The sequence below is a fragment of the Platalea leucorodia genome (genome assembly GCF_965183815.1).
Source record: "Platalea leucorodia genome assembly, chromosome: 16".
NCBI classification, from domain to species: domain Eukaryota; kingdom Metazoa; phylum Chordata; class Aves; order Pelecaniformes; family Threskiornithidae; genus Platalea; species Platalea leucorodia.
In genome coordinates, this window is record NC_138838.1 from 10,430,446 (window position 1) to 10,572,622 (window position 142,177).

The 142,177-nt window shown below is 49.9% G+C and overlaps 4 protein-coding genes across 13 annotated transcripts; 1 reads left to right on the top strand and 3 right to left on the bottom strand.

The window, feature by feature from the left end:
- Window positions 1-4,090: 4,090 nt before the first annotated feature.
- Window positions 4,091-18,073, top strand: DUSP14 (dual specificity phosphatase 14). Of its 2 annotated transcripts, XM_082328480.1 has the most exons (3): window positions 4,091-4,225; window positions 15,118-15,216; window positions 16,743-18,073. In XM_082328480.1, exon 3 carries the CDS (start codon window positions 16,861-16,863, stop codon window positions 17,455-17,457), a length of 597 nt encoding a protein of 198 aa, XP_082184606.1. In that variant the 5' UTR covers window positions 4,091-4,225; window positions 15,118-15,216; window positions 16,743-16,860; the 3' UTR covers window positions 17,458-18,073. The 2 variants fall into 2 exon arrangements, with proteins under 2 accessions (XP_082184606.1, XP_082184607.1); XM_082328481.1 differs by lacking the exon at window positions 15,118-15,216.
- Window positions 18,074-21,088: 3,015 nt separating this feature from the next.
- Window positions 21,089-74,701, bottom strand: LOC309598072 (putative ATP-dependent RNA helicase DDX52; the record flags this gene model as incomplete). Of its 6 annotated transcripts, none has more annotated exons than XM_082328184.1 (36): window positions 21,089-25,036; window positions 26,063-26,098; window positions 26,537-26,647; window positions 29,491-29,639; window positions 29,927-30,023; window positions 30,767-30,820; window positions 31,557-31,720; window positions 32,070-32,672; window positions 41,343-42,293; window positions 44,752-44,814; window positions 44,995-45,113; window positions 47,613-47,749; window positions 48,592-48,843; window positions 49,697-49,893; window positions 50,629-50,706; window positions 53,169-53,393; window positions 54,124-54,423; window positions 55,565-55,676; window positions 56,276-56,381; window positions 56,740-56,870; window positions 58,831-58,949; window positions 60,258-60,298; window positions 67,686-67,778; window positions 68,438-68,509; window positions 69,369-69,444; window positions 69,835-69,985; window positions 70,200-70,322; window positions 70,859-70,949; window positions 71,314-71,517; window positions 71,670-71,742; window positions 72,051-72,162; window positions 72,820-72,963; window positions 73,238-73,423; window positions 73,654-73,778; window positions 74,172-74,412; window positions 74,593-74,701. In XM_082328184.1, the coding sequence occupies 36 exons, from the start codon at window positions 74,677-74,679 to the stop codon at window positions 24,905-24,907; spliced, it is 5,955 nt and encodes a 1,984-aa protein (XP_082184310.1). In that variant the 3' UTR covers window positions 21,089-24,904. The 6 variants fall into 6 exon arrangements, with proteins under 6 accessions (XP_082184310.1, XP_082184309.1, XP_082184311.1 ...); XM_082328183.1 differs by having other exon boundaries at window positions 73,654-73,784; XM_082328185.1 differs by lacking the exons at window positions 73,238-73,423; window positions 73,654-73,778; window positions 74,172-74,412; window positions 74,593-74,701 and having other exon boundaries at window positions 72,739-72,826.
- Window positions 74,702-85,740: 11,039 nt separating this feature from the next.
- Window positions 85,741-108,534, bottom strand: HNF1B (HNF1 homeobox B; the record flags this gene model as incomplete). 2 transcript variants are annotated; one of them, XM_082328201.1, is made up of 9 exons in its annotated part: window positions 85,741-85,761; window positions 88,441-88,559; window positions 89,294-89,485; window positions 89,614-89,746; window positions 92,728-92,891; window positions 100,427-100,668; window positions 101,095-101,281; window positions 102,781-102,980; window positions 108,197-108,534. In XM_082328201.1, the coding sequence occupies 9 exons, from the start codon at window positions 108,532-108,534 to the stop codon at window positions 85,741-85,743; spliced, it is 1,596 nt and encodes a 531-aa protein (XP_082184327.1). The 2 variants fall into 2 exon arrangements, with proteins under 2 accessions (XP_082184327.1, XP_082184326.1); XM_082328200.1 differs by having other exon boundaries at window positions 101,095-101,359.
- A 12,422-nt stretch (window positions 108,535-120,956) lies between these two features.
- HEATR6 (HEAT repeat containing 6) lies at window positions 120,957-139,738 on the bottom strand (the record flags this gene model as incomplete). 3 transcript variants are annotated; one of them, XM_082327919.1, is made up of 20 exons in its annotated part: window positions 120,957-122,499; window positions 122,962-123,166; window positions 123,631-123,727; window positions 124,427-124,551; window positions 125,444-125,566; window positions 126,734-126,868; window positions 127,909-127,995; window positions 128,578-128,700; window positions 129,473-129,831; window positions 130,078-130,177; window positions 130,734-130,940; window positions 131,252-131,429; window positions 131,818-132,110; window positions 133,260-133,397; window positions 133,828-133,929; window positions 134,193-134,307; window positions 135,996-136,111; window positions 137,691-137,831; window positions 138,247-138,354; window positions 139,532-139,738. In XM_082327919.1, the coding sequence occupies 20 exons, from the start codon at window positions 139,736-139,738 to the stop codon at window positions 121,949-121,951; spliced, it is 3,510 nt and encodes a 1,169-aa protein (XP_082184045.1). In that variant the 3' UTR covers window positions 120,957-121,948. The 3 variants fall into 3 exon arrangements, with proteins under 3 accessions (XP_082184045.1, XP_082184047.1, XP_082184046.1); XM_082327921.1 differs by lacking the exons at window positions 135,996-136,111; window positions 137,691-137,831; window positions 138,247-138,354; window positions 139,532-139,738 and adding an exon at window positions 135,881-135,983; XM_082327920.1 differs by lacking the exons at window positions 135,996-136,111; window positions 137,691-137,831; window positions 138,247-138,354; window positions 139,532-139,738 and adding an exon at window positions 134,719-135,865.
- Between the last annotated feature and the right edge of the window lie 2,439 nt (window positions 139,739-142,177).

Below are 142,177 nucleotides of genomic sequence, written 5' to 3' on the forward strand. Positions count from 1 at the left end.
GAGCCAAAATCCACTCCTGCCCCGGGGGACTCGGCCCACGGGCTGGGATGCGCTACCCCCTCTGCTCCTTGTGTCGCTGGAAAACAATCAAAAATCCTGCTGTATTTTGACATCCCCCTGCGTCCCCAGAGAGGCCTCCGCTGACCAGCATTCAGCCACTGAAATTGTACACGGTGACCTAAAGCTCAGGTTTTGGTTCTCCCCGTTAACAAGTCATAGCCTGCGCGCCTGCTCGGGGATCTCTGCTCCCTGCTGTCACCTCGCATTGAACAAGAAGCGGCCGACGGCCCCGCGGCTGGATTTATCTCCGGAAGATCACTCGCTGCCTCCCCCCAGGTCCCTGCCGCCGTCAGGGAGGAGAGGAGGAGAAGGCAGCACCCCAAAACCGTGCCACAGCTCTCCCAAACACCGTAAACATGCCGTTCGGCTGCGACATCCGTGCTGCCGGGACGGTCAGCGCCTGTTGCTCCGTGGTTTGCCACCCTGGGATGCAGTTGTTGCTACCAAAAAGCAGGAGGTCCCACATCCCTGGGCTTTTTGCATCACGCGGGGACCTTTTTTTGCATCACGCCCGTGCAGGAGGCCGAAGGCGGGGAAGAGTAAACTCTGGCGTAGCCATGGAAACTGGAGAGGATGGATGGATGGCGCTGGATCCCTGCACACGCGTGCCACGGCCGTGCGGAAAGCAGCCATCTGCTCCCCGCTCAGCCGGCCTGCGTGACCCTGCGGCTGCCGATCACAGGCTGATCACAGAGCGTGGCAGGAAAACACCCCGGTGATTAAGCTAATAGCCCTAATGACCAGCTAATGGACTGCGGGCCAGACGCACCCTTCGGGAATGTGCCCAGGACTGCACCCTGCAGTGCTCACCCCAGCACCCCGGGCACGGCCGGTGCGTATCTGCCAGGCTGGGCTGCGGTAAGGTGGGTTTGAGCCCCTCCAACGCCATTGCCCCCAAAGGCACCGTGGGGTTTAATTGAGAGGGTCCGGTCTCGCTTCAAGCATCTTTTCCCCAACACAGTCTTCATATCTCTTCCAAGATAGGCACAGGTTCCTATGGGAAGCGGGGGAAACCTGCCCACAGCACGATGTCTGCCTTGCAGGAGAGCTGCTGCCTCCCCGCGTAACCTGGGCAGTACGCGATGGGAGCGTGGGCTGCCTTCCTGGGGCAGGGGGTCCCGCGGAGGCACCGCTGGCCCCCGCACGCCAGGGCAGAGGGCAAGCAGGCATCCGAGAAAGCACTGGCTGCCCGACACCTCCTCTGCGCTCAAGAGCAAACCCCCTCGGTCCCACCGGCCCCTCTGCGCATCCGTTCTGGCCGCAATGGCTCTTTGCAGGGGGGTGGAGGACACCCGCCTTTCAGCAGCACCCAGCCTGCCCACCGAGCGCCCCGGCTCGCCCCTTGCCCGCTCTCGCTCCCAGCCGCCCGCAAGCAAACCCTTTGCCGGGGCTGAGTGCGGGGAGGAGCTGACATTTCCTTTTAGCTCTGGTACCCGCTGCATTTGCTCCGTCCTTGGGTCAAAGGCCTCCCAAGTTTCCCTCTTTGCATCCTCTAACCCACGCTAAAAAACACACAAAGCTACCGGCAGGGCAAAGGTTAAAAGCACAAGTTACACCAGCATTAAAAACATCCGTGCACAGTTGTGCGAGTAGTTAAGAACCACCCCAGACGAGCGGCTAGGGCTGTGCAAGAGCCTATTTCTCATTTAATGACAGTCAAATGGAGGGGAAAATGAGGGGTTTGGACGCTTGGGGAGGGAAAGCCATTCCCAAACCCCATCCTCATCGTTCCCTACACTGCCCGTGGCCGACACCACCCCAGGCTCGCGCTGCAAGGGCTCCGAGCCCCGAGCCGAGGGCATGGTCCCTCGACCCCAGCTCCCGAGGAGACACCCCCAAGGTTCAGCCCATCTCTCAGCTTCTTGGTAGACTTGAGATCGCCTGGGGGTTCGTCTCTGCCCCTGGCAGTGCAGCTCCAAGGAAGGCAGCAGAGGAAGAGCAGAGCTGATGCAACACAGAGGCAAAGCAAACCTCAAGCTTGCAGAGCCGAAATCCTTACATTTTAATTTTTTGGCCTTTTGAGGTTTTCTTAATTTGTCTATTTTTGTTCCTCGCCCACCTCCGCGCTGAGTGTGACGAGAGCCTTCGCTGGAGAGGCAGGGTTTTAAGGAAGAGCGCTGGCTGTTATAAAGCAGCGAGGCTCTTGGAAAAACAGCCTCTGGAGCAATAAACAGATTTGGTGCTGAGGGCTGTGAGGGATGGCTCCATCTGGGCTGCTGAGTCATGAAACCTGCTGAAGAGAGATACAAGCCAGAGGGCTTGGGGTAGGGGAAGCTTCCTATTAGGGATTTTTGCTATTTCGGTCTGAACGTGTGACAACAAAACCAGAAACCGAACAAAAACAGGCAGGGGTGGCAACGCTTTGCTCCAGCAGCCGGGGGGTTAAAGTGGAGGCTGCCCTCCTCCTCCTCCTCCTCCTCTCCCCGGTGCCAGGCAGCCTTGTCCCATCCCTGCCATGGAGGGGAGGCGGGTGGGAGCAGACCCTTCCACCTTAGCCCGGCGGTTTCCAGCCGAAGCCAAACTCTCCCCTTTGCCGTGCGGATCCCCCTGCCCACGCCATCCCTCCGCGGGGACCCCAGCCTACCCTGCCGACGGCAAGGGACCAGCCCGGCCCCCAGCATGGCACCCACAAGGAGCCAAGGGAGCGAGGGGCCCCCCGGGCCACCCTCCTTCCTCTCCCCCAGTTCCCAGCACAGGGAGGAGAGAGACACAGCCGTGGCTCGGGGATGTCCCGAGTCCACAAATACCAGGCTCAGCTCCCTCTCCTAGGGCTGTCCCCCTCCCACCTTGTCCCCACAGGGAACCCGCCTCGTCCCCACGCACTCTGCCAGGGTCCCCATGGGGACACGACATGTCCCATCCCTAACGGGAACCTTGCCATGCCCCTTCATGGACCCTGCCACATCCCTGTCCCCACAGGGACCCCACCACGTCCCCACATGTTATCATGTCCCACAGGGATGCTGCCACATCCCCACAGGGACCCTGTCACATCCCTTCATGGACTCTGATACATCCCCATCCCTACAGGGACCCCGCCATGTCCCCCCAGGGACCCTCACTTGTCCCCAGCCCCACAGGGACCCCGCCACATCTCCACACACCGTGGAGACAGGACATGTCCCATCCCTAACAGGGACCCCACCATGCCCCTTCATGGACCTGGCCAGATCCCCACACACTGTCACGTCCCCACAGGGACCCTGCCACATCCCCAGCCCCACAGGGACCCCACCATGTCCCCAAAGGGACCCCCACTCGTCCCCAGCCCCACAGGGACCCCACCATGTCCCCAAAGGGACCCCCACTCGTCCCCAGCCCCACAGGGACCCCACCATGTCCCCAAAGGGACCCCCACTCGTCCCCAGCCCCACAGGGACCCCACCACATCCCCACACTCTGGCAGGGTCCCCGTGGGGACATGACATGTCCCATCCCTAACAGGGACCCCACCATGCCCCTTCATGGACCTGGCCAGATCCCCACACACTGTCACGTCCCCACAGGGACCCTGCCACATCCCCAGCCCCACAGGGACCCCACCATGTCCCCAAAGGGACCCCCACTCGTCCCCAGCCCCACAGGGACCCCGCCACGTCCCCCCGGGGACCCTCACTCGTCCCCAGCCCCACAGGGACCCCGCCACGTCCCCCCAGGGACCCTCACTCGTCCCCAGCCCCACAGGGACCCCACCACGTCCCCCTGGGGACCCCACTCGTCCCCAGTCCCACAGGAACCCCCACTTAGAATCACAGAATTGTTTAGGTCGGAAAAGACCTTTACTCGTCCCCACACGCTGTCATAACCCCGCAGGGACCCCGCCACGTCCCCACAGGACCCTCGGGGAGAGGGCCCGGGCCGAGGGAAGCTCCGCCGCCCGCCACCCGCCGCGGGACATCGGCCCCGGCCCCGGGCCCCGCCGGGCAGCGGCGCCTTTAAGGCTGGGCCGGGCGCCAGCTGCCTCCGCCCGGGGGCAGAGCCGGGCGGGCCGGGCCCCGCCGTAGCCTGGTAACCGCCGCTCGGCGGGCGGAGGGCGGCCCCGGCAGCGCCGCGGTCAGGTGGCAGCCCGAGAGACGGAGCCCGGCTGCCGCCCGATAAAAGTCCTGCCCCGCCGCCGCCCGCCACGGCCGCGAGGGAGCGCGGAGCCGCCGCCGCAGGAGCCATGGTGAGAGCGGGCCGGGCCCGCGCCGAGCGGGGCAGCGGGGCCGGGCCCCGGGGAAGGCGCCCGCCCGGGCCCCGGCGGGGAGGGGGGCGGTGGGCGAGGAGGGGGCGCCCGGCCCCGCGGGGGCTGAGGGGAGCGCGGGGGTCGGGCTCGCCCCCGCCCGGGGCCGGCGCCGCCTGCCAGGGCTGCTCCGGCCGGCGGGGGCTGCCGTGGTCGCCGGCTTCCCCTGCTGCTGCGAGGCTGCTTCTGCGTTATTCACGGCTCGCCCTGGTGCGATGCGCTTTAAAGTGCCCCCGTCGGCAGGCAGGGCAGCGCCGGCTCTGCCCGGGAGGCCACCGGCCCCCCGCCGGTGCCCCAGCCCCTCGCCTTGGCCTCGGGTCCGCCCGTACCGAGGCGCGGCGGAGCCGCTCGGGCTGCGCCCCGGTGGGGCCGGGGCAGCCCCCGCCGTGCGGAGGGGCTGGATGCGGCCCTCGGTCCGGCCGCCCGCGCTGGGGTCCTTCCCAGGGTCAGGACGGTCCCGCGTGTCCGGAAACGGTGCTGGCCGCGCTGGGACGGCGTGGGCCACCGCGGGCCACCGCGGCGGCTCTGCCCGGAGGTGCCCAAAAGAACAGGACAAGGCGAAAACCGGCTGGCGGGTGGTTAAACCCCGAGCAAGCCTGGCCGGAGAGAGGGAGTTGTTTCAGCTCTACACCAGAATAGCCAAGTGCAGAGGTTGGGTGTTTTCTCGACGTGGAAACAAGCCTCAGCCCACACCGCGCTGCCGGCAGTGCCGGAGCGGAGCAGCATCCCTGGCTGCCGCCCGTCGGGGTGCCGGCCGCCCTCGGCACCCCCGGCTCGCAGGGCACCCCGGTGCCTGCAAACCCCGGCGCGTGCCTGCGGCTGGCTGGCCTCAAAACCAAACCGGTTGCGTGCGCGGCCCTTGACTCAGCTCCGGAGTAGCTGCTTTGAGCAACACTAGTAATGAATGAGTGGCATTTGGCTGTAGGGAGATTGGGAAGGATTATAACCTGTTCGACTGGGCGGCAAATGAGTCTTTTATTCTGAAGCTCTGAGTATTGACAGATGTCCTAATATCATGTTGCAAGTTCAGTTTATCCCTAATGCCACTGCCACAGGAATGGCGGGGGGATTAGCACTGACAAACACTGTTTTCCCTTATGATACACCGGATCAGCTGTCCCTGCTCTGGCAGGGAGCGGATTCCTCCCCCTGGGTCTCTCCATCCACCTTGGTGTGTGCCGTGTTCCCGTGGCTGGGACAGGCTCCGTACCATTCCAGTTCGCAAGCAATGAAAAACAAGAGTCGCTGGTTTGGAGAGCGCGTGCCAGTGCCCACCGGCAGAGATCTGCTGCCATGACTTGGCTAACGCGACCCTGGTGAACGTCGGGAGGGGAGCGCTAATGCGGCGGGTTTTAATCGATTTACGCCTAGAAGGTGGGAACGCGCCGCTCTGCCGGTCCTTGCTGCCCCCCGGACAGGGGCATGCACGTCCCTTCCTTCCTCCAGAAACAAAGGTGAAATCCCAGGGATTTCATCCAGGCCCTCGCTGCTCAGCAGGGTCTGCTCCAGGCTCCGGCACTGCTTCCTTCTTGGTCAGGGCAAAATTGAAATCTGCATGGCTTAATTCAATACCTGATCCCAGCTGGAATCTCAGAGCTGGAAAGGCAGAGAGCTCCTGCTGCTCTAGTGCTAGAAAGGTACAGGGTGTGGGGGAAAGCCTTCTGTCTAAATCAGACGTTACGGGAGGGAGGAAAGCCATGCAGAAGCCAACACAAGAAAGTCTCAAACAGACCTCTGCTTTGAGAGTCGCTACCAGCTTTGTCCCAGGGAACCGGCCACATCTGGGCATCCAGGCAGAAGTCAGGAATGAGGAGAGGAGAAGAGGCATCCGGGCAAGGCAGCGGGTACCAGGAGCAGCTTTGCTCCGGCTCACCACGCGCTGGCCCCAGAAGAGCCATCTACACAAGGCCGTTCACCAGCGCAGCGGAGAAGCCTTCCAGGCTTCCTGCCACTGCTGCAGGACCTTCCCTCCAGGGGCTGCCTGCCAGGGTGGCTTTCCCTAGGAGGTGGGGATAATGCCTTGAACCGGGTGCGGGAGCTTCTCCCAGCCCCTTTTTTTCCTCCGGGTACACAACCCTCTCAACACACACACTGATTTATCGCTTCAAAAAAAGACACGCTGAGCAACCATAATGCAAATAGAAATGTGAACATCTAGCAGATAGGGCTCTGGCATTTGGAAATAGCCGAGAAGTCTCTGAACAGCAGCCCCAGCTGCTTGGAAATAAAGCCTTAAACTCGAAGGCAAACGCACTGCCCGCCCTTCCCTGGGCACCGCAGGGCTGGGGGTGCCCGCAGAGCACTCCCTAGTGCCAGCACTACAGCTCGTGGGCTAGTCTCACACGGCTACTCCCCCACTTCAGGAAACAAAATAAAATAATAATCAGACAGGTTTTAATTTCCCAGCAGAAAGGCTCAACAGGTGCCGCTGTGCTCACTCCAGCCCTGTGTCCCACAGCCAGGCGGGCTGGGGTACCTGGACTGATGAGGCTTAGTTTTCCCCTCTGCCAACATCCCACCCCGCAGCGCGGAAGGTGGCTGCGGGTCCCTTCCCCTTGGGGGGACGCTGAGCAGCGGCTCACGGGGGCAGGAGTCCCAGTTGGCAAAGGAAATTTGAATTTACTCGGTGTCCCTTCTGCTGTCAAAATACATTTTCACCAAGCCTTGAGCAGCCAGAGCTACGTACTGGGAGGTGAGGGGCGCTGGCCCTGCACTGCTTACAAGGGAAGCGTTTGCTACTGCATGTAAACTTGATTTCCAGCTAATTGATTAAAATTGGCCTCCCTTCCTGTTACCCTAAGCAACCCCATCGATGTGCTCAGAAGGTGACCTCATTCCTTACAGCTGCTGCGGGCAGGCGGCCGGGCGCAGCCGGCCAGCCCATTCCCATCCTGCTTTCTTGCTGCTCTCCCTTCAGCCCTTGCTTCCCGCTTTTACTGCCCCATGCCGAAACACTGCCTGGCCTTGGGAAGCGTGGGCAGCCCCTGCCTGCCCGCAGGGGATTCCTGCAGCGGGGGCATGTCACGGGTCAGGTTTACCAGGGGGTGCCAGGCTTTGAGACCCCCTGGAGAAGCGGGGCTGCACTCAGAGCATGCACCAGCTGGCAGTGCCCCTGGAAAAGGTCCGGGTGAGCGCCAGCATGGAAGCACCAGACAGTTTCCAGGGCACATTGCAGTGAATTTGCAGCTGCCTTCTATTGTATGGGTTTTGAGGTGGGCTGGCAGAGACAGGGCAGAACCCAGAGCTGCTGCCCCAGTGCGCAGCGCTGCGACATAAGCAAGAGGCACAACCCCTGGCAGCGTGGACCTGGGCCAGCCCCGCGGTGTGAGCTGAGCAGCCCTGCTCCCAGCAGGGAGCAGGGTCACACACGAGCAAACACACCAGGTCCCTGTGTTTTGCTCAACTAATAAGGAAGAAATTGTGTCCCTCCCGTCAGCTGCGACTGCGCAAGGCACGTCCCCAGGAAAAACAAGGCTCCATCTTGCAGCACCCCAGGAGCCAGAGCCAGGCGCGGGTCTGCTCCTTGACCGTGCCCCAGCTGCTCTCCCTCCGCGTCCCCCCGGGGTCACGCACACTGGGACAGGGGATGGAGCAGGGGAGCTTTTCTAAACTCCACCTGCAATCCAGATGCCATCAGCTGGCATCGAAATAAGCTGTAGCGCTTCAGAAGAGATGATATCTCCACTTGGGGTTCAAAACCAGCCCTTGGTGTTCAGCCGACTACAGAACCGAGGCTGCACACAACTGTAGGATCCTGTTCATGCCTCCTCAAGGCTTAATTCTGGTTTTTAAAGAGCATTTCATGCACCCATCCAGAGTTTAAGTAAGATGCAAATGGCCATACTACTGGCTTGTACTGGGGCCCCGCAGGTGAGCCCTGTGCCCCTGCTGCTCTCTCCAAGCGACTGGCACGCAGAGCGTGGTGCGTTAGAGCCGGCCAGGAGCCAGCGGCTCCAAAATAACAGGCATGGCTTTAAAAAGAGAGATGGTTTGTTTTTCTTGCATAAAATCCTCTTGCTGGTTGCCGAGGGAAGCTTGTCCCCAGAGCAGAGCGGCTGTATCACGCAGGAGTTTATAAATATCAGCGTGCTCTAGGTTGCACCCGCGCCGGCTCCCCGTCTCGCTCCGTCCCTGCGCGCCGGCCGGGAGCTCTCCCCATGGCGAGAGGTTTTGCTCGCAGCTGGCAGGATCCAGCTGCCAAGCGGAGAGGAAGCAGCCCTGCCTGTTCCCACTCCACAGCAGCAAGGAGGGGGCGGCTGCGTGGCAGGGAGCGTGTAACGTGCCCGTGGGCAGGCTCTGCTGCCTCGCCGAGGAAATAGTGGCAGCGTGCATAAAGAGTCCGCGGAGCTGCCTCCCCCTGCCTGGGAGAGGAAAGCAGGCAGCAGGGACCCTGGCTGATGGGCCAAGTGGCATCCTCTGATGGATCCTTCCAAAAACCTCACCACCCATTTTTTCTGCTCCTTTGGTGCTGGGAGAATAGCAAAGCAGGGAGCCAGGCTTTGGCTCACAGAGTGCGGAGGGGCCGAGGGTCTGGTAGAGCACTGCTAGACATTGAGGAGCTCATCAGCTGGGCACACTGGGCTGATTTACAGCCAACTGCAAGGCATGCCCTGGTGGTCTGTAAATGCTTGCCATGCTACCTGTGCTTTTTGCAATTGCTTGTTAACCCCTCATAAGTTTGTTCAGGGTATTAACCTCAGCAGCCTGGTCACAGGCCAAGGCTCGGTGGTGCGATGCGCCTGCAGCATGAGCAGACTGGATGCAAGAGCGCGGATGCTGCTCCTGGGCTGCAGGAGGCAGCCGGGTGAGGCTTGCAAAGTCCTGGCCTTACCCGAGCCAACCCAGGCCTGCCCAGAGCACCAGGCGCGCCATCGGTGCCCGCGGAAGGGAGACGAGCTGTGACGCAGGAGCGTCTGCTGTCACCCCTCCAAAGGCAGCGTCACAGCAGGCTGGGACAGGCTAATTAGGGTTCGTCAGCCCTGCAGCCTGGAGAGCTGGCTCGGGTCATGGCAGCAGCCTGAATTCCAGGTGTGTGGAGGAGGCAGTGCCACACCAGAGGAAACAAGACTTTGTGCTTATGGACTAAACGTGTTTGATCTGAGGTCGTTGAGCAAGGATAAGCCTGGGACCTTTTGCAGCCATACCCTGCGAGTTTCTTGCGCAAAGGGGAGCCGTGCCTGAAACACACCGCGAAACCTGTGGGAAGTTACCAGTGTGTTCTTGCAAGCACGGGGGACCCAGTTGTGCTGGGTGCTGCACAAGCAGCCAGGCCTGCTCAGAGCTTTGGGTAGACGGATGATTATCTAGATTTAACATCTGACAGCTTCCATCCTGTGCTCGCCTGGGAGGGTAATGCAGGCTGCGAGCAGGAATCAATCAGGGATCAGTCAAGGCATCCTCTGTCACAGCCCAAATCGCCCCACCATCCCCTCCTGCTTCCCCTTCCTTCTTTTCTGCCTCAAAACCAAATTGCTCGTCCCTTCCATCGCGAGGATGTGCTGATGGCTCTGAACCACACGCCCGAGTCTCTAACAGCCAGGAGCGCATCCGTGACAGCCAAAGGCAGGAAAGCAAAGACCCCAGCGGAGCAAGCAGTGAGCTGCGGTTGCTGCCCTGACACCCGGGAGAGGTGGGCTTGCTGATGGCCTCAAGCCCACTTCAAACTCCCACGGACTTGGCACGAGCAAGACCTGACCCTGAGAACGGCTGCAGTTCGTGCTCTCTGCTGAAATTTATTTTAAATGCTGCTCTCCAAGACCATTTCTGAAGCAATTTGCTGTTCAGCCTGGCTAGGAAGAGCCCTGAGCAGGCTCGTTCATTCAGCATCTGCAATATTGACTCTTCTCTTTACTGCAGCATTAGAGAGCATTTGTCATCTCTAAAACGAATAACTTTTCCTCTCCTGGGAAGGGGCATAAGGCTTGCTTCAGTACTGACATTTCGCACACCCAGCCCACAAACCTGCCTTGAATCCCAGATGATGCTCTGGGAGTAAAACCAGGGGCTTCGGTGCCTTTGCTCTGCCAGCAGACTCCCCTGGTCCGCCCCGTGCGCTAAACCTGCTGAGTACCTCTCGGGCCCTGCCCTCCGCACCCCTCCGAGGACGCCCTGCTCAGCCACAGCCCTCCCGGCAGCGTTAGGGCAAGAGGAGCAGAACGGCTGCCAGAAAGCTGAGGCACCCAGCGGGCAGCAGCAAAGCTGGGAGCAGGACCAACCATCCCTTCCCACCTGGTGAGCTGGCTACCGAGTTGCACATCTGCAGGATTTCCCCCCTTCTAGGGAAAACAGGGCCTGGGAGATGCTCCTGCCTCTGCCAGGTACCAGCTACATTGCCATGGTACTGACCTACAGGCCTACACCAACTCCAAGTCTTACTCAAGTCCCTCAGAAACAAGTCACAGCCTCTGCTCTCAAGCCAGAGGAGCCCTTAAAAAAAAAAACAACAAAGTCAAAACCAAAAAAAAGTCAGAGAAAACCACCCAGCAGCACCAGAATAAGAAAGCAGCAGCTCAGACTTGCCAGCTCATTGTCTGAAGACCGGCAAGCAAGGCTCTCCCCTCCTGTCCTAGAGATCACAGCATATTTCACTAACATCTGCCTGTTTGCATTGGTCTTTTGAGCTTTCAGAGGTGTTTTCAAGCCTTTCTCAGGAGGTCCAGGAACCAGGAATGCTTTCCTGTGGGAATTTCAGCCTTTGTTAGCAGGACTACATTCCCGGGAATAAACGCAAGAGAAACAAACTCCAGCTATTACAAGATTTGGAAGAACAGAGCCTTAAGCATTGCCAGCAGCAACCTTTCCAAGGGACTGGACCACCCGATACACAAACCATTACATTGATATTGTTGTATTGCTTTTGAAACCTCCTTGCCTGGAGAGGAGCCCCTTTGACGCCAGGAAATCCAGCCCGGGTGGGATACGACCCAGTGTCAAACTGGTGAACCCTGCGAAGGCACACGCCACCAGCCTTCCACGGGAGCAGCTACCACGGGCAAAACGCCTGCCCCTTCTCCCGGCAGACCCGACCGCAGATGAACCACGCAGCTTAGCCTCAAGGTACAGCAGAAACACCCGCAGCGTCCGATACAAGCCAGCCAGACTTACCTGAGCAGCGCGGCTGGGAGAAGCGGGTCTGCGGAGAGCCGGTGGGTGCAGGATGAGGTCCCTGCCATGGTGGGTGCTGGAGAAGTGTCCCCTCGCTGTAAACCTGCACCCGAGGACAGTGCTGGCCGGGAGCTGTGTGGAAAGGACCTGGAGGCTTTGAAGACCAAAGTCATCTCCAGGCTGTAATTACCCACTTGCTTCCCCCACCCCTGATTATGCAGATGAGGGACATGGCAGAACCCACCAATCTGCCGGGGAGGGAGGAGGCTGCACTGGTCCCGCCCCTGTGTCACCAGGGCCAGGGACCCCAGGGACCCCCTGCCACCCCGGGGGGTCCCAGCCCTCCCCGGCAGCCCAGGGGTGAGCACGCGGCGGCAGCTGGTCTCTGTGCACGGAGGAGACCAAGGCAGAGTCTAGAAAGGGATTTGCTGTGGGTCAGGGCTGGTACAAGATTAATTAATCCATTAATTGGAGTCAGCTCAGCAAACGAGGATGCGATGGCAGGAATACCTGGTTGCTATCAGCCCGCCACCAGCCAGTCTTTGCCCGAAGGACCACGCTGCGCCCTCTGGGAATTTCAGCCCTTTGCAGGAAACCACAACCGCATCCCCTGTCCTTCGGCTTTCGGCTGCTTCGTTAGAGACAGCCCCGGTTCTGACCCGCGGCGCAACAGCCCGCGCCACCTCCCAGCGCCGTCTCGCAGCCCGGGCGCAGCGCGCCGGGGAGCGCCCACGGCCCCTTCGCAGGGCGACGCGCGGCGACGAGCCAGCTGAGCCAGGCTGCAGCACCCCGAGGACACCGACTGCAGGCTTGTGTGACCACCCCAGCCTACGCAACTGCTCGGAAACTCGAACCAGGAAGAAATGGAAGGAGACGTGGGGTTTTTTTTCCACAGGAGATGGTGGAAACTGGCTGTATCAGTGCAGCTCTCCCCGTCTCTGTGCAGAGGCTGAATGAGGCACAGCTGGACCCGCAGCCAGCGCCTCTCCCCGTGCCCGTGCAAGCAGCCTGTTCGCCGCTGTGCTGGCCTGCTCTGCCGCTGTCCTTCGCAGGTACCGCAGGTGGCACAGCCAGGACTGGGCTGTGTGCATGCCTCACTTGATCTTCAGCTATTTTTTTTTGCCTTTTTTTGCACACAGCAACGGCTGTGAAGAGGCTTTTCACTCTTTTCCTCTCTCTCTGCCCCAGCACAATGACGGGAACTACCGCATGAAGAGCAACAGTGTTGGATTACAGCAGGGACACGGCAGGGTAACGCGGGTGTGTTGAGAAAGGCAAATGGAGTTTCAAATGGAGCGAAACAGCAGACTTTTTAGGCAAGCCTTTGTCCAAAGCTGGCTGGGGCCAGGCAGGAGGGTTACAAGAAGGTGCAGACAGATAAAGATTCACACCACCAAGCCTGGTGGTAGCTCCTAATCATCAGCCGAAGGCACCGCACCCTGCGCGCAGCCTCTGCCATCCGAGGCAGACGAGGCCCCTTTCATTTTCAGGCTCCCTGCAAGCCAGCAGCTGCTCAGCCTGGTTTGTGTGGGCAGGAGGACCACGGCTTTGTCACATGCCTGAGACAGCATGTCGCAGTCGGTGGCATCCCAGCCAGCTCCCGCTGCGAGAGCTGTGAAACACGGGAAGGGCCGCTGGCACCTGCCCCTCTCCCTTAGCGCCTTTCCCCCAGCATCTGCTCCTGCCGTGGCCGGTCGGGCAGCATCCTCGGCTACCAGGGATTTGGTCTGATGGAGCACAGCAGCCTTATCTCTCGCTTATATAATGAACTCCTCTCTAAAACATTAACTCTTCCTGGACGAGAGCTGTTCTGGTTTGAGCAGGGGCAGTGCTGCCTGGTGTCAGCCATTTGGAGCCCCAGGGAAGTGGAGTTAAACAGGGACACGGGAGTGCAGGCACCTGCCTGCATTCCCAGCTGGCCCCAAAATCCTCCCTGTTCCCCCGCTGCTGCTGACAGCGAGCAGAGGTGGGACAGACGGGTGCCTCCCGTGGGCTGCTCCTCTCTTCCCGGGGGAGCAGTGCATCCCGGAGCAGGAAGCCGTCATCCGACGGACCGTCTGTCTCGGCCGCCATGGGATGCCGTCTCGGATGGCTGCTCAGGAGCAGGCTGCATGCGGTGCGCAGGCAGTTTGCTGCCAGCCCAGCGGCAGCAGAGTTTGCAGAGCGAGCCCAGCCTGTCACATGCAAATGTCTGGATAAGTTGCTGCCTGCAAACAGGAACCACTTTATGGAAAGCAGCAAAGCCCCTCCCAAACCGCCCCAAGGAGCGCTCCGAGCACCCCTGGGGAGCAGCTGGAGCCCAGGTGCAGCAGCGTGGACGTGGGGCCAGCAGGAGCAGGCGGTGCAGGCGAGCGTGCTCAAGCCCAAGCAGCATGTCAGGGCTGGGGCAGAGGTTTGGGTGCCCCAGTCTTGGGGAGCAAGGCAGGGACGCTGCTGCCCTGCTCCCAGAGGTGCCAAGGCACCAGAAGGCCCTTGGCCGGTGAGCGAGGCGAGGTGCCATGCCAGCACCCACCGGCCTCTCCTGCCATCCCACAGCACGTTTGCAGGTCACCCTCTGCTAACGTTTCCCAGCCACCCTCCAGGGAGGGGCGTTAAAAATCCCGTTTGGGTTTGTCGTTTGGCCTCTGGCAGGCTTGTCTCAGCTCCCCAGCGCCTGCCAGAGCCTCCCAGCCCGCCCTGCCTCCCAGCAGCCCAGCGCTGCGGCCGTGCCAGCACGGGCCTCTCCGCGGCACTGTGCAAAGCCTTCCCGGCCAGCCATTGTCCCGAAGCACCGAGACCCGCCACGCGCAGCAGCTCTCCCTTCTCCGACCCTGGCTCCAAAGCTAAGCCAGCCCGTTTCCCTCCCGCTCCGGAGCTCAGCGTGCAGGTTCCTTTGTCATTTTTAAGGCCACGCACAGGGAAACGAAGTCCTTTCCCTGGCCCTCTCTCTGCACACCCCTGTCCGAGGGAGGGGACACGGAGCAGCTGCCAGCCCCTCGCTGCCAGCCCCGCTGTGCCGGAGATGGCTGACGGAGGAGCTGCATGAAAGCAGGGAGCACGAGGGTGGGTCTGCCTTGCTCAGAGCTGTTTTGGGGACCAGTGTTCCTCTCCCTCTCCCATGGTCCAGCAGCGTTTCCCAGCAGGCAGCTGCTTCCCCTGCACTCTAGGGACTTGTGTTATTTCTGGTCTGGCTGGAGAAATAAAAGACGGGGATGCTGCCCTGTCCTCCGCTTTCCAGGAGCAGCACAGGCTCTGCCCCTTCCCACTTGCCCCTGTAATTCCAGCAGTGCCTCAGGGAGCAGGGCCGGGGAGCACAGCCCTGGCAGAGGGTCTCCCAGGAGAGCGTGCTTCAGGCACCGTCAAAAGACACGCAGCCCTGCACTAGCTGTCTGGGACTAGGCAAGAGCCTTGGTGGCTGCTAAAGGAGACGTTAGAGCAAATTAATTACTTAAACTATTTTATTTTTCTTGAGTCATGACTTTTGCGCCAGCCTCGGATTCCTCTGGGTCTAACACGATTTTGAATGCCGTGTTGGCAGGAGTTGGTGACATTACACTGTCAGCAGCAAGTGCCTTCCCCAGGCCTCTGTCTCTCCCCGGGGAGCGGGCAGGGAAGCTGTGGTCCTCCTTCCCAGTTCTTGGACAACACCCAAACTGGGTGGCTTAAACCTACCTCAGCGGAGGGGGCTGCCTGGTGTCACATTTGGGTCCAGCACAGATCCCAGTAAACCCCATGCTCTCTTCTCTCCCCAGCGCAGCGCTGGACACAGTCTATGAGACATCCCAGCTTCAGCAGCCCACAGCGTCCGTGTGCCAGTCGGTGATCTGGAGCAGGACAGTTTGTTACTGAGCGTAAGTGCCCGAATCCTTTTGCGTTGTGAGTAACAGCTATTTGAAAGCAGGGATTTCCCCTGCTCAAAGGACTTTATTCCTTTGAAAAACCGTGCTTTTCATTGCTGCTCCAGCTGGGTGACTGCGGTGGGGGTGTCCGCAGGGGAAGCTGAGTGTTCACAGCTGCAGCAAAAATCTTCTTGTCGGGGCATGAACTCTTGCAGCGCCGGCACTTTGGGCCCATGGTTGCAGGAGCTGCTCAAGTAGCTGCCAGCAGGGAACAAGCCACAGAGGAGACCGTGTTATGCTCATTAAGTTACCGTACCGCAAAGCCATGCCAAAAATCTGCTGGCAGCATTACCAGCCGCTGCTGAGACCTGCCGGTGTTTCCCGGAGCGCGGGATGCAAGACAGATGGCTGCACTGTCGTGTCAGGGCCGGGGGAGCCGCAGTCGGGGTCTCTCAGCCCTTTGAGGACTCTCTGACCCGGCGCATTAACTGCTGGAGGGACAGACACCCTCTCACCCAAGGCGCTGAGCATCCCCCAGATCCCCACCGTGCGAAGCCCAGTGACACTTTGGTGGGCTCAGACCTACCTGGGCAGAGCAGGGACTCCCCAGCGCACGACGCTGACCGGAGCCTCTCCCACCGCACGTCTCCGGCTGGAGACTGCATAGCTAAAAGGGACTTACAAAGTATTAGTGCCCCGGGGCTCGTCCCCTTGCTTGTGGCTTCTCCACTGGCTTCGTAGAAGTCCTACAGGAGTAGGGGAGATAAAAGCGGGGGTCCTTCCTGGGGACCACAGCAGCGGTAGGCGGGAACGCGTGGCTCACGCAGGCGAACCCAAGCCTTTGCAGAGCGTGTCTTTCTCCAGAGCATTAGTCAGTCGTTAAAGCAGCAGGGAAAGAGCCTCCCTTGTCCCAGCCTCTGCTTCGGTTTTACTCTCAGCTTCTGACATAACCAGGTCACTCTTTCCACACTTCCCCAGCCTAGATGAGAGCCGATTACCAATCTGGATGGACATGACTCACTGCCTTTTCTAATGAGCAGCTTTCCTCCGTTTATGTACTTTGGCGGGGCCTTTCATACACCTAAAAAAGGAGAAGGGTGGCATTGGGGAGAGGGCAGGGTAATCTAAATTGCTGGCATCTGCATCCAGCCCCAGTGAGCTGTTTCTCACCGTCCCCTTGGACCCTGGCCAGTTGTGAAGTTGCTGCTTTTGAGCAGGGAAAAGGCGTAGCTAATCTTCCACATGCTAATCCGGGTGAAATGCTGTCCAGGCCCACAGGTAGGCTGCCCAAACCCTCGATGAGTAATTAGAGCTAATTGGGCTAGGAGACTTTTTTGTTAATATCTGTCCAGGCAGTGCCTGGGGGCCCCGTGGTAATAAGCGCTGTGCAAACCCAGAACCACCTTACCCCACGGAGGTTTGCCAGTAGGAGTTTGTCCAGGCCACAGCAGGGTGAGTTGGGTTTTCCTGTTCTCTTGCGTAGACGTGGTCTCATCGGACAGCTGCCCCGCTCATGTGGCGTTGCTTGTGTTTTGCAGTGACTAAGCGGAGGAAGCTCTTGCCGTCCTAGCACCACCAGGCCAGACAATCCTTCCCTTGGCTGAAGATCCCGTTGGATCTCTTCCCATAATGGAAGCGTGAGTGCCAAGATCCTCCATGACCTCCAGAAGCCACAACTCCTTACCGAGAACTCTGATGGCTCCACGAATGCTTTCCGAAGGTGCCCTCGGGGGCATCGCCCAAATCACCCCCTCGCTGTACCTGAGCCGGGGCAGCGTCGCCTCCAACCGGCACCTGCTCCTCTCCCGGGGAATCACCTGCATAATCAATGCGACCATCGAGATTCCCAATTTTAACTGGCCCCAGTTTGAATACGTGAAAGTGCCTTTGGCTGACATGCCCAACGCCCCCATCTCCCTGTACTTCGACAGCGTCGCCGACAAGATCAACAGCGTGGCGCGGAAGCACGGGGCCACCTTAGTCCATTGCGCCGCCGGCGTGAGCAGGTCGGCCACCCTCTGCATCGCCTACCTGATGAAGTACCACAAGGTGTCCCTCTTTGAGGCATACAACTGGGTCAAATCGAGACGCCCCGTTATACGCCCCAACGTGGGCTTCTGGAGGCAACTGATAGACTACGAGAGGAAGCTCTTTGGGAAGACGACAGTTAAAATGGTACAGACACCATATGGCATCATCCCAGACGTTTATGAGAGAGAGAGGAGACCCCTGATGCCTTACTGGGGAATTTAATGTGACTGCAGACAGGAAGCACAACAGAAGGGACGCGCTGTTCTGAGTCGACCAGACTGGAGACATTCCCTTCTCCTTCTACAGCCAACTTTGGTTCTTTACCATACAGCAGAACCTCAACTAATTCTCACCTCACTAACCTGCAAGGCCAACGATTCCCTTCAAAGCATTTCTCTCTACAGGGATTCCCCCATCCGCATTTCTCTGATTTAGCAGAATGAGGTCTCCTTATAAGTTGATTCCTTTCTTAAAGCCTCCCTCCCTTTTTTAGTCAGTTTATTAGTATCCTATGAGGAAAGGCCTAAAAGGCATTTGGCAGAGTTAATAAACAAAGTGCGCTTTGTGATGCGGTAGCCTGGATATTTCGTTAATAGCTTGTTTGCTTCCTTGCAAAATCCTGTAGCGGCTAGGGAGCGGCACTAGCACAGCGCGAGCGAGGTCCTACTCCGAGGCAGTGGGTTTTTCCAAGAGCCGGGAAGGCAGGCGTGCAGGGTTGTGGTGCTAGTGCTGGTGTTTTCTTTAACATCTGTAGTGACTCTCAGTATATAGTGTTTGAGATCTTTAGTCAGCTCTTAATCTGTATTAAAAGTCAAAAAAAAAAAAAAAAAAAAAAAAAGCAAAGTCAGTCCATGTCGGCCACAAGTAAAATAAAATTTGAATTATTCAAATCAAGTAAATACAAGATCCTTTTTCACTCATTCCATGCCAGGGCAATAGTCCTGGTATACACTTACACTACTGAAAAACACTGGTGTTTTTTGTGGGTGGAAAGTAAACCGAGATCTTGTCCCACGGTGGCTCACGACAGAGGCGAGAGGTTAACCCTCCCGGCACTGGACAGCCAAAGAAACATTTAGGAAACTGTGTGCACGGCCACCTTCCCGAGGGGCTGGGCTGCGTTGTCTAACATTCAATCAACCAGTAAATTGGAAGTAGGTAAAACCGCTTGATTACTTAGCTCTAAGTATGGTCGTGATCTGCCTTAGCCCATTTCTAAATCACTTCATTATGTCCTCAAGGTTATGTTGCATTCTAGAATTATTCTGCGCAAAATGGCGATCTGTTCGACCTCCCGGACAAGGATGGCTTTACGGAGAAGGCTTTGCCTTGTTCTGTACGTGATGAGAATGATTCCAGCCTGAGACGTGGGAGAAGCCTCTCCGGGGCGTAGCCGCGGCCTCCTGGGCGTCGCTCCCCTCCCTGCGGACGGGAAGGGACTGGTTTCGGTAGAGCGTAACTGGAGCACCAGGAGAGCAAGGCAAGTCCGTTCCTCGATGAGACGTTTGTGTCCTCTGTTTCATCTCTGAAGGAGGAATATGCAGATTGCTGGATGCCGAGATAGCTATCCGATTTAAATGAGATTCTATACTTGTAAAAAAAAAAAAATCAATAAAGATTAAAGAAGAACATGTGTTGGTTTCCTATTCAGAACTGTCCTAATGTATCTCAAGTAACAGCGAGAACACGGTGTAATATTGAGCAGTGGCTTGAAACAAATCTGGACCTCAGTCTTGAGAAAAACACTGCGATCTGTTCCCATCACTTGGCTCATCAGCGTCCAATCCATCCAGGTGTCCCGCAATTCCCGGTCCTCATCACAAAAGCCAGGCAATTAATTGGGCTGCCTCAAAATTTTTATCTTCCGAAGTCCTAGCTGAACGGCCGAGGTTTTGAGGAACGGCAGACGGGGTTAAAGGGTTTCTCCAAGCTGAACCATGCTGCGTGGGGATTGCAGCACAAGTGGGTTTCTGCTTTCCACAGACTAAAAGCCACTGGGGCTGAAATACAGTTCTCACCGGTACAAAACTGCCCCAGTGGCCTCAACCTCGTTTGGATCGGGGTAAAACCAGACCTGGTTGGAATGAAAGGCTAGATCAGAGTGAGTTCGATACAGAGGCTTCGATCAGCTCCGACCCAGGAGCCAGGTTTCACATTTACTGCAGAGACGAGTTTTACCAGGCTGGGCAAATGCCACTTGCTTAAAGTCACTCACCGGGGGAAGGGAACGGTGCTCGTAATTCCTGGGCTCCAGTTAGCGGGCCAGCGAGGCCAGCTCTAGGCGTTCACTACTTTAAATTAGGCCCAGGGCCACCTGGGGGGGCCCGGCGGCACATGGGCACGCTCTGCGCCCCTTTGGGCACGGCGGCCAGGACTGGCCGCGGCTTCAACGCACCGCGTTCCCGCCAAACCTGCCCGTGGAGACGGCGCTGCGGAAGGGGACGGCGCACGCTCAGGGGCATCCAACGCCCAAACGACGTTTCCCGTATGCGCTTTTACATAGCCCGTTCCCCCCACAAACCCTTCTTTTATCCGTTATCCAGGATGCGCTTACACAAAACCGCACATAACCCCCCCCCAAATACTTCAGCACCATTTTTTCCAACAATATCACCGCACGGATCTCGGTGTCCTTCGGTACCACGAGCACAAAGCGCAGTCCCGCGCTGGCAGAGGGAGGCCGCCTCCTGCTTTTGCAGAGGAGCAAGAATCAAGTCTTGGCCCGCTGAAATAAAAGGGAGTTTTGCCACCGGCTGCGTGCAGTTCAGGTTTCACGGTTGCGTCCCTTGGCCCCGGTTTCGGTGACAAAGAGACAGAGGAGGCTGATTAGCCATTTAAAAAAATACACTCATCATTATTTTCATCATGAGTTAAACCGCTGTAGGGAAATAGTAAGTAAGGAAAGGAACTAGCGATTAAAAATCAAGACTTAATCATTAGTCTGGAGACATTCTGAAAGCATGACATTTCAAAGGAGAAAAAAATACCAAAACCTGAAATCTGCTTTCAAAATTAAACTTTACCTAAAAAACAGGCTACGTATAACTTAACAGTATTTTCTATATCAAAACTGGAAGGTAAAAATTCTCCATTTTGAATAATTATGTATACTGCATACACAGACTGCCCTAGTACCTAGGGGAGGGGAAGATGCTAATGTTCAGCCAAGAAAGCATCAAGACTGACTTTTAAACAAAAAGGAAAGTTAGACCTATAAAAAAATGTAATTGCCTAATAAAGCACATTATGAAATAACGAATTCACCTGACATACCCACTTAGAGACTATATGATGGAGCAGTACAATGGCATTAATACTTGTAGGTATTTCTTTGCAGAAGTTCCTCTTGTGTGCGTTCTAGGAGAAGATATTTTACACAAGTGTCGGGTTTCCCTCCCCTCAAAATCCAGTTTTCCACACATCCTCAAATCTATAGAAACCACAGCAGAGCCAGAGGCACAGCGTCACTCCGGACGCTGTGAGCGCACCAGCTGGGGCTGAGGGGAAGATCATCCTTCCCGCTCCCCTGGGGCTTTTCCAAACGGACGCTGTCTGAAGCGCTTGCAGAATGGTTTATATGTTATTCACCGAGACATCTTTCAAATACCAGCCACAAAGGAGGTTTCACTTACACAGCTTCGTTATGTTTGAGGCCCTTTTTTTTCCAACCTTTCAAGGCTTCTCCCGAGTCACGGGACGATTCCCCCCTGCCCACGTATTTCTGCGGAGGAGGCCCCCAGGCCAGCGCCCGCCGGGCTCCTGCCGGAGGTGACAGCCTGTGGCTACCAGCCAGCGGCAAAAGCGATGTTTTTTTCTGGCCGCATCCTAGAACAAGCCACTTCGCAGGTTGGTCAGATATGAAATGAGCTCTTTATTGAAAATGAGGTTTGAATCTCAACAAAGGATTTATACAGCATTGCAAGAATTAAGGGAGTAAACAATGTACGAAAGTCAATTAATAACACTTATTGGATTTAAAATATCAGCAGTGACTCCAGCGTAGCGCAAACTGAAACAGCTCCACCTACTCATCACAAAACCGCTTCTAGAAGACAAATAACATGCACCCAGAAGGAAGAAAAAAGAGTCACAATATAAAGAGAAGGTTTCTGACCGCTTTTCTTCATAAAATTATGACATTTATATTTTAATATTGAGAATTGGAATTAAATACAGGCCCAGAGAGCGAAAAAATCTTTCGGAAAAAGTAGTTTGTACAATAGCAGCTTTTATTGAAAAGGCAGGTTTTGTTTCGAGTTTAATTCATCTGATATGCGGCTAACTAGAAATCGGAGCATTCCTTGGGTTGTCAGGAGCTGCTTCTCAACCTTAGGTCGAACTTCGCTATCGCTTCGCTTATCTACTGCACGATTTTCAAGGAAGGAGCTGCTCAAAACCAACCCAGGTGAAGAGAAGCTGCTGCCAGAGTGGAAAAGTCAGCAAAGGGTCAAGTGCAGAACCTACCAATTCCCGTGCCACAGCCAACCTCCAAGCGGCTACAGCCAGCACGGGTCGGCGAGCCCGGGGAGGCAACTCAAACCCAACCGCGGCCGGGCAGGGGAAGAGGCTGGAGCAGTCTCTTGGCTCCCCAGCACTCCTGCCACCAAGGAAAAACTGCAACACACGAAGACAGCACTGAAGCATCAGGAATGCAACCGGGCAAAGTGATATATACATTAAATAACCGAGCAAATAATCTGTTAAAATTCCAAATATACACAAATATATAGAAAAATCACTTTCCATAGGTAACCCCAAGGCAGCTCCAGAGAGCACATACTTTAAAAAAAAAAGAAAAAAAAGAAAACCACATTTCTCACTTTTTTCTAGTGAAAGAATGCATGCAGAAAAAGGAGTTACGTTTATAAAATTCAACCGAACCAAAGCAAAAGGCAGCGTGTCCATTAGCCTGTATGCAAAGGAAGCAGGGGAACGTGGTCTGTTACAATGCACGGTAGAAAATACTGTAACCTTGGATACAGATTGCAAGGACAGCGGGCTTTGGCTGGCAGTGTAATATCTGAGAAGACGCTGAACGCAACAGTGAGTCATTTTAACGACTGGGATGTGCGAGATGATCCTCATTGTGCAATGCCTTTATCAAGGGTATCTACATGGAAAACATTTGGTATATTCCCATGACGTAAAGGTGTTCGGTTCAGAAGAACGCTTTCTGCTTGCCACAAACGCAGTAATATTGCCTGCTGCTTTCCTTCTGTAGGGAGCAAGCAAGCAGTAGTGTCATACTTCAGTAAGCTCTGCTGCAATTATAATCGTAAATGTCAATTCTGTATTTTTATGGGCCAAAAGACAGGCTGGGTACCTCTCAGAGAGGGGACTTAACTTGCTTAACGAGTACATTAACAAGTCCAAAAAAAAATCACTGAAAAATGCTTTTATGACAATATAGCTAGTACTGTATTTGAAATACTCGTTGCTTTAAGTTTCACATTGTAGCCTCTTTTATTTGTGGCATTCTCTTTTAATTAGCAAAAAAATCCTATCTAGCTAAGTGTTCAGGAACTGCGGTGGAAACCCACGCTAACAATAAACTCCCTTTTCCCAATATAGCGTTTCATAAGCAACAGCCTTTGCGTCAGCCAGACGCTCAAAACCACTTGAGAAGTCCCCTCGCTAGCAGCAAGGCGAGGCATTTGCTCCGAGTCGGGCAACGCTGAAGCGCTGCTGTAATTCAGCACGCGAAAGCGAGCGCTGGCTCACTGCGCGGCGGAGACCCCAACCATCAACAGGGACACTTGCGCTGGGGATGTACGCGGCAGCCCCTCACGACGATGGAAAACAACGTATGTGGTCAAAAGCTATGGTGCTGGCTGCTGTAACTATTTCACACCTAAGAAATGAAATAGCAAGCAATGAGTGACTGCCCTTTTTCTGCTAATTACTGGGCAACAGAAGGCAGGCAGTCACTGTCACGCTACTGAAAATCTGCCACTTGATTAGCTTGAGCTTGCGACTGGAGGCACAAGTCGCTTATTTTATGAATGAGCTAATTTCAGGCAGCAGGAAGACTAATTTTAATTTGTGTAAATAAGGGGCCAGACACCTAGTACTCTTACGAGCCAAGACTGTTTCATTTGGTATAATTAATAGTTTAGTATAACTGAGCCTTTTTTTTTTTTTCTTTTTTAATATGAAGCATCATTTTTCCTCATTGCAATTTCTATTTCAGCAAATAACCACTGGTCAATATCAGCTACTCATAACGGAGGCAAGATTAACTTGGAAAAGCTGTTGATATCTTCGGAGAGAAGGGAGATTTTCTAGAGATCTGAGCAAATGAAGTCAAAGAATTAAGAAACAAGTTGTACCTGACGGATATACACCCCTCTTCATTCACTGCAGCCTGTATAGTGATACAGCTCTTATAGTAATGCCATGAAGCTCCCACTAGGTTTAAAATTCTGTAACTAGCGCTAAAACTGATTGCACTGTCGTCTGGATATTGCATCTGAAGAGAGAATCAGGTACTTTGGATGCACGGGTAACGTTTTGTGATAGTCTGTTATACCAACCTCCTTCTGTCCCGATAGGTGTACCTACCACAAGCAGGGAATCGGCAGGTGTGTGACAGCCTGCTTCAAAAAACAGCTTGCTTGAGAAGAGCAACTTTCAGGCTTAAATCACCCCCGCCCGTAGCAGGAGCTAAGGGCCATCCTGTGCTGCCGGTTCTGAGCCAGAGAAACACGTTCCTACAGAGAGCACTCGACCGCACAAGTTACACGCAGGCATCCCATCACGAAAAGCGTATTAACGTCCAGAAAAGGTAAAATATATATATACAGGAGCAGGCACTCTGTATCAGTGGAGTTCAATTTTCGACAGGGATGCAGCCACACGACTACCAAAGGGTCAGGTGAAACGTAACAAATGCAGTTCAGGACAAGTCCGAGGAAGGAGTTTGTATTTACAACAGAGTAGCAAAGACTACAGGCTTTAAAATCCAGCTGCTTGTACTAAAGAATCCAGATATTATAGGGAAAATTTCAACAATTTTTTCAAGTCCTTATCCCCCAGTACTAACCAGTTATGCATGTGAATACAGTATAATTTACAATACAGAACAGTGGAAGTATAAATATACAATGGCTCTCCGCAACCTCATTCCTTCTAAGTCAATAATTCATTTTGCCTCGAAAGTTACTGTGACTCGTGCATTGTATGCATTGTAACATTATAGCAGCAAATATTTAAAGAAAATACATCACGGTCCATATACCAAAAACATTAAAGAAAAGATTTGTTTGCAAATACATACTTCAAGTATTTAAGTGGTGACTTATATGCAAATCCGTCTAACATTTCAGTTTTTCTTGGAAGCTAGGTACTGGCCTCTCTCAGAGGTTTATGCGCTTGGTTAGCAGACTGCTTTTTACGAAGACTAACCCGCTTTCATCTTGAGAAAGACTGAAATGCCGCATTTTTTGCCACACTACATTTTTTTTCTGGTTATTTCTGAAACCCTGGCCATTTCAAGTGAAATTCTTCACGAGCAATTTGTACGTGACAGTGGCTTTAACTCGTTGTGGTACAAAAATCAAACAGAAACATGTCAAACACTAACCACACCTCAAGCCTTATCCTATCACACCATTTACCCCAAGTGTCCTGCGTTATTAGACCCGATACTCCATCTTCAGTGCAACTGCTTTCAGAGCAGGTCTGGCAAAATGAGACCTGGAGGTTTTGGCTCCACACAGTTGATCCAGAAATTTGCACAGCTTGCGTGGTATTGGTGCCCTCCATACGCCAGCTTAAAGTTATCTGTTTCCGAATTAAAGGCCTGAAATAACAAGAACAGAAACAAGTGTGACAGTCTCATCTACTCCAGGATCTAGAAACTAGAGTGGAAAATGGATACTGCACAGGTATCACCCCAGAATGGCACTGCATGGTAGGACCCTCTCATTCGGACCAGACCACCCAATAAACAATATTTTATTTTAGTCTGCAAAGTGTTTGCAGGTGGACAAAACCTCCAGCCGTCCCACCTGATGCATCCTTGGCCTGTCACACCCTGCGTTACGGGAGCCACCGGATTAGCCCGCTGCCTGATCTGACACCTGGCAACTAACGCACCTCGCTTCATGCATCTCCTACTGCTGCGTACCCATGCCAGATAAATGCTTGTCCTGCCAGCCAGTAGCTAGCTACTGCATTTATTTCACTTGGTCAAATTTTGCTGTGATTTAGGCAGGTGCAATTCTTGATATTAGTGTTATTTCAGGTTGAATTTGATCTACTTTCTTCTGTTAATTGAATCTGCTTTACAATAGGAGCTTCTGAACAGAGTGTGTGAAGCCATGAACAAGCTTCAAACATCTCGATGTTTGTTGCTAGGAGATATTTTCCAATGCTTCACAGCTACCTATTTAAAAAAAATATTCTAAACCTGTTCCCCACACCCTGGATTTCCTGCAGAGATTTCTAAAAATGCCATTGCCTACTACATATAGACAAAAGTCAATATTTGTAGCAAAAAAACCCCTACAGTTCCCCCCCTTCTGCAGCAGACACACAGGCAGCTACAAATTCAGAAACTCACTGCAGTGAATTTTCTACAACACAACAGAAGTAGCACAAAACCAGAAAGCTATTCACAAGATACAGGCATGCAGACAAGACAAAGGGGAGGCTCTAGAGCATGTTAGTTGATCAGATCAAGTGTTACAGTCACAAAAAATGACTAGAAGAAAAGGATTCATGATTGGTACAATTGAGAATGACAGCTGAAGGCCAGTTAGGAGTTCAGCCTTCCACACTCAACTAAGAATGATCTATAAAGAATATGCTTTTTACAGATTCATACTTTTCTAGGAAGCTCTTCCACAGGTTTCTCTTCTTTCTGAAATAACGTTGAAACCAAAAAGTCAGCAAAACTGCCGATATACGTTAATTGGTTGGCATTACTCTGTATGTATCCTGGGATTCCCTCCCAGCTCTGCTAATTGCAATAGTCCCCTCCTGGTGAGGCTCAGAGATGCATTTCATAAAGAAAAGTCATTAAAAGTTATACGTATATACTTTTAAAGTCTTAGTATCCCAGTTTCTTCCCCATTATGAACAATTTAACTCAACCCTTTATCCACATCTCTGTCATACCCAAAGCCCAATGAATATAGGACATGGACTATATGAGTCCCATCTATATGTCAGGTTTTGCCTTTGCCACTTCCAGTGACAAATTACAGCCATGAATTTTTTTTAAATACACCCCAGGCCCAAATGAAAGTCTAAACTGTAAAGTAAAAATGAGTTTAACAGCAGAGGCCATTATACTTACTTTACTTCTTGAATCCACATTTAGGAGGCACACTCCACAGGCAAGATCTTGGGCATTTTTAATCCCTGGACGCAGCATACAAGAGGAGAAATCCAGTGAGTTTTCATCTGGCTAAAGAAACGAGACAATAAAATTTAGGCGTTTTCAGGGACTGAAAAAGTTTCAGACATCATGATAAAAATTATCGATCTGGTTGCTACCAAGAGCCATGGTATCACACCGGCAACATGGCCGGGATGACATACTCCATTTTCTCGTAAGCTGATGCGTGATTCAATCAAAGCCATGAGTATGTATTTGCAATCCTGCTATGCAATCTCCATCGGCATTAATTTATAACACTCAAGCTCTTGAAAAAGGGTTAGACTATAAAGGAAAGAATTCTTAAGTTCCATGTTCCCACATCAAAAGAGGAAGAAACTTCTGAGGGAAGAGCCCAGGCGGCGGCTGCTACATTTCAACTGCAGCGTATTAAGAACTGGACGAAGATAAACAGTGGTATGCAACAACTGTTTGTGCAGCTGCAAGGAAACCAGCCATCGGCCAGCACAGCTTTCGCTAGTTAACATCTGAAGTGGCGTCTGTATCAGTGGTTATTGTCCGGAATTCCCCATTATTGCCTGATCAAAAAAGAGCAGTTGTTATTCTTTCTGAAGGTTTTTCTGAAGCTAGAATACGGCACAGCAGTACAAAATGGGATATTAAGGTTAGCCAAACCATAGAAGAATTAAGGTCACCAGCCATACAGAAGCACAGGTTAAAGAGAGGCAAAGGATGGGAGAACAGGCCTGCAAATAAGTAATAAATCAATATAGTCACTTTTCCGGTACATAGTCTTACATTTCAGCCACAAGATAAATTATAATTTAAAACTTTGCATGAGGATGGTATAAAACTGTGGAAGTTTTGCCTGAAGATAGTAGTGCAAATAAAAACGACGACTAGAAATGCAAGAAGTTTAAAAAAAAATGGTGTGATCATGGAACACGTGTACTCTTAATCCATACTCTAGGTATGCTGATCACGCTCCCCCGCCGAATGGCTGGAGAATAATTGGAATCCTGAAAAAAAAGCCCTTTAATCTTTAAGTAGATCAATCAAATTAATAAAGGCACTCTAATATTTGTTTACCGAATGCATGAGTGAAGCAAATGAGAAGGTCATCCTGTAATTTGCAGTGAAAAACCACAAGCCTGTGCATAAAATTACCTTGTAACAAAATCCCTTAAAAGATAAAATTAACCTTTCCAAGCACATGCCTCTGAGCTAGAATATTTCTCTCTGCTTAATTGGCACTTCTGCATCATTTGGGATACGTGACTGCAACACCGGCGGAAGAAGGCATGGTTCCACACCTTCCAGTGACCCAGGCGGAGAAGAGAAACAAAAAGGGATGATTTTGAGAGCTACAGGAGGCAGGAGTCCCCGTCTCTTAGATAACTTCAGAGGTACCGTGCGTGTAGGAGAAGTCATTATTCCCAGCTCCTAGTAGGCTTAAAATTTAGCAGGACCGCTACCAGCCAGGAGCCGCTGCAGCTCGGAGAACACGTGGCCAAGCTTTGGACTTTAAGGTAATCCCTGTAATCTTCCAAGGAAAAGCACTTTAAGAACTAAATTTTAATCCACTTGCTTAAAGCAGGAGAGGATCCTGATAGCTTTTTAGATTGTTACTATCAACAATGCCAGAGTTCAAACAGATGAATCCCAGTTTATCAACTTCATCTGCCAAGCAGTAAAATATTGAAAGTATAAATTTGATATTTTGACAGGGTTTGTGCAACACAGGCCATCGCCAAAAATACCTGCTTGCCGCCACTGTTTGTACTGGAGAGGTTTAAAATGTGTAAAAGGTGGGTAAAAAGGGACTGATCATTTATAATACCTGCTTTGCAGGGAATGACAGTGAGTTGAAGATGGCTATTGCAAGCAGAAACCAGGTACTCTGGGCCTTACTTCTTATAAACAAGTGTTTATGGGGGAGCAAAAATCTTTAGTGGCCATAGTTGCATCGCACGAAGGAAGCCACAAATTAAAACGTTCACTGAAAATATAGCCATGGTAATGATCTGCTTATTGGTGCTTGCTGCCATGTACTGATACTAACTAAGAGTTAAAGACTGCTTAGGTATATACTGAGTTAAAGGGATCCATTATGCAAGATGATATCAAGCGCCTACAGACAGATGATTCCCTAAAAATATGAGCTTTACTGTGCTTAAAGTCAGTCATTTTGCACGTTGTATTTCCTGCAACATACATATACAAAAAAGTGCAAGATATTTAATGGCAAAGTGATTTTCTTGCCTTCTAATTGTGTGTATTCTGTACCCAGCCCCTATGTGCCCCTCTTTTTCCCAGTTCCTTTGCAGACCCTTCCCATGGGATGCTCCTTCTCTTAAAGGCCACCCCTCAGGCAGCCCCTCACCATCTCTCCTTGTAACTTGAAAGCTCTCGAGCTCCTACCAGACTGTCTCAGAGCAATTGAGCTTTTTCTGGCAGTTCTATTCAGAGGAGGAAAAGCTATTTAGTCTGTAGCAGGAACCAAAACAAACTTAGGCATTTCCAAATGCAGAGAGAAAGGAAAACAGTTTAGTTATTCCTGTGTTGCTACATTATGTGCTCCTCTATTGTGAGCATTAAAACTAATTGCAGGGATATTACAAAGACAAGTCCACACTATTCTGGTTTTGTAAAATGGCTTATTTAAATTTTACTAAATGTCCCTTATTGGAGAGGTCCACAGACACACAGGATATCATCTAAATCATTAAGACACTAAGTGAGATGACATCACGTTTGTACATAAATAGTGGTTTTCTTACAGAGAGCTTTAAACTGGATTTCATTTTGCAAGAGAAAAACACAAACTGTAAAGTTAGGACACCCCGTGAAGTCACTTTACGTATAATTATGACATTTCTTTTAGTAAAGACATAGCTTATTTTTGGTCTTACCGTTAAAGCAGCAAGTGACATGAAGCTTATTAGGTTGTTCCACACTTTATCAATATCCTTCAGCAGCTGCTGGAGTTTCTCACTGCAAACAGCAGTTGCTTTGATACCCAGTTCAACTCTCTTTGTTACTCTGTAGACTTCGACGACCCCTGTTGATATAAAACACAGTGGAGGACTGCAGAGAATTCACTGCAAGCACAGGTTCCTGAAACTTTTAACTCAGAAGCTGCACAAAACAGGCATGGCACGCGAAAGGTGGCCATGGACGGTTATTCCAAGGTAGTAGTTACATTTATTTAGCAGAAGAGTTGTTCATTATTTCGGTGCAGGCAAAGATTAAGCTAAAAAGTGATACCATTTTAGAAAGAGTGATTATATATTACTGTTCTTCAGAGGAGAACTTTCAATGTAAGAGACATGGTAAATGAAAACATACCTAGTAAATATTCCATGCCTTGAGCAGACTGGATAACTTCAGTGCAAACGGCTGAACTACTTATTCCATTTAAGGTATCATTTGCTTTCTTTATGACCTGGTGGAAATGAATTTCATAAAATGATGGTGTTATCTACCTTAAAATAATTATTACAAACACGATTGTCCCCAATAGAAACTGTTATACAAAAAAGGAGGCAAATTAAATAAGAAATAATTGCCGTACTCCATCACATGGTTTTGTATATTCATGCTGTAACTATAAGTAGATCAGGGGAAAAGTATGAACATTTAAAACCTTAATGTATTCCCCCAAATATTTTCATTACCAAAATAATAGTTTGAAGATATGCATGCATTGCTATCTAGTTTAATAATAGCATTCACAGTTCTGGCTGTCTAATACTCAAATGCAAAGAAGAAATTTTAAGGAAAAGTAATCTGGCTGTGAAACATCTGACAGCCGTCACCAGAAAATGACTGGCCCCTCCGCACAGCGCATTAAACAAGCCTCTTTCTCAAGAAGTGCTGTCGAGCCAGATGCTGGGATCAGTGCCCCAAACAACATGCCTTACTGGGCACCCAAAACACAGGAACACCAAATTAACTCGTGAACTGGCCAATTTAGGCAAAAGCCAACCTAATCACAAATGACAGGGAGATTAGCCTAGGATCTTTAACTGAGGAGGTAATGCTTCTGCTGCGTGACAGCTTTTGGTTTAAAAATTGTAATCCGCTTGGGCCGATTCACACCCTTTCTATGCCTAGATGGTCTTAAACACTGAATGAGGTGGCACCTAGAGAAGGAGGAAAAGGTTTTGGAGGAGACTATATACTTACTTGCAGGGCACTCTCCAAGCATCTTTGCCATTCATATGCATACCTCTCACTTTCCTATTTGGAAGAAAAGAGCAGTCTGAATCTCGTTCCTACCCACATTTCCCTTTCTCCTATCACAACAGACATACAGTAGACAGGTATTTTCAGAGACTATTTGCAGATTAGCAAGTAAACTTGTAACATACCTATTCCTAATTTCCCCCCCATTCTTTAAATATTCTCTTTGCACCTGAACTCTACAATTTGATTTCTGGGACTTCGAACTGGTTTCAAAAGGAAGAACATATATGAATGGGTAAAAAGTTTGCATTGCACATACCTACTCCTGACACATTTGTTACAGGTCTGCTGTTCTAGAAATAGGGATTAGCAGAATTTAATGAGTCCTTTTGCCATCTATTCTCAAGATGAGCAAGAGAAAGAACTACCACACAGCCAAAAAAGTTAAGCCATTTCCCAAAGCCAATGGTCTCAGTGCCAAAGCTGGGATTAGATTTAAGTCGTAACTAATTTCCAGTTACAAGCTCAGACTACACGGTCAAGTGATTCCGACTGACTTTCAGACAATAGCATTTTTTCCCCACTTCACGAGACTTTAAAGACAGGAAAGAAGAAACCTCCTTTATGAGCAGTTTCCAGTTTAAACATCTAACCTTACCCAGATGCCATCTTAGAATCATACCCTAAATTCAAATAGCTGAAGTCCCAAAGAGCTGTGATACAGAACACTCTTAATATCACACTGATGAAAGCCATCGCCAATTTACTTGAATTCCAGATAATTCCTTACCTCAACTTCCCCAGTCAAGTCTTTGTATTTGTCTCTGATGACAGGCAAAGCAGGCTTCTCACTTAGAGTATTTGAACGATCTCTAAACGGCTGTTCCAAAACTGGTAAAGGTGAAGAGCGACTTATTTCTCGGTCACCTAGGCTTAAGCTCCTTTTATGAGACCCTAAAGAGTTAGGATATAAACAAGTTAGGCTTTTACTCATAAAGGCATGGACTATTTAAAATTAATAAAGTAGTAGCAAGGGATGCACTACTACACCAGAAGAACAAAGCCTTCTATTTACTCTGTGACTGGTGCAAATTTCCCCAGTTCCTCAATTCTTACAACTTTTTGGCATGAAAAATTTTTTCTTCTAGAACCAGACCTGCTCCGAACACAATAGAAATCAATGAGAAGATTCAGTGTGTTTCCAGTAGCCTTTGGAACAATGCCCATCGGCTAATTTAGAATTTGATTAGAAAAATTAGCCTTTGATAAGCACATGCATTATGAGCCTCCTGAGCAGGCTTACCTTGAACAGACAGGTCAAAGGTAGCCAGTTCACTCTTGATCATTTCTTCACTAGATTTCACCTTGCCTTGGGAAGTTGCCACCAAGAAGTCAAACTTGCTGATTTTTGGCTTTTCACTCTGGAATTCTCCAAAGTCATCTGTAGATTCTCTTCGCAGTTCGGAAGAGATACCACTAGCAAGGAAGTCTGCCTCTTGATTTGTGTCAGCTGCTGCTGCTGCATCCTGTGCTTCTGATGAAGGTCTTGCAAAATCACCAAAGTCTGCAATGTCCTCGTCACTTGGACCGCTGGATATCGGTCCAGAGTCTTTAAAGTTTGCAAAGGCTGCAAAGGAAACATCCTGTAAAGCATCCTCGCTAGAAAAGGTTGTCACTTTGGAAACTGTTGTCATGGTAATGTTTTCTGAACTGCCAAACAAGGTCTCCTTCTTCTGAAGAACAGAAGTAGCCGCAGAGGATCCACTTCCTGAAGACTGGACAAAAGAGGAGAGCTTCTTGCCCTGATGAATGTCGTCTTTGTCGGACCAGTCATAGCTTGCCAGGCTGCTCACTGCAGACCCACTGTTATAGCTTCCAAATGGGGCACATTTCAAGTCATCTATATCTGAGAAAAACAAACCCCTACAATTAGAAGCTGAAGTTCAAACGTTAATCTCTCTACACTGTATATAAACAGTAGCAACTTGCTAAGAGTCTTAAAGAACTGCAAGAACAAACACAGTGAACTGTTGTTCCCATGAAGCTTAAACTAGAGCTTGCACAAAAATAACCTGAAAAATACCTAAGCATTTCATAAAAAAAAAAAAAAATCTCCATTTAATAAATGTAAGCCTTGACCTTTGAATATTGCCTTATATTTTACACTGAAAGTCACCATCCCACTACAGGTAGCGAAGAAACACTAAAAAAATGTTTCTAGACAGTACAGACTGCACAGATCACCAGTTCAGTTTTCTGATGTTGGCTACAGAATCCTCAATTAAAATGTAAACATTAGCAACTCAAACATCTTATCTCATTATTTCATCTTATCAAAACCAACCACACAGAAAACTGGGCTAACCTTCCCATTCCCTCCGATGAAGTATTAATACACTCTAATTTTATATTCATGCTTTGATACAAATAAATGTATAAAAATGTGCTGCAAGAATTTTTAAAAAATAGAAGTCCTGTTTAAGCTTATCACAGCTACTGCAGTGCCGCACGGCCGACTCTTCAAACTTACAGGTTCCAGGAATGACACGAATATTGCGAAGATCGTGTTTTAGCTTTTACAAACTATTTATTCAGTTAAGTATAGAGAAAATCCAATTATTTTGCAGAAAGCTCCAAACATTTATACTCACCCGGCAATTATATGCGCCAATAGGTTCTTCTCATTGCCATGAGCACGTATAAGATATAGCCTGGTTGCTTACATTAGAGCCAGCAAAGGAGCCTACACAGTGACCGGGGTCTGCTGGGCTTTGTCCGCTACTCGTTCAACTGATCTTTCACGTTTAGACTGAGATTGATCCATAGCGAAGGCACAGAGAGCCAGGGGCTGTGTAGTTTTCATTAAAGCATTAAAAAAAAAAAAAAAAAAAAAAAAAAGCCCTCCTATACTACATTTGGCATTTGTTTTCCAGCATTAACAATTGTCAGTTTGGATTAGACATTCAGCCGCTGCTCAGTGCCTAGGGTCAAACGGGCTCAAGGTAAAGCAAACCCAAACCAGAAAATATATTCTCTTAGCATCGTTTTAGCTGAGACTCTTCTGATAAACATTATGGTCTTAACTGGCTGACACGCAGGAGCAGCAACTTGGTTTAATAGAGCCGGGGTGAGAACAAGCTGACTTTCCAGCCGCCCTCTTTATTCAATCTGGCCACACCAGCCTGAGGATTAAGCCATTTTAACAAAACATTTCTGCCTTCATTTATTCATTTTGCTGGAAGGGGAGAGCAGGCCACGCTTTAGGCTGCTTTCCAGGCACGACCCACATACATAGCTAATTAAAAAGTCCAACAAATATACAATTTAATGATAGAGTTTAACGGCTACTACAATAAAGCGAAAAGGCCTTTTGCAACGGGTCAGCGAGGCATGGCGTGTCGCCGATCAGATTTTCCTAAGGGACAATCTTCCTGCAGCTGCTGCATTTGCACATGACAGCATCTCCATAACAAACGTTAGCACCTTGCACATAGACAGCAAGATTTCAAAGTGCCATTCGAATATTAAATTTGTAGAGCAAGCAGTTTACAGAAGGGTAAACAGACAGATGAAATCACCTGCTTATGGCAAAACTGAATAGAAAGAAGGCTTCGAGGTGAAAAGGAGCTGACTTGCAAGGCATCGGTAATTTATCACAAGAAACCACACCTTGTGCTCTCAAATATACGGTTTTGTTTAAAGAAGTTAAATGAAAGCTTTGCGAGCATTAAAGAGAGTGCCAGCATAACCACCAAAATGTTAGCCAACTGTAATTAATCCTGGGATTTTGAAAACACCACAGTGTACTAGGCAACCTCTTTTTTTTCAGTTTGTGTTGACTCCAAAACCCAGGAAAGATTTAAGCATCGCTATTGTTTCGGTGTTCACCGGGAAGTGAAAAGAAAGAGTGATGATCCTACCGCGAAGATCCGCACGATCTATTGTGAATGATTTCTTTGATAACTGCTGAGAGTTTGAGCTGCAAACACATCCTAAAGGACCGGGTCAGCGTACTCCTGATCCCATCCTGGCTCAGGGACAGGCAGGACGAGCAGCAGGCTTCGGTGGGAATCCTGAACTCCCCGTGCTTCGCCCGCAATCAATAGGTCACAGCAGGGAAGGCAGAACAGTATTTTAATTATTCACAAACTAAGATTCAGGATTCTCGACGGGAATTCATGCAGACATGAAACCCATCTGCATAGGTGTAAGAGCCGAGATGAAATGTAATAGTTCAATTCTATACATTTTAGTTACTTGGATAGTTATGAAAGGATTACTCTGGTGAATAAACTTTCCTAAGAGTATTATATTACCGGAAAAATACTGTGTTCAGAGACAAAGTGTTTACAGTTAAAGCAGTCCTAAAAAAATTTATTGAAAAGTATGAAAAATAAGAATGTACGTTTAACTGTCCATAATCCAAGGTAAACTAGCTTTTATAAGAATTTTTATTCTATTGCAAAAACCCCAGCCTCTTGCTGTGCCATGCACTGCATTTCATAGAATCATTTGCCGCAAGTTAGGTGCTTTTGAACAGAGGGAGCAAAACCGTAACCTTTGTCATAGCTACGGCAAAACTAAGGCTTATCTGAGCTCTTAGCACATTTGCTGCATAATGAAGAGAGGAGCATTTTTTCCCCCGACAGGTAGCGGAGCAACTTGCCACCAGACTAATAAGCGAGCAAGCAGTTTACATGGGAAAAGCACTTCTTGGTTGACCCTAGAGAACTCTTCATGATGTGGGTATCTCTATTATTGGCAAAAAGATTGTTTTATTAAGCAGTGTTCAGAACTACTGCTCCAATAGCCTTTTTCTTAAAGGCCACCGACACATTTAATGAATAAAAAAGCTCCAGTTAAAATGCTGCAGTTATCACCTCCAGGGTAATAAAAGCTTCATTTTGCTGGTATGGCAATTCAAAATTTAAAAAGAGGCATGTGTTTCAGTAATCTTTTTTCAAAGCAGGAGATGATTAAGTGGAAAAAAAATTAATTACTTCTAACTAAGCATCACATTTAGCGACAACAGATGCTACGGAGCTACCGCCATTTCCTCCTGGAGGACACTTTTAGTAAGGACAGAATCTCAACTGACGAGAAGCATCGAATTTTATCAAAAAAACAAGCAAAGACTAAATCCATTCCAGATTCTATGAAAATGCATTGTTTTGGGGCTATGCGATCTTTTTTTGTAAGGTTAAAAGTCATTTCTTGGTTAGCATTTTTTGGAGAGCATACAGCAAATTCCCTGTCGAAGCAGGGCAAATCTTAAATTGATCATGCGTTAGGAACCCCATCATCCTACCACAAGAGATGTATCAATAGATTTCAGTGAAATATATTGTCATAAAACAGCATTCCTTAGTAATCTCAGCAGCAATTTTGTGGTGTCTTCCAGAAACAACACAGCAGATTTGAGTTTAGTTTTGTTCCAAAAATCCAAAAGCTCTTATACCCAGTAAGTTGAAGCCACGTGTCATTGGCACTGTCAGCTTTGCACTGGTGAGACCACAAAACACACCCCAGATTAAACACACTGAGTATAAATTCTCATATCGCTTCAAGATGGGGGCAGGGTGCATGTGTGTCTGTAAAACCAAAGTCAGATCCATTCAAATATCACGTAACCACATTTTTTTTTCCCTTAAAAATATTTTCTAGTGAACCAAGAATGGAAAAAGCGATCTTCACAGTGCCATGCTGGAGCGCAGTAAGTTTCCGAAAGCTTTAGAAACCAAACCCAATTTGTACGTCTTCCAAAGCAAAAGGTTGGAAATATTTACCATTTACTTTCCATTTTGAACTACCAAAACCACAGTCCAACCTGCCTGATCATCACCTGGGGACAGCTACAGCTATACGAGCCAGCCACGCAGCTGCTGGAGAGAGGCAGAGCAAGAGCTGCCAAGGAACGCACAGGAGAATCCTGACAAAGGATGAAATACAGTTAAAACACTTTTTTCCAGTGTTATCTCATCTACAGAAAAACTTGACATCCTTCATTTGAGCCAACTATAACAATTTATTTCAACTACCAAGGATTAAGTTATGGCTGGAGGCAATTTACAAGCTGGAGCCTTCAATGTCAACAGTTTAATCATTTAAGGAAAACCCTTGACAGCCTTAGTGATATTCTAAAGAAAACTGAAAAAGACAATTCAGAAGATTGCAATACATTTAGTGATTTTAACTAACACAGGAGACTTTCAAGTTTTTATATTTCAATTTATATTAAATTCTGAGGAATAAATATAACTTCTGTGTCATTTTTTTGGTTGTTAGGGTGATGCAGGCGGTAGCTAGTTCTGTTCCTAGTGGAAGAGCATCAACGCACCAAAACCAGAGCTGTTACGCTGGGAACACCACCAGCAGCCTGCGCAAGGAGCCCAGAGACCGAATGGGGACAGGCACCACCTCCTTACCGCTTCCATGGGGCTTCACCTGGTAACGGCGGAGCGGAAACTGGAAGACTACAGAGGCTGGCATGTACTGCTGCCATCTGTCTCACGCCTATCAGAAATCAGGAAAAGTCAAAGCCCATTTCTCAGCTGGTGAAGCCTGGAAGAGCATTAATGATAAGGGAGTTACTCCAATTTACTTTTGTTGAAGATGGCAGTACCTAGCACCGCTAAGGTGGAAACCATCAAGAATGCTGACTGTAAGATAAATTAAAATGAAGGAAAAAGGAGAGAAAAGCCTTCAAACCTTGTGGAATTAAAGAATTTGCTAATTGTTTTTTAATTATCAAGATAAACAACGTTTCACAGCGAAATAAAGACCCCCTGAGCTTGCATTGGAAGCGGAGAGACGGCTCAGCTCAGCCCTGCCGAAGGCCAGGGCAGCTGCTGCCTCTCTGCGCCCTTTGGCTCAGCTTGGAAGGCGTTCAGAAAACACGTCCGCACCCTCCGCTGTCAGAGGCCTTCGCAGGGTAAGAAAGTGTTGTTAAGCTCTTGTATTTGCAGAATTATACTAAATGAGGGCAAGTGAGTGAATTTGACTGTCAAGTCTGGACAAAAATGTAATAAAGTACAGAGTCATGAACATCACTCTCCCTCCTCCAGGTATGATTAACTGAACAAATACTAATAGCACAAGCCCTGCAGAATTAAGTCTCTCAAGCTTATGTTCAAGTCTTCAGTTCAAAAAGCTTTAGGGCTAGGCATAGCCTACTGGTTCTCCAGAATGAAAGAGGGGTGGTGTTTGGGTTTTTTTCTTTTTTTCTTTTTTTTTTTTTCTTTTTCCTTTTAAAGTCTCTCAAGATTGGTGTAAAGAAGAAAAACATATTCTGGTTACTGGTCTGGTTTTTGCTCTTCTGGCAAGGAACTACAAGAACCCAGTTTGCGCTGGCGTAACGCTTTAACTTTATTCCATATCTCAATTATTTTTAGCTTTTTACCTTGTCTGCTAATTTGCCGTTAATCCCAAACTGTTAGTGGCTCAGGATTTGGAGGAATTCAAAGCGACATAATTACGTGATACAAATTTGCAGCTGTCATTCGTGTTTGAAAGCTTCAATATTTAGTAAGCCAGGACTTCCCAAACAGAAAAAGGAAGCAGGGCCCTTTACTTTGGGGCACCACTTAATTCACTCTAGATTAGCTAAATAAATATCAGAGTATCAGTTAATGGGCTCCTCCTCATAAAGGCCTAGATAGCAACATATTTTCCAGTTGGTCAAAACCAACTCACAGAAACAACCCTGCCATCCACACATCTCCTCTATTCAACCCCTCTCAAAAACTGCTCTTTTCAAAAATATCATTTAGCCTGATATGTAAAGTTTCAGAAGCACACAGGGAGCGCGGTCAAAGCACTGGAAGAGGAGAAAGAAGCTCACCCACACGCTGCTCTGCAAGAGAAAGGCACCCGCCAGCTTAAGGGGATACTATAACTTTAAACTTTGTATTTTTCAGGAAAAAGAGATACATTGCTGGTTTGCAACAAATCACACACATCCCCACATTTTCAAAATATGCCAAGATAATATTTATTAACACAGCAGGACTTACAGATCACAAAAGATAGTGATACATAGGAGCTCGTAAGGGCGTTATCAGAATAAAGCATGCAGGTCAATACTTGCAGAAGAGAGATATCAAAGCAGATCTGAGAAGGCACATTCACACAGGAAATGTTTCATTGAAATTAGACATTAGAAAAGCAGCAAAAAACCTGAAGTTGATTAAAATATACAGAGATCTCCAATAATGCCAAAGAAAAAGGTACTTTACAGATTTGTAAGTGCAGCAAATGGATAACCCTTTGAGAATACCCGGGCAAGGGTACGCTCTCGCTGCAACGTTCGGCAGGATGCAGAACAAATTAGGTTCACATAACATGACTAGGTGTTAATTAAAATGCTTTCGTCTTGGAGTGAAACATAAATTTGGGTTAAAAGAAGCAGCCTGGTTGAAACTAACAGCATGCAGCCAGTGCTCAAAGGGTTATATGCAAGAGAAATCAGGCAACATTAGTATAATCTACCTTCCACACAACGAATTATAGCAAAGTTTAAAGAGACAGTATCCCCTTTGGAGAGAGCAAAACTGAAAACCTTTCTTCCCTCAGAGACCCAGGGCCGTCGTATGGGAAGCAACTCAACGATTTCTTTCTAATTCCCAGCGTAAGCAACCTACCTGCCCATACCTGGAAGCTATGCAACATGAAATCTCGATAGCCAAAGGATAAAGACCTCTGTATTGGTATGTCAGAAAAGTCAAATCATTTATCAGCACCTCTGTCCTGCTGCAGTTTCACTGGAGATGTTACACGGTGCTTGCAAACATACGGTTCCCAATGACTAGCCTCCCATTTCTCAGCAGTGAGGATGACAAAGGGATACTGTCCCTTTTTGACATTAGATTTACAGATCGAAGAAAATTAAGAGAAGAAAAAAAAAAATATCTGCTTTTTAACTTATGTAAACTGAAAAAAGGACTTGAACATCAGCAGTTCATAGCTTGAAATGCATCAAACATACATAAAGGAACACATGAGCACAGAAGTATTTGTAACAGATCGTCCAGAGCATGCTCCGCTACAAAATCCAAACAGAGTTAAATGGAGTAAAACTCTCCCTGTGGAAAAACATCTAGCTTGGCACCATAGGAGAATACAGACTTGTTTAAGTTTAATAAAAATAGCTTCTAATTAATACTTCAGAGTTCAAAAGTTTAGCAACAAGCACATGGTCGGCTAACCCCTTTAAACAAACCAAGAGAGTCTTTCCTGCCACAAATGGCAATTATTTATCACTGTGGCAAAAGCTCACATCCTGTAGAAGAGCTACATAAGTCAAACTACCACCAAAAGAGGCTAGAAAAATATTAGGAAAAAGTGCTTTCAAAACCAAAGTAAACATTCAAGAATACACTGTAGGTGCTACGTTTTTGACAGCTCACTCAACTTGGAATTTTACCAAGCAGTAATAGGAAAATTAAATGTCTTTGCTAATAAATTATTCCTGATATTTTGTACCCTGTTATAGAGTATCTTCCACATGAAAGTTGCCAACTTAATTCCCTCTCCTACTTAAAAATATCATATAATGCAAAATTACAGTACTGTATATTTTCTCTACCCATATCTGCAAAAATGGAAGAAATATTTCATATGGAAATAACCAATTCTTGCAGTAACAGCTTTTACATTTACAGTTTGTATGCCCCCCCCTGTTCAGAAAAGCCTTTGACTGCATAATACTTGTCGCTAGAACACAGTAATGGTTCCCATATTATTGAAGGCCACAGAACATTTAACTACATCTTATCTTCCTATGTACATATGAAAAGAAAAAAGCAGGACACTTGGGAAATTTGTTTTATGATATGCAATCAGATTGGAGATGGTCAATTCACTCTCTCAGGAGTACTTTCATAAAGGGAAATTAAAGAAGGTGAAAACCTGATCAGGGTAAAGGAAAAGTCCCGTGGTTTTAAATTTAGGTCCAAACGCTATCAATCATGAGACGAGCATTTACAAGCCCTTTGCACAATTATTCCAATAAAGGTTTTAACTCTAAAAAGTGTATGCAATACTTCTACTTGCAGTCCTGTAAAATACTGGCTACACAGATTAAGCCCCACCGTAACGGGAATACACTAGTGGTGTTGATTAGACAGCTTTTCATTAACAGCACAAATTAGTGTTCTGCCTACCCTTTTAGAAGTGCAGAGCGGGTTAAGTCCCCAAGCCAAATGCTTTGTTGAAACCAAGAGATTAAAGTGAGACTCTCTGCCATTCATCTTGCTAATACAAATGGAATGACATTGTTTGCATTAGAAAATTTTCCACTCGAATCCCTTAAGTGACAATAGCTAACAGGTACCAGTAATATGATGTTGTCAAATCTCAAAAATAAACTGGCATGGAGTTCAAACTGTTCAATCTATTTATAGTCATCTAAGACAAAAAATAAACACCGCCCTGCTAAGGGGCTGTTGGCTAGAGGGTGCACAGATTTAGAAGTCTTCCACTACTGAAAGACTAGTGCATAATACTGTAATTTAGCACACAGAAGAACACCGAAATCTCCATCACCTACGTTACCAGAGCAATCTAACCAGTTCCTCACCTGCTGCTGGTGGATGCTGGCCACTAACTGTTGGCAAATCCAAAGAGCTATCAGACATGACATGCTTAAGATCTCCTCCCACATCAGCCAGTTTCATGTCAAACTGAACAGACAACGCGTCTTCAGAATCCTCCTTGCCGACACTGCTGCCACCAATAGAAGGGAGATCCAGAGACTTCACCGAAGCAGAGTCTTCTTTGGCCTGCTTGAAAGCTGCAACTTTGTCCACCAGGGACTTATCTGCGCTGTTGCACGTGGAAGAAAACTTGTTAGAGTGAAAGTCGGCAAAATCATCATCGCTCTTCACTGAAGAAAGCGTGTTGTCCTTCGCCTCCTCAAAGCCTGCTCCAGAGCCTTCCAGAGAAAGCTGCTTGAAGATATCGTATTTGGTGGGCGTAGCGGCAGTGGCAGAACTCTGCCCACTCTTCACCGTGCTGGCAGATGAGCCAGACTGGGGAACAGGACCGGCCTCCAGCTTAAGTGCATTGTATTTGTCATCTGTTTTTTGTTCTGAAAATCCACTGCTATTGTTGAAAGCCATAAAATCTGCAAAGTCATCTTGTCCACTGGCTGATGCGCAATTAGAAAATTCCCCAAAAAGGTTGAACTCTCCAAACTCATCAGCTAAGCTTGAACTTTTGCTGGGTGCTGGCTGGGCGGTGGTAGATGGAAGGGGTGGTGGAGGAAAGGAGCCTGATTTTGATGTATTAAATGAAGGTGGAAAGGATGGCTGCTTGTTTTCTCCAGTAGAGGAAAAGAGATCCAAGTCTGCTAGATTCAAAGAGGTCTTTGCTTGTGTTTGCTGTTTTGACTGAACGGGCAGAGAAGGGAAGGACGTAGGGAAAGTTTTGTCTTTTGTAGGTGGCTCTAATGGTGAGATACTGTCAGCGGTTTTGAAATCTGTGAAGCCATCATCGGTTCCTGCAGGCTTGAATTCTGCAAGGTTATCTCCTGAGAATAAAGACAATGAAAAAACAATAAGAAGACACTGCAGTGACAACAAATACATCATACTCACACCATGCAAGCAAGCAAATTATTTCATGCAATGTCAGAAGTTTTTATGCAAACTATTTAAATTAAGACCTCGGGATGCACGTAGAACTGCAAACTCAACTTCTATGAACCACACAAGTTTCAAGGTCAGCGATTCTAATATTCATTCCAGCAAACACTTAAGTCTTTCAAATAGCCTCAAAGTCATATTAAATTCCCTTTACACTGAGTTAATATCAAAACAAACCATGACCAATAGATTCAAAAGGTGATCAGTACTGTCTCATTCAGCTTCCACGTAAGTTTTTTCCCACCTCATCCTTCCCATATTTGCCAAGCAATGAATGTAATCTTGAATTTCACTTATACCAATATAGTATTTGCCTTCTTACAGAAGCAATTCTCCCCCTCCCTCCCTTCAAAATATTGCCTAAATACAGTTTATTCATGCACTGTCAGCAGAGGGCTGAGACAAAAGCAACCCTGCTGATAAGCTGAAAGGGGACCGTAGTAGAGACCAACTGGACTTGCCTGGTGGCTGAAGGTACTTCTGAAAAATGTTTGCTTGAAAGAAGGCAGACAGCCAACAAGCCTATCCAACTGGGCACACTGGGGAACCCAACGGGTGGAAGAGACCAAACCCCAAACAGAAAAGAATGCAAGGTGGTGATCCTAACATATTATTTTAGAACATTTTTAAGCTCTCGTTTTAATCTATCATGTGTTCCTTCTGTCAGGTTCGCGTAAACGTACAGAAGTGTGAAATGACCAGAACTTCAGTAAATGTAATAACTTGGGCATCTTCTAGCTTCTGCTAAGACTGATTACAGTTTTACTAGGAAGCCTGGAGACAGACTTTCACATGAAAGTCAGCATGATTAGTTGCAAGATGTGCGGATCTCTAGTTCAACTACATGTGGAATGTAAGACAGTACTATGTAAAGATTATAATTTAAACCTGATTAAACATTAGGTAACAATGTTTTCATTGAATTTACGGTAAATATTTTGGTGTACTAATTTTATAAGTTTCTTCCTGTTCATACACAATCATTTTTTTTATAAAGCAATTTCTTTTGAACATGAAAAATGTTTAACCCATTCACCAGCACATACATACTTAGACTACGTGTAATTTTAAAGTATTTATGCATATTTTAAGACAAGCGTCCAATAAACAGATTTTGTTCTATTTTAGAAGTACACCATTAACATTTAATTCTTAAGCTACCACACAGTGTCATACTTTAAATTAGCTTAACCAAGATTTAAAAGAATACTCTTTATGATGGTAGTAAAGGACCATGACTATACCTGACATATTCTTCCATTCTCCCTCCCCTCCAAATCAATTCGCTTGGCCCAGCAACAATACAAATATTCGTGAAATTGCTATTCATTGATCAAAACTAAAACATCACAGCAAACTAAACTTACTGATGAATTGCAAACTTTTCCATTAGAAATGTAAGCTGGTGAAAGGGTTAAGAGTGGTCAGACCTGGATAGCAGGCAAATATAGTAATTTTCTATATTTTAGAACATGTATGGAAAGAGATAAAATGTTATTTCATTTCATTGCATGCATTTAATCCTGAAGAGGTACTGAGCACAAAAACCTCACAAAACACTACAGGAGTTTCAGAAACTCAGTGTCTGAAAAAAAAAAGAATTACGTCTTTGAAAAATAAGGAGTAGGAATGAACTCAGGTAAGAAGTTTTATCCCAGAATGTAAAGTTGTCTTCTAATAATGAAACAAAATGCTGGGTATAACATAAGTCTGTGGAAGTTAGGTTAAGTCAGTAATCTGTTTATCTTCTGATCTGATAATATACGAAAGTTTTTCCCCATCCGATTAAAAAGATGAGATTACCACTTATATCGCATAAATCAGTTAGACATCAATGGTTCTGGAAAAGGCTTAGGGAGACTCTGCTTTGTAATTACACAGATGTCGCACGTCAGATGCCATTTAGGTTTTACTTTTCCCCGATCAAAACCAGTTAAACACAAATTTCAAAATAAGTGATCAGATTTATTCTTAGAGCACCAGAGACCACAAAGTTTCAATTCTGCCCTAGCAATAGAAAAAAGTTGTGATTTTGTCCAGAAGCATCTCATTCTGTCTTCTAAGAATACATGACTCCTTAGTTAAAGTGAGCAAATTCCAGCCATATTTTTATTTTAAAATAAAATGCTCAGAAGCATCCAAATGAGATGCCAATCGCCTAGAAATACAATTTGTAGATTGTTCCAATAATCTATCACACTATTTTTTCAGGATGCTTCCTGCTTAAGTTGTTTAGAGGAGCAGAAGCACCATTATTCTAGAATTCTAGCAATGGAAATTCTGCAGCTCATAAAAATAATAATGAAGACATGTTAAAACAGCTCCAAGAAACATACTGCTTACCTAAGTATTTGCTCTCTGACGGTTGTTCTAACTCACGGAAAGCACTATACTTGTCTCCACAATCTAGTGAATACGAGAAAAGGAATACATATACATAAAGATATTATGAATTCATGTAATAAATTTTATATTGACATAATTGCTCTGATTTTTTAAATATTAATATTTTATCAATGCCGAAAATCAAGATACATGAAATATTGCAATCAATTGCTCGTAATGGTTGTATATTTTTCCTTTTACCTCCAAAAGTAGCTGTACTTTCAGACGGCTTCTCAGCTGCAATTCCTTTAAACACAGCATACTTGTCAGTTGATGAGAGTGTCTTGTTACCTGGGAGTGGCATTAGTAAAGAAGGTACACTAAAAACAAAAGAGATAAAAGCAAAGTTCTGTAATTTATCCATAAGTAATCTGCGTTTCCAGGTTTTATTTAAAGGAGCCTCTTATTATGACTACACATTTTGGATCACTAAACCTAAGCTTGTACCCTAAAGAGTTCTTGATCAACAACCTGGTGTAAGCTACCTCAATATCTGTTAAGAATAAGAGCACGTAAACAGGCAGCTGGGTAACTGATGGGTGAATTCGCACTTTATCTCACCTAATTGTATTTCTTCAGGCCAGAAGTCAATTTTCATCCTTCTTGATTTTAATTTGTACCAAAATATGAACAAAACACTGCAGAACTTCACACCACAGGAATTTTTTGCCCAGGAGACAATAAGCACACAGACGTACCCCAGGAATCACTGCTGTTTAATTTATCACTTTGCCCAGGGCAGCGTAAGGGCAATTCTTCCTGATAGAACTAGATATAGTAAAGAGTTAAAACTGCATGAGATTTTGCCAGCCCCATACTTTCAGCTTATCTACTTTTGATTATATTTCATTACTTACTGCAAAATTAAGAGAATAAAGTGGAACCACTGTTCGAAAGGAAGGAAAGGATACCTTTGAATTTCTGTCAGTGCAAATCAGCGAGTTTAGGTGGCTATCTAATCAGCAAAATAAGGTTTAGCCCACAGTTACACAGACAAATCTTTTCACACATAAACACACTCTACTTTATATAGTAAAATTGCCATAATAACCTAACACCATGTTAGCAACTGCTGTAAGATTTAGAAGACGTTCTGTGAGAGCTTTGCTTGCCCTCCACACAAGCCCCCTTATCAGACCTTGGCAGCTCTACAGAACAACATCCTTTACATATGAATGATGCATTTTACCTCTAGTTTATGTCATTCAGTACTATGCACATTGAAAACGTGAATGAATTTCTATGGCATTCTTTGGCCTGAAGCAAGAATCTTTCCAGAGCCATTTAAATCTCCTTATCAGCAGCCTACAAGCAACATACAATCCTAGCACTTGCACACACGTGCTAATGATGGTCTGGGATGCTTGCAGACAGACAGTGCAATGTCAAAAAAATATAGCTTATGGTAATATAATTAAATTTCACATCACTGCAAAACAGCCTATTAGATATGCAATCTTGGCCAATGCAATGGTTAATCATCTGTACTCTACAGATGGCTTTTTTTTAAATAAAGCTCCATAAGCAATTAGATTATAGCTCATTGTAACATTCTGTTCAAAACCGAACGCTTTTACAACTGAATAAAGAGAACTGCTGCAGTGAAAAAGAAACACCATTTTTTAATTTTTTTTTTTAATGATCCTCTACTTCCCATTGTGGAATTTACAAACGATGTTTCTGTTAAAACTTTCGGTAACAGAACAGCTTTAACTGCAAAATGACGTCTAACACAAATTAAGATAGACTTAAAAGAGAGCACCTTCAGATGCATGTGGCATCGGTTGACATCAGCAAAATTTAATTTCTTACATAGAATGCTGTTAGGCGCGGTGTAACAGAACAATTTGTTGTAGTATCCCCATTTGACGTCACTGTCGAGGAAGCAACTGGTAATCACTGCTTACCTGGAAAGCGCTGCTTCTATTTGCAACTAAGAACAGTCATTTCAACACACAGAAAATCTGTACGTCTACAATCAGACACCTGGGAGGTACATAAAAGTTTGCCACGTGCAGTAGAAGGAAACAACACTGACATTTTGTAATCACAGGACTTTGAAAGACTAATTGTAAACTCTCAAAGGGAGTAAACATGCTTACTTATTTTGTTATAGAAAATTTGCTTGATCCGGAATTATGTTTTGGCAGCCTCCCAAATGAAAAGCCAGGACTGCTGAAGTCTGAATGAGACTTCAACTGAGATTTATAGTCAGTTATTGAAAGTTTAAGCACTGGCCAGAGAAATGATAGAAATAACAAAAACCCTGTCCACTGGAGTTCTCAGTCATTTAAGAGTATGATGTTGTGCTCTTTGCATGAATTTTTGGGTCCATATTCAGGGCCTGAAGAAAGACCTTGATGTCAGCAAATGGTTTCTATCAACTCCACCAAACATGGGGTCACACTTTTAATGGAAGCACACAGCACTAAATGCAGAACTCCTCTGTCCCAGTGTATTTTTTTCTGAATAGCTTTATGTAAGATTTTCACCTGAATGCACAGTATGAAGTAACTTTCAATTGCCTGTGCAGTGGTATGAGCACTTGAAAAACCTATCTCCATACCTTGTAAACGCAATTTACCTCAGCATGATGACTAGAATGCCAAAGAATGGTCAACCACCTATGGCACATCAAATGTCATTTTTGATTCAGAAAGCCTAATTGCAGTTGTAACAACCTTCAAAAGAAACTGTCAGAGTCAGTCAGGTGACAGAAGAAAATTACAGGCTAGACAGCTACCCACAAAAGAGGAAAACATTTCATTTCCTAGAGGAGTTCTAAAATACCAAAGGGGTGGAAATCAAAGATCTGCTACCTGCTCCGGTGCTGTGAACTGGCTGCTTTGGAGGAGCCAGCTACATCCCCTTGGAAATCAGTGAAAGAGTCATCTAGTGAGCCAGACTTTGAAGCATCTTGAAACTCCTGGAAGTCATCATCTTCTGGTTTTACTACCTGAGTTACAAACAACATGTAAATTGCTATACTGTTGTCTTTTCAAATTGTCATATAGCATGAAAGCAGTTCAGAGTAGCGTGATCGACTTAAGAGAAAAAAAAAAAAGGCAAAAGACGGAAAAAATCTTTCAACATCAGCAGGCAAAATTAGCATGGTCAGTGTTTCTGCTTCACCCACACCTCGCCTGACTCAAAACACACACGAGGTGTGCAGGACTGCAAGCAGTATGCATGAAGAACGGGTGAATAAGGAACTCTGCTCCTTTCACATTAAATGTATTATTGATCATAGCCATGTAATCTTTTAATACAGGACAAATATTAATAATTTAAATCAATCAATAATTTAAACATCAATACACGCAGCAAAAGCATCAGAAGAGATATTTTCCGAAGAAGGATGAACCGTATTTGCAAACAGCAAAATTTATCCCCCACTTCATTTACAGTGTTGTAAACCAAAAGGTTTTCATAGTTCTCAGCTTCTCCTGAAAAATCTCACTTATTTTACCAGCTAATAGTCTGTTGTATTGTTTAACCTAAAATTCCATTTTATGTGCATTACAAAATCCTAACTACAACTAAAATCCTCTTTCAATGCAATTAGTTTGTAATGGAGAATGCTTTTGTACCTCTTCTAATGCCACCAGAATGAAATGGAAAAAATAAAAGAACATCCTTAGTGGCATGACTTCATGTTTTCAGATGTCACGTGCTAGATTTCAGCTCCATTTTTTGCTGTTTACTTAAAGCCTGTTGCCACTACATAGCTTTGAAAGAGTCAGGTTAATTCGCTTTCCAGGAGAATGGAGATTTGCCAGGCAACAAGAGGGAGCGAACCTGACTGGGCGGCGGGTAGGATGGCACGAATCCTCCCGACGGCTGTGCTGCAGCTCCGCCCGCTGGTGCCGTGATGTTCATTCCCATCACTGCCGGCCCAATGCTAAGAGGCATGGAGACCGGCGGTGCGGAGGGCATCAGAGGCTGCTGGCTCACTGTGGCAGGCAGCGGCATTGGAAATCCAGTTAAAGTAGGAACGGGGGCAGCTGGAAACTGGTTTAACACATCAGGACTCACTGCAGGTATTCCTCTCTGCAAAGGCAGAAAAGCAAAGAGAAGCATATACACATGAGCACATCAACAAAAAGGCATGTTGCATTCTCACCCCAGTTTCCAGTTTGTATTATTGAAATCATGGAAGAGCAGGGTACTGGTCAAGCTTTGAGTAAACCTTCCAAAGCAAAAGATGCTATCAAGAGCCTGTATAAGTGAATCCTGTTCAACACCCTGACTGCTGGAGTTACGCAGAGGGTACGATACCTGTCTGGGTGGGCAGAAGCATTTGACAGCGTTCTTTTTCAGCTTTTAGTAAACCAATCTGGTAAGTGCTGCCAAGCCAAGCGATCGTCTTTCCTACACGCCACTCCAACAAGACACCTCAGCTTCAATATTCACTGCTCAAGATACTCTTGCCTTAGCTTTCATAGAGGGCTGGTATTTAGAAACAAAATCCTAAGAGATGACACTATGCTGACAAAGAATGAAAGCCTAAAATTAACGCTCCAGTGGTTCAGCAGAGAGGCAGCAAGTCTAGCTATTCGCAGACTAAGGGATACCTAAACCATATAGCTTGAGGAAAACAGATGCGCATACAACAGAAGAAAAACAGCCAGTATTTTCTACTAGAAATACATGTACATGTGTTTGGTAGGTATATCTAAGAACTACCGTCAACTGACACTAAAGAAAGGAGTAACTGAAACGTAAGTGCAGGGGATGAAATTATAATGCCACTGAAGTTACAAGGGGAGGTTCTCTGGACTTCAACAGAAGTAGTATTTCGCTACAGGTGTGGTATACCAGCCACTTGTGCTAACATGCAATCTATGGCAGATTCGTTAAGCAAACTGCCTTTTTGCACTAATCGCCAAAGTGTTAGTCATACCTGAGTTACTGCTATCATAGCCAGGACAGAGTAGAGCTCTTCTTTTGTGAGCTTCCCAGGGGTAGTACGGTTGGCTAACGCCCATATCTGTCCAAGAGTCTCTCTGGGCAATCCAGACGACATCAGTATGGGATAGAGTTTAGCTGTATCTATTCCAGCAGGAGTCAAAGTGGTTTCTAAAATTTTCTTATACAATTCTGTTAAGAGGGAGTCAGTATTAGACAGTGACAACTGCTGTTCTCAAGTGAATTTAAGATTCCTTTTCTATTTTGTCTCTAACTCAGCATTATATCAAATTAGCAACACACAAAGCGTAAGGTGAGGCAACAGCATTCTGGCATCGTATTGTATCATCACGTTTCATCTAAATGCATTATTGGATGGTCTTCACAGATAAGTTTAACACAAGCAAATAAATATTTTATATAAAATACAATTAGTGCTCAATTTCAAAACATGTTTCTTTAATGAAATTGCAGGATAGTCCATATAAAAAGATAGTTAACAGCTTTATGTATTTAAACCTCAGTGTGATCAATATTTAGTACAGCATTTCGTTTTCTATTTACTATGTAATTTGCATATCTAAGAAAAATAGCCTTAAGAAATGAGCCTGCTTAATTACATGACATGCCAAAAACCAGACTACCCATGAAAGCAGTATTATCAGCAATGCAACCTCTACTAGCATAATCTGCTGTCAGAATTCTAGATTAAACGTTTAATCTAGAAATTCTAGATTAAACATTTAACGTGCTTGAATAAAATCCATACTTCTTCAAATGCAGATAAAGCCACCATAAATATGTAACGTATCAAGGATTCATTTGATGACTGAAGAGTAATGCTTTGATCAATAAATGGCAACACAAGCACACGTACATTCACACCTTACATTGCCCACTTGGCTAAATGCCCGCTTTCTTGTTTACCTGGGACCAAGCTATCGTTGTAAATCCAAGGTGGCATCATTTGCTGAATTGGGTCCTGTGAAGGGAATACTCCAACTCCTAAACGTATTCCATTCAGTAAGAAAAAGACAGACAGTTGTATTAGGATATACAGATTCAGACTATAAAGATCTTTGAGACTAGTTCATAGCTGGTCAGTATCATTTAGCATTTCAGGCAAAGATTTCAGATAGGAATCACTGTGCTCAGAGGAAAAACAGCTACTGCAGGAATATGTATTTCAACATAATAACTAGAATGATTTGGCAGTAACAGGAAGAATATAGTTATATACATAATGAAATGAGGAGCTCCTCATTTACCGTCCTCTTAATTTCTAGTTGTACAGAAGCTCAAGTCTCATTGTCCCTTAAAATTTCAAAGCAGCAGTTCTGTGCCATATCAAATTTAGTCTTTCCCATCAAGTACATGCTATTAGGGCTACCTGTGGAATAAATAAGTTCATACCTACCAGAAGAATCACAATGTTCCACCAGAACATCCTTATCGGGGAAATCCACAAACAGCCTATTAGACTGAATCTCAGCAAGATCTTACCCCATGTTCACAAAAACGTATCCATTGCCCCATTGCTCCTCGTCTTCAGATCCAGAAGCCTTCCCTACTACAGGCTTTCATAATGTGATCTGCCACACTTCACTCCCTGAGAATTGGTTATTTTCTTCTCCACGGTGTGGACTCTTCCCCTCAGTCTCATGGTTTTACTTCCTATCTAGCTCCCTTCTAAGCAGATTTTATGCTCATCTTGAATGGAGCTCTGACAAAAATCAGAATCACTTCAGGTTTCATTGTCTTTCCCAGTGCCCTTGCATCTCCTCCTCTTCCACATGGATTCTCTCCTGGCTGCAGTCTAATTTCTAATCATCCCACAACTCCAAGCACATTTTAATATAAGCAATTCCTTCCATTTCACCAGCCAAGTAAAATAAATTTGCTGCTTCTTCCAATCTCATTATTCTTCAGCTTTAACCACCCTTCCACCCGCTTCTGCATCCTACTGATTCTTGCTTCTCACCCTTGAACCTCTCTGATAAAATTCAGCCCCTTAAAAATCAAATAATAGGAGAAGTGAAAAGGAATTTTCAGCCGTATTTAGTTGATAGATAGGAGAGTCTTACTCAAAACTTTGATAATATCCAGGTGACTAAGGGTCTGCCATTTTTCAGCAGTATCGCTTAACTACTAAACTTCTGTTCCTCACAAAGTATTTCAGCTCATCCTTCAAAGCACCCTTACTAACATTAGGAACTATTCTTAACTATTGTTGCTCTGCATAATCACCTCCAACACCACCTTCACCTGCAGGCTGTATTTAAGCTTGCTCTGTCCCACACTCTCAAACAAGGGTAGTTTCCTACCTCCCTCTGTCCCCTCCCTCTTTTTTTTTTTTTTTTTTTTTTTAAATCAGGCATCAGATTGTGTTAGATTTGTACAAAATGAACAATGCAACTGACTGACCCATGAACAAATGAACAGCTCCTATTTCATGCTGTATATTGTTTAAAGTTAAGTCACTTTCAGCAATTTACTGTGTATTACAAAGCCCCTCCACTTACTAAAAACGTCCATTCAGACCATTTAATGTCATCCAATAATGTTTCTCAGATATATTGGATAAGAAAACACTTGAAAGCAACATATCCAATGCCTGAAGAGAGGAACACGTGAGTTTATTAATAAAAAGTTGTGGTACTTCTAGGAAAGAAATAACTGCTTGAGAAAGTGCCCGATTCAATGATCTACAGACCAGGAGCCTTCTCCTCTCACCCCCCAGTCAAGTGAGATTACACAAAGGGCTACATTTATTTTTATCGTACTTGGCTACAGCGGAGCCCACATTTCATGTAACCCTTAAGCACAACATCAGAGCACTAATCAAGGTGCACCAGAGACCCTGCATCTATTTTGACTGGAATAAAACAAAACCAACCCGTCAATAGTCAGCTTTAATGAAATCCAAACTGGAACTAAAGCTTGCTTAAAGTTTTCACTTAGTCCAGCTTTTGAAATTTTGACCTCTAAAGCACAGATAGTTTTAGACACAATGCATATGAGCAGCAAATTGTCTAGGAAACAAGTATTAACTAGCTAAGAGTTTTAACCTAACAAGATTTTATCCCCTCAAAGTTAAAAGATGAAAACCCACCATGACACTGACCATCTTTAGTAATGTTTCCTTAAATAATTTAAAAAAAAAAGAATCTTTAGAGAGCACATCATTTTTTCCCCCCCAAGAAAGAGGACAGACTGTTTTAAAACAGCAGAACTGATTAAACAAACATGTTAAAAGTGATTACAGCAGTAAATTCACGTGGAAAAAGTTCAGAGCAAAATCATAGTTGTTATACTTTTAGCAAGGAGCAGGAGGCACTGACATATTACTCAAGCAGGCGTTCAGAGCAAAATTATGCAGGATTGGCCTTAGAATTAGCGTACAGAGTGTTAGCATTCAAGCAGCATCTTATTAGATTTAACTTCTGTCAAATATTTCATTTGCTCACCACACTCTTCAACTGCTATGTTTTGTTCTGAAGCCTTGTGCACCTCTGCAGCAGTGGTACCACTTTCATGTCCACCTACAACATCCCAGTCATTGATGGTTAGACTGGGATGAACTTGGCTTGCAGCTGAGGCTTTGTGCCCAACTTCGGATGTTTTAAGTTTGGTTTGCTCTTGTTCAGATTCATTTGAGCCATTATCTAAGACTTTCTCCTCCAAGGAAGAGCCTGAATAAACAGCAGGAGGAATTATTTGTATTCTGTTATTAACCACCCAGATGCAATTCCACACTTTCAAAGGAAAAGTCTTAATGGTACCACTGATGAGTTATCAAGATGAGTATCCGTCCCAGCTCAGACCAACAGCACCACCCTGTTCAAACACTTTTATAGCCTGATTCTGCCCTTTACTTACCATGCATACACAACAAATTCAACAAAGAAAAAGCAACAAGTAGGAGAAGGAATACAGGAAACTATTTTCCGTATTAGGATTACAGTTGCATAATCATCTAGGCATCAGTAGCAGATGTGTCCAATATCTACTTATATCTGCAAAATTCTTCACGTTAATCTCACCGACATCCATTTAGCCTCCAACAGAGGAAGCCCAGAAGTGCTCCACATTAGCGTAATAGTTATTTTTTATACCACCATCTCAACTGTATCTTTTTCTACTACACAGACTTAGGAAGGTGCTAGCACACAAGACTTAATTCACTTAAGATCAGCCATATTTAGCAATCTTTGGATCCACACATGACTTGCTTTTACAGTGCAGTTCTAAGGGATGGAAGAAGAGGACTTAAACAATCTTTTCCCATGGATCACCAGGTTTCTACTTAATTGTCTACATATTACTTCTTTCAGCCAGACTGAAAACGCCAACAAAATAAGTAAAAACTCTGTGCACTCTATGACAGAAGGTGACATGTAAAAAAAGATACTTTAAAGTTACCTGTTTTATGGATACTGGGTGAAGATGCAGAGGTAGGAAAATAAGGAACCTGCCCAGTTGTACCATGCAGGATGGATAACACTGGAGTCTGGGTTGGAGGGAGAGGTTGGACCACAGCCTTTTCTGAAAGCAGTTGCCCAGCCTCAGTAGCAGAATGGAAAGGCTGAAAAGGCTGAGAGGTGGGTTGAGGCACCAGTTTGGGGATTTCAACAGGCCCTTGTATAAAGTCACTAAATTCTTCATCATCGAGAAAAGCAGAGTGGGAAATAGATACAGCAGAATGGGATGATGTGGGATGATCTGTAAAATGGAATGAACACACAATGCAAAGTGATGAGGAAAAAGGTTCACAGGTGGGAAGGTAGGAAAAGTGGCAAATACCAGGTATACGCAGCAAATGGGCGAGGGGAAACAGCAGTGGATGCATTATTTGACAGTGATGTGTAGAGTTATTGTTGTCAGCGTAACACACAAAGGTAAAACTGAGCAGCCACTTCCAACCATGCGTCTTCTCTCCCAGATTTTGATGATGTAAACACTTTGATTGAAACTTGATTCTTAACGCTGGCTATGGAAGTATTCTATTTGTTTTAAACAGACTGGATCAAAACAAATCAAGAAGTAATATTGCAAACTGGACATAATGGGGGTGTGCATGGGGGGACGCTGTCCCTCAAAGGAGTGTTTTATCCTCAAAAGCTCAATAATATATCATAAGATATGTAAGAAATGTGTACTCATTAGACAATTTGCTGTTTGATCCCTTGCATAGTTACCCATTTTAACAGAACTGACACAGGATGGGCACACCTACAGACAACGGAAAACTGTCAGAAACCACCTGTAACTTCAAAATTATGAAAGAGCAAATCCACAGTACTGATAAAGATTTTATACAGGAAAAAGCTTGTCTAGCTAAGCTTTGTTTCAGGCTAGACACAGAACAAACTATACTACAACCCACAGGAAATCTTTAGTAGCAATTGTTACAAATGTAGTAATTAGTGAGAAGAGAATACTGCAGGCTTCGGTTTGACCACGCCCCGGCAGTGGTACACAAGTAAGCTGTTACAGTACACTGAAGTCATTATACAACGTTTTGATCATTCTTAGCACTTGTATAGCACTTCTCAGCTTCAAAAGCACTCTGCAAAACATTAATTAATGCTTTGACTGGAAAAGAAAAAACGCATTATCAATTTCCATGATATTCCATATTAAGCTTTCTTTTAAAGATTTCAAGTCTTCTAATAAAAGCTGATACCTAATTTTTCACCTCACCAAGCAAACAGTTGCTAGAATGGCACTTTATTTCACAAAACAGTTAATCCACTCACTTTGTATCACCAAATAAAAATACTTCCTGGAATTAGTTCCCCCTGCTGAGGATTTCAAACATTAGAGTTTTATTTTCAGTTGGAAGATGAGAAAAATGACAAACCTGGCTTTTTTGGATGCGATGCTGGTGTTGGGTGCATTTTAGCATCTCTAGAAAAACCATCTAAATTTCCTTTAATGGCTTCCAAAGCATCATCCCTGCTTTTTTCACCTGTCTGAAACACCACAGAACACATTTTGAAAAACTCACAGAACAGCTCCGTTTTCTTTCAATTTCCACACTTCTTCAGTACAAAAATTAGCAATGCCTGCTGTTAGATTAAACCCTTCTTTCTCCAGCAGTGCCTTCCTGAAGCATATCAACAATAACTCCTATATTTAGAAAGCATTTATTTTGCAGACTACACCATAACAGTGTTTCTCAGTCTTTAGACACAGCTTTATGCACAAGAACAATAAATAAACCTTACTCAGCTATTTGTACTGTTGCAGAGAAGAGCCTTTGAGCTCACTGCAAGTGTCCAAAACTTTGGATAAAGTTAACAAACAAGCAACCAAACATTCTGTATTCTAGAATCTCTTCCCAAATGTTACACACCAGGTTGGTTTATTTTTCAAAAGCTGATTTCATTTTCAATACCAGGCTTTGTTTACATTACACCAAGAGGTGTATCATTACACTGACTTTTCCAAATATAATCTGATGTCTCACATAAGTTCCCCACTTATTTGCTTGTTGAAAGAGACCATCCCTTTAAAAGCCATTAAGTAAAGCCTGAAGAAAGAAACACCCCACTTATAATTTAGGACATACCTTAGGTTTCACACTGCTTAGGAGTCTCAGCTTTTGTTTCTGCTCTTCAAACTGGCGCCGTTTTCTTTCTTCTTCTAAGAATTTCTGTTGGTGCTCAAACCTCTTCCTGAAGCAAAATGATAAAAAAAAAAAATCTAAAAATCATATAGGTTGGAAAAGACCTTGAAGATCATCAAGTAATGTTCATGTCAAGCTTCTGCTTCATTTATTTATTTCTTCTGTCTCAAATTCAGATGGCTTGGTGCACACATTTCCACTCTTACTCAGAGCTGTATGACAGCCACTACTAACTTCATAGATACCCTTCAAATGCAATGGAATGATCTCAATAATATTCTACAGCCCTAAATGGACTACTTTTCTAGAGAAACTATCAATATTTTTATGTGTGGACTACCCCTCCAGACTACACCTCCCCCTTAAAAAAAGAAGAATTTCCCAAGAGTCAGGAAAGCGCCACTTACTGTTGTTCCTCTGCAAACTGCTTCTGCATGTCAGGGGTGTACTGCGGGGCTGCTGGGCGCATTCCCAAGAAAGAAGCCTGTCCCATGTAAGGCATTCCAGTTGCTGGCATCGGCCCTAAGGGCATGCCACCCTAGAACAAAATAAATAATACAACTCTAAGATTTTTTTTTTTTCTCCCTAAAGAAAAAGCCAGACCACTAGCAATTACACCCTGCCAAATTGTGAACCAGATAGACCTCATAAAATTAAGAGCATTAAGTGTAGCTGGATGAGCAGTCTCTGAGCACAGACTAGCTGTTACAGAAGACAGCATTGGTCATTCAGTAGATGGCACTCTTCCCTCTCCATAATGAGTTACAATTCTGAAAGGATTTTAAAAGACAGGACAGCCTTCTGGTCAAATGCAAACATCAAGACTTCAAATCCATACAACCTACCTCAAGAGCAGGAACGTTACAGGCATCCTACAGTGCTACACATGGTTCAGTACCATGCTTTTGGGTTTTCTTGGGTTTTTTGTTTCCTATTCTAAGTGACTGCATAATACTTTTAAATTCCATGCTGGAGGTACACACTCCTAACAAACGATGGATGCTGGCAAAACGTGGTCTAAACATTTTGCACACATAGCTTATCCAGGGGTCTAAGGGAGGGAGACGGTGTACGACAACAGCCACGAGGAGACTTGTCTGAATAAATTGCATCTGTATTAGGAACATTTGCTGAGAAATATATTCCGGTACAGTTATAGCAGCAAAGCTTGCCTAATACAGAAGGGGCCAGAAAATAATTTACTTTTCTTACCATTCATTTTGTATTTGGTATCAGAACACGCAGGAAGAGAACAAAAGTTGTTTATTATTTTTAGACCAGCTCTCATAAAAACATCTTCCTACTATAAATTTTACAAAATTAATCTAATAAATGCCAGGTGGGGGTGGGAAGGGAAGGGAATGTAAGGAGATAGAAAGATACAATAAATTCAATTTGTCACATAGCAATTTGGCTACAACGCTATGCCAAAACATTACATTTCAGCAAAGTGCAAATTTGTACATAAGCACGTATGGTGCTAAACAGAAAACAAAAGATTAAAAGAGAGAAAACATAATATTAGTTACTCATATTTCATTCTTATTCCTCAATTAGCAACAGCAGAGTTAGAGACAGCATTACTTTAAGCAAGAAAAAGAATAAGGATGAAACACAGGAAGTAGGACAAATGGTAAAACCGGTCACGTGCGAAAATACAGCACATGTAAGAGACTCCTTGCTCCCTAGAACAAGGTATTTAAAAAGAAAGTTTATGAACTGCCACCTACACTCAGGAAACTTAATTCTATTAACTCCAGCATTTCAGTTACAAAAGGATAAAACAATTGAGTGAATTGGTCATGATCAATCAGATTGTGTACACAGTCACTTCTTACCAGCTTACAAAGGTCTCATTGAAAATACCATACAATATGCCACCTTAACGGTAAGTACATAAAACCAAAGCAAAAGAAGAAAAAGCATGAAGCAAAATTAAAAAGACAGAAGAGGTATGTTGTGGGAGTTTTGATTTATAATTACTTTACAATTCAATACTATTACTAACCACACTTTGGAGTAGGTGGTATCTGGTAGCTTTTCAACATCTTGTTGATGCTTTTGTTTCCTTTTCTGTTCAGAGACCATGTTTCTCTTATCACACTTTGGTGTCATAACATGTATAATGAAAGTTCAGATTCCAACATCTTTGAGTGGCTATAACGTTCGAGTTATTTAAATATTACTGATACTGTCCTTGCACTACACCCTCATTTCTCTCTACTCTACAACAGAGAGTAATGTATGCCACACTCCCCCACTCTCTCTATCCAGATGCCAACGAAACTTGGAGAATTCTTTACATTACCAGAAATATCTTCAAAGAGAATACTACAAAATATGAAGTCCCACTAGGGACTAATACCCACACTTCAGTTTCTCGCCAAGTTCCACCCTCTTACCCCCACTGCAGTTGTGAGAGGACTATGGCATCAGCTGCCACCTTTCAGACAACCACCAAGGTATCTCATTTCAGTCCACGTTTCCTTGCCACGCACCTGCATGGTCATGGGTCCAGGAGGCATCTGAGAACCGTAATTCATTCCCATCATGCCTGGCATATTGGACTGCATGACAGGAACCATTGGAAATCCTTGCTGTTGCATAGGAATCATCCCTACAATAAAACATTAAACAAGGTAAGTTCCCAGTTAGTGTTAAAGGGTTCGGGGTTTTTTTTTAACTAAATCAGCAAAGGAAAAAACTCTCAGTCTTGCCGGACTGTTTAAAAAATAAAAAAATATGCTACGCTGCAGGCAGTCACAGAATTTCCTTAGTTTAGATATTGGCCACTCTAAGGGAAGAAATGTTATGGGGCTTTCCCAATAACTAAGCAGATGAATCCTCCCACCATCCTAAGGATTCTCTGTGGGTTTCTTCCCGTATGATTTTTGAAAGGGTCATTTCCAATTAACAAGATTTAATTAACCAGCTTGACTGCTGCTGATAATCGTCATTTCTCTTGAAAGGGAAAACTTACAAACTGGCAGCTTTTGAAGATAAGTCTTGGGAAATAAACTCATCATTTCACAACACAACTTCACATTCTGATCTGGCTGGATAACTTGTCTGTAGGTTAATTAGCCCACTACCTATATTAGAATGGTTACAATGTTTGTCAGTAAAAGCTAAACTTCGACAAAATTGGACAAATCAAGCTGGAATGTATTAATTCACTGAATAAAGCCAAGTGGATTATATTTCAGTATTTTCATATCTCATATTTTGCTGTCTTGGGAGACATACACTAACACACATTTGTTACCAGCACGCCGTGAGATAATTATAACTGTGCATAACTGAACATCACAGGCAAAAGCACTCTAGGAGGGATGTGACACACTCAGGAATAATCCATAAATCAGTCCCTGAGACTTTTTATAAGAAAACTTTCCACTTTCCCTACAAGTTCTCTCTGTATTTTCCATTAATTAAACAGCACTGCAACAGGAATGAGAACAAAGGTAATTTAAGGCTGAGGCTCCCCTATTGTATTAATACTTTCCACAGAGGTTGTGACTCTTGTCCCAGGGTCTTGCTGTGCTTTGTAAATATTTACCAGGTCTTGCAACACCCACACAATATGGGCATACACAGCTGGTAGATGAAGCATAAAGAGGTTAAATACCACACTCAAAATGACACAAAAATCTTAAAGGCGAATTCAGGTTAAAAATGGAGATATAGTTTTCCTAGATCTTTCATCTAGCATTCTGGTAACACTGCTTCTTCAACTTTGCATAGAAAGTTTTATAAATAGAGTTGCAAGAGTCAGCTTACCAGTATTGAATTCAAGGGGAAAAACAGCTATGGAGTTCAATTAATAATCATGCTTCTGAGCATCAGTGCAGAACTATTTTAAGTTGTTTAATGTATCTAAACAAAGCAAAGAACTTTGTGCTCAAAATGTTAAGTTCATACATACCTTGAGGGGGGCCTAAACCACCTGCAACAGGAAACATGAAGCTGGAGGAGGAAAAAAGGGTACGTGAAAGTCTACAATTTTAGTGCAAATATAAATGAATGAAAAAGCTACTTCGACTTGCACGTCAGCACCACCACCCAAAGCCTCCCACCTTCTGCTCAGCGTATTCATCTGCTCCTGCAGCTCTCGCAGAACCCAACCCCACTGCAGGGAAGAGGCCACCCCTCCCAGGGATCCCCCAAAGCACCGGAGAGTCCCACCAGCACCGTCAGCACTGTCGCAGGATGCAAAGCTAGGGAGAAACAGATCTTATCTTCCACAGCAGCACTAAAATGGCTTTGACTCATCGACATCACCCACAAGAGAGTTTCGGCACCTACGCAGGTTGGTAACAGGTCAGTTTGTTAGCGTAGGCTAGGCCTTCAAGCACCGCAGAATGAATAAGCATCTCCTGTTGGAAGTATCTGATTCAGCAAGACCATTAACTGCACCAGACAATAGTTCTCAGCAGAGAAACAAACTACCCATGAAATCCCACCACTTCTGCATTCTTCCCCCCTTTGAAACACTAAGCATCACAAAATAATGGAGTTTCTGTTTTCTCGATTGCATCTAATTACAAGAAAAACAGTGCCTTGGAAAAAATATTCATTCAAGTATCAAGAGCCAAGCGCACCTGGAGGAAGAACTTAACATTTCAACTGAAATCATAATGGAAATTGCTAGCTCTCACTTTCAAACAGAAGCATGTGCTGAGCTGCCAAACAGCAAAAAAGGACTTAGTTTAAAAGTCTCATTTGCAAGCAACTCTCAGAAACCCACGTCAGCAGTAATTTACCAAACGAGAACCTCACTTGGTGTCCCAGGCAGCTATTACATCAAAATACCATGAAAGAGAAACACACTTATAGATATTCAATATTCCTCAGCAAAAGGGGGGATGTAAAAGAAACTGCCTAAGAGTAAAGGAGAAAATGTTATCTCAAATGACTGCAGACAGTTTTTCAAAACCTGCAGGAAGTTCCGAAAGCCAACCTGGTTTATAAATATAAAAGAGCTGTGTAATATGAGTACTAAGATAAAATAAGGAATTTAAATTATGCATTTATCCAGGAGCAAATTGCACCTACCCACTACACAGACAGCAGGTTACACGGTCACCAAGACAACCCATATTACTCTTCATTTCATCCTCTAACTCAGAATCTTCTTAATACCGAAGCTGCTTCTTTTACCATGACCACTATGTGCTAATTTCTCCTTCCACAACTAACACACACCTACGCCTTCCACCGGGCCCAGGTCTTATCCTCAATCACCACAATTTTTGGTTTTTCTCTCTGAAGTGCTGTGCAGATGCACACTACCTCATCTCAAAACAAGCGCTGAGCTTCTCCGGATTGGGTTCAGTTCACACAGTTCACACCACGGCCAAGGTCTATTCTACTGACCGGTGTTCAATTCGGTCATTTTTAATCCATTTCTTAGCATACAAATATTAACACCATGAAGACAAACAGCTGACTGAAAATCACAGAGGGACCCATGACTGAACTCAGGTGCTGGTCAGAAAAGCTGTTTTCTCCACTCAGGGGCTGAAGCCCAGTGCATTAACTGGATTTTGCCTGCGTTTGGTTTCACCTATGGAAACAGTTGTCAGTACAGAGTGCCTCCTCGGCAAAATACCCCCTTAAAATGTGTGCAGGTTCAGACGTGTAGAGCTCCTGTCGTAAGCCAGATCTGCACGTGCAGCAATTTCAGGCATCTTAAAACACACACCATTCTTAGTTTAGTCAGAATGATGAAATATTAAACATTATTTTTTAAAAGCTCACAAGTATTGAAAAGTGTTCATAGCTTCGTGTTTTCCCTTCTTATTGGGGAATGCGGTCAACAAGAATTCTTCCAAATCAGCAAACGTAATGTAAACTGAACAAGCATAGCAAGGTACCACTGCTTGTTGGAAGCAAATAAAGGCCAGACTATTAAATATTTATCCCTTTCTACAGAGCTCCTGATTTATTTATAAGTCTCTGTCGAAAAAAAAACCAAAAACAACCAACAAAAAAAACCCTGCAGCTAATTAGAGGGCACTGGAAAAAGAGCTCGTTAAAAGTAGCAAAGCAAGCTCCTGCAGCACAGGACTCTGTACGTGCGGCTCGGATTCATCACGGACCTCGCTCCAGGATTTAGCTGTGCGCTTGCCAACATCAGCCACACATGCACGTACATAAACTCCATAAACTTCTTTATTCAAGCAACAGGAACTTTATTTCTAAACTACTTTTTGGAGATGCAAAAGAAATGCCCAAATGCATCTCGTTAAAGCAGCTGATTCTCATCGCTGAGAAAGCAAGTTAAGGCACAGTCATTTGCGAAATCAGCTGAAGCACTACAGAAAACCACTGAACTTGATAACCATATAGTGATAGGAGTAACATCAGAAGTAACTTTCTTTTAAAGAAAGCATTTTCATTCCAGTTATCTCAAAATAACAATACTGACAGGAGAATTAAGAATAAACAGACAAAATTAGAACAGTCTCCTTTTTAAAACAAAACAAAACAAAACAAAAAGATGGGCATGATAAATTAAGCAGTCTGTAAGGCCCAAGATACTACTTGGGGACTAAAAGAACATTTATAGCTAGCTGACTGTATGCTTTAAAATGACCAAATGCACTTCCTAGACAACAGAAACCTTTATGACCCCAGATGTTTAAAATATATAGATTTGTTGACTACGATTAAGCATGCTATTTTAATACAGTTTCTTACTCCTTTTTATTTCCACAATGGATTTAAATGCACCTGCAGACATTTCTGTTGTTCTCAATAGCAGAAGCGCTTTACCACCTAGGTTCATGCAACTAGCTGTAATACTTTGGGTAACACAGTAAGAAAGTGTAATATATGTGATACACTGCACAAAAAATAAATATAAGGAAAATGAAGCAATTACCCTACAACAGAGCTCTTAAAGCAGGAATATAAATCTGTAAATTCCTATCAGGTAATTATTTTAAATGTGAAGCTTCAAAAAAACCCTAAACAAACCAACCAACAGCTTCAGTCAAAACACAGGAGCGTGGGGAGAAGCAACTCCTTTTCTGTATTCATCCGTCACTATAAAAGCTCCAAACATTTTCCTGTCTACACGTGGATTTTTAAACCCCTCAATTCCCAATCAGTACAACTCTATCAACACAACTCAGGCTGTCATAGTATTTTTGAATGGCAGAAATCCACAAAAATTAAAGTGAAACAAGGCAAAGAACCCACACAGACACAGAGAATGGAACTTTTCCTCTACCTCCAGACTTCATCCTCAAAGAAACCAAAATACTAACAATGGGAAACAATGATTTTTAAATCCTTTTATTTTTCAAAACCTGTAGTCTGCTGATAACATTTCTGTTACCTTCCTATTAAATCGCTGAGCAGGCAGCATTGCTCTAAGAGGTCAGACTGTTTATCCAGCCTCTCACAAGAATTGTCTCAGATTTATATACGTGGGGAAACACAGAGATAGCCTCCCATCCCTTCCACAGCATGCACAGGCAGACACATATGCTTCAGCTTTTCTCTTCCCAAGTATTCCAGACCCCTTGGATGCCTCTTCCGCAGACCGATGATGGGGACACCCCAGACCCACGCCTTGCGGGTGAAGGTCCCCCGGTGCAGACCTCCCCTCCTCACGTTCCCAATAACCCTGACCAAACTGCAAGCTTCAGATATCCAAGACAACTCAATGAACTTATTTGTCAAGTGCAAAATTCACCCAGCCTCCCTAGAAGTAGGACAACACGCAAGAGCCTACGTTAAAAAAAAATTACTAAGTATTCAAAGGCAGCAAAATACAGCTTCCTAAGCTTTCCAGAAACACAATGACATGTTCACACATCTCTTTTACCACTGCTTCTTTCTCCTGACACCGTTCCTCAATCCTCCCTCTTCGCTGAAGTGCCCTTTGTGGGACCGAGGGGAAAAGAAAACTCCCCACAGCAGCGGCAGGCGAGCAGAGGCTCCGTCCTGCAGCACCACAAGCCTGCCCGGTAGCGATAAGCAACGTTTATCGCTGCTAACACCAGCGGCACCCAGGCAGGGCTGGCAAAATCCCGAAATCCCTTTCCACCCCTATATTTGAGATTGCGGTTGTAGAGCCTGATAGCAAGTGGGCTACAACAGCCCAAGCCTGGACACCGCTGACACAGGCCCGGACGAGCCAGGGGATAAGGTGTGCTCCCAAAATGCAAATAAATCCCAGCAAACTGCAAAGCCACCATGGCTGTGTTCCCCACACCCTGCCCAGGACTCCCACACCCCGCCCAGGACTCCACATACCCCATTTGGGGCACCCACACCCCACCCGGGACCCCACATACCCCACCCGGGACCCCCCCACACCCCGTCTGGGCCCTGACCCCTCTGCCCCCACATCCCAACTGCACCCCGTGCCCCCAGCCCACGAACCTCCCCCTCACCTCGGCCCACCATCGCCCCCCATCTCTACCTCATCCCTCCTCCTCCTCTCCACACGCCGCCCCTCGCCCCTCATCTGCGGCCCCACACCCCCGCCGCCCTCCAGCCCCGCTCCCCCCGGCCGCCCCCGCCGGGCCCCGCCACCACCGACCTGGCGGCCCCCGCTCCCGGTCCTCCTCCTCCTCCTGCTCCACCGCCGCCGCCCGCCGCCCCGCCGGCGCCCCCCGCGCCGGGTCCCGGCCGCAGCGCCATCTTCCCGCTCCGGCCCCGGCAGCGGCTGTCAGCTGAGCGGCGGCGGCTTCCGGGGCCGGGCCCAGCCGCGGCCCGCCCACGGCCCGGCCCCACACAGACCGGGGCGGGAGGGGACGAGCATCGGGGCGAGGCCGGGCCGAAGGGGGAGAGGGGCCCTGCCTTCTCATCAAAGGCGCTTTTAAAATCGAGGCTGCAAAGTCAACTCCAAGAACCTAAAACCAAATCTCTTTTCCGTGAAAAAGTGCCGCCCTTCCACCCAAACATCGAGGGCCCGCGGGGATGGAGACCCCAGGACTGACCTGAAACCCAGCTGCAGCTCTGCCCCCCTGCTGAGGGCACTGGAAATACTATTTATCACACGATAGCAGCGCCCGCCAAAAAACCTCAGTATTGTAAAATGAGCGCTCCTGACGAGGTGCGATGTGATTTACCAGCGATTCATATGAAGCAGCTCCTTTGTAAGGTCGGCCAACGCTTCCCGAAATACACGCCGAAGCGTGGAAGCGCTGGGGTTGTTCTTTGTTGGGTGCGACAGCTTTTCAGCGCTTCCCAGGGGAGTAAATCCTGAGCAAGGCCGCTGCTTAAACTGATCAGCGTCAGAAACCACATTAACATCAAACCCAACCTTAGAGAAAGAGCTAAATTGAATTTAAGCTCTCATTTTAAAACTAAGTCCCTCAGAGAACTGTAGCATCTTCTAGCACCCCGCTATACAAGACAAAGATGTTCTGATCGAAAGCTGTTTTCTCTCCTGCCAGCACTACTGTAATAAGCACATTATTCTATGTATTAGCAGTGCCTTTAAAGGTGAATATTGGCAATTTCTCACTCAAATTGTTAAACATATTCCACTTCATATCTGCCATATATCTTGCAGCAAGCAACTTGGTATTTATCAGAATATACAAGTGCATTTTTATTAAAACATACAGGCAAATTTGTCCATAGATGTCAAAATGAAGACAGTAGTTCCTATATAACCCAAATATAAGATGCAATTCCGCAAACAAAGCAAAACCAACTCAGCTTCAGCCTAGCTCAGGAATAAGCAAAACAGGACGCAGAGACTCTTCTACCACTTTCTCACAGAACTTCACAGTTGTCACTTGGGCAGAGCAATTAACAGTGCTCTGCTCTAAATGAGTTATACAGACCTGGGATCCACTTCCAAATTGGATTAAGTATGACAGAGCAGGAAGACAATCCCATACAGGAACGCTTTCTTAAAGGATTATAGTTGCAAAGGAGAAGCTATTCCTGCATTACCGGAATTCTGACACAACAGTGGACTGAGAACGCAGATAGCACATGAGGAGGTGGAAAATGAAATGCCTGGTGTTTTTGTGTAATAGGTATGGAATAACACCTGCAGACTGCTCCATCAAGGCTGTATAGACAGACAGGTACCTGTATTAGAATCTTTTACGTCCTTCTTTATTCTGTTTTGAGACTTAAATATCAAACAGTACAAAATTACTAGAGCTTACAGACGTGTAAAGTATTAGTTATTTCAAAATTATTTCACAGAAGCAAAAAAGTAGGAGAAGCAGCTTTACTTTCACATACAGTACAAGTAGGTTGGGTTTGGTTTGTGTTTGAAGTGTCCAGGCAAGTCTTTGACAGCTGCATTTATCAAGCCTAACAGTAAGCTTTGTGCATTTTCTGCCACTGAATCTTCTGGAAGTCTGACAAACATACTAGGGATGATCTGAACACAGAACTGACAGTATTTCCAAGGAGTAATAAAAAACTGTGTGATAGTAACACAAACAGATGCTAGCTTTTGAACTATTGTTCAGAAACACAAGGCATTTACTGCAAGAGCGCACTCTTCAGCTTCTATAAGAAGCATTCAGGAATCCTCTACTGGTGTTTCAGTAGAGACTTTCTTGCCTGTAAACATCCACCCTCACCCAGAAGGAAACACAAGAAATATTTTTCTCCCTTGCCCTTTGCTGCTATCTTCATTCTTCTGTTCTTCAGCATGGACGTAGGTGTCAGCCCCAGCTCACGAGTAGTCTGTTGCTATTCAGCTTTTTGAAACAGTCTGTAATTTACTGCTGTTTTTATCTTCTTTAACTTTCTTTTTTCCCTTAATATTTTCCTTTGTAGTTTTCCTACAAGAAACACAGTGGAGACCAAGACACCTGAACATTGTATATAAAAAAGATGAAATACAGAGCAGTGACACAGACATTAGTCGGTTTACATCATATTAGTACAGCTGAACGTAAATGCTTTGGTAGCAACACTCCAAAGCGAGGATAATGGTGTTCTTTATGACCACTTCTACTACACCAAACTGCTAAATGCCAATCTTCTCTGAGCTCCAGTCATGACCACTCAAGATCTGCATCTTGTATTAATACTCCAGGCATTAAAATCAAAGCCATCCCTTTGCCAGAAGCGAAGCAGATAGGTTCTGTCAAACAAGAGCTAGTCTGAAGTCTGGCTTTAAGGCCAGTGGTTTAAACTCAGCTTGCTATCACCCGATACATGGCACCACGTACGGCAAACTGATGGCATTAATCCAATTTCCAGCAGACAGACGCTGACACTAAAACTTCACCATCACTAAAATCGTTATGACTGGGTGGTCCATCCAGATAAGGTATCAGTTATTTTGGAGGAAGCGTGCTGGGCCTTTTCTGGATAAAGAGCATCTCTTGCCTCCTCTTGAGAAAAACCTACTTACGTTTTTCTTTTGGCTTTTTTTAAGAAGCACTCAGGGGTGGTACAAATGGATTCTCTTGTCAATGGCTTCTTAATGAATTTCTTCTTTTGTTTGCTGAGAACGACATTCAGTGAAGAAGGATTAAATTACTTTAAAGGGCAAAAATTAATATCCAAGGTAAATAAAACAGATAACGAAAGCCTTTAGGGGCTGTTAGGGATTTATGGGTCTGAATATATTTTCAGTGTTGTTTATTCCAAGATTAGTTCAGCCACGTTATCTCCAAGACATTCCAACAAACTTTGTTTTAATATATAAGTCTAATATATATATATATAAGGATTTCTAGTTTTAGAAACTATTAGAAATAATGAAAAAGCATGAAAAGAAGTACTAATTAAAAAAAAATATTTATCTATATACATACACCCCTACACCAATTTTTCTAAAGGTAACTCAAAAGAGTAAAGTACGTACTTTCATGTATCAGAAGCCCAATTCATGACTATGGGCCTAGGAAGTCTAAAGCAGATTTCAGGGAACTCATAGAAAAATAGTTAACCCCAGGAAGACCATAAGCTGAGAATTCATTTTGTTTCCATTTTTGTCTGGGTAAAAAAGTGCCACGACCACCCTGTCTAAAATTCCTTTTGCAGCTAAACCGCAACTATATTGCAAACAACTAGATCTTTTGTAACCCTTCTACACCCAGCACCACTCATGCAGGCTTTTAAAATGGGAAACAAACTGGTGAAGTATTGAAATGAACATACCTTTGCAGTTTGGGGAAGTGTTTTATGTAGTCTGGCACAGGGCAGCCAGCTCGCTGAATAACACTGGCTATACTGGAAAGGAGAGGAGGGAAGATATTATTAACTCTGGCAAGCGAGTGCTTGGACAATAGATAAGCTGCTTCTGTGGAAAACAGCAATCCCCAACAACTAGCTGTTTTGTTGTTGGGTTTTTGTTTTGTTGTGGTTTTTTTAGAGCAAGAAATAAAGACACAAAAGCAAGTTTGAAGTAAGGTGAGGAAGAAACAAAAAGACGCAGAAGGCTTAAACTAAATTAATTACTCCATTTGGATAGCTTAAACAAATCGAAACTCTAGGTAAGTACAGTCTTCAAGGAGATGAAGAAAAAGCAATACGCCAAAACAGAGAATCATACCAAGTAATTTTGGACACAAACAAGTTAAAGAACTGGATTAAAAAATACCTAAAGCATAGCATGAGATAATCATACTTTCTACATAGCAAATGATTCAGGAAAAACAGAACAAGAGCAAATTAGTCATAAGGACTGCTGAACCTGCCCTTTAGTGAGGTTCTAAGTCAGAATAACTGAGTTTCACTGAAAGGTGCTACCAAGTAAGCCATCACGTTGTCATTACTGGCAACATGACTGAAAGAAGTGACAGAATGCTAGTTTCTCTCTTGCTGCATTAGTGAAAGGCTTCAAAAAGAAACCTTAATATTGAAATGTCCTCAGTCTTTCCCACACTGTGGTACCACCTTGCAGTTCCACCATGTTGATACAGAGTTCTCTCTATTTGTAAGAGCTTTTTATTTTACAGCAGTGGGGGGTTTCCGGAGCATGGCACTACCGTGCTTACCAGGTGTGTGGTACCAGACACAACCATACAGTTCAGCAGTACACTACACAAAACACACAAAACATTTTTGCTATATCACGTTTCCAATTTACCTCCGTAATAAAGGTTTATCATCCTCTGTAAAGAAAGTGACTGCTTTTCCTCTGTGCCCTGCTCTTCCAGTACGACCTGCCAAACACAAATTTTGCAGAGTAGAGATTTCACTTTAAACATCTCCCTTTATTCTGTTCCTCCTCTCAGCCCCAGCCTCCTGATGTGTGTTAGTATACCAAGCACACTACCAAGAAGCCGATCCCCAGAGATTGCTCCTATTGAATGAAAGCACAGGTATGTCTGAAGCGTCTAAATATTTAAGGTTCATAGAAGGCTGACAAAAAGTAATGCAGCTTTACTGAAAGGTAAGCCCAGATATAAACTGGTTCAAGCGATGTAGAAGTTAGTGCTGCAGCAACAGAGGAGGCTTGGTTTCAGGATGTTTGCTCATGCACAAGAGCATCTACATTAAAGATCTAGGAACTGAGAAAAAAAAAAAAACATAATTTGTGAACAATCACTCACCTATCCTGTGTATGTATTCCACCGCACTCGTTGGCAAATCATAATTAATGACCATATTCACTCCTTTGAAGTCAATCCCTCGAGCTAGTAAGGCTGAGCAGATGAGCACCCAGATCTTCCCAGCTCTGAAACTGTGTACTACGTTATCTCTCTAGGAAAAGACAAAAAAGGTACTTGGAAACAGCCCAATTAGCAATTTGAAAAGGGAGGTGACCTTGTTTGTCATGATGTTACTGAATAAAACTAAAACTCTAAACAAAAACCTGCAGTAATTTACTGTCAAAGTTACCTGAAGTTACATTAGAAAGAAAGGCAAAAGCCTTGTGTTGTGAAGCGTTCCTTGACGAGAAATTATATCCTCCTACCTGTTGCTGAGTTTTGTCTGCATGGATGACATCCACGTTGATGCCTTCGTAAATAAGTTCATGGAAAAGCTCTTTAGCCCTCTCAATAGACTGTACAAAAACAAGGACCGGAGGAGCAAAACCCTGCAAAAGAAGAAGCTTGTCTAAGGTCCAGGTCCTCTTGCTACCATTATTGGTTGCAGACACCAAGCTCCTAAAGAGACATAACCAGCCCCAGTATCTTACATCTCAGAGGATGATTTTTTTTTTTTTTTTTTTGACTTGCCAAATCTTTGGGAGTCAGAACTAAGCAAGTTCAGCTCCATTGCCTTCGATGGAATGGTTCCTAACTTAAGCATCGGGCTGCATTTTAATCCACAGAAACAAACAGATTTTTTTTTTTCCACCCAATGTGAAGAACCCACTCATGCCACCAAGTAAAATTAAACAGACCGTTAATACAAACTGCTCCTAAGCAAGACGCAAATATATAACCAAGAACGGGGAACGCTCTCAGTTTTCATAGGCAGGGTACTTATTCTTCCTCTTGTACAGCAGATTTGGACAATGGTTTAACATGTGTCACAGGGAAGCCTTTGCCCTAGGAAATTATGAGTCTCTGACAGAACACACAGCCCAGTGCAGAAGTAAACAGAATGTACTCAGTCTCTCCAAAATACCTTTTTAACAAGATCTCTCATTGCAGTTAGTTTTCCTGTCTCAGATCCAACAAACAACAGCTCTTGTTCTACTGTCTCCGCTGCAGAGTTTCTGAAACCAGAAATCCAGCAGAAGTGTGCTACCATTAGAGTTTATTTATATAAACACTAAAAAACATGAAATATTACCTGGTGAACGAGAAATATTGCATGACAAACTTATTTCACCAGTACATGCTTCCAAGATTAATGTTTATTTGTTGATAAAGTAATGAGTAAAGACAAACAACACTTTCCCCAATATGCGAGGAAGATCTGTATGCCTACGCAGTTTTTTTCTGGAGACAAACAACCTGCAGTACTAAGACTAACAACAGAGACATACAACCAAGCAGACTGATGATGCAAAGAAAGAAAATAATTTGCCCAGGAAAGGAAAAAACGACGAAAGAGTCAGAGTACAACCACACGCCTACCTTGCTCCAACAGACACCAGAACAACACTGTCAAGGTTGAGTTTACACCACTCCTCTACATCATGTGCAAAGGTTGCGCTGAACAAGGCTCTCCTCACCAAGTGGGACGTGCATGCCAGGAAGATGGAGGCCAGCTGATCTCGGAACCCTGACTTCCCATCTTCAAACAGTTTGTCCGACTCATCCACCACCAGCCACTCCACACTAGGAACAGAGAGGTTTTCTTTTCAGCAAGAGGCGCTTGCAGAGAAGGCAAAAGTTCTAACAGACCATCACATATGCAAGGACTACGCACGCATCCGCTTTTCAGTGGCAAAGCTAGTAGCAAAGGCGGATTTGATAAAGACTCTTGGTACCTGGTCAAGTCTATTGCTGGAGGATCTTGTTTCAGCAAATAAATGAGTCTGTTCGGAGTAGTAACTAGTATATCTATAGAAAGAAAGAAGAAAAAAAAAAAGAAGGCAAAACATTAAAAAAGACACAAAATAAACCAGACTAACAGAGCCCTGAGAAACACAAGTTCCAATCCAGCCTGCCAGAGGTACAATTTAACAGCGTCCCCTGTCAGGCTCATTTCCTAGCTCTTCTACGCCAGCTACTTTTTTTAAGTGTTGAGCAATAGGTTGCACGTCTTGAGTGATATTAACCGATCTCTTTAAAACCACACAGGCCAGAAGAGAAAAGTCAGTGACGCTGTTTAAATTTTCAGAAGCACTTCAAGTAGTTAAAACAATTACCAAATTTTTTAGAAGACTTGGGCCCAAACTTCTTTGCTGCTTCAGCTGCCTTGTGGATCATATGTATTCTGAAGCCTGTCCCCTCAGCCAACTTCACCAGCTCCCGATGTGTCTGAAAAGGCAGCAACAGAGACTAAATGTTGAAACTAATCTGATTATCTTTTCTGACCAGAAAAACTGCAGGCAATCACTAAGTTACAGTTTCAAACATCACCCCGACTTCAGCGCTAAGAGAAAGCTGTCTAGTCTTCTTAGCATAATAAAATGCAGCTTTCTAACACATATTATTCACCTGAAAGTTCTCACAGATCTGATTACCATATTTTGACTCGAACGATGTAGCTCCCATAAGCCCCCTCTCCCATTTGAATAAAAATTAGAGTCTACCCAAAGTTGTAATTTTTATTTCACTTTAATAACGAAGCTTCAGTATGAAGTTATTTGTTGAAATTCTGTGTTTGCAACAAAAAGATAAATCTCTTGTAGCAATCTCAAATGTGACGGTAGGTATTAAGAGCACCTAAGCATTGGGCAGTTTTAAAATACAATTGAAGAATCTTGAGCCTCTAATCTAATCATCTAGACTAGACTGAGATGCTAGATATGTAGCTATTTCACGGAAGACAAAAGACATGTTTAAATTAGCTTTTTCTGATATCTGAGGGTAAGAAAGGAAAAAAATATATACCAAGCTGCTATTTTACTGATTCGGAGTGAAAACTTTGAAGTACATCAACACGACAGCAACCTCTTTCCCCTCAGCACACACCTGGCTGGCAAGTTCTCGGGTAGGCGATATGATCAGTGCTCTGAATCCTTTGTTCCTAGGTTGTTTCAGATGTGTCAAGAGAGGAATACAAAATGCCAGTGTTTTTCCAGACCCAGTAGGAGCTGAAGCTAGAAGTTCCCGACCCTGTAAGAAAAACAAGAAGGGTGTTATATGGTACAAAAGAGAAGAAAAACCCCAAAAATCACATTCACGTAAATATTAATGCTACAAACTAACCCAAAATACATTAATAAAAGCACAGATCAAGAATATTGTAATGGCTAAGTTTTGAACTCTGATGCAGTTGATGCACCTCTAAAGCTGCGCAACTAACCACTGCCGTGACCCCAAAGAGAGGCCGCGCTCCAAATTTTGCCATAATAAATGCCGTAATAAAATGCAGTACCAGAAAACTTACATGAAGCATGACGGGAATAGCCTGCATCTGGATTGGTGTTGGGACCTGGAAGCCAGCAGCTTGAATATTCTCCATGATTTTAGGGTGGATTTTGTATTCCTTTTGAAGTTGCTCAAATGTGGCAATTGGGTCAGGAAGATCTGTTCCTTGAACATTAATCTTGTGCCGATTTCTGAAGCGGTTTATCTAAAAGGCAAAAGACAAACTCTTTCTTTCTTTCACAGCATAAAATAAAATATATAATAAAACATAAACATAATAAACATAAAACATCTATGGATTCGCTTTCTGGTTGTTTTCCCCATACTCAGTTACCCTTCTCCCACGAGCAATTACCATAAATGAGCCTCAATTTTCAGATTAACACCCACAGAAACCAAGTCATCTGTTGCTACATTAGAAATCTGTGGTCCCACCTTTTCTCTTCTCAAGCGTTCAAGTTTTTCTGCAGTAGGCTTTTTGTCTTTTGCATCTTCGAATTTTGCTTCCAGAGAGGACATCCACTTTATTCCATTACTTTCTGACAACTCTGGCATTGATGCTGTTTCTGGAAGTTTAAAAAAAAAAAAAAAAATAAAATTGATATTTCCGTTAGTAAAATCCAAGCAAAAATTATTTGGTAAAAAAGGTCACCTCAAAACCTTTTTTCTCTCATTCTCACTGAAGTTAATGAAGAACTTAAGGATTCTCCTTAAGGAGAACTTATGGTTGCCAGAAGGACGGCAACCACATCCTCATGCCTTAACACTGAATCTTGGCCCAATTATTTTATCAGCTCTGACACAGACCGGCCAAAGAACCCAGAAACCTCTTTTTTTCTGGTAAAATGACCTACAGATTTAAACCTGCAGATTTAAAGTAAACCGAAACACGCAAGAAGCATGAACTACATCAGAGTATTCTGCCTGGGACAGGCGTCTGTATCTATAAATACCTCGTGTCTTTTTCTTTTTTCTTTTCCCTTCACTGCTTTCTGCAGTTCTTTTTCTTTTTCCTGCCATCTCTCCGTCGTTATTCCCTGCTCCATCCTCCTTCTGCTGGTCTCCACCCTTTACCTCCTCTCCAGCCCCGGCGAGCCCCCAGCCTTCCTCGCCAGACCCCAGAGGGGCTCCCTCCTTGCACCCGAAGAAGTCGAGGCTCTCCAGCGAGACGCTCCCGCCGCTCCCCTTTATCACCTGGGGGAGAGAGAGCAGGGAAAACGGTGAAGTCGCCCTGGCCAGACCCCAGCGCCTCCCCGACCGCTACCACAGGCAGGCCCGGGGGCCCGCGGTGTGGAAGAGACGGGGCCCGGGGACCCCCGCCGCGGAGGGAACGGCGCCCAAACCCGTCCCAGCCTCCTCCCGGCGGCATCGCACCCCGAATCGCCGCGCATCTGTCCCGAAGCGCCTCACGTCGAACCGGGCACCGGCACCCAGCCGCCGAAACAGCTCCTGTGCCTCCATGCTACCAGCACACCCAGCGCTCCCCGCCGTGACCCCGGAAGTAGCGAGCACTTCCGGGAGCGCGGAGGTGGGGCCGGAGCACGTGCCTGCCTGTGTATCATAGCAACCACCCCGTGGGAGGGGTGTCATGGCGCCGCGTTGCCATGGTAACCTCAGGGTTAGGCTTCGACGGGTCGCTCTCCGGTGTAGGCCGCACCAGGCCCGGGACACCGGGAGAAGCCATCGCGGGTCCGGCCGTCGCCACAGCCCCGAGGGCGGAAAGCAGCGACCCTTTCCCCGCTGCAGAGGCCGGCCCCAGCCCCGGGGGGCTCTGGGCCAGCAGCGTGGCTGTGGGTTCCTCCGCACGGCGCCTTCCAGACCCCGTTACTGCAGCGGAGCTGCAGCGGGGCTGCAGTAACAGGGTCTGGAAGGCGCCGTACGGGAAGGACCCACAGCAGGGTGGTGTTTGTTGACACTCTGTTTCCTTTTTTAAAACATTTTTTTAATCATCTGCGTGAGGTCTAAACGAATCAGAAATATCGAACCTGGCATATGAGCCATAAAACTGTTCTACATCTTTATAGGCCGATCACAGCATTTTGTCCTTTTGTGTATTCCTGATGGCGAGTTAATTGCGCTGACTGCTTCAACTATTTTGAAGGGAGGGCTCGGCTGAATAAGAGGACAAAAGCTTTTGTGGGAAGTTTTTGTTCGCAGACGTCTGGGCTTTGATGATTTACAGTATCATTAGCTGGTCTCAAAGGACTGACCTCTCTTCTATCCATCAGCACCAGCAAGCGGAGATTATCAGCTCCGTTGGGCACAACCGCTCTGCCTCTTAGAGATGTAAACTTAGGTCCTACATATTTCTGAGGAGGCGAAACGGTCGCTTATTAGCACTTTTCATTGCCTGGATCATCCCTTGTTTTATATTCTCTTCATGGTTTGACAGGGAAGTCCCTTTGTGATCTGCAACAAGGGGCTCTGCCTTTCCCTGTGAAAGCAGAGGAATGTTCTCTCTTGCTTTGATTCAAACCTATTTTGTTAAAAAATACTTTGGGCTCAATCCTGCGCTACCCTCCTGATTTTAAGACCCGTTTGATGTGAAGCCAGTTAGCAGTCCCAGTGACACCTAAATTAAAGGCAGGAATGTGCCCAGTTAATTTGTTCAATCCTTGATTTCCACTGATACAATCCGGCCTCACAACTGTGCTTGAAGAAAGAAACGCTAGAGGCAATGGCAGGAGAAACCCAGCAACTGGCTCAGCTGCTCAGGGCAATCAAGAAACTTTGCATAGATTAAGATCAGAATTTAATTCATGTATTTATTCATTCTGATAAACTGTGAGACCCAATAGTACAGGTAAGTCTCCTAGTACTCTGTATCAGATCAAACAATACAGATATTTTTCCTGGTGTTCTTGAAGTAAAACAAACAGAAATCCAATTAAGCAACAACATTACAAAAACTATTTTATGTAATAAAAGTCTCAAGGGCTAAACGTTTACATCGCTGAAGTCCGAGAGCCCTAAGAGATACAGGCAATGGCTGTTCCTCCTGTAATGTTCACTACTTTAATTACAAACTTTCAGATGAAAAATTGCATAAACGCGATCCTCCCCGCAGCCCCTATCTGCCTGATTTATTGCGCTTTTTCTTTGCCAACCTTTTGACTTCCCAGCAGACGGGTGAAAGCAGCCGCACGGGGACCTGGGTGGGTGCAGAGCACCACGACGCCGACGCTTCCCTCGTTTGTGTTCCTGAGCCAAGCCGTTCCCGATGGCGTATTTACAGCGAATAAAGCCGGTGCGGGAGAGAGACTTGACGCCACGTCCTTCGGGCCGTTCCCGGGCTGAGGCTCTTGCTTTTCTGCTGGGAAAAGTGACTAATGGTTGCTGTGAGAGGACAGGGAAGAATGTGGAGGCATTTGTGTAACAAAGAACTATAAATCATCACCAATATCCATCACTCACCAAGAGATGCCGTCAGCAGATTCAAGAGTGAGGAAATGGGAAATATTCTCTTCATCAGTTGACTGGGAAATCCCTTTGTGGTCGGAGTAAGGAGCTCTGCTCCCAAGGCAGCAGCACCGGGTGCCAGGCGGCAGAAAGCCGTGCGCCCGGAGCAGGGGACCCTCCGGCAGGAGCAGCTCCCGGCAGCACGCTCCCATCTTCCAGCACGTGCGGCCCCGGGGGCCGAGCTGCCTTACGTCGAAGTCGATCTGCCCTGGAGCGGTCGGAGGGGCCAGCGCCGGGACTCGGGCTGCGAGGGGTCATGTTGTGTGTCAGGGGTGGAAGGGAGAAGTCGCTGAAACGCAAAAATGGAGCAACTTAATGCAAAGCAAAACCACTCTTGTCACAGCGTTGGGTGTAGCTTTGCTTCCCCGGTGCTGCTCTATCAATTACTCGGTGCTAATTGCCAAGTCAGCGCTGACACCAGATGACCAGCGAGGCCTTTGCAGGGTGCGCGTGGTGCGGGAGCGCAGGCTCTTCAGCTCAGCCCAGCCACGGATGCAGTGATTAATGCCCCAACAGCCTGATGTAACCTGGGCAATCCTGTTTTATTAGCAGCGCTTGCCAGGCTGGATCTCAATTCCACAAAAGTCAGCTCAAAACTGCACCTGACCTCCAAAACTGATCCCATATCTGGATCGACTGGAGCTGATTTCACTCTTTTTCTGTGTTGCTCCTGCTTTGCTGAGCAAGGTGACCTAAAGCCTCCCAGAGAAGGACCCCTCTCAGGTGCACGCTGCAGAAACCCCACAAGGCAAAGGATGACTTGCTTTGTTCCCTATAATTGATCCAAACCAGTAAAGAGAAAGCAAAGCGCCTCCTGCCAGGGAGTTCTCACTCCATCTGCACCGCAGCAAAGAGGAGACAGCTGCCTGTGCCAGCTACGGGGGGCATCAACAGCCCCCCAGCCACACTCAGGCGAGGTGAACGCAGTATTTATTGGACCAGCTCGTGGTCTTTATATTAAAATCCCCCTGCACCTGCTTGTACGTGCTGGGGAACACAGTGCTCCCAACATGCCGGGGAACACAGCACTTCCAACACACTGGGGCTGGCATAAAATTAGAGCAGAGGAGGGTAAGCGCTAGCCTTGTTCTGCCCGGAGCTGCTGGCAGGACGCCCGTGGACTGGACTGGGACGTGGAGGAGAGCCCAGGTTGTATGGTTTTCCCCTTTCATTTGTTATTCTTGCAGACAGTCCCTGGAACCGCAGCAGGTACAGGCAGGTGGTTAACAGCAGGGTACACCCCCGACCCCGAAGCAGCCCCCCGTCCCACAGGGGTGCTCAGGGGACCTCTGCGACGGTGTAGAAGCAGCGCAGGTGAGATGCGTTGGTCAGACCGTTGGGCCATGCCCAACACGTAGGACTGAAATAAGAACCCGTAAGATTGCAAAGCACATCTGGTCAGCAGATTTATTTCATCACATGCACAATCAGGTCAGAGATGCTTACCTGTAGCCCTGGGCTCCCCTCCTGAAGCAAGCCAGCTAAGGCCGCTATTTTTTTGTGTGTGCATGTGTGTGTGCATTTGTTTAGCAGGTGTAAGACAGGAATTGCAGGACAGCACTTGTCAGTGGGACTTTTGCATATCTGCTCCCCGCGTCCCACTCTCCTACTACATTATCATCACTAATATGCACATAACAGTCAATTAGCCTAGCTGAGTGCACTCATGACCTCTGATCCCTGCTGTGTCCCCCAATCCATTAACAGGCCCTCATCCTTTAGCTCTCAGTATGAATTGATGTAGCATCCATTCTCTTTCGGCAAAGAAACATGCTTCCTCATTCATCTGTCCATTTCCACTTTCTGTTCCTTTGTCCTCCCCTTCTGTTCCCTGTGTTGCTAACCTGGTCACAACTTCTTGACCCCACGTCCTTGTCCCTCCCAAGGGTGTCGTAATCCCAACCACTACCAAAAAACTTTTACTTTTTTTTCCTTTACCCACATCTTATTTAGCAAAAATGGTTTCCAGCAGTGTGGGAGCTTTGATCCCCTATTCAAGAAATCCTTGCAATGTTTTTTTAAAGGCTTTCTTTCTAAGGCAAATGAATTCTTCATAAAGGGGGAAATAGTGTGCTAGTTGGTCTCTGTTCATCTGAGGAAGACAAATGATCTCTTTTATTACTTGAAAAGCATAACAGTTGAGTGTGTAGATTTGTGATTTATCTGTAATTAAGAATCCATTTGAGCAGCATATTAATTACAGAGAGGAGAATTAATTTTGCTGAATATAAAAGTAAAATCAAAGTTCCTGGAATGAGAAGATAACATAAAATGTCTGAGGTTCAGGTTTTGTCTGGCTCTGTATTACACACATACTGGGACGGGACAACTCTTTAGTGCACACTTGAGTTTTTTGACTTTTAAGTTTTATTCCTGGGTCAGAGAAATAAAGTCCAGGGGCTCAGAGACCTCTGCACCCGGATGCTGGTGGCTCCCACAGCGCTCCCGTTGCTGGCTCCGCTGGGCCCTTTGTGGCAGCACGTACCGCTCCTTTGCCCCGCTGCTGCTGCGGGACCTGTCGGCCCTCCACCACCCGCAGCAGGGGTAAATCACCCTTCAGGATTAAACGAAAGCGCACCCTGCAAGCGCCGAGGGAAGTCAAGCTCGCTGTGCTGCTGAGCGGCCGAGCCCTGGAGCCTCCCACGGGGCTCTGCCTCTGGGAACATCGGCTCTGAGCTTTTATTTAGGTGTTTACTTATCTGCACCAAGGAGTAGCTAGCCCAGCTCCCCGGCCCGTGTAATGCAGTCCGTGGCTCAGTCTGTTCATGCCAGATGTTTAACCTGACCACACTCAGTGAAACCAGACTCTTTCTACAAAGCGTCCATACTTTGTCCCCAGAGGACCCAGGGCGGTGTCCTGCCCATCTCATGGGAGATCTCGTAGCGCTCGCAGCGAGAAGGCAAGCGAGCGCCTTGAGCGTCTGCCTGCAAAGGACCTTTGCAGAGCAAACAGTGCAGAGCAGCTCACAGGGTTTGCTGTCTGGACTCTGCTGCGGTGGGCGTGCAGGGAGGGACCTGCTGGTGCTTGCAGCTGGGGCGGCAGCCCTGGTTGCTCCGCCGTGGGATGTGGAGCATTGCATGCATTGGCCTGTCGTGGTAGGAGGACAGTGGGATACCAAGGCTCCCTGAGATCTTTGCAGACCAGTGAGCCCCCAGATTTGCAGGTCCCTTGGCTGCTGGGGGGAGGCCGGTGTTGGGCAGCACAGCAGCAGATGTGGAGGTCAGCACTCGGAGCCACAGGAGCAATCGGAGATGGGCTGGAGCAGGCAGGGAGTGAGGTTTTCTCTGGCCGCTGAGAGCATGCAGCGGTGTGTTGGATTAGGACAGTAAACTTGCGGTGCCGTTCTCTGCTGCTGATGATCTTTATGACTCACATCTCTTTCCCCCATCAAGCCTTTTCACTTTTTCACAGACTTGTGAAGACCTCCTGCAAACGCAACCTGGAAACCCCATGGCAGCAGGAGATGGGATCAACGCACGCTGCCCGAAGCTGCCGCCCGCCTGGCGCAGGGACTCCTCTGGTTCCGTATACTCGCTCCCGTGGCCAGACCACAGCGCAGCGGGGAGCTGGCAACATCTGCAAACAGCCCAGCCTTTCAACGCAAGCACTTTCTGCATTCCTCTCTGTGTACTCCTCAAACTCTGCCACCAGCCCAACCAAATCCACTCAAAGGCTTCAAAGGGCAGAGCGTGTTTGCTGTCCGCAGGGGACTGACAATGCTTTCCCTTTTGACCCATCGTGCAGGAAGGCAGCGCTGGGACCGCCGGGCAATGGTGTGCGGGGTGCAGGCTCCAACGGTGGGGAGCACAGCCCCGGCAGAGCCAAGGCTCTGCACAGCCCCACACTGCTGCTGCTGGTTTTCCTGCCAAAATTTCCAGCAGATCCGGCCATCTGGCTGGACTGGCAGAACAAGTCTGGAAAGACCGCAGGTTTGGAGCTGGGTGCTGTTGTGCAACTGCGTGTTACGTTTACGTGTGCGCCAAACGACATTTTTAAAGTTACTGAAATAGCTCATCTGTATTTCGGTATCCCCGGAGAGGCCGTGGCCTTCACAGCCAGCAAGACATCTGCTCCTCCGCGGGGATGACCTGGGACTTCCTTAGCAATCCGCATGCTCGGTGCTGGCCGATGTGAGCTGGACTGGCTGCAGCAGGGCCAGAGCCCGGCCAGCACTGGGGATGGTGGCTGAGCTCCGGCACTGTGCCGACCCCAGCGCTGCTCTGGCACCACCGAGCTGCCGTCACGCGCCTGGGGATGGGGGAACTAGCACTAGGGTGCCCCAGCCCTCCGGCCAGCAGCCGGCACGCAGGGTTTGGCCCCGGACCGGGTTTCCCTGGCTCTGTTCCTCCACACAATTATGGAGGTGATAAGCGCCAAGGAGCCCTGCTGCCTGGGGATGGCCGCAGCCCCACGCCGAGGGCTCGTGCCCACGGTCTGATAAAGCCCTGTTGCGGCTCTGGGGCAGGTGGTGAGGGCAGTGCTAACCTGGTTTTGACCCAGTGACTTCGCTGGCAGCATCGCCGGTGCTGCAGCGCAAACAGGAGGCAGTCGGGGCATGGGATTTATTCATCCAGGCAGGTATCACGGAGCTCGCTCTCTTCTGGAGAGATCACGCTCCTGCCCAGCCCTCCTGCATCCCACCTCTGCACCTCCTGGGGCTTCCCCATGCCTGTCTCTGTCCTTCCCCTGCCCTACAGCCTGCACATCCCACTCGGGGAAGGAGCACTGAAACACAGCGAGCTTTGAGCGATACCTCCCTGGAGAGCATGGGTCCTCGCATCGCAGAGAGCCACGACAGCCCTGACCCTGGGCGTTACCCCCTGGCCTCGGTCATGCTGGGATTTGAGAGAATTTTCCCTTCGCACCCACACCTGCAATTCAAATTAAATGCAGTGGCGTCCCTGTGCTCTGCCATGAAGGAGGCTGCAGTTTGTTACGAACATGAAGAGTGACTGATAAAGCCTCGTGGCAGCCTGCGGATCCTCATGTGCACGGAATTCCCTTGTGAACAGCTTTGAATTGTAAAATAATCACTTGGCCCCGTAAAATTGTATTGGTCATAAATGAACTTTGTCATCTTTCTGCTAGTTTCCTTGCTCCCTAACAACTGCATCACGGACAAACACAATGTGCCCAACAGCAATGGGAGAAAAAAAAAATATCTTCCAGGAGCCTCATTTAACATTATATTGTATTTTCCAACAACTTAATGAGGCAGCCAGAGCGTCTGCGGGAGCAAACGCCCCACCCAGTGCTTCTCCAGTGCAAGGTGAGGTCTGGGCAGGGACAGCCCCAGCCCCAAGCCAGCTGCTGCAGAGGCTGCTCGGGGAAGCAGTTTTGGGTGGTAATTCCCTGGGCAGGAAGGGTTCCTCAGCCAGAGGTTAAATCCGAATCAGGGGAACGTTTCTCCTTGTGAACGCATTGGTATGTGTAGCATCCGCAGCATCCTCTAGCAGCCAGTCATGCTTTCTACCTTCCCTTCCTGCTACCTAGGGGTGGGTGGCAGCACACAACAAGCTCTTTAGCTACTTCATAAATTCACACCTCTTGGGTAAATACTATCTGTTCTCAATCATTTGTTCTACTCATATTATTGACTTTATCCTGCCTGGTCTGTCACACACTCTTTGCTCCATGGTAGTCACCTTCTCCATCAGTGCTGTTTTTTGGATGCCTTTTTTCCCACTTTTCTTTTCGCTCGGTCCCCCCTTCCCTCTCCAGGTGCCTCTCCAGTGGGGTCACATCTCAGAGTCTCCTTTCCCCAAGGTTTTCACTTACCTTCTCTGCGGGGCTTTCTGGAGAGCAGCACTGATATCAGACCACTCGCCAAACAGTGCTTTACACATAGTTTTCACACCCCAAACCCCAGACCTCTCACTTCATGTCTGTCGTAAAGCCGGTGCAGAAATCATGCCCCAAAAGGTACTGCTCCCCTTGGAGCATCAGCTCAGATGCAGCAGGGTATCTAGTGCCTCCTTCTCCTCTCTCCTTCCCGCTGGATTACCCATTCCTCTGCAGGACCAATTCAACCTGACGCTGGATATGCACCAGCTGGGGAAAGCTTAGCCCATTTAGCTTGACAAGCCACTCACAGAGCAAAATGTAGTTGGCATAAGTAGAAGAATCCAAGTCATTTCCACCCTGACCGGTGGGAATGCAATATTTAGGAGCTGAATGTGAAAAGGGCTAGCTTGGCACTCAGGTGTGTTGAAAAGGACTTGCTGAGCAGGAAAGCGCAGAGGGCATCTCAGAATAAAACCTGCATCTTCTCCAAATTTTGCTAAAAGAGAGCACGGCTTCTGAGTCTGCAGGAAAGGGACCGAGCAGCCTTCACGCCTCCTGTCCTCTTCCAGTTTTTGTCAGGGGTAGCTAAAAAATCACAAAACCAAAGAAACTCTGTGGGAAGGTTTTTATCGGGGTGTCCTGCTACGCCTGTAAAGGTGAGCAACAGATTGCGGCACTGAAAGCCTTTCCCACAGCAGCCCACACTTCACTTATGAAAAAAAATGGGTGCCAAACCAAAACCAGGCATTTTTAATGACGATCAAACCAATGCCCTGCACCACATCTTCAGAAGGGCCACCCGTTCCTACCGATACGCTCCGAGTCACTCAGCTATGTTAGGACTTCGCAATCAAAGATCTTCAAAAGCTTTACAGCGATGGCAGCACACCCTCCCGCCTCCCCCCCGTGCTTTACTGACCCACGGGCTCAGTAGCCAAAATGGACGGGGTTTGGCTTTGTCTGGCACTCAGCTCCTAATTGGTTTGCTTAACACTCGGCTGCTAAAGTTAGCAGAGGATGAGGAATAAACTGTGCTGGACTAAGGGCAACATCATTAGTGCATCATTAGGAGGGTGAGGACACGGGTCTCCCAATCTCCTGGAGCCTCTTGCTATTTTTGGCTGATACCTGGAGCTTCATATGAAATACTTGCCTCACCACGTTCAGGCAGGTAGAAACCTAGAAGAGCATTGCAAGGGACAGCAGGAGGGACACTGCTGCCAGCCTGCGTCCCTGCCTGCCGCTGCCTGCCGGACCGACATCTGCCAAACCATGGCAGATGATGGCTGGGGAATTTACAGACCACGCGGCAGCAATGAGTCAGAAGAAATGGTATTTAATTATGGTATACATTAAATTAAATGTCATTCTGAATATTGATCTCCAATTCGTGGTGACTTATTCACCGTAGGGCAACTCCTATTAGTCCCAGCAAGGGTTAGGGACCCATTGCGCTAGACATTGTACATCACAGAGCAAAAGGGCCTTTCTTGCCCAAAAGAAAGCATTCAGTGTTTTTCATTTTAGCAGTGGTCACCCATCCACGGGCACATCTACTGCTCTCCACCTCTCTAAATCACTCTCAGCAGTTGGCACACGCTGCAAAGTTTAAGAAAAATGTACACAACTGGGCAGCATTAGATCCATTTCCAAAGGGGAGCAGGTACGGAGGAGCTCGTGTCTCGCGGGAGGGGAGACGATGCCGTTTACAGCTTCTGCAGCTTTGGGAGGTAGGACTTGGGCACCTAAACCTCTTCAGGGCTCTGGAGGGTGTGGAGCCCGGTGTCCTCAGCGGGTACCCGGCGGGGATGTGCCCTCACCGCAGAGGTGGGCTCATTCACAAGCTGGAGATCTTGCTGCGAAGCTTTAGCTTTTCCTCCAGGAGCCGCTGCCAGGTGAGACAAGGCAGGCAGCTGCCGGGGACCGCGGACCGGTGTGTTCACATCACAGCCCAGCACCCGTCTGTCCAGCTGCAGCTCGGAGGTGACACCGCGAGGACGAGAGCACCATGTTTATTGATAAGGGTGGAGCCAAGAAGGCTCATCATCAACCTGCTAACGGCTGAAAATAAGCCACTTGGACTGGCCGTTTACTGGGCAGGAGACGAGGCAGTAACTGGGCACCCAGTCCCTTCCATGCCCCAAGGAGGGGAGAAAAGGGAGACAGTCTCTGAACTCCATTTGAGGAAGATCCCACCAGACTTTCTTGCAGCCTACTTCACCTCTGTAGCAGCAAATGCTACAGGCTCACCTGAAAACTGCCAATGCCGAATGCTTCCCAGCGGTATGGATGTGTCGACCGGGCTGCTGAGCGCTTGCCCATCCCACAACAGTCCACCTCAGAGTCCCCAAAAGCAAAAGAGTCCCTTGAGATCCCTGTAGCGGCAGTTGTCCCCACACGGATGGTCCAGGTCCTGCCGGGGCTCCGCTCAGCTCGCCCTGTGCCCTTCCTTGTCGTGGGATGTCACCGTGCAGAGGACACGCGTGTGCCCGTCCTCAGAGCAGAGACCGGTGCTGCCAGACCGGTGTCCTTGCATGGGCCCAGCTTTTTCCTTGTGAATTAACTCATTTAAACGAAGAAGAGAAATACAAAACCAAAACCATGCTCAGCTCTGACCTTTACCAAAAAAAAAAGGGGGGGAGGAGAAAAAGAAGATATTTGGAAACAATATATACAGATGGGGGAATTGCACTTGATTACAGTAGTTTACATCCATTGGACAAAATTTACTTCTTTTATATAAATCTCTATGTATAGGAGCAGGGAAGGGTGAGGATGGAGCAGACTGTACCTATATTTACAGTTTAATTGGCTCAGTTCAACAGCACATGCAATTCCTCCTTCCAAACACCAAGTAACAGACCCAAGTCCCTCTCAGTCCGTCGGGTGGAGGAGTATAACTTAAATATTATCCATCTTCCCCTTCTGCCAGTCCCCAGTACAGCTTGTTCCTAGTTCCTCGGGAGAGCCAATGGCCTCTTGGAAGGCAAATACTTAAGAAAAAAAATCCCCAAGACACGTCTTGGAAATACTGCGTGGAGGGAAGGAGAGGCACGGTCCCGGGTGGGCACCCCGCGAATCCGAGCTCGTCCCCGGCGGGGCGCGGAAGGGCGACGGGGAGTCTGGAGCCTCCGGCTCCGGTTCGGGTTGATGGGCTCCTCGCTGCGACGCTGGGCTTCGCTCTGGCGACTCCCCGGGCTCGGCACGCAGGTCACCGGCGGGATGTTGTGGAAAATAAGATCCCGTTGCTATGTGCAAAAGCAGCGAGGTGTGGAGCATCACCAGGCTTGCAGGGGACACTGGGGAGGGAGAGAACAGCACAGTGACCGGCAGGCAGGCAGGAGGTGAAGGCAGCACCACGGGGGGCTCTCTGGGGACATTGCAAAGCATTTGGAGGCATCACCTCCCACACCACCCTGGGACCTTGGTGGTGCCGCACAAGCCCTGCTTGGCCCCGAGCCCTCCCCAGCACCCCTGAGGGGGAGGCAGTGGGAAAATACTTTCTGAGCCAGATATTGCCACCCCCTCCCAAAAATAATAATAATAAAAAAAGGGCCTGTTTGTGCCCAGGCTGTTGCAGAGATTGTGCCACGCAGCTCAGCAGCGCTGCCAAGAGCAGCCAGGCGTGAGGAGCTTGCGCTCGGGTGGGAGTGGGGCGGGGGACCACGCTCATTGCTGTCCCCCAGCCTTGCTGTCACCTCCGGGGAAGGAGCTGAGCAGCCCCTGCCGCCGCATCAGTCCCACCGCAGCGGCCCCTTCTCCATCTCTCGGGGGGGGTCCCCCACCCGGGGTCCCCCCAGTCTCTGGTGGGGTGGGGGGCCAGGAGTCGTGGGTGACCTTGTGGGCTGGAGCGCACAGCAAACATCGTAACGCGGAGATAAGGAGACGCCAGGAGCCTCCCGTGACATGTCATTAGGGACGGGCCGCGGCTATCAGGTGTTTGCTAACGTAATAAAAATGGTGGCTCGGCCTCAAGCGTTGTCAAAGGAACCGGGAGGTATTTGCCCCTTCCAGGTCTAAACAACAACATCTGATAAGCGATCCGCAGCATCGGGCTGCGAGGGGAGAGCCGGGGGGGGACCGGGGGTGTCCTTCCAGCCTCCATCCCCACCGGCAGGACCGGGAGTAGCCGGGCTCCTCCAAGGAGCGGGTTTGCAGGGTCTGGCGTGGAGGCTGCGGGTTGCAGAAGAGCTGCCGGGGAATGACGGAGGCTTTGCTTTGCATGAGGATGCCTCTCCTCTTGCAAAGAAGGGGTTGCTCGGGAGCAGCAGTGCGGCCCCCTGGGCTTGGGGTTTCGTGTGGGCTTTACAAAAATATTTGGGCATTTGAGCCATTTTGGGGCTGAGCAGCATTTACGGGGCCCCCATGCCACCTCTGTAGCACTTCATTCACCCCTTGCTAATGAAAGGGGCAACCACTGGAAAAAAAAAAACCAATGTTCAGGGATACATTTTTGCAGCTTTAGGAAAAGAGGCCCCAGGGGCTGGGAGGCTGCACTGCGCGGGACGTGACCCCCGTGCCCACTCCAGCTCTGTGCCGGCGGACAGGGGTCAGATCCTGCCCCTGGTGCTTGCAGGACCAGCCCATGCTTGTTTGTCACGCATGGGGGGCTAACGGGGTGGGTGCGTGCCCCTTTGGCATTTTGCACCCATCCGCAGCGGCAGCCGCTGGGGCCCGGTCCCATCTCCCCCCTCCTGAGCTGCAAGACCTCCTCCTGCTTCAATTAAAGAGCAAAAGCGTGATGGAGGGAGAAAACCGAGGGAGCCCCCATCACCCGGGGCAGTGCCGTGTCAAGGTAGGCTGATCGCAGCGCCTGGCCGGGCAGCGGGGATGACCAGGCGCTATCTCCCTGCCAGGGATATTTCCTGTGTGCCCAGGGCTCCTTTCGGCCAGCCCGGCATCAAAGGCAGCCCGTGGCGGGAGAGCACAATTAATCAGGGGGAGTTCGGGCTGAGCGCACACCAGATGGGCTGATAAAGCCGCACGGAGGAAATGGTGCTCCCGAGGAGCGCGGCCGTGCCTGACCGCCTCCCGGACCGAGATGCGCGGGCGCAGATAAATGGTCGCCCCCAGCACTACAAAGCACGGGAGCCCGACCCAAGGCGGGGGCATTGGCATTCATCACCCCTTCCCGGGCACCCCAAACCCCCCGGCAGCCCCTCTCCTGACTTCTCCCCTTTGCAGCCCCAGCCCCTTCCTTTGCCCCCCGCCGGGCACCCACGGGGGGGTCTCACAGCAATCCCACACCATATTTACTCTGTGGTCATTGCAGACATTTTTTTCCTCTCCCCTGTCAAACCTCAGTAAGAAAGTTTATCTGAATGCAAGTTCAAGGCTCTCTCTTATTTATCTAGCAATCAATAAGGGCCACATATTTCCCACAGTCCCCAGAGCTGGCTTTTAGAAAGGGACTATTGTCTGAGTAAGGCCTCGCACACCTGATTTGAACCAGGATAAGTCCTGCCTTACACCTGCACCGGCACCGGGCAGATGATAAAGGTTTACGGGCGGGGGGAAGTCGGGGTGCATCGGAGCCTGGCTCCTCCACTCGACTCCAGCCAGGGTTGATTCACCCTGGACGCAAAGGCAGCAGAGCCTGCTTGGTCCTGACCTTCTCAGCCCAGTTTGAACCCCAGTAGGATGCTCCCACGCTGATGAAGTAGTCCCAGGGATGAGTATGGCCTGGCTGGTACCACCAGGCGTTAGACAAGTCCTCATCCAGCACAGCCAGACCATCACCCAGATCCCCATCATGCTTGCCATCTGCAAGAGGGTTTTTCGGTGCCCGTGAAGGGGCTGGGACGGGGTTCTCAGCACCCTGAGGCTCGTCCTCAGCTGCCCACGCGGGTGCAGCACAGGCAGCGGGACGGGGTCTCTGCTACAGCCTCCTCCAGCCCCATCTCCCGGGGAGAAACAGCCCCGCTCCACCTCTGCACGCCCACCCCTGCACACCCTCGGCCACATCTGCCTGGCGTTACCTGCTTACTGGAAGACATATTGGTCAGCGTGCTGATGCTGCTGGTATCCGTCACCACCATCGCCGAGGGGAAGCGGGAGGTGTGGGAATACTGGGGAGGCTCCTGTTTGTGTGCATACACTGCGGAGAGGAGGGAGACAAGCAGCCGTCATGGAGAAGCCACCCACAGCCCTCACACCGGGGCAGAGCAGCCAAGTGCTGCGTTATGGCAGGTCGCAGGGGTGCTGGGTGGGAACGAGCATCATGGAGACACAAATGAGATAAAACAGGCCACAGAAAGAAACCACCGCCTGCCTCTAAGCCACCACTTTCTCAGCTACCAGCTCGCCCAGGGAAATCAGTGGGGACTGAAGGGCTGTGGCTGGACCAGACACTGGTAGCTCTGCAGAGCCCGGTGCTGGAGCAGGGATGGGGCTGGGATGATGGATGAGCCCGAGGGGTGAAGCTAGATCCCTTCGGGGCACAGCGGGGAAGTGTTTGCTTTGCAGGAATTGCAAAAGGCCCAGCCACCTCCTTCAGCAAAGCATGTGTTTTAGCAGTAAGAACACAGAAGGAAAAATAAAGTCCGTACAAACACTGCTGGGGGCTGCATCCCACCCGTGGGGCAGCAGCGGAGTGGTACGGGAGATGTGGCACGGTGGACGGCACGGGGGAAGGAGAGGATGAGGCGGGATGTGGCCACCCTGCACCACCGTGCATCCTGCTCGCAGCCCCGCGCCGGCTGGTACCCACGGGAGAGAGGCGGCAGCCAAGGGTGCAAGCTTGGGGAGGGGAGAGCAGTAAGCACAAGCTTATTTTCCATCTGAACTCATTTTCTGGGCCCTTTCCATCTCAGCTACCGCCCGGACCCTTACTGTGCGAGTTCTGCAGCTGAGTCACGGTGGCCATAAAAGGCTGCTGCGTCATATGGCTGGGCGACTGCTGCATCAGCGGCTGCTGGTGCGGGCTGTGGAGCTGCTGGGAGAACTGGACCGGCTGTAGAGCTGCCAAGCTGCCAGCAACACTGTTGATAACAGGTACGCTCTGCGCCTGCGAGGTGTTCAGACCTGGGAGGAGGGAGAGAGCAGAACGGGGACGTCAGCGCTGGCGCAAGCGGGCAGGGCGTCCCCCTCCCCGCCGCGGGAGCGGGGGGGTCCACGCGGGGCGCGGAGGTGAGCTCGGGGCACGCGCTTACTCTGTGCGATGGCCATGACTCCCGAGAGCGGCGTCATGATGAGGTTCTGGGACTGCTGCGGGTTGTGGTGCGACAAGCTGTGGATGTTGGTCAGGGTGCTCACCGGGGGCAGCCCGCCCCCCGAAACGGAGATCTGCCAAGGAGGAAGGCAGGACAGCCACCATCAGAGGCACAGCCAAGGGATTCAGCTGGGATACTGGGGGGGGGATCAGCAAAGCCCCCTCCGAGAGGCGAGCGGGCTGCAGCCTTGCTGGGGCACCTCCAGTTCAGCGCACACAGCTCCCACCGCCCCGGGGCTGCAGACCCTGGCTGGGACGCCTGAACCTCGTGTTAATAAATAGCAAAGCAGCAGCAGTGAAGGACTTTGCTGGCACTGGCTTCCAGCTCCACCGGAGCACGGCACATCCCAAGCATTTGCCATTTTGTCCCTCAAGTCCAAGCTCCTGCTGTTGGGGACAGCTGAGGACTCAACATTCATTAACTTGTAACCGTCACGGTTGTAGAGGAAAGTGGGAAATATAAACTCGGGAAGTAAAAAAAAAACCACAGAAAGCAGGTAAAAAGGGCCTGATGGTGATGATCTTAGTCACCAGTTTTGCAGATGGGCAGCACACTGGTGAGACGGGCTGGGTGCGCTCAGCCAGAGCCAGTTCCCAGGATTTCAGGTCAGTGTTTAGGGATCAGACACGTAAAGGCACTTGAAGTGTGCTGAGAGGACCGCAGCTGGTCCCCAGGACAAAGAGGGGGCTAAGTGCCTTATTTCTTTAATTGCTGCATATTCTCCTAATCCCTCTCATTAGACCTCTTGCGCTGAGCAACCTTGGTCCAGATTCAGAGCCATCCTTGCAGCTCTTCATGTGACACTTCTGGACACCAGTCCCAGCACCTTGTTTATTTTGCACATGTGAGTTGGAGATAGCCCCGCTGCAATTGAAACAAATCCATCAATAAATTCCAAAGCCCAGGAGTGACTCATATTTCCTGATCCGGTATTTTCCACTTTCAAAGTCTCTTCAAGGCCAGGTTACACCACACTCGGCTGCACAAGTCAAACAGCTCACGGCGAGTGCACGCCGCTCGCCTGCAGCCTGGGCTCCTTTCACGGGGGGTTTAGACCCAAAGCACTGCACCCAAAATCACCTCTGGAGATTGCATGACTGGAAAAGACCCTGCAGCCACTGGACCCTCGGGAGAGACCCTCTGGCACTACCACGACTAAGGGCAACACTGGAGCATGAAAGAGTGAACCACCAAAGCTTTCTGCAGCCTCAGTAATGCTCCTCTCTGAAAAAATCAATTGCCTTCAGATGCAGCAACTTCTTTGGCAGCTTTTGGTTTCATATAGGGTATTAAAGGCATATGTTTACTTACTAGAAACCACAGCCTACAGCATATTTTTATTAAATTGCTTGCAAGCACTAGCTAGCCCTGCTTAAAGATCAGAGATAAGCTGGCAGAGCTGCATGCTGCCGAGGACCTGAGCGGTCCCTGACGGTGCTGTGCAGTGTCCATGCAGTGGGGATAATTCGGCAGGGCTTTTGCTGCCGCACGCCAGCGCCTACTGCACTTCAACAAGTTGCTTTTCCCAGTTTAATCCGCTGCATTTCCATGCAGCCTTCTCCCAGGCTGCCTGGCCGCTGTGAGCTCCCACTGCCCCATCTGAGGGTCCCTCCCTGTGCTCCTGCAAACCCACCCCTCAGGCATGGCCCCTGCAAAAGGAGCTGGCAGGGGTTGCTGGCAGCCTCTGCCACCGAGCTCTGCATCGCTTCGTCCTCGTGGACCCCCGCCCCGGGCACTCAGCGCCTGCTGCTGCTGCTGCCTTTATTCCTGACTCATTTTATGACTTCAAGGCTCAGGGTTATAAGGCTCAACACACCCCTGGGGAGATACGGGCACGTTCGGGGCGGAGGGAGTGTGCTGGGAGGGCTGGGGTTTTGCTCTGCAATATCCTCCCTGCTTGGCTTTGCAGGGTCAGCATCCGAACCCGAGGGGCTGCACAGAGACCCTGGCGAGCCAGCGCCAGAGCGCGGCAGAAGGAAAGGCAAAATTAAACAGTGCCATAGCTGAGGGAGGGGATGCCGAGCCCCTCTGCAGCCACCCAGCTTTGCGAGGAGACCGCCGCAACAGCCCAAGAGGGCCAGCCCTCCGAAAATGGAAGTGAAAACCGAGAGAGAGCGGGCTCGGCCCCGCCGCCCAGTGCCATGTTTGACTTTTGCTTTCAGCAGAAAAAACCTCCTCCCGGAAGAGCAGCGGCGGCTCACAAACCTCTGGCAGCCTGCGCCGGGGCAGGGCTGTGCTCTCCCGTCCCATCCCACCCCGTCACCCTGCGCCTCCTCCTCGCCCCGCTCCTTCGTGCACTCCTCCAAAGGGCTTTGCACCAGCCAGGCACCCACAGAAAGGAGCAGCCTGAGCACTCGGGCATTGGAAACCCAGCCCAGCCCTGCATTTACAACCACTTTTTTGCAGTCGTCGTGCAGCTCCCGGCGTGGGGAGGCATCAGGCACCCGGTGGGGATGCCGATGTCCCATCTCTGCTGCCTGCCACCGCTGGCGTTTGCAGCTCTGCCCAGCGGAGCTCTTGCAGCAGAGCCCCGAGCACATGGGGAAAGGGATGGGGCGAGGCGGGAGCTCTGGGGCTGGAGCTGGCACTCCCAGGTTAGACGCCCTGGGTGATGCCCTGGGAGAAGAAGGTCCCTGCTTGCAAGGAAAGTGCTTCCCCAGCGAAACTCCAAGCTTGGGAGGGCTTAAGGAAAAAATAATGAATGAGCATTTTATCGATACCCATGTCATTGGCAGGAGAAAACAAACAGTGATCCACCCAGCGTGCATTCAATCTGCAAGGCATGCAATCAATAAAAACCCGAGCGAGGCTCTGTCAGGTTTATGGGCCGCGCTCAGAAAACACGCCGTTGCCCGCCAGGGAGCGCGGGGGCCGAGCGCCGCCTTTGAGGCGGGCGGTGGGGACGGTCGCGTGCCCGCGCCGCGGCCCCAGCCCCACAATGCCCCATTGTTCGGCGCGGGCCGCGTGTGAAACCCGGGGAAAGCGTGTTTGCTTTGCCCGCTGGGCCCTCTTATCTTATCAGCGCCGCCGCCACAATAGGCCAGGTGTACTCACCATTTTACCGTCGGGCGAGAGCAAACCGTGGCCCGGGTCCAAGCTGGCCGGGGAGACCTGCTGCAGGACCGCCTGGCTGGTGGTGACCATGGCACCGCCACCGTGGTGGCTGATGGTCCCGGAGGATGCCGCCTCGCCGCTCGCCGCCTGGCTGTACCGGACCCCTGCAAAACACCGCCAGGTGTTGGCATCGCCTGCGGGCAGCCCGGTGAGGGTGTCCTGGCCGTGCCAACCCCCTCTGAAAGTGGCCCTGCAAAGGGAAACCCCCTCCATCCCTGCCCGGCTCCCTCGGCGTGCGCGGCACGAGGATGGAAGCAGACGCACAAGCTCCTAAGTGACACCCTTGAACAATAAACGGGAGGGACAGCACCGGACAATGTGCCCCTTTCTCCAGTGCCGCTTCCCAGCTTCTCCCCAACCCCAGCTTCTGAAATTATAGCAAGAAGTTTATGGTGAGGGATGCTGAGCGCCCACCAGGGCTGCAGCCCCCACGCTGCCCGTGGGCCCCAATGCTGTGGGGCAGAAAGAGCTGCTCCCATGGGAGCCCAACCCAGGCCAACAGCCTGGACACCCATCTGCATCCTTTGTACTTTAATTTGCACGGTTTGCACCCATCGTGCAAATTCCTGCGATGTCCCCGCGGCTCTCAGACACCGGCCTGAGGGCCCTGAGCCGCGGGGAGCAACTCTGCATCCTCCAGCTCTTCCCTCCGAGAGGCTCACCCGGCTCCTCGCAGCCCCGGCCAGCCCAGCGCTGCCCAGCTGCAAACAGCGACGGCTCTCACTTTTTTCTCAGGCCCTTTTGCATCCGATTTCCCTCTCGGCTCCCTCTCGAGAAGTGTATGATTAACAGATTACTGCAGGAAGACAGAGGGACCAGACACATGCAAAGCTCCAAATCGGACCACAGCCCACTGCTGCCGAGGAGGGAAATCTGGCTCGAGCACAGGTCTTCTATATAAATATATTTAATTTGGCTAAAACGCCCTGCACTGATAACCATATGATCAGCCATGTGTCATGGAAAGGCATCTACAGATCACAAATAATTAACTGAGGAAAACCCATGGGAAACAAAAGCGTCTTTTACAAGGCTGCCTTGACAACTACGGCGAAAAGCCATTTATTACGAGGAGTCCGGCACCACGCTCGCGGCCAGGTTCACTGAACTGCCCTGGGATCGAAGCGGTGGACGGACGGACAGCCCACAGCTCTCCTGGGAAAGAAAACCACGTCGGCAAAGCCCACCCTCGCAACTGAGAGCACCAAGAGCATCATCCGCCCGTGACCTCTGGCCACTGCACAGGGGCACTGGGGACGGCTCCCCAAAATGACCGCCAGCCGGAGAGGTTCAGCCTGCGGAGGATGCCGGTGGCTCCTCGGCCGTCCCGGCACAGGATGGACACCCCCAACTACAAAACCCACCCAGGTAAAGAATCTTCCTTCTGGGATTTTGGGATCTCCTTCTCCCAGGTGCCCGAGGGAAAGAGCTGATGCAGGCTGGCTCGGCAAAGGATGCTCTAAGGGCTACTCTAAAAATCTCTGAATCAAGGAAAAGGAAAGGAATGATAACTGGAGTCTGAGAGCTTTCCACAAGCTCCAAAAGCATCTCCAAAGTGCAGATGACTACCCACATCCTCCACCAAATCCACGGCAAAGTCACTCTTTAATCGCTTTTGAATTTTCCCCATCAGCTGGTTAAACATGTCCCACAGATAGGAATCTCCCCACGATGTCTGGTTCCTGATCATTTCCCAGCAAACCCCTTTTATCCCTGATAATAAAAGAATGTCCTCTGGCAGGTGGATATTTGCCGGTCCTAGTGGACGTCCCTGCCATGAACAGGGTAAACATTACTCAACCGGGGCACTGTCACACACATTCTTCCCCGCGGTCCCGGCCTCGTGCAGAGTGTGCTTCAGCCGCTGCCGGTCTGAGATCCTGCAGCGCTGGTTAAACAATGGGAGGGGAGATAAAATAAAGCCCTTTCTTCTGAGCGTGATCTTAAAGATAGACGAGGAGCACAGGCGGCTCCTATTGGAAACAAAATCGGAGTTTCTGCTCAATCTTCCATCTCTTTCGGGTTCGGCGAAGCTTTCAATAAGAAAAAAAAAAAAAACCCCAAACATTTTAATCCCCAAAATCATGCTATACGCAGCTGAGGATGCTTGTAACTCACAAGCCAAGACACCCGGAGTTATGAAGTTGTCTTTAAAAACATATGAGATGTTAAAAGCTGATTTTCAAACTTTTCCCTGCAATCCCAAGGACAAGACTTTTATTGTCTGAGAAACAATAACCAAAGCCGAGATTTTCAGATAGTCTGGTGACCGAGATTTTGGGTCTCTAGGTAAAACCGCTGAAGACTCCAAGCCTCGATGCAGATTAACTCTCCCGAGGAGCGCGAGGTCGAGCTCCGGGGATGGCGGCAGCGGTGCCACCGTCCGGCCCCACCGAGGGCAGGGGCTGTGCTGGCGGGGGGCTCCTGCGTCCCCAAAGCCCGTGGGCACCTGGGTCTGCCCAGAAACTGCTTGCGGGGCAGAGTAAAAGCTCTTTGGCCACGGCTACCTTGCAGCCCTTTAGGAAGCCACCAACTATCCTGGCTTGGGTTTTTCCCATTCCTAGAATGGGATGGGAATTATTGTTATTTATATGCCCTCAGGGTTGGGTTGGATTTGGGCAGGTTAGGTAATGAATATTGGAAGCTAGCACAAGGCATGATTGCTGTTGTCACTGGTATAATAAACAGAGCTCCCCAATGATGGCAGGTACCTTTCCTCCGAGCTCCCCGTTCTCAGCGAACACGGTGAGCTCCAGCCCAGCCCAGCCTAAAGCATCTACCACACTACTCCTCCCCAGCCACCTTGCCAGCCTCCGTTTTCTTGCTTTTGGGTTCTACCTGTTACAGCAGCAGGACCCCTTTTTGCATGGTGCCGGGATGCAGCACGCTGCCATAGGGAAAGTAACCCATGCCCAGGCTTCCCCGGCCACCAGCTCCCCGGCAAACGCTCCCCAGCACGCTCTGCCATCGCAGGGGGTGCCAAGCCCCAGGAGCCAGCCGTCCCCCGGCAGCACAACCACGCACCCCCCCCACGGGACCCCCCATGGGATCCCGCCGGCCGGGGTGAACGCACCGGGACAGCTCCAGTGGTTTGCACCGGGACATGAAGGTTTGCTCCTGGAGCGAGCTGGGGGCTCTGTGGTCCAAGGTTTACGAGCAGGAGCCGTTGAAGCCCGCCATGACTGTTCCCCCGCCACTCTCCTGCGCCTCCGCAGCTGGAAGCAGCCCCCGTGCAAAGAGATTTATTCCTCCTCAGCCTCTCCCTGCAGCCGCCCGAGAGCAGAGCCTGGATGGGGATCACCAGGAATGGGCCTGGCTGTGAAGCCTGCCCTCTTTAAGGCTTTTTTTTTTACTGGAGCTACAGCCGTAATATAAAAGTCTGTTTATGGGACCCGGCTATTGTGCGGCCCCTGAGCTGCACTGCCCGTGAAATGTTTTACTGCTTTCCCATGTTTCCAGACAAGCCGCGGGGTCCGGCTCCCGGAGCCTTAACCCTGTGTTTCAGCCAAGGGGGACGGGCAGCGTGACAGCCCCCAGGGCACAGCCCGGCTGGCGGGGGATCCTGTGCACCCCCAGCTGCCTGCAGCCAGCCCCAGCACCCCCAGCTTCTCAGGGGTGCCAGACCCATTCCCCCGACCCGGCTTTTGGGGTGGGGAGAGCAAGGGGGGGTTTTAGGGCAGCAATTGATAACTGTGCTGTTTTCATTGCAGGCTTGTACCATTTTCTAGGTACACACCAGTCTTGTGTCTTTGGCAGGCAAAAGCAATGAAGCAGCTTGGTTCTCCTCTGCTTTAAGTCATATTGATACGATTAAATTGCACTTCTGTAAAAAAAAAACTCACTGTACTTTTAAATGAGGAGCCCCTGCCACCGCCACCGTCACAGGGCACATCTCGACCTCCTCCGGCAGCAGCGTCCGCCGCTTGCCCCGGCACCAGGCTGCGCTTTTGCCCGGAGCTTCGCAAACACGCTGCAAATCACCGGTGATGCCCAAGCCCAAAATGGCCCTGGCCGCGCTCCACGCCTGGTCACCAATGACTCAGGTGGCGGCAAGGATTTAGCCCTGGCTCTGCCCGACCCGTGGGGATGCAGCCGCTGGCGTGAACCAGGAGCCCGGCAGTGGGGCGAGAAAGGCAAGGTGTAATTTTTGGGGTCACGCTGGACTCCGCAATGCCGCACCTATTGACATGATGGAAGCAGCCGGGTCGGTGACGGGACCGTTTCACCCTCCCAAACGCAGGTCCAGGCAGCGCTGAGGGCAGCTCTGATTTTTGGGCTGCCACTCAAATTGTCCCTAAAGTGTTAATCTTGCTAAGTTACAGAGGTGCATAGTTTATATCCATTATAAACCTGTTTATGGGGACTGGACCCTCCCATTTCGCTGCTGTCATAAAGTCCTAATTACCCCCCATAAAACCGGAAAAAGCTCCTAACAGCGCACTGTACCCACGGAGCCCCACAATGCGCCCAACAGTAAAATATTACGACCGCTGGCACCGGGTCCGCAATCAGAACCAGCACATACCCCAAGGAGCAACGTGTAGGACCCAGGGATAAACCGAAGAACCTCTGGACCATGGGTTTATTGACGGGCTCTTTTTTAAGAAAAAGTTAAAACATTTAAATTGCCCTTTGGGTTTAAGAAGAATCTCAGGGGTGGTACTGAGTTATTTTTATGTTTGTTATCTCCATCTATAGAGATATCTAAATATATATATGTACATTCATATATATATACACACATATATATATGCATACATGATCGCTCTGATATTGCTTTGCTACTCTTGTATTTGCAGAGCAGGTACAGCTGGCTGGCTGGACGCCCCGACCCCCTTTGGGTGCAGGACCCCCTGGGATGGGCTGGAGGCGATGCCGCGACCCCCGGCCGCAGGGACGGGGCTTTGCGGGGTCCGACGGGCGCCGGCCGTCCCTTTGTATGCAGGGCGGGAGGCGGGGGGCGGCTGGCGAGCGGGGTGGGGCGTCACCTAATCTCATCAATGCGCTGATTGTCTTCGGGGCTCTTGAAGATAAAAATGGCATAAGCCAGAGTCTACGGCATGGCACCGAGATAAAGCCCCTAGTGACCTTCAAATCAAACAGGGAACCAAGATCGCTGATAATACCCCATAGGAAGGGAAAAGTCCAGAGTCTGAGAGAAGCCTCCGAGATAGATAGGCTTTAAGTATTTACCTCCAAATAGTTAAAAACTACGGCTTGAGGCTTGACAGATGGGTCCCCAAGAAGAGGCCGGGAGGATGTTTGACTTTTACAGCTCTTATCCCTGCCCGGCCATCATTACGCCCTTTCGCAAGACCCCATTGACGTCCCGAGGAGCAGGCGATCCCTCTTTGTCTGCGGGCACGGGAGAGACTTTGCAGCTGCCCCATGCCGCCAGCCCCATCGTTTCCTGCCGGGGGACGTCACGGGGGGACGGGGCCGCAGAGGGGTAGGATGCAGGCAGCGTCCCAGCGCCGTCATTAAGCTGTTAAGGCATTGAGCGCTCCAGACGCCGCCGCACGCAGTGCAAGGGCAGTTCAAATCCCAGCATGGCCAGCCCTGGATGGGGTCAGCCAGGCAGCGGGGACAGCCCCGCCAGCACTGTCCCGCTCCCCACCGAGGCAGCGGGTCCCCAAACATCTCTTGGAGGAGGTTTAAGCAGCAATGGACCCAGTGATGTTTTGGGAGCTGCAAGCCTGCCGGACCCAGTTTGGTCCGGCTGAACCCAAAGCAGTCATGGCTGAGCTCCATCCCTGCCCATCACCCCCAAACCAGCCCTAAAACCCCACCATCTCCTCCTCCTCAGCAAGGCCAATAGATATGGCCACTGGCCACCAGCAAATTCCCGCGGCCGAGCCCTCCTGACCCCTCCGAAGGGGCCCTTCGTCGCCGCTGCAGCCATCACTCCTGCCCTGCTCAAAAGCCCCTCCGAATGGGCTGTCATCGGCCCTATAGCCGCGGCCGGCTCCTGCTGGCCACTGCTCCGACGGGAAAATAAAGGTTGGGGCTTAACGGCCCTCCAGCCCCAAGATAAATGCCTGCGGTTACAGTAATTGCCATCCCCTAATAGAAGAAAACAAAGGCTCTCGCGGGGTGCCTGCATGCGCGCTGGCAGGATGGGGGCACATCAAAGGCAGCGGGGTTCGTTCAAAGCCCCGGCTTAATTGTCAATTAAGCATGCACGGGGGGGACAACGCCATGACAACGTGGGGCTGCATGCTGGTGGGGTATTGTAAAGCCCGCCGGCCGACACTGAAAACAGCTGATTTTGCTGACAATGTGCTTGTAGGGCACCTTGTAAGCAATCAGTCGGTGACAGGAGGGCAAACGTCTTCCCTGTCCCCGCCATTGTGCAGGGCATTCCTGGGGCAGGGTCACATTTTGGTCACCGCCGTCCGGCCCTACGGGAAGAGCGGTACCCGGGAGTGGGTCGGATGCTGCCTGTCCCTCCCACAGCCGGGAGCTGGGTCGGATGCTGCTCACTGGGCTGGTGCATCCCCTGGGTACCACCGCGGGCACTGCCCTCACTTCCTAACGCCCAAGGACCGGTGTCCAGCCACAGACTGGCACCGTCCCCAGCTCTCAGCCTCCTCTCCCCAGGCACCTTGCCCTTCCCGCAGGGACTCTCCGCCACACAGGTTTCTTTTAATTTGCCTTTGTAACGAGCTGGGTGTGTGTAACGAGGCAGGCAGGGTCATTTCCAAGAGGCGGCTGGTTTTAGCCTCCCCGGCCAGGCTGTGCCGGTGCCGTGGCCGAGGGGGGACGTGGAGCGGTTGGGGCGCAGCCCCTGCCCTGACGCCCCCACCGCCGAGCGCCTGCCGGGGGCTGGCGCGTTGGCTGCGGAGGGCAGGTAGGGGGACAATGGGGATTGTTCTCCCAACAATGCCTCTCGCCCCACGCCGCGCCGCCCTGATTAGCCTCCCCGGGCGTGCAGCCCCCTCCCCGGCAGCGTTATCTCCTGCTTAAATCCCCTGGGAGTTTTCGGCAGGTCTGCTCTGTCCAGACGGCTCCTCGCTATGCACAACGGGGCCAGACCGTGGTGTGGAGAGGTGGAGGCTGGGGTGAGCTCTGCACCCCCCGAGCAGCTTTCTTCATCCACCCCCCTCTGCTCTGGCACGGGGACGGTGCAGCACCACGCACCCAGCCTGGGCCAACTCCAGCCCTGCAGCGAGGCCAGGACACGCTGCCACATCTTCCTACGGGCTTTGCAGCATCGCCTGTGCACCCTGCCTCCCTGAAACCAGTGCTCACCCGTGGGCTGCATCCCAAGGCCCCAGCATTGATACATCAGGCGCAGAGCAGCCCGCCTCCCCGCCCTGCCGGGCACAGCCTTCCCCTGCCCAGCCCAGCCCGCACGGGGACTCCGGTGAATTAAACCAACCAAGCAAACGCTGATTTATCCTCAGCAGGACAGAAATCCAGCCCCCGCCACGTGGCTCGCCTGACCATAACACCGCTTGCTCCTCTCCACACCACCACCATCCCTCGAAGCTGCAGCAGGGACCAGGGCGACCGTCTTCCCCCCAAGGCTAGCCATGCACGGCCCCGAGGGCTCGGCACCCCTTTCCCCAGCAGAAACGGGAGCCAGCACCGCAACTGCCCCAATGCCACGGCCCAAGCACCCTCGGCGAGGGCTTACCTGGCATTTTGCTGGGAGGCGAGGCGCTGGGCTGGTTGTGATGGGGGGAGCCGTGGGACAGCAGCAGGTTCATGCTGTGCGGGGGCTGGCCCGAGCTGTAGGCGTCCATGGCCAGCTTCTGGCGGAAAGCCTCCTCCTTCCGCCGGTTGGCAAACCAGTTGTAGACGCGGACCTCCGTCACCAGGTTGGAGCCGAGCCCGTGCGCCTTGGAAGGAGACACCCCTCGCTGCAGACACTCGGCCCTGCGCGTGGATGGGGACACATTGGAACAAGGGTGCTGCTGGGGGGGCCTCCGCCAGCACCGCCAGGCAGGGGGCCTCGGGAGGACACACGAATTTGGGGGCATTTAAGCCCTTCCTACAAGCTCACGTGCTCTTCCCCACTACATCCATGCCATAAAAGCCATCCCCCCTCCCTCTAACATTGCTGTGACTGCAGCATCCATGCAGCGTCCCTGCGGCATCCCCGCCCTGGCACGGAGCTTGCTCAGCCCCGGACATCGCCCAGATAGGGAAAATGAGGCAAAAAGAGGCCAGGCTGCTCAGCAAAGCCATGCCACGAGCCAGCAGCCGGGGCTGCGAGCCGGGAGCGCGGCATCGCGTGGGGCTTTTGGAAGAAAGGCTGCAGGGCGGGCGAGGAGGCGGCGGGCGGCGCAGGGCAGCCTTTACCTGTTGCACTCCTCCACCAGAGCCTCGCGCTCCTCCTTGCTGGGGTTCTTTTGGCGGTCGTAGGCTTGGTACAAGATTTGCTGGGAGGCCGGCCCCCACTTGAACCGATTGCGGCGCATCTTCTTGCTGGGGGTTTCAGAGCAGGTGTCGTCGAGCTGGGCAGCCCCCTGGTTCTGCTGATTGAACTCTGGAAAGAGAAACAGCAGCTGATCCTGACTGCTTTTGTCTGTCATATTTCCACAACCCTGGACTGTCTGGTTGAACTCTGAAAGAGAAAGGAGCAGACGTGAGCTGGCCTATAGCCGCTGCTCGGAGTCACCGTCCCGCGCGGAGGTGGCCACCCCGTGTCCCCTCCCGCAGCACCCCAAGCCCACGGCCCCGGCACGCTTTGGAGCAAGCCAAGTGCTCCCTGCCACCCACCCCAGGGAAGGGGCCAGCCTTGCACGCTGGCGGAGGAGTTATTACCATCCCTCCAGGACGGGTGTTTAATGGGGAGGCATGCTCAGGGCATGCATATTCATGGATTAGGTCTCTGCCAGTGTGCACTTGTTTTGGGAGGATTTTTGCAAGCTAGGAGCCAGGCAGGATGACTGCAAAGCCCCCCGAAAGGGTGCCCCTCTCTGCTTGTCCAGAGCTCCCCTCCGGCTCCCGCTCCCGTCCCAGGGCAGTGGGACGCCAGCCCCGTGCCCGGGGCGGGCAGGCACCAGAGGTGACCTTCCCCGGCGGCCCGCCTCAGACCCGGCGCTTGTCACCGCGGCAGTAAAGGGAGATTAATGGGAGAGTTTTATTATTCTCAGTTTTGCAGGGGAATTCTCCCTCTTTTTATAATGGCTTTTCCCCCTGTGACGAGGGGGAAGCGCAGGGCAAGGCTGGAGCAGGCTCTGTTTGCTCTAACGTCTCAAGGTGTGTTTCAAAGCAATGGTATTTGGTGCTAAACCCTTTTCTGCACTTCCCATCCACTGGATATTGCATCCTTCAGGAGGAGGGAGGCAGAGCCCTTTTAAGAGGGGTGTCAGTGCCCCAACCCGCACCTCGGCCGAAAACGGAGCTGCTTCGAGCGATATGGGACCGACCCGTGAGCAGGGGTCGGTGGGAGAGGCGCACAAAAGCAATAGTCTGTGTACTTGGTCAAAATCATCCGCATTTTAAATGGCATGGACTGCCGGAGACCATGCTACAGATAGGAGCAAGGTACACTTTTTCGTTTTCTCTCTCTCTACTTTTTTTTGCAAGTAGTTGCAGAAAATGAGCAATCTCGAGAAACAGAGAGGAAAAGGGGGCGGAGGTGGGAAAGGCATCTAATTGTGTGTAATTATTAATTGCTTTCCCACCTCTAACAAATATAAATATACAGAAACTCAGCTGTCTGGATGGGCTTGAAGGAACTCGCACAGTGTTACTGTGACCAAGAGGGGCTCTCACCCAGTTTTCCTGTGCCTTAAATTCATTTTACGTGTAAAAGTATTTTGAGGAAGATGCTAGGCAGCCTGGGGCCAGGGGCAAAGCCAGGGATGATCCCCGGGCAGCGGCAGCGGGCGCTGGTGGGGGCTCTGCCAGGGAAGAGGGCAGGGGGCTGCTCCCCGCTCGGCTCCGGACGTGCCGGGTACCCGCAGGCAGGACCGGGACGCGGGGACCCCCTCTCCCCCCTGCCAGCCCCGAAGGGCGAGCGCTGGCGCGGGTACTTACGCCGGAGGATCTCCCGCTGCTTGCGGACGTACCACGTGTAGAGGGCGGCTCTCTTCTGCGTCTTCATGGGGGTGCCCTTGTTGAGGTGCTGGGAGAGGTGCGACTGGTTGAGGCCGGTGACGTCCACCACCTCCCGCTGCGGGATGTTGTGCTGCTGCATGTACCCCTTGATCATCTTCGCCGCCCGCCACGGGTCCTCGCTGGAGGGGAGGGAAACGAAGGGTTAATCTCTCCTGGCAGGGGAAAAGCACCTGGTATTTGCTTCTTCCCATGATGGAAACCCATTATTATTATTCTGAAACCTGTTTCAGAGGGACACAAGATCTCTTGAGCGTATGTCCTTCCCCGACTGCCATCCCAGCCCCCCAAAACAGCCCCGTCCTGCCCCAGGGAGGCAGCGGCTGGCGGGACAGAGGCTCGCAGGGTGCCAGGGCCACCCTGGGATGCCCACCAGGCTGTTCACCCAGGGAAGGAGAAGTAAAGAGGGTCCCGGTGTCCTGACGGGGCACGTCGAGGTGCCATTAATGCTGGTAAAGCACCTTCAGATCCTTCAAGGAGAAATGCAGCTCATCCATTAACTGCTGGTTTCTGTTCACTGCAATTTCTCCCTTTGACGATATGCACACACAATGGGATGCACAAACACACACGGACGTATGGATACGGGAAGCCCATACGGATATTTCTCTGAAGAAAGAGAAACCTGTAATTTGGAGGTGCCGGGGATGCTTTTCCTGCCCCTGCTCCCGGTGCGGTACCCGCACTGTGCCCCGTGCCCCCGGGCTTGCTGCCGGCTGGCGGGGACCCCCGCACGGCCACCAAACGCCACCTGCCACGCTTGCCGCTTCAGCTTCATCCCTTCCATTCCCGCAGGGGTAATTACCTAAAAATCTCAATATTCATCTAAAAGAGACCCTATTTCCACCCTCCCACAACAGCGAAGCGTACACATGGGCCATATGCAAAAGGCTGAGACGCAGAAGGTCAAACCAGGCACACAAACCCAGGCAAGTCCGCGAATGGAAAACCAAACCCAACCCCCCCAATAATTTTAAGTCATTTTTGAATATTTTTAAACACTTGAATTTGGATCCTGCAAGCTCCACATGTAAAATGACTCTTTCCTAAATCCGCATTATTTCGGTGTCCTTGGGGTAGCTGACACCAATCTAGGGAATAAAAAAAATTACAGCGAAAAATCAAAATGCCGTCTGCGTTCTTTAGCTCTACCGAAAGCGCAACGCGGGGGCCGAGGAACAGGCCAACACGCCTTCGCTGTGTTCAAGACCCCTGGATTTACTCTGCACTACAGGAGGACGCTGGACTAAAAGGAAGTGCTTTAACGCTGAAAAATCGGTGTGGAGCCCAAACCTGGTCACAGTCATGCACTCAAATAATGCGATACTCTAACGCTGCGCTTGGAATAACCATCCGACTGCTTTCCCAATTCATTACTTATTTTGGATCCTTCAACTTGTCAAAAGGAAAAAACAAACCCAACAAGGAGATTTCTTACTTTTTGTCCTGAATGCAGCATGAAAACAAAGCTGGTTGGATCCAAAGCAAAAGTCCCCGACCAGGGCCGCTGACGGCGGCGGGGGCTTTGTCAGACCCCGGGAAGGAGGGCACGGAGCCCTCCTAAAGACGTTGTCCCTGTGCCCAATCCTGCATCCTCCGGGCAGGGGAACCCCGCCGTGTATATGGTGTCCTCTATATGGCGGTGGTCGCATGGCACTGCAGACCTGCGGAGCTGCATATATGCACGGGCACACGGACACACTGACTCCAGTTTTCCCAACAGCCCGAACCCCGGACTGGTGTAAGCACAGTGCAAAGAGAAAAAGCCCCAAAATCCCCAAAACGCATGGCAGCGTGCGGCCGGGCCGTCGGCTCAGCAAGCGTGGGTGCCGACAGCAAGCGGGGGCACTTCTCTGCCGGTCGGCACCAGGAGCCGGCGGGGACGGCCGCGGCACACGGGGTTTTGGGGCTCTCAGGTCTTCGTGCTACCCCAGGAGAAGGCGGGAGCCAACAAGAAGGATGTGAAGAAAATCTCCTTCCACCGCAGCTCTCCTCCGCACGCTCCTTCCCGGCGAAGCAGGGCAAAGCCCGCCGGCCGCCGTGCCTCTCGCCGTGCCCGAGCCGAGGGGCTCACACGGACTTTTGTCACGAGCGGTTCATGTCACCTAACTGATCCTACTAATTACTGATTAATAATAAATTAATGGAACACAGCTCATTATCATTTCTAATAGCAGTTTGGTTCACAACTGAGCCAAGGGCATCGTTTTCCCAGAGTTAAATCGTGAGCCCGTGCAACAGAGCACACTTTTAAAATGTCAAACAAGTGACTCGGGGGTTACAGATGTGATTTCTGAATTTAGATAAAATTTGGCAGCATTTCGGCAGGAAAAAATATGTGAGAATTAGGAAAAAACTCCCCGAGTTTCCCTCCTTTTTATTATTTTAAGAAAGGCTTCACCTTGATATTTCCAGCATGTTTCACACTTACACTTTCAAAACAATTACTCGGCTCTTAATTTCTGAGCAGTGATTTTTCTTTACAAATCAACTTGACCGTATTCAAAAGGGTTAAACAACCTGAAACCAAACCCAAACATTTTGTTTCATGTTAAACAAAATGTTTGGACTTGACCCAAAATGAAACCTTTGAGTGTTTGTTTGGGCTTTTTTTTTTTTTTTTCTTTTTTGGTTAACCTAAAAAGCCAGAGAGGAAAACCTTTTGATTCAACACAAGCTCATTTTTTTGGTTCTGTCACCAAAATGAAAAAAAACCCAACATTAATTGTCCAATCCTCACCAGGACTTTACATGCAAAAAATAAAAAACAAAAAAACAACCAGCCCAGGAGTGCTTTGTGATACTGGAAAACCATTTTATAGCCTTGGCTCCACAGTCCTCCACCGAAATCAAGGAAAGGTGGTTTTTTTTCATGCACAAAATTAACCATGGTGAAGCCTGGCCACCAACGCAGACCGAGAAAGAGGCATTTCCCACCCCAGCCTCACACGCGGGCAAGGGGCAAAGCCTGTCCCTTCCCCGGGGATTCCCAGACCCCTTCACCCCCTTTGTCAGCCTTGAAAACAGGTAAATACACTCCACATCCTCGGAGAAATATGCCAAGAATTTATACAGATGGATTATAAACCCTGCTCCCTACAGAAATGATCTATCTAATCTGCATCTCCCTGTGCACACAGGGAATCGGCGCGGGGAGGTGTGCTGCGCCCGCCGCGCCCCACGCTTTTCGGAGCGGCTTCGGGGCATCTCCGGCCGGGTCCCCGAGGGCGGGTGGCTTTCCCGCGGTCCCCATGCCCGTGGGATCTGGGTGCTCCTGGGATATATTATTTGCCCAAGCGGGGTCTGGGCGAGCCCCGGCGGGTGGGACGGGGCAGGGAGGGAGCCACGGGGCGTCTCGCCCCGGAGCCGGGCTCTGCAAGAAACCGCGGTGCCAGCGTCGGGGCCAGCCTGCCCGCGGTGCGGCACTCTCTCCTCTCCCACCCGCACCAGCTGAAGCCCTTTGGGCGCCATGAGCGGGCCCAAGGGAAGGCGCCGTTTGCCGAGGGGCCGTGGCCAGGGCGAACCGCTTGGGACCACGGCACCGCGACGGGCAACTCCTGCCCGAGACCGCGCTGCGGGTGGGCAGCCAAGCCCACGCCGCGGTCCCTAAAAGAGCCGCAGGGCTGAGCACCCCCAGGGACGTGGGAACAGCCCAAGACCGAGGCGGGGGAGCAGGAGCAGAGGGGGTTTAGCCCCCATGTGTGGCTGCAATAAATGGTTCCCAACTCCCCTACCTGGCTCCCTCTCCAAGTACAAAGGCCTCTCTTAGAGCAAACACGAGCTCTTTGCAAAGGCTCCTCAGGGACATGTGCCTGCTCTTGTTTGCACCAAAGGCAAACTTTGCACAGAAACACCTGTGGGAGCGCAGCCATCCCGGGGCAGAGCCTTCTCTGCACCCCCGCTGCCACCCCCAGGGACGGAGGCAGCCAGCAAGAGGGGGGACTGGGGACGGGCAGGAGCACCCAGAGGTGCAGGGCACGGTGCTACGCAGCAGGGGTGGGAACCCAGTGGAAAAGGCCCGCAATGATTTCTCCCTCGCACGGAGCCTCTGTACCACCCTGCGTGTCCCAGCTGAGCCCCCTGGCAGGCACGGGTGTCGCTGCCCAGCCCTGTCCCCAAAAGGCACCGTGTGCCCTGCCGGTACCGGGGCAGGCCTGGAGCCCAGCGCTGCGCAAACCGCACCTACTGTGGCAGCGTCCCCGTCCCCGTCCGGGCCCTGGCACGCCGCTGCCGAGGCACCGGGGCTGTTAGGGGGCAAGAGCCGGGGCTGACCCCGGGCTCTGTGGGCTGGCAGAGGGTACAGGCATGCACGGAGGGGCTGAGCCCGGCGGGCAGGATCAGTGCCGCACTCAGGGTGCTGCTGGGGCATGGAGACAGGTACGAAAACCGCAGTGCAAGGCGGGGTGGGGGGGACACAGAGAGGTGCCCCCGCTGCAGGCAGGGACGGCCCCGAGGGGCTCCCCACCCGCCTCCCCCGGCCCCGAGCCGCCATCGCCCCGGCGCCCCCGGCTGCGGGAGAAGCGGCGGCTGCGCCCGCCCCTGCCCCGGGCCCCGGAGGGAGCCGATGCCGCCCGCGCCCCGACGGGCCCGGGGCCGGCGGTGCCCGCTGAGCCCGGGGCTGCTCCGCCGCGCCCCGACGGCGGCCCCGCTGCCCGCGGCACGGCCCGGCCGGGACCGGCACGGCTCGGCTCGGCTCGGCTGGGGACCCGGAGCCGCATCCCCGCGACGGGCAGGAGCCCGGCCCGCCGCCTTTGGGGGTTTCCTCCTTCCCCCTCCCCGGGCGGTTTACAACCTCGGCAATGAATAACCCGCCGCTCCGCTCGTCCTAATCGCAGCCCTTTGTGTATCTTTATGTTGATGATTTATAGAAATAAATTAATAACACCCCGGGCTCCACGTGCTGCAGTTTATGTTTTATCTCCCGGCGCGGAGGGAGGGCGGAGGGACGGAGCCGGCGGCCGGTCCGAGCCTCCACGGCCCCGGCACCCCCGGCCCCGCCGCGACGGGCGGGCTGGCAGCACCCGACGGGGCGGGAGGACGCGGCCGGCGGGCTCCGGCCTGCCCTGCCCCGGCCCTGGCCCCTCTCCCTGCCCGCTCCCCTCGGCAGCGGGCTCCCGGCCCGTCCGGCTCCCCGCCGGGACCGCGGCACAGCCCCGCCGGGCCAGGGCGCACCGGGACCCGGCAGCGGGACCAACCACGGGGCGGGCAGGGAGCACCGGGACCCGCCACCGGGCAGGGAGCACCGGGACCCGCCACCGGGCAGGGCGCTTGGGGCCGGGGCCGTCGGAGCGAGCGCCCGCGGAGCGCACCCCGTCCCGGTCCCGGTCCCCGCCGGTACCTGATCATCCTGTCCACCTCGGCCCGCTGCTCCACGGCCTCCTCCGTGTTGAGCGCCTGCAGCTCACGGAGGATCTGCGGCGTGTCGAAGTCGTCGCCGTCCTCCGAGCCCTCGTCGCCGGAGAGCTTGCCCTTGCCGTGCCCGTTGGCCAGCGGCGGGAAGGCGGCCTTGCCGTCGGGCGGCCCGCCGGGGGAGAGCGGCAGGCTCTCCAGCTTGACGCCGAAACCGGCGGCGGGCACCATGTCCTCCAGGGCGCGGATCAGCCCTTCCTTGGTGGCTCCGGAGCTGAGCAGGGCACCCAGGAGCTCCCGTTGCAGGGCGCTCAGCTGGGACACCATCCTCCCGGGCGCCGGCGGCGCGCCCCGCCGCTCGCCCCGCGCCTCCCGCCCTCCCTCCGGCCGCCTGCCGCTCCGCCCCGGCCGGCGGGCTGCTGCGGGGCGCGGGCGGCCCTCTACCAAGCCATGACCGCCACCATTAGGCAATATAGCTTATGCAAATCAGCGCCGGGCAGGCCTCTCCTCCGGCCGCCGCCCCGGCCCGGCCCGGCCCTTATCGGTCGCGCTGGGACGGACTTTGCCCGCGGCCGCCGGGAGGCCCCGGAGGAGCGGCGGGGACGGCGGCCCCGAGCGCTGGAGCCCCGGTTTGCCGTCGGGGGGGAGCGGGGGGGGGGGGCTCCGGTTGCTCAGCCGCACCCCGGGCATGGGGACCCGCTCTCCCCTCCGGTGTCCCCCGCACCGCCCGGACGCCAGGGCACCCCTCTGCCCGCACCCCCGGGCCGGGCGGCAGCCCCGCGCTGGGCTCGGCTCCCCCCGGGACTCTGCCCCGTGCTGAGAGGGGGCCAAGCTGAGAGAAGTCCCCGCTGGGAGAGTTTTCTCCCCACGGCATCCCCCACCGTGCAGGGTCCCGCCACCCAAGCCCCGGCACAGGGTGGGTGCAGGCTGCGAGGAGCCAGGCCCCAGGAGAGCACCCCAAAGGCAGGGGTTTCCAATGGGGTCTTGGCCACTGCTGTGGGGCAGCTTTGGGGACATGCGCAGCACATTTTAGCCATCCACGGCATAGAAGGAGTCTCAGCAAGCTAGCAAAGGGGACCCTGCGGGGACAGGGGTGCTGAGGGGACACAAAGTCCCCGTTGAACCTTGGCAGCCGTCAGGGGTGGCAGCAGGGAACGAGGTTGGAAGCGGGCAGAAAAGATCCAAGCCGTGCTCTGGGATCTGGGCTCAAACTGCTTTTCCCAATGCTACAAATGCACTGAGTCCCCCCAAAAAATCAACAAGGTCATTTAAATTAAAGCAGATGCAAATATAAGAGGGGCAACACCATACCCAGAGCACGACGCAGAGGAGCCTGGGACCCTGTAGGGTAAGGCAGGGCCAGTGTCTAAAATCTCCAGTCATGACCCCCCCAGCCTCCCAAAGCGCTTTCAGTTTGGTAGCCCAGTTCCCTGTCGCTTTTGGCTGGCACCTGGACGTCAGCCCTGGCAAAGGATGATAGCTTTAAACCCAGCGTTTCCAGCCCAGATTTGGACTTTTACAAGGTACTCAAAGTTGTAGCTGCCTGCCCACCTCAAAGACCCCCAGAAAATCATGCCAGAACCAGCACCCACAGCAGACCCCAAGCATTTTGCAAGCGCAGCCCCGGAGCCTCACAGGAGCCCGGCTGCGGGTCTCTACTGCCACTGGCCACGGGTCCCCCTCCCAGCAAAATGCTCTGGGGAGCTGCAGTTTGGCTTCCAGCAGAGCCAGGCAGAGCGAAGGGAAAAGCCCCGCAGCCCGGCTGGGAACAGCCTGCGTCCACCTGCGGGAGCGAGTGTGTCAGGAGCCGCATGGGTTGAACACGCTGCTGCGGAGTCAGATGAAACCATTCCTGCTCCGTGGAGCAGCACAGGAGCAGCCCGGGGCCGGGACGGCAGCGCAGGGCCCCCGGGGCCCCCCCTGCCCTTCGGGGGATGGGGGGCAGAGCCACAGCTGGGGGTGGGAGGGCTGGGGGTCAAGGGTATCCCAAAGGGAGCAGGAAACCTCTCCGCATGCTTGGGAGGGTTTGTGGATGAGCGCACGATGGCCGTGCAGGGTTTTTCATGGGCACACGGCAGGCTGAGCACAACCTATAGCAAAGAGAACTGAAAAATCCCCCCAAACCCCCTCCTGGCTCCCAGCCTGGAGCACCCAGCCCAGCCGAGCATCTTCCCCGGCTCTGCTCCCACACGCTCAGGGCTGCGCAGCCGGGGCGGCGAAAGCAGCCCCCTCGCACCCGTCCTGCACCGGGCGAGCTCTCGCTCTGCTGCGCCTGCGGCGGGGGTGGGGGGGGTCCCAGGCTCTGCTGCACCCGGTACCAGCAGGTTGAGCCTCTCCTGGTGCCAGCCCTGCTCAGGTCAGCTCTGAAGGAGTTCAGCGCCCAAATGGACAAGCCTCCCTGTGTCTATAGGGTGCAGGGACCAGGGTGCTGGGTGACTGTCCCTGCTGTGCGCAGCTTTCCCACTCGTGGGGGCGAGCAAGCGGTACATGCCCACCAGGTCCCTCGCACCCATAGGTGCTCTCATCCTTCACACTGCGGCAGGTCTCTCATCACCCCAAAGCTCCCCTGATCCCAGGTGCTGGGTGAGATGCCAGACCACCCACCTTTGGGGCCGGGGGACCACGCAGAGCCGCTGCCGTCCCCAAGCAACAACGCACTGCCACGAGGACGCGGGCTCACACCCGCTGTGCCCCCCAGGCTCTCCTCCCACGGCTGCCCCCTCCGCAGGCTCCTGCCCAGGGCAGAGCTTGCAGGAGGCTTCACGGGTGCCGGGGGCGAGAAGGATCCGGGCTGAGCACCCAGATCCCCCGGCATGGGCTGTGCCTGCCTGTGGATACCCCCCCACCCTGCTGCCAGCCTGGGAACAGCCTGGCTCTTGCTCCAAGAAGATTCCCTCTCCCTTTCAAGTGGGCTGGTGAGCTTTGACTTGGTCTTTGCACAGGCTTCATGGCATCGCATGATAATAATGTTCTGTCACAGTGGGTGACCTGGACCTTGTCCTGTTTCCACACATTTGGAGCCACCTGGCTAATGAAGTGGATATTGTTTTCTGGTCCATCTCTCTCACCCTATTGCTCTTCCCCCTTCCTCCACACCCAGCTCCTCCGAGCGGTGTCAGGAGCCTCACTGCCATCGGCCTTTTCCCATCGTTGTCCGGCACAGCTCATTAACTCCTCTCAGCAGAAGAGCGTGGTCATTACGGCTCGGGGGGTCGATGGGTGCCCCACAGGGCTGGGAGCACATAGTTTCCCAGCCGGGGGAAGGCACCAGCCCAGTGTGAGCATCAGCCCGAGCTTTCACCAGGAGGTGACTGCGGCTGGGAACACCGGACGGCTGCACAGTGTTTTGGTGTTGGTTTTTTTTTAAGCTGAATATGCTCTGCTTTGCCCCCCAGCTTTCCGAAGCCACCCGGTTTGCAGCCAGCCCACGCGTGCCGCGGGAGGGTCTGGGTACCTGCTGCTGGCCACCGACTCCCATGGCTGGAGGCCATCACTCACATGGCATGTCCCCCATCACTCACAGCACCAGAGAGGCTCCCCAGTACCAGACTAGAAGCCCATCCCCTCGCAATCGCCGTAAGGGAATAACTGTCCCAGCACGATTGCCTCGGCCAGGCAATCCCTCGCCTGCAGCCACAGCCTCCTCCATCATCCACGGAGGGACTGGCAGCATTTGCCCTGAGCACGGGCAGCAGCTCCCACCCGGGCAGCGAAGCCGCCCGTGCCAGCCGCGGCCGCCACAGCCAGCCCCGGGCAAGGCTGCGGCACCGGGGACTTTGCTCCTGGCACCGTGCGGCTGCGTCTCAGGCAGAAGAAGCCTTGGGGCAGGCGGGGGCACCCTGCCAGGGCACCCCCACGTCCCCGCCGGGGCAGCCTTGCGCCCACCCTCACCCCAGGCAGTGTGGGGACACGGGAGCCATGGGACCTGGGGACCATCAGGGATTTCTCCCGTGAGCCGCCACGGCAGGCCAGCCGGGCACAGCGGCGCCGGAGGATTTCTGCCACGGACGCGCTTACGCATTTCGTATATGCCTCTCATTTTTTTCCTTACAGTTTCATTTAACGCCTGAGCGCGTGCAGACACACCGCCTCTGACCTCGCGGGCAGTGGGCAAGAGAATTCCCACCAAAACAGGGCCATTAAATCCCCCGGTTGATATTTTTTTCTCCTCCGCCCCCACTTGCGACGAGAATTTTGCATTCCCTGCCTGCCTCTGCCTCCCCCACATCGAGGTGATGTAATGCTTTTAAGTCTTCTCCCATCCCCACCTTTATTAAATATGACCCGCGGTTGATCCCCGCGCAGGGCGAAGGGAAGCTGTGGTTTCGGGACGGATCAGACATGAAAGGGAGAGCTGCCCACCCCGCACAGGACTCGCTCAGCAGGGCCACGGGGAGCCCTCACGCCCTGGCCACCCCAGTATTTGCAGCTCTCCAACATTGCAGAGGTTATGGGGACGGTGGCACAGATGCCGCTTTCACCTTCCAAGTGTGGTCGGGTCTGTTGGCACTTTGGTTTGGGATGTAAATGCTGTCACTCCTCATCTTCTCTCTCCCAGACGATGGACAGAGCTGTGGCTCTCCTCCTGCAGAGCTTTTGGGATGGTGGCTCAGTTGTAGGGGTCTGGTGCCCCAGCTCCGGGCTGAGCCCTGCTGTCCCCGTCCCCCAGCCTGGCTGCTGGCCACGGCCATCAGCTGTCACCTGTGGTCCCCAGCTGGCACCAACCCCCTGTGGATGCCCCGACACCGGCCACGCTGCACAACGCGCTTGGCACGAGGGGAAGGGGAAGGGACACGCCTGAGGGGTCACGGAGCCGCAGAGAGAGGCAGGGGTGAAGAAAGGACTCTTCCACCCACGTGTCCCCCGGCTCTGAGCACAGCAAATCCTGAGCGAACCTCAGCTTCCAGCCCTGCAGGCAGCTGGGGCAAGTTGGGCATGGGGAAAGAGATGCTCCCGGGTGGCTCAGGTACCAAATTTCCCCCCAACTGGTTTCCACCGTGGTCCTATCTCGCCCAAGAGGAGCGCTCGGGCAGGGCGGGGGCTCCGGGTGGGCTTTGCTGGCAGCACTTCCCCCAGCCCGCAGCTCCCAGCCTTTCAGCAGAGCACTGGCGCTGGGGACACAACAGGGAACCCCCTGTGTTGTCCCTCTCGCTGCAGTGCAGGTGTACCCACCTTGGGGACATCCATCGTCCCGGTCCCATTACCCAGGTCTCCTGCGGCACCACCCAGCACACTGAGCCCCAGATGGAGGGCAGACGAGGCCGGAGCCGGGGACGGCACGGCAGGAGGGACAGGAGCGCGGGTGCCACCCAGGGCTTGCCGGGAGCTGCCGGGGAGGCTGCCGGGACAGGGCGGAGGGGTGGGCAGGAGGACACCCGGCAGCAGCGTTTGTCTGTCACTCCGATAATTAATGCTTCTCCCTTACACTTTGCAAATAACTCGCGACTCTCTTTGTCTGGTGATAAATGGCTCCTTTGAAGTTCTCCTTTCTCAAAAGCAAAGCAAAGAAACACTTTCATAATCCGGCTTCACCTCCCTGTCCTTTGCTGAGGCTCTGCTGCTCTGAGGGGGAGCACAGGGGTGCTGGCAGCCCCTCGCTCGCAGGCAGGACCCCTCCGGGGCTGCTCGGGTCCCCTTGCTCTGCCAGAGGACAGGCAGCGGGGCTCAGCACCGCCTTGGCCTGTCCTCCGCCCATGGCCATGGCAGCATGCCCTTCTGCACTGGTGGCCTGGCCACCGTGTCCCCCTCCTCAGCAGTGTGCTCCTAGCCCTCACTGGGACCCCCCCCAAAACCCCAGACCCCCCATTTTCAGAGCCTGGGGGCTTCCCTTGACCTCCCCAAGTCTTGAGCCAGAGGCAAGCGCCGCAGTTGAGCGACCATGGGGGAGCAGGGTCCCGCCGTGGGGGTGTTTGGGGGTAGGGAGGTGCGAACGTGACCCAGCACCCACCGTGAGCCACGCGCGTGTCCCCCCGCGGCTCCCACCCCACACTCGGGTTCTGCTTTGCTGCCACAGCAAAACAAGTTCTGCTGGGCTATAAAAAGGCCCTGGAAGCGGGGCAGGCTCGGAGCTGCGCAGCCGGAATCCATGCCAGAGCTCTTGCAGGTTGTCACTGGCTTACGTGTCAGGGCAAACAATGCTATCTGCCCAGGAATCGCGGCACAAAGAACACCACAACAGCGGCCCAAACCCCAAACATGGGGTCACGGGGCAAAGCCTGCCAGCCAGCGGCTTCCCGAGAGGAGCCGGGCTGCCCCGTGCACGTGGGGTCCATCCCATGCGTGGCCGTGCCAAATAGCAGAGCGTGGCACCAGCACAGCATGGCTTCTCCCAGTGCGCCCAGTTCCTGAGAGCCCAGCCCTGAGCGGTGCCGGGCGGGGAGGCGCGGGCAGCCACGGGCTCCCCACGCAGGGCAGACATTTCACAGATGCCATTCTGCTTTACCGAGCAGCCGCGCGTCCTCTGATTTTTTATTAATTTTAAGACAAAGAGGAGGGAAGCGAGCTGGAACCAGCACAGGAGGTGGGGTTGTTTTCTGGGAAAACAAAAGCAGCGTGGCAGCGTGCCGCGGCCCGGGAGATGCTCGCGGCTGGAAGAGCTCCCCGCTGACGGGGGACCCGTCCCTGGGGACAGCTTTAGTGTGAGCCCCAGCTGCACCGCAAGGAGCCCCCAGCCCTGGTACCAAACCCCGGCCAGCCCTGCTGTCCCGTGTCGCCCCATGGTTACTGGTGCCCGTCTGTGCATCGCTCGCCCCTTCATGCCAGGACGGTGGCACCAGTTGTGCACCGGCCACGGGGTCACCGTTGGTGGCTCCCCGGGCTGAGGGTGTGAGCTGCCATAATGGAAAAAGAAAAATAAACCCCAGCTCCCCGTAGGCAGCGCGGTCAGGTGCAGGTGTGGCCGTCGTTGCGAGAGGGCGAGCACACGCCGCCGGAGGTTTGCAAATGGCTTCGCACCTGTGGCACAGGGCCCCGGTGGGCACGGCCATGCCGGCCAAGCACACCCCAGCCCCTGCTGCGGGTGCGCCCCCCACCCCAAATGCATTTCCCTGCTGGGTGCCCTCCCCGGGAGGGTCCAGCCCAGCCCCCAGCGGGGTCTCTGCCGGGCCGTGGGGGGAGCCGGGAGGGCAAAAATCAAAAGCAAATTGCAGGAGTCAATGGCGCGGAGCCACGGGCGGCCTCAGCGGCTGCCGTGTGACTTTGATTCCCCTATCATAACCCCAAATTAAAAATTCAAGCAATTACTTGCATGGCTTCCCTCCGATTAGGCTGGGCCTCGCGTTCATTAATGCGGGTGCACAGAGAAAAGCCATTAGGGCGGGTGACGGGGACGGTTTCGCTGAGAACAGTTCCGCTCCAGGAAGGAGCCAGGCAAAAGCCGAATTTCACACATCTCGGAGGCCGCCCAAGCACAGCCAGCCCCGCCACAGCCCTGAAAGCCAGCTTTGTCCGCCCGGCCGGTCCCCAGGCAGGCGTCGGGGGTCCCTCGGGACAGGTGGCCCGCGGAGGAGCATTGCTGGGGCGGGCAGGCTGGTAAAAGCATCAGCCCGGTGCCCGCAGCATCGAGGGGAAGGGACTGACCCCTGAATCACCGCGACGTTTCCGGCAGCGCCGAGCCGGTCGCCCCCCCAAAGTATTTACCCAGCCCAACCCTGCCGGGCGCGTGGGACCAGGCGGCCACATGCGGCACAGCAGGAACGTCCGCGGTCGTTGAATAAAGCTTTTCACGCAAGCCTGTTGCAGCCCTCTGCAGACCGGGCCAATGCTCGAGCAAGATGCAGCAAGTTTCCCACCCAGCAAGCCTGGTTTTATGAGCAAATTTCAAGTTTTGCATAGTTTTCCTTCCTCTTGCGGTGCAAACGTTTCTCCTGCCTCCCCAGGAGCGGGTGCCCGGTGCATCGGTCACCTCCTCACCGGCTCCTGGTCCCCCGTGGCCTTGGCAGGGCTTCTGCCCAGTCTCTGCCCACCATGCCCCCGCGGGAACCCCCCACCTTCCCGCAGCCGCCCGTGCCAGCGTGCCGAGCGTGCTCGTGCTTCACCGCTGGGCCATCAAGGAAATTTGCTGGACTGAAAAAATACCAGCATGTCTAGACTGAAATACCAGTCTGGGCTCCTGGGGAGCTGGAGGACCCCCCCGGGGCAGCGCAGGCTCCTTTTCCCCAGGGGTGGCACGGGGAGAAGCGAGCCCAGGGACATCCCCACTCCCCAGGTCTCGCCAAGCCCCTTTGTCATCTCTGTCCCCATCCCTGCTTAGCACCGCCCGCGCCCGGGGCCCTGGGGTGCCTCATGGTTTTCTTCTGCGCTCCTTCCCCCATCGCCTGCACCCTTCCTGCATCGGGCGCTCAGCCCGGGGCAAGAGCATCGCCTCGGAGCAGAGGCTGGCGCAACGGCCGGGTCAGACCCACCGGAGGGGGTCGGGTCGGCCGTGCCGAAAGCCCCCTCGCCAGCCATCGCCTCCTCCGTGCGGGCGCTGCCGGGGGCCATCCATCAGTACGACCCCAGAGCCGCCCCGAGGAGGAGTGACGGAAGGTTGCAGCGGGGCAGAGGGGAGAAAAGGAAAACAGACAGGATAAAAATCACCGAATTAGCGGGTCCTAGGGAGGGACGGCCTGCAAGATAGCGCAGAGCCATTTTTTATGGGAGAGACAGCAGGCATGAACTGAGGATCAGCCTCTTCCCTCTGACCCCGCCACTGGAAGTCACCCCTGCCTTCGCCACCCCATTGCTCATGTACCGATGGGCCGTTACTGCCACCGGAGCCCCGGCCCCGCAGTGCTCAGCACCGCTGCTGGGCCCCCCCACCACCCCAGGGTCCCATGGAGGGGCCAGGGGAGGAATCCTCCTTCCCCTCGCTTGGGGAGGCCACGCACAGGCCTGGGTCCCAGGGGGCTGCACCGAGCACCCACATCCCGAGGGGCATCGCAGGCCTCCCGCCCCCCTGAGCTGGGGCGATAACGATCGGCCCCACCTGGGGCCGCGCACCGGGAGAAGAAAGGTTTGGTTTATGACACGGAGGAACACGCCAGCGCCCTTGTGCCGGCACCCCGCTTAGATCACGCTGCGCCAGGGCAGCTCCCCGGCGTGGGCTGTGGGTGCCGCGGTCCTGGGGGGGAACCTCCGGTGGGTGCGTGGGCTGGTGGCACCCACGCTCTGCAAGGGGACCCCCGTGCACCCTGCGAGGGGACCCCCACCCCGCTGCAAGGGGACCCCCGTGCACCCTGCGAGGGGACCCTCTGCACCCTGCGAGGGGGACCCCGGGGACCCCCAGGCCCCCGCACCGGGACGCGCCCCGGCAGCCGCCCCGCGTGGGAGCCCACGCCGCCGGGCTCGGGGCCGCCGGTGGCCGGGGACGTGGTGCCACCTCGTGGCCCGGCGACCGGGGCCGCTGCCGGCCCCTTCCCTCCCCCGGGGCTGCCGTTCCCACCCCAGAAGCACCGGATCCATCGGGATGCTCAGAGCACAACAGCCACGAGGTAACCGGGGAGTTACTGGCTTTGCTCCGAGTCCATAAAGAGAGAGTTACAGGGGGAAGGGGGGAAAAAAAAAAAAAAGAAAAACAAAAATCGCTATGTGAAGGCAAAGGGAGTTGTCGCTATGTGCGACAACCTCCCCACAGCCACTGGGAGCCCGGTCTGGTGCCGCTGGCGAGGAGTTTTGCCCAACGAAAGCAATTGCTTCGGTTCACCAAGGCATCACCGCGCACGCCGGCCCGGTCCCGCGCGAGGCCACGCAGGCTCTCAGGCAGCACGCCGCGTGGGTACTGATCCAGGTAACGCCATTAAATAAAAAGGGCTTTACAACCCGAGCCGCAACCTGAGCTTTGAACTCCCTGGGTTGCTCCTTGCCGGGTTGCGCAGGGGAGAGCCCACCACCGCGGGCAGCCCCAGGGAAACCCAGGGGGCTGCGGGTGGGCGCGAGCGCTGCCGGCACAGCCCGGGGAAAGGCTCCCTCCGGGGCTTGGCCGCAGGAGACATCCCGGTCCTGGGAGCGGGCACTAAAGCCCCTTTGTCCTCACCCACCCAGTGACCCCGCGCGGAAGAACGGGCAGATTGTCTTTCAAACGGAGCCGATGTGGAGCTTGAGTGTCCCTTGCCACCTTGGCTATAAATCATCCTGCATGTGATAAGGTAATTACCTTCTCCTTGAAACTATTCATAGGAAAACCTATAAAGCGCCTGGCTTGTAAACACAACAATAAAGAGGCAGGACAATAAAACCTTGGCCGGGGTGGGGAAGGTGCTGCCTTTCGCCGGCCCCAAGCACCTCGTGCTTCACCAGTCCCCGGCCGAGGACGGAGGCTGCGTCCGCCCCCGCCGCTCTCGTTGGCAGCGAGCGAGTGGCACAGGGCACACACAGCCCACGCTGCTCTGCCAGGCACCAAAACTGAGCATCTGACGCTAAAGGAACACATAAAATCATCACTGACCTTGGTATGGGGCAGGAGAGCCCCTCCCAGCTCTGCTCCAGCACCCTCGGGGCTGCACCCAGGTGCAAGCAGCAGAAATAGCCCGCGGGGCTGGGCACAGCTGAGCCCCGTGACTGACCCAGGTCCCCACCCAGCGGCTTTTCAGTTGTTGCCCACAGAAATTAGGCCTGAATCTCTGTAGCTGCCCCCTCCACCCTCCTACAACGTGTATCCCCCCAGCAATGCCCGTGTGCTGGCAGGAGGGGTGATGTAGCTGCTAGCGGGGCCGAACCCGGCGCTGCCGGCCCTGCCAGGAGGCAGGGGTGATGACGGGTTTGTCTTGTCTTTGGATGATGCTGGATGGAGTTCTGCCAGTCAGAATGAAAACCAGCTCCTGCCTGTCCTGTGCACACACCCTTTTTTCCTCAGAGGGTCAGCTAAGGGTGTCCAGAAGCTGGGGGAAAGGATCTTCCTACAGGAGAATGAAAGGCTGGCATCGGGGTAAGACCCATCTTAAGTTCACCTCTTTGCAGGCAGGAGGTTTGTAATGAGCGTGCGGGGCGAGACCACAAAATCCAGACTCTCTACCCAAACCGGCATTTCAGCGCGTATTGCTGTAATGTGGTGATGGGTCGAGTTGATGCCTGGGACGCTCGGAGCCTGTGAGCATCCCTGGGGAAAACAGCTACAGAAGAGAGCAACTAACGGTGTGCATGAGCATCCGAAAAACCCACCCCGTAACTGATTCAGTTCCTTTACAGCTGAACTGAACTCTGCCTGGCATTGGGACACCCGGCCTTATTCTTGCCTGGCCTTGAGGGAAAGGCGGTAGGCAGATGTTGCAGAACAGGCTCAGCAGATCGGAAGGTGCTGAACCCTTTCTGCGTTAGCATCCAGTAATGAGTCGGGCTCTTAAAAACAGATAGCTCACATAGAGAAAACTACTCACGCTGCCTTCAGCCAAGGCTACCTAGAAACTACGTTTGCTCCCAAAGATAAAAGATACTATCTTTCTGTCTGAGAAAAGTTGCAGGTTCCCCAATATGGGTTGAAGTTCTGGATGTGGTTATTTAGAAAACTTCATCCGCCGAGCGGGTGGGCTGCTACCACGCCCCGCAGGGACGCTCGCTTCTCTGTTATTCAGCCACTTGAGCTCTTGGTTTGCCTCCATCGCTGGCTCAGTGCTGCTCGGAGCACAAGCCCGCGTTTCCTCAAAAGCCCTTAGGTGTTTCAGGAGCCAGGTGAGATCCACAGAAGTTTGTAATAAAACCCAAAGACGCTGGCCACGCACTACTGAGAATCCCAGCAGCTCCCATCCGCTTCTTGGGGCATGTAAAATACCCGTGGAGGTGGATTTCTTGGTACTGGGAGCAAGCCAGTTGTTCCTGGCGTGGTTGCGGAGTGCCTGCGCAGCCCCTTCGCTGCGATGCAGGAATCGAGGCTCAGGCTCACGGCCTCGTCTCTGCGGCAGCACAGCGGTGCTCCACGGGCAGAGATGCTACGTGGCTCACGCGGTTCTGCGCACAAAGGCAAAACTCTTTCCGAAGTAATGTAATTCTTGAATCAGCAGGGATTTCTCCATTCAGAACAACAGCCGTCCTCCTCCCAGTACTGACAGCGGGTGCGGGTTGCTGGGACAGACCCAGCACTGGTACGCCCGGTGCCCGCTGCCTGACCGCGCGTCGCACACCGAGCCCCACTGCCTTACCGCCAGTATTTCGGCTGGTACAGTATGTAGGCGAGTGGCTGAGGGCAAACCTGGGCAAGAACTGCAGGCACACTCGTGTTTTCGGTGGTAACCAGACAGATTTCTTCTAGAGTCAAAACCCAGGTTTGATTCACACGGGTACACTTACAATTCACTTTTGATTCACTCAAAGATGGGTACAGGTACAACTGCAGCAGCCAAGGAGGGAGAAAAGGAGCAAGTGGCAGCTTAAGTGTGAATTTGTAATTTGAAGCGTAGCCAGGGGTGCTCCTGAGCCAGGATGAGGCCCGTGCCCCACTGCGGACCAGCAAGGGCAGCAGTGGTGCTGGGGCCCAGCAGCGATGCTCAGCTCTGCCGCTCTCTTCCTCAGCCTCTGTCCCAGGCAGCTGCTCGGCCTTTCAAAGCACTCGGACGAGGCTGACCGTCGTCGGCAGAGCCGCTCCTGCCGCCGGCTGGAACAGCAGGAGAAGTCACTCTTGGCAGGGAACCGGCCCCATACACCCAGCGAAAGAGACTCCATTACTCTGAAGGGGTTTCGGATACTCGCGCTACTTGAGGCCCACTGAAACCAGCGGCAAGGATTGAAAAACAAAGCAGACAAATTTTGTATCCCAAAGAGCTTTTATGACAGCCGGGGCTTGCACTGAGCGCTGTTCAAACATCCACCCAGAGGTTAGGGCAGCAGGCACTTAACTCTCCAAGTGCCCCACCGACCGGCTCATTCCTGGAGGCATTGATTTGTCCCCAGCAACATCAGAGAGCTGGGTCCTCCCCCGGCTATCAGCACAGTAAGCACACAGCAAACAGAGAGTAAGCAACAGCATGGTGAAGGAAGGGGAAGGGGACAGAACTTCAGGAACAGAAACGAACCCACATGCAGTTTAGAACATCGCCGCACCTCCTGCAGAAAGGCGACAAAGCCCCCACTGTAGTACTGCTTGAAGAGTCAAAATTCCAGCCTCAGACGACCTACTCCGGATTTTCTGGCGTACGCAGCGCAGCACCATCCGCCTGGAAACAAGGAATTTCGAGTTTTTGGAGGAGAGGATGAGTGAAGGCAGCAGGGAGGTGCAGGCCGTGTGTAGGACACCAGGAACGCAGACAGATGAAGGCAAAGCGTGTTTGCTCTAAGCTATTACTCAAATATTGGCATATTTAGGTTTATTGCAGGAACACAAGAGTGACAACATTTGCAGTGCTCAGAAAAACAAAATTCTTCCAGACCCCTCCTTTACAAACATGACTTTGAATACAGCAGCAACGGTAACAAAATGCTTTTAGATAAGCTGAGAGAACGGGCTGTTTTTATAAAACGTACAAAGAAGGAAAAGGCATTTGTTTTCCACATGGTAACACCGTAACAGTTAAGTGTAGAAACAAAACCAAGCCAGGACAACTTAACAGTTCACTAAACACAAAAATAAAAAAAAAAAAAAAAAAATTAAAAATTAAGTTCTACAGATCTTTCCATCAGGCATTATGAATGACTTTAATAAGTTTGAAATAAACTGTTTAATAGCAACAATAGGAAACTTTTCTTCTGGATGCCCAGTGTAAGTGGAAGTAGTGTGTTTCTTCTGTGTGCCCAGTCAGAAGCGTAAGTTATTGGTCACCGAAAGAGGTGTTTCTTTCTAAGCCTCTGTTAATTCAGTGGCATTGGCATGGTTTGTCAAGATATCTTCCAGATAAAAAGACACTCTTACCCCAGCTTTGCCCTCCAGCTCTTTCTCTATCCCACTGAGATGTTCGATAGCACCTTTTAATACTCTCTCCCTCTCGCACAGGTCCGTGTGCACTCCTGCTTCGTTTTCTTCCACTCCAGATTTGAGATATTGCAAGACGTAAGATTTAATCACGTCCCCATTTTCTGTTATCGTTTCCCAAATGACTGGCAGGTCTGTGCTCTTTGCCAGACTTAACAAATGAAGCAGAGCCTGGCAGATCTGCGTTCTGAGGCTGGCACTGTACTTGAATTCCAGAAAGTCCTCAGTGTCTTCACTCTTCTGCAAGGCTACCACCAGGGCACTCCAGATTTGGCAAAACTGCTCAGTGGAGCCGTAGCATTCCCTCTTGCTAGGGATGGAGAGGGCCATGGCTGATTTGATTCGGACTTTGAAATTCTTGCAGGACTTCACTACTGAGGAAAGTGCACTATATGCTTGTGTGGTCCAAGGAGCCTCTCCTACGAAAAACAAAAAGAAAAAACCCTTTTCAATCAGTCAAAATACACAAAACTGTAAATGTATCTCCCAAATATTTAATGAGCTTACATTTACTGTATTTATTCTGGTCCAAATGAGAGAATCGGGGGTTATGAAATGAAAAATTAGTTAAAAAAACCAGTTAATCTTCTGAAGTTTCGTAAGAGGAAAAGTGACATTTTGCATCTATTCACAGCTCTAATCCCATCCTCACGCTCTTTTCTAACGTGACAGATCCAACTGAATACAGCGCAGTTACGCCTGTATTAGCATTCACAGGATCTGAGCCTATTTCACTGGCAAGAGCTCTGGGAAAGCTAAGACAGCAAAATTCAGCTCAGTTTGCTTTCTCCTCTTTCCCGCAACACATTTGTAACGGAGACCTTCTTATCAAAACCACAACCTGCTGTGCAAATCCAAAGCCAGTGGGACGAGTTACTCACCGAGTGGCAAGGCAGGGTTCTTAAATACATTCCCCAGCGCGTAACAAGCATTCCAGCGCACTTTCATAGTGGCCTCGCTCTGAACGGTAGAAATAAGGGCCTGAAGAGATTCCTCGATGGCTTCCCTAAACCTGGGGTTTGCTATGTGATAAGGCTGAAGGAAATGAAGCACATTCCCAAGGGCCCGGACTGCATTACTCTTTACCTGCAACACACATACACAAAAAAACATTCTGGCTTTCAGCTTATAGGCAAAGCTTTTGTCAAGCCTGCTACGAAATCATGCTCAGAGCCAACAAGGAGCCCATGTGGAATCAGACTGGTGTCTTATCAGATGGTAACTTCCTAAATGCCACCAGAAAAATCATTCTTTGCAAGTGGTCACCCTGAAAGAAAAAAAAAAACAAACCACAAACCAAAACCAGAACACCCCCCCAAACCCTGCACTGTGGAAAAGCGCAACCAAATGCCCCACAGGTCAAACGACATGGGAAACCTCCAAACACCAGCCCTCAGGAGAGGATGCTGAGCTGCAGCTCTCCGTCCGTTAGGGCAAAACACCCCAAAGTAACTGGTGCCTTTTTCCCTTTTTTCCCTTTTTTTCTTTAAATAAAAATGCAAGAGTTGACTACACTATGATAACTCCACCCTCCTTCCCCTCAGTCATACCTTGTCTCTGTCCTTGGATGCTTCAGTCGCAGACTGTAACATTTTCAACAGCAGGAGGTCAGAAAATTCCTCTTGAAAACTTTGTCCCATCGTTTCCCTAGCAGAAGAATCACACCGGGAAAGGCCAGCTCAGCTGATCCATCCCCACAGATGTGATACAATCCTTTACAAAGGCGTATGAACAACCTTCACTCTTTAGAAGGCTAATATGTAAGGCAGACCTTACTACATGTGACCACTATGTTTATTAATTTAAAACCAAACTATCAATGCAAGAAAGCCGGTTAGCAATGCATTAAGTCTGTAATAAAAAACAGAGGGCAATGAATTGCTCAGAGGCAATTCTGTAGCAGGAATATATGATAACTATTTCTCCTGTTAAAACTGTAACAGTAGGTTAGACTTCCCTCAGTCTTTGGCTTGAGGAAGTGTTAAATATTTATTAATTTTACTTCTATGTTATGTTGAAAGTAAAGTAACTAGGGAACATGCAGTTACACGGAGCAACATATAAGAAATAGAAAACTGAAAAGCAAACTTGGAATATACTCCAGAACTAATGATTAGAAAGACCTAAACCTAAGCAGTTTAGTAGAACTCAACCCCAGATGGATACGGGATACTTATAATACAGTGTCACACACTGGTAGACACACAGGCTGAAGAGTGGTTAAAAAGAAGCATCCAAGCCAAATCTTGGCTTTTTTGACGCTCAGTAGATTCAGTACCCCCCGTCTGATGCTATGGGAATACGGGCAGAGAGAGGAGTCCCGCGGGCGAAGGCAGGCTTACGTACATGTTGATGATCAGAGTGTCTGTAAGATTGCCCAGGGACCAAGCTGCTTTGGCACGGACGTTCGGAGACTTGTCACGGAGGGAATTCAGAATAGCGTTCGCTGTGTCTGCCACAAACATCACGTCCTATAAAAGTAAAAACTGCTGCGAAGTTAGGAAGTTTTAAAAACTCGGGTGATTTCCTTAGTAACATATACATTCTGGCCTTTCTAGGGAAAATGGTACCTGCACAGAGACCAGCCCTATTAATATACTCTTCTTTTTTGGGCGACAACTTTTAACGTGTTCACGGTACTCTCTGAACAGCTTTGTTCGATCTTTAATTAACAGTCTAAGCCTGAGTGCTGACCAAGTTCACCACTCTCTCGGGTAGCTGTTGCTGAAAGGTTGCAATGCATTATTTAATTTCATTGGTGCTTTAGTTACTTTGGATTTTAACATAATTACCTGGACTGCCAATCCTATGCTCATCAAATCCCACTCTTAACATAATTGCTTCTCCAAACTCCCTGTTGAGCTGCCTGTCTAATCTTCTCTTCCATGGCACATTACATTTCATTTTCATTCCCTTGCCTATGGTAAAGGATTTTCTTTCAAAATATTTTGGACTCAAATCTCAACACCAGCTACTGCATAATTTTTTTTTTTTTATTACAACCACCCATTTAAGGCCACATTGCAAAAACTACAGTCTTCCAGCTCAGCCAAGCTAAGATTGATTTTTTTTGTGGAAACAAGACAGCCTTTTTCTCTAAATAAGCTTTACTTCTTCGTTTTAAACAAAACTGAAGTCTTCCCATTAAAAACTTGTTAAACTCTACCGAGTGCTGTACAGCTGTTCCCTTCCTCCCAGCTCTACCTCATCTCTTGCACCTCCCTTGTGCCATCCTAGCCCTTCCCACTTCTGTCCCTAAGAGCTCAGGGAAGATCCTGACCTCCCTCCTCATGTCCCACATCTTATGGTTCATCAAACCCATTATAAAATGGCTCAAAATAAGAAAAATGGGCCAGTTCTGACCTGCCGAAGGCAAGAGAAGAGGATGTACACTCCAAGCGCACGTGCGGCAGCAGCTTTTACCAGCGGGTTCTCACTGTGGTTCAGGCCAAGCAGCAGAGTGACACACAGTATCTGCTGGTCATTCTGCAACAATAAGCAGAAACTGAAAAGATCTCCGTCCCACAAAGAAAGGCAACTGAGAAATACTCTGAAAGACCCTAATATGTGGAATCTGTAGAAGCTACCATTCAGAAGGTACTCTTTTCTTTAAAGTAAATTGACTGGCATTTCAGGATGGCACACAGGAAACGGGAATGCTTCCAGCGAACATGATCTTGTTGCTGTTAGGTAAGACCACAAAGGAAACCAAAATATTAACTATCATCCAAACGCAGAAGGCATGGCCCATCAGAGGTAAAACAGACTGGATCAGTTGCTTTTTCCTGTCTTACTTCACTCTTTCCCCTTCATTAAGAAGGACAGCCAGGCAGATTAAGTTCATCCTGGACAGATTGTCAGTTTACCAACCCATGACAAAGATCTTTGTTTCATCAGAGCAAAGGGTCAGAGTGGGCACTGACTTGACCCCACATGGCCACAGGGACAAGAGAGTGTACGGGAGCAAAGTACAGAGTGATGAAGTACACGCTGTACTTGGAGAAACCAGACAGAGAATTCCGGAGATACTGCTGTACTAGCAATTCTTGGGCAAATGAAATCTGGCAGAGTACTCCCCATCAAGAAGGGCACAGTGACATAAAAGGAGCTGCACAATGCAGCGGTGATACACTGCCAAGGCTTTCAAGTTTGAAAGCATATTTCACGTTGCAAAAGGAGAGTAAGGCCACCACATTTGTTTGCTTCTGCCAGGGCAGTCACCACAGTTTACTGTTTTAAAAGCCAGCCAAAAGAAAAAAACACGCATGCAAATCGGTGAACGTCAGTCCATGGCTGTTAGCTCAGCTGTCTCTTCAAACACTTAACCAGCAAAATAACAACCCTTCACCCCCGCCCCCTCCCCAATGAAATTCTTGCCCCCTGTCCCCCGTGCATCATTGCCAAAGCTAAGTATTCATGGCCGGGCCAAACAGCTTCTGGTGACCCACAGTTTAATTGTTTTGACAGACTAATTACTCCCAACGTTGCCTTTTCCAGTCTTCAATAGTCACAACTTGTTCAGAATGTAAAAAAAAAATTCTGGAAGATTCCTCTACCCTCTCCTTATAAGTTTTAAAAGGCTACTATAATCTGGTAGACAAGAACAAAGTCTCAATAGGTAAAAATGCCACACTTAAAGGAGCGCTCTCTTACCGGCAGACTGCTGAAAGCTTCTGGCAAGATAGAGGACAGGGCATCACAGGCGCTTGTCTGAAGAGTCGCATGTGGAGAGTTCTGAAGAGTGCCAGGTAAAGGGCCATTTAACATCACAGTCCAGAAAGTTACAACCTACAGAAGAAGCAGACAGGTTTGCCTATTTAAACCAGCCATTATGCCGAAGTTCTATAATAGATTGTCTTTTTCTACGATCATCTTTAAGACATACCTACAGCCGGTAGCATAATCACACGTGAAAGTGATTACAACTGTTTGGAAGCCTAAAGTACTTTGCATTCAGAAACATTTTAAAGACATTTTAGTACTGCTATCAAGTACTTATTCACTGAGTTCTGTTTGTTTCCTTCTCAAGGCCACATACGCTCAGATTAGATTGCATTAGGTAGAATTACGATTCCACTTGTGAATCCACACTGCTGGGTATTTTCATTTGCCTGATAATTTACATTCATATCAAGTAACAGGAACCTGGTGCTACTGGACACATTTCCTATCTTGTAGGGTCACTGGTGACAGGCTCAAAACTTAGCATATGCCAAAGAAATTTTTTAAATTGCCTTGTTCACAAGGCAATTCACAGAATGCCCAGTTCACAGAAGCAAGACTTAAACAGGCCTACGTTACTACTAGCATGCCAATTCCTCAGCTTCCACAAACTTATCCAACAGCCAGCCTCAAACAATGAATTTTTCTGAAATCACACCTATTCTGGCCACTCTCTGCACTTGTGAGCAGCCAGAACGTGTGGGTTGGCTCTTGTAGCAACGCAAACTCACCAAAACTCTAAAAGCATACGTCTAGGTTTTCTGCAGCAGTAATGACACAGACAAAATCTGCACTGTTCTTCCAGCTTCCTGACTTACAGCAGGCAGGAAGAGGTGGGATGAGGAAAGGCAGAGAGGCAGTGTTAACATCATGTAAAAGAAAAGAAAAAAAAAACAAACCCACACAACACACCTGCTGCCAGACAAAAACAAATGGCAAAATAATGCAGGAAGTCTACAAAACCAGAACCTATAAAGCCGCAGGGTACTGAGTCCTTTTCTGCTTTCCTGGAATTGATTTATCTGTATCCACGCCAGTAACTTTGCAGAGAGTTCAAGAAAGGAAGCTCAGTGAAGTGGAATCTCAGAGGGAGCCCAGACACTTACCACACTGACAGGTACTCTCTGATCAGGGGCAACGGCTGAATCGGGTTTGTACTGCTGCAGCACACCTGTGCCCAGCTCCTCCAGAAGCTGCAAGGAAACAAAAAGCAACTGGGTCTTTATCAGGGGAGACTCAAGTACCATGGAATTGTAGCAACCTTTACCTAGGACTATAGTTACTTACCCAGGGAACAAAACCAAAAGGTTCGGTATTGTTTTGGACTCTATTCTGTCCTTGCTAGCAAAGAAATTAGAGGAAAAGCCTTTCTTACACAAAGTCTCCAGCTAGGCCAGCATAACAAATTGCCACGCAAAGAGGAAATCTCTCTGAGCTTTCCTTTGGGTGACAGACTACAGCTCCTGCACCAGCTGATGCTACATCGGGGAAGGGCCAGCGTTACAGTCCTTGCATTTCCCAAGCTTCCTGGTGACTCAGCAGAGCAACAAAATTCTGCTAACAATTCAAGACTGGAAGCAGACGGTGCATTTCTCAAAGTGTCAGGATACTGCATTTCCCAAAGAGCTACAGCAGGCGCCAGCTCTTTACGGTGTGCTACATCCAACACACAAAGATGCTCTCAATATTCATCGCTACTCATCTGTATTTGCAAAGCACACCCATAGATAAAATTGACTTGGCAAAACAGTGTTGATGTTTCCTCATGCTCTTACTTTGGCTCCGTGAAGCTGAATGGATGGATCCATTTCTTCCATGCATCTGCAAGCCACTTCTCCAAGTTCTAGGAAATAGCTCTGAGCCACAGAGAAATAACCTTTTACAAGAAGAGCCAACACCTAAACACAAACAGAAGAAATGCCGTTCAGTGTTTTTCCCTTCTATTCAACCAACACACCCCAAATACACACAGAGAGGATGTTAATGGGCTAATCAACAGTGGGACCATATACTAAACTCCGATGTAACAGATACACCTTGCAGCACAACTTCTAGAATACTACAGCTAATTAAAAACCTCCCTAGTCCATTATCTTGTTCAAAAAAGGGCCACAAAAGCACTATCGGGTAGCAACACAATGAATTATTTACTCTAAGTGAGGTCTCCTGTAGCTAGAAAACTAAGCAAGAGTGCCTGTAAGAGCAACACATTCTGTCTCTCCTGCAACACTGCTGCTGCGTTGTGTGAAGCTGTATTTAACAAATATTCATTGTTCCAGAAAAAGACTGAGACTCCTTGGGATGCATGTTACAAAATCTTACTATTTTCGGTGGTTACAGAAAGAAAAAGAAGACCAAGTCTCAACATTGACAGGTACCCTAACCAAATATTTAAAAATAATGAATTAAAAAACAACAATCACAGGCAGATGAACTTACTGCAGCAGGTTTACTATGGGACAGTTATGCTGTGGTCACAGGCACGGAATCAAAATGTTACTGCTCTTTCAGTCACAGCAGCTCAGACACGCTGCACTAGCAAATGCTTTAGCCTAAATCTCACTGAAAGAGCGAGGAACAAAGGCAACCCATGACTGAAGCTTGGCTGACATGAAGTAATTCCATATCATACCAAGCTGTTCATTTTACAAGCTAGCTGTTCATCCCCACCTGTAAGGATTCCAGTCGAAGGGGACATGGTTCATAAACGCTGGAAAATGATGGAAAGTTAGCATCGCTGTCAGAACAGGAACCCTCTCTGGGCAGAACGATGATGGAAACGCAGAGACGGAGAAGCCAGCATGGTTCTGAAGATGTACATCCTGCTGGATTATCCGGAGGCTCCCCTTCTGAGGGGAGTGCTTTTCTCCACGGCTCAGAAGAATTAAAACGATGAGGGGTTGTGCTACCACTATTATTTAGCCCTGAAGAACTAGGCTGTTGCAAAAGTAATTGCACCTCTGGTAAAGGTGCTTGGACAGATACTATAGCCCCCAATAATGTGAGACTAGAAACTCGAACATTAACATCTGCAAGAAAGAACAGGGTGGGGGAAGAAGCAGCAAGTCTGTTAGCATCTCACTGACACGTCAGCATCCTTCTTCAGCAGTTTTCAGACAAGACAGATCGTAACATATAATTCGATAGCAATACGTATGTTTATGTATTTATGAAGCACGGGGTGGGGCAGGGAAATCCACAACTGTTTTGTCATAACTGATGCTGAATTAAGATATAACATATACAAGGAGGCTCCAGCCAAACAGAATGCAAACCTTTGTGACAAATGTATGGCTTTATCTGGTTCCAAACTCTTGTCAGCAGCCCAGGTTTTAAACGGCTGTATGGTGCATTTGAAACCAAATTTGCAAGGCACTGAAACACAAAAGAACATACATGGAGGGGTGGTTACAATGTCAGCCTGGCCTCCAACAGATTTGTTTTTACATTTGCAATTTAGGTAATTTAGACAGCTAATTATCTGAGGGCACCTGAAAACAAATGCCCCAATTATCTGCTGTTTGAAAACTGGTTACAAACTTGGCTCCTAAGGACAAGTATTTAACTACTGTGACCTGGCATACAGACCAAGTAATTTCAATAGCCCACAGAAAGCTTTTTTTGCCAATTTGGGCTCCAGTTTGAAAGCCAATGTGAGTCTTCAGAATCATTTGATAGGTTCATTCAGCTCCAAAAAGACCACAGGAAAGAAATGCAGGAACAAGAGAATTGTGCTGAAGAGAAAAGAAACCCAAGGACTCTGTAGGAAGACTCAGTCAACGAAGCCTTGCGAGACTACAACAGTCTATTTCCCCCCAGCATCTTAGTCTTCAACAGCTACAATAATTTGTGTGCAATCTTTCTTCGAGACTTAATCTAGAGACCAATATCACCTCTTGGGCAGCATTTGAAACATTTACAGTACAGTTACCTTGACTATTTGTGTCAGTGTTTGAGAAGAGGATTCTGCCACCAGGGCTAGCAGCAGGCAGCGGTGCAGCTCCCGGATGCTAGAAGCAATAGTTACAGAGAAGGGAGTAAAAGCTCTCTTGTGATCATTAGCATCTTCAGCAACAGAAAGAAACTGCTTAGAACCTTCCAGGATGGCCGAGAGAACTTGAAGAGCACAGGCACGGGTCTGAAATGATAAAACGTTTCTGTTACCCACTTTTAACACCTCTGTCGAGATGATAGAGAATTTTAAAGTTTATGAAAGTCTCTTCCTCCAGCCAGAGAAAATTCAACTCCATCTATCTTTTCTTGGAACTTTAAGCAGTATACAACCAGTCCTTTGTTTCCTTAACCAACACATCCTCTTTTACTTCTTGCGGCACAGTGACCAAGCAACACAGATACAGTAACCAAAGTACTTACTGAAGGCCAGAGAAGACAACTCTTAAGACTAATATGGGAAAAATACAATGCTTTTTCTGCTCGGAACTGCCTCACCTTTGGAGAAGGGTCCTTTAAAGCAATAGTCATCAAGGACACTGACTGGGGGCTGCCAATACCAGGTGCATCAGGAACAAACGCTGACCAGTAGCCATAAAGAACTCTTTTTTCTATTGATTTTATAGCGGAGAGGAAACAGGCTAGAGCCCCTTGACGAACATTGGCTTGATAAGATCTTAAAAACAAACAAAGATTAATGAAATAGCAGCAGTGAAAAGTAATAGACTTAACCTCTTTCACTTATATTAGCGACTACCTGTGAGAAGACATTTTTTAGACCAAGAAGAAAAAGAACAAGTTTACTTTCAAACCAATACAAATTACTGCCTTCCAATTTTCTTGTATCACCACATAAATCAAAAGGAAAAGTGATTTCCTCAACAGTTTTGATTAAGAACAAAGCGCTAGCATCCTGTGGAAGTGTAGGAGTCTGCACACATGTAAAATTTGTGCCAGATCTACAGGAACAAAAGGTATGTGTTAACATGATACATGAGCTTAAATTGTTATGAACAATAGTACACTCTGCTACCGTGCTTTATGTTTACACAAACAACAATCACCTCGTTTTGCTCTGTATTCCACCTTCAGCATCAGAATATTCCGACTCACTGCTGCTGATTCTTTTCCAACTAGTATGATGTGAAGATGAGTGATCCTTTCCAGCAGGCACGTATGCAACATCTGATGCACGAGTCCGAGGATCCGAACAAGGACTGTTCTGCACATCCCCCAAGTGTAATTTCAGCATGTCGGCTCCAAGGACTGATTCATTTCCCGCATCACCCAAATCTTCTCTTCCTTCTTCCCCAAGCTCTCCCCTCTTCTGTTTCCCTTTGGACTTTTTTCTTCGGTTCTGTTTTAAGACGAAAAATAGATTTTTTTTTTTTTTTTAAATCTTTTGAAATAATATCTGGAAAGATGTGCAAACATTTTATAGTTTTAAATCTTTTACTAAGGGAAAAAGGTCTCATCTGAAAACAAAACTAATTGCTAATCCAGAATAAAAGCTGAGTTTAATATAACAAATCATGCCCTCTGCATAGTACATCAACATCAAATTGTACAAGTTTCTAAATGAGTTTCTAGACAAGATTTAGTTTAGCCAAGAGTTATCACAGCTATTTAGCATTCTTCTGATGCAACAATACTGCACATAAGTGCAATTATATGTATGTTCAATACGGTGCATACAGAAACTGTCACTTCTTTAGTGTCTGAAAGTTTACAAACTCTGCTTATTAGCAGCAACAGTAACATCAGTAAAGTAATACCTTAGTGTCAGTAAGCAATTTATATCTGAATAGCCTGAAAGCTTTGGTCTCTTCATCAGTAAAGCAAAAGATTTCCAAGAAAACTTTTAGTTAAAAATACGTTTCACACAAATGTGATTGAAGAAGAGGAACAGTGAATACTTCTGTAGTTCTTTTAGATTTACAGTACGTATTTAACATCTAAAAAGGAACAAGTCAACATGACTATACAACTTTATTTTTTTTTAATGTCTTTCAGATAATCAGTAATCCAAAACGTTTACAGGGTTAAAAAATAACCTGTAGAAGGATTAAGCAGAACAGCTGGGGGAGGGGGGAGGAAATCAGTCTCTAGATGAACTTGACTTCCCTAAGAAAGAGTCAAACAATTGTGCAAGTGTTAGGAGAGAAAACGTAACTTATAAAATAAAAGCTTTGGCTAGTCTGCACACACCAACCCCATGTCTGCAGGCCAAGAATTCTTGGCTATAGATGAATAACTGATGCACACAGCTTAACTCAGGAAAACCAATCTCTGCAGAGCCATTTGTTTTCATCATCTGAGTTTACAAAGCAATTTTACTCAGTGCAGAGATTTACAATCAATACCTTTAAAGCAAAGAATGTGAAATGTATCACGTGCTCAGAACACAGAGAGCCTGTTAGCCACTAATATCACGACAGGTAACATACAATCGCAACAAACACGCGCACAATGAACACGCAGTAGAATCAGTCTAATTTCAGCTTACCCCTGTCTGCTTAAAGGTGGCTGGTTCTGATTGTTCCTGTTTGACGGGCGACCTTTTATCATACTGAGGCAAAGGAGCCGGGTACAAGGCTGCGGGCATTTCTATGCTCAGTCCCGGCAGTCCATGAAACATACATTTCTAGGACAGCAACAAAAACGTTAGCATACTTTTCCTTTTTGATGCACCAAGATTTACTGTGTATTTACTCAGGCGTTTATCAATTTTCAGTTGGGCTTGTGATCCTTCCCCCCAGGTCTTGCCATTCCCCATGCTATGTAACAGCCATGCAACACCTGAAATTCAACTCTCTCTAGAAGGATTTTAAGTAGGTCCAAAAAAATGAACCTCCCATCTTTCTCTCACATTCTTTTGTGGGAAGTGCAGTTAAGATGCTGCGAGAGAAACTCCATGGTTTTTTTCTTTATATCTTACAGTACATTTCCCCCCACGCTCAGGCTTCTCTGCTCCCTCTTTCTTGTCTCCTCCTACTGTTTCCCACTTAACAAGCATCTGGAACATGCACCTTCCAGCGCCTGCCTCTTTCTCAAGTATGGATTTAAGTATTTACCTTTAATACTGCAAGAAGAGATCCAATTTGGTCGGTTTGCATTAGTTTCATCTTCCCACCATTCAGAAGCGACTGGATACCTTTCAGTGCATTTTGCAGTAACTGAAAACCAAAACACAGAATTACTTTCTTTTCCTTCCCAAAACACTGAAGGTTCACAACTTTCAAGTGACCTTCTAGGCAATTACAGTTTTGCTCATCATAATTACTGGGACAGTTACTTACGTTTATTAAAAAAAAAAAAATAGACTATTTAAGCAAAATCTCAGTTGACAACATTCCAAATTTCATATATTCCAAATTCCAGTATTCCAGAGGCCCAATCTCCTAATTAGAGTATTCTAGACAGTTAGACTCGCACTTACCATGCAAAAAGTGATGTCATCTACATCAGAGGTTTTTGAAGACTGCAGAACACTTAGAAAAGTTTGAAAACAGACAATTCTGTAGGACTCATCCAAGTATGGCTGTCCGGGCACACTAAAATTAAAGCAGGAGACGACAAACGGTTGGTTTAGTCTGTCCCACAGCTTTATAAAGTTACACAAACTCAGACCCAAGCCCTGTGCTAGACTGGAGAGCACAGCCCCAGATGGATGGGTGGCTCTGTGAAAGGGATCAGTTCTACCACTATAAAGAACAAAAGGAAACCTTCTGCACAAAGCGCTAGTACAATCATAGCGTGCCTTACACCTACTCTGCTTCTGTGGCCACCTTCTCAATTACAATGACCCTCCAAGCATAGCTTAACAAGCTGTCATGCTTATAAATGCTTTTTAGGCAAAAATTGGCATTGAAAAGGACTTAGAATGCCTTTGGTCATTTCCCTAATTTCTGTGAAGTCTGGGCAACCTTAATGTGCTGAAACATTTTAACATCCACTTGACTTACTGCATGAGGAGAGAGGGCAACTGCATCACTTCATCTTTGCTACCTTGAGTACCATTTAGTAAGAGCTGGCCGTTGTTGCCCTGGATTTAGAGTCATTAAATAAATGCTTTTGTAATGGATTCCTAAGCACCTGGTTCCAACACATTTAATTACTTCAAGCCATCAACGCATGTTTGATAACACTCACAGGAAAACTCTAATATTGCAAGTGATCTTCCTGAAACTAGAATCAAAGAACAGCTGAGGTTGGAAGGGATCTCTGGAGATCATCTAGTCCAACCCCCGTGCTTGAAGCACGGTCAACCAGGGAAGGTTGCCCAGGACTGTGTCCAGTCGGGTTTTGAATATCTCCAAGGATGGAGACTCCATGGCCTCTCTGGGCAGCTGGTTCCAGTGTTTGATAACCCCTACTTTTTTTTTTCCTCCTATGTTTCATCGGAATTTCCTGTATTTCAGTTTGTGCCCATTGCCTTTTGTCCTTTCACTGGGCACCACTGAGAACAGTCCGGCTCTGTCGTCTTCATTCCCTGCCATCACGTATTTATACACATTGGTAAGATCCTCGCTGAGCCTTCTCTTCTCCAGGCTAAATAATCCCAACTCTCCACAGAGAAAAATCATCAGGCCCCAGACTGCCAGATGTTGCATTTATTTACATTAAGTAGTTCTTCAGACTTCATCTATAAGTGCTGAAATCCCACACTTTTGTGTTTGTGGGTTTTGTTTTGTTTTAAAAACAAGCCATCTGTTCAGGGGAACTATTAACCAAAAAACTCTTTACAGCAAGTCCAAATATCTATTGCTTTTACTAATTGCTTGCTTGCCCACAGAGTCTGGTTAATCAAAATTCTTCCCATATAGCAGCTAATAAAGATTTGATGTTGCTGTGACATCAGCATATTTACATGCGGAATGGAAAAATGGATGAATTGCAAAAGAATAACCGACAATCACTATAAAAACTTGTAGTTGACCATTCCTTATGCAAAATTAACCCAAAGAATCACTGCAGGGACCAGACAGCACAACGCTTTTTCTTTTCTTCCCTAAACTAATCCCCGTAACACTATTGCTGGAAGACTGAGAGTTTACGGTTTTATCCACAGATGATACAGTATCTTGAAGCACTAAAGTTTTAGATTGCAAATTCATGCATATACACCTTACTGGTCCTGAATTTGCTGTTCCTAGCACAAACAGAGCAGACCGCTGTCCGTGCTGTCAGATGTACATCTTCTAAAGCATCCACTCCACCATCTGAAAAGGCTTGTACGCACCCGAGACACAGGTTTGCCATGCTGCGTACTGCTGCCCTCCTGAGTTCCATGTCTGGCTGAGCAGAATCACTGAACTGCACCAAGAGCCCAGTCTTGCCCAGCAGATCCGGGAGATACTAAAAGAAACCACCAAAAGTCATTAGGGGTCAGTGCTCTTCCCTCAGCCTCCTGGTTCTTCTGTTTCGTAGCTAAACGTATCCACGCTACAAAAGAAGATTTGTCAGCTGCAATTTCAGATTCCATAGACAGATTATGTTTATAAAAAAATGACATGAAAATATTAATTTCCAAAGTTTTCTCATTTTGTATTAAAAAACTATCGAGTGCGAGCACAGTTCAGACTGAGTCCCAATTTATGGTTTCTTCCCAGACATAAAGCTAAGTTAGTAACAACTGCTGTACCAAACTGCTGCAGTTACATAGGCTACAAACCCACGCAAGCTGGCAGCTCCAAAACTGCTAGCATCACCGCCCCGCGCTTCAGCCCAACAGCAGAAACTGCTCTGCAAGCTGCCAAGAGCTGGTGACAGCAGGGGAATTCAACATAGCAAACACTACCAGTCACACTGCAGCAACAAGGAGCTTCGTACAAACCTCAGGATTGATACCTGAGAGTCTCCAGTTTGAAACGGCTTTGAGCCCACTGCACACTAAAGACCAGATCCAGTTACAGGATAAATTTCAGGATCCTCAGTGAAGCCTTGTCATGGTTTAACCCCAGCTGACAACTAAGCACCGCACAGCCACTCACTCACTCCCCCCGGTGGGATGGGGGAGAGAATCGGAAGAGTAAAAGCGAGAAAACCCATGGGTTGAGATAAAGACAGTTTAAAAGGTAAAGCAAAAGCCACGCATGCAAGCAAAGCAAAACAAAGAATTCATTCACTACTTCCCATGGGCAGGCAGGTGTTCAGCCATCTCCAGGAAAGCAGGGCTCCATCACGCGTAACGGTTACTTGGGAAGACAAATGCCATAACTCTGAACGTCCCCCCCTTCCTTCTTCTTCCCCCAGTTTATGTACTGGGCACGACATCATAGGGTATGGAATAGCCCTTTGGCCAGTCTGGGTCAGCGCCCCTGGCTGTGCTCCCTCCCAGCTTCTTGTGCACCTGGCAGAGCATGGGAAGCTGAAAAGTCCTTCACTGGTATAAACTCTACTTATCAACAGCTAAAACATCAGTGTGTTATCACCATTATTCTCATACTAAATCCAAAACACAGCACTACACCAGCTCCTAAGAAGAATTAACTCTAGCCCAGCTGAAACCAGGCCGAGCCTGCTGAGTAATGTGCAATTTGAAGCTCCCCACGTTCTTCCTGCCTGATACACTGGCACACCAGGGTGGTTGGTCTGCAGACTAAGCCTCGTGCCATTCTTTAATAGCACGCCTTTGGCTCAAGCCAGCTGATAGGTGGTCCCTACAGCTGCAGCCTGCAGGTATAGAGGTATTCGGCATGGGAAGTCTCTTGTTATCTACTGATTATTAGTATACACAACTATCACACCTGAAATTCGACTTTTCCACAAATATCAGTCACTATTTAAATGAGATTGTTCTTAACATAAAAGGTGTGGCGATGTGAGAACATGATACTTTTTTATTCTTTCTTTTGGGGGAAAGAAAAGAGAAAGTAGAAACAGCAAAAGGGTGCAAATATTTTTGCCGTTACTTTCTCTTAGCTTGTAAACTCACCTTCTGACATTTAGGTCCATTATTGTAAACAAGAGCTGCTAAGGCTTGCAGAATTTCAACATGTGTCCAAGAGCTGCACTGTTTAAGAGCAGAGATGCAGTAGGAGAGAAGAAAATTCAAGTTCTGTTCATCAACCATCACCTGTCGTAACAGAAAAGGACTGTGGTCAAGAAAACATCGTCATGTACTGGTGGAGTCAATATCTCCAGATATATTGGTTACAGACTCCGGTGATCTGGCTGTTAAAATTACACACCATCACAGAATCAGCCAACTTAAGAACCGGATAAATCAACACAAGTGTCCTAGAACCAAGAGTATTTCCAATGGTGTATCGCTTCTGACTGAGAGCTGGTTTTACATGAGGAACCACATTAGAGCCCCAGATAAGAACCTCAGCTAAGAATAAATAAGCAATACAGTGAAAATCCAAGAAACTCTGCATGAAGGTCAGCTCCATAGCCCCACAAAAAGAGACAGGCGGCCTCCCTGGCTTAGTGGGGGACCAGGGAGCCAGCACACAGGAAGAAGAGAGATAAGGCCCAACTTTCCGTACCTGAAATCTGTTAAGCACATGATGGATGAGCTGACAAACTTTGCTGACAAGATGTTCCTGATCAAGGTGAACCAGCTGACAGGCTTGGACAAGCAGAGCACAAACATCCTGGGAAAGAAAGCCTCAGTTTATTATTTAGAAACTACAAAGCTAGGGTGGAAACCACATCATCGGCTAAGACTTTGATCACACAACCAGATCTGCGTGTGGATACAACTAACATCAATACACATGGATAATGTAACGAAACGGATGAAACGCCAGCTAGTGAGCTTCCCCTCAGCTGTCTACAGACCTTCACCCTGATGCAGGGATATGCTGACACGGATTCAAATTGCAGGAGTGCTGCTCAAACAATGCCACTTAAACACTGGAGCAACAGCAAAGCCACTAATAACGGCAAAAGAAAAATACAAAGTTAGATCAAGGAACAGAAGGCGGGGAAAAAAGGAGCACTATCCAAAAAAATCAACTAATTCCAAAACGCAAAGTAAGCCTACTCTGGAAAGAAAGTGAAGAAAAATCGGTAAGTCAGCACTGTTCACAGCGTAATAACGAAGTAGTGTGTTCCCAATGAAGCAGTACCAATACTGCCAAACTACAGCATTCAGCTTTGAAGGGCTCACTTGAAGACTTGAAAATGTGTAATTGTTTGACTAGTAGACTGTGCAAATTGCTGAGTACCCGTGCCTGCAGTCCCACCCACCGGTGTCACCCGCCGTCTCCTCCTGCCGCTGGGCCACGCGTGCCGACCCCGGCGGGGTTTCGGCACACGGCAGCAGAGCTCAGAAATGACCCAGAGAGGTGGGGATGGGAGCCAGGGGCGGGCGAAGGCAGGAGGGAACGCGGCCGTGGGGAGGAGAGCGGAAGACGTGCAGGAACACGCACGGCCGTGGGGAGCCGCAGGGCGGTAGGTGCGGGGCGCCGGCTGCGGCCGCCTCCACGCGAGTCCGTGCACACCCGTGGGCGCGCACGCCCGGGAAAGCATCTGCACGCCCGCCTCGGTGCACGCCCGCGTTGAAGGGCACGCACACGCGTGTGTGTGTCCCCACACGAGCATCCACGCAGGTGGGCGAGAGCTAAGTGTGCGCTCACACCAACGACGTCACCCGCGTGACGTGTACACTCCCGTGACGTCCACACAAGCGTGCGAGCGCCTTCTGCCCCCCGCCCCGCGAGCGTGCACATCCCCCTGCGTGGGCGCGCCCCAGTGCGGGCGGCGGGAGCCCCGGCCCTGGCCCCGGCCCATCGCTCGGCCCCGCTCCCCGGCCGGGCCCCGCGGTACCTGCGGGCTGGGCCCAGCCGCCGGCGCCGGCCCGCAGCTCTCCGAGATGAGCTGGTCGAAAAGCAGGTGGAGCTCGGTGCGGCGGCGGCCGCCGTCGGGCCGCTCCGCGCCGGGCTGAGGCCGCAGGGCGCCCAGCCGCGCCAGGTAACGGCGGAAGGAGCCGCCCGGCTCCGGCCCCGGCTCCTCCGGCCCCGCCACGGCCGCCATCTTCCGCCCTCCCGGCAGCGGCCGCTATGGCAACGGGGAGCACTTCCGGGGCGGGGGGCGGCTACGGCGGCCGGGCGGGGCCTGCGGGCCGCAGGCGGGGCGAGGGCCCGGGCTCCCCCGGGGCCGGGACGCGGGGTGCGGGCCTGGCACCGCGCTGGGGCTCGGGGAAAGCCCCGGTGTGGAGGCGTGGGGCGAGCAGGGAGCCCCCGTACTGCACCCCGGGGCCTCCAGCGCTGGGGCCGGCATTTGCCCCGCGGGCTCGTTTTTCACCTCGAAGGAGCCTGGGAATAAGCGGAGGGGGAGCCCCGGGGTCGGCGAGGCCCGGCGCGCCCGCCGGTGTGCGGGCAGGGACGCAGCCTGCCCCGGCCTGGCGGGTGTGCAGGGAGCGGCACCGGCACAGCCAAGGGGCTGCGGGCCCGGGCGTGCGCCCAGCGGACAGGGCCCACAGCCGGGCCGCACACAGCGGTGTCACCCTCACCGCCGTGACACCCTCACCGCCGTGTCACACTCACAGCAGTGTCACCCTCACAGCCCTGACACCCTCACAGCCATCACTCTCAGCCATGTCATGCTCACAGCTGTGACACCCTCACAGCCGTGACACCCTCACAGCCGTCACTCTCAGCCGCGTCACGCTCACAGCCCTGACACACTCACAGCCGTGACATGCTCACAGCCGTGACACACTCACAGCCATATCGCACTCACAGCCCTGACACGCTCACAGCGATGTCACGCTCACAGCCGTCACGCACAGCCATGTCACGCTCACAGCCCTGACACACTCACAGTCATGTCACGCTCACAGCTGTCACGCTCACAGCTGTCACGCTCACAGCCGTGTCACGCTCACAGCCGTCACGCACAGCCATGTCACGCTCACAGCCGTGTCACGCTCACAGCCATGTCACGCTCACAGCCATGTCACGCTCACAGCCGTGTCACGCTCACAGCCGTCATGCTCACAGCCGTGTCACGCTCACAGTCGTCACGCACAGCCATGTCACGCTCACAGCCGTGTCACGCTCACAGCCGTGTCACGCTCACAGTCATGTCACGCTCACAGCTGTTGCGCTCACAGCCGTGACACTCACAGCCGTGTCACGCTCACAGCCGTCACGCTCACAGCCATGTCACGCTCACAGCCGTGTCACGCTCACACAGTGCTCAGCCTGGGAAGGAAGGAGAATTCATCACCGCAGGGCGGCGGGAGCAGCACCAACGCCCACCCAGGGCAGTGACCGCGGCTCCGGGTCTCGCCGCCTCCCCACCCGAGGCCAGGCCCCGCGGGGACCCGGGCGGCCAGAGCGGTGCCGGTGGCCAGGGAGCGCCGCGGTAGGTGGCACTGCCCGGCCACGTTTGTGGCCACAACGCCCGGAGCCACCCGGGCTGCAGCCTGAGGATCCCTGGCCGGGGCAGAAGCGCTAGGCCTGGCCTCCCTAGGCCTGGCCTCCCCAGACCTGGCCTCCCTGCGCAGCCATGCGCCATGCTTCCCCCAGGAGCCTTTAAAAGCAACAGTAAGTCATCGATGTAGCCTGAAATAAGCCCGCAGTCCAGGGCTGCTGCACTGCAACAGGTTGCTCCTGTCCCACCCCTGCAGCCCTGTCCCCGATCCGTCTGTACCTGGTTTAGGCACAGACGTGGGACATAACAGATTTCAGCACTGGGGACACAAGGGACTGGCGGTTGGGAAGAGACCTGCTCGCCTTAAGGACATTACTCCAGATTTGATCTGCACCTCACCTGGAATTAATTTCTTCCCGATGTAACATCAAATTAACTGACGGTCTCCCACCGTTTCCTTGTGGATCCCAGGAGAGAGGCCAAGGCCCCCGTTGATGGGGAAATACACTTGAACAGGGACGAGCCAAGCGTCACTGCCCTGCTGCACGCAGGCAGCGGCCAACACGGGGATCTGCGTCGCCCAGGAAGGAGCGGGAGGGCTGCAGCGTCAGGGCACAGCGTCCTCTCCTTCCATGTCACAACCAGGCAAAGCCAAGATCTGGTATCTCACTCAAGAGACCGTCTTACCTCCGGTTTACCTCGCTTTACCTTCCTTTCATTTCCTTATCAGACTGAGCACCTCGAGTAAGAAAAATACATGCTGTGCCACCAGTACCATTGCCTTGGCTTTCTTCTTTGCCCTGGGCTGTCTGGTTATGGCTAATTGCTCTGCTTCTTACCTTTATCGTTCCATTTCTTCTTTATTATTTGTTCCCTGAAAGTCCCTAACAGGCCTCCGAGGCAGGCACAGTGAAACAGGCAGCAAAGAGACAGCCTCAAGCAGTACCACGTATTAATATTGTGCGAGGATGATTTTAGAGAGCTCTTTGCCTTCCCAGCCCAGCCATCGCTCTGGGGTGAGGCGTTGTTTGATATCCCACAAGTGCTCTGGGAGGCAGCGTAAAAAAGAGGAGCATGTGGTCACCTTCACCACGG

What these genes read in the sequence shown, in the direction of transcription:
- DUSP14 (XM_082328480.1), top strand. Translation starts at nt 16,861, where the DNA reads ATGACCTCCAGAAGCCACAACTCCTTACCGAGAACTCTGATGGCTCCA.